Source organism: Corvus kubaryi, unplaced genomic scaffold, assembly GCF_017639235.1.
Source record: "Corvus kubaryi isolate FWS band 111438036 unplaced genomic scaffold, C.kubaryi_AGA036_p1.0 137, whole genome shotgun sequence".
NCBI lineage: Eukaryota > Metazoa > Chordata > Aves > Passeriformes > Corvidae > Corvus > Corvus kubaryi.
The window spans coordinates 9,259,414-9,403,592 of NW_024580671.1; the positions used below are offsets into that span (position 1 = coordinate 9,259,414).

The following is a 144,179-nucleotide window of genomic DNA, read 5'->3' on the forward strand; positions in this document are numbered from 1 at the left end:
TGCATCTAAAAGCCACTGCTTGATGGAGAAGGAGGGAGAGTGAGCGAGCTGGAAAGAGATAATGTACCAGATGTGGGCTCTTTCTTGTAAAATCCAAAATTTCTATTCCAATTTTTCCAATTTTTAAAAAATCTATGTTTTATTCCAGGTAGAGGGTGAACAAGTCTGACACAGTGAGTTTTTTGAGACTCATATTCTGTTATCAATTTGATTTACCTCACTTAATACCTTTAGAAACTGTATCTGACCTAATTTTTTCTGCAGTGACTCTTACGGCAAGAACAAATAATAGGGATGACCCTGTGCATTCCTGCCATATCTCTTTCTCTGTAATGTGGATCACTCTAGTTTCAATTCACATTTGTCTACGAAGAGACAAAGTCAAAGATCAGTTCAAAGCAGCTGATGTGTTCTTACAAATTCACATTTGGCAGCACTCTAAGTGGGTAAATATTGCCAACATGTATTGATTGCTTTTTCTGCTTCAGCCAACAGACTTGAAGTTATCTGCCAAATATATATACATATATATATATGTACATATATATATATATATATTTTTTTTTTTGTAAATGACACCTCATATTGCCTGATGTTGCATGAATTGTATCAATTTACTGTGAACCTCACCTTCTCTGAGAGTGCTGGCTCTGTAGGGGATTCTTCTTTTTTCGACAACAGATTCTGTGATTTCCTTTTTAATACAAATTTAGCAAAGAAATAGTCTGCTAATAGTGACACTTCCAGTTATGGCCATTTGCCACATTTTAGGGAGCTGTCTGTCTTTGAATTTGCTGTGACACTGCAAGGTGGAAACATTATAAATTACTTTTATCTCTCTTGGGCCACTATTACTTTTCCCATGTGCGTGTGTACTTGTGTGTGAGCGTGTAACCGATAAGACACCTTCCAGCCTGTTCTGTTAATAGGCCTTCTGTGTTGCTTCTGCTGCAGCCAGCAGCCAAGCTGCCCTCACCGCTTGTGGTGGGTGACAGAGAATGCTCAGAATTCAACAAGTGTCTGCTGGCTCAGCTGCTTTTTTATCCACAACAAAAGCAGGCTGGCAGTGCAGAGGAAAGTGTGCTGTGCTCCAAGGAGCAATATTCTAGACTGCTGGTGGTATTGAGGGAGAGGTTCTCTTGGATTCAATGACAGATGGAAAAAAAAATGTTCTCCTGAATAAGTTCCTTCTCTTCACCAGAAACAGATCTGTTTTATGAAAGAACTGTGCAGCTGAATGCTGTTGCATCACTAGATATGGAAGCTGAGATTAGGAAATCATTTTTATACAGTTAAATTGTACTTATAAGGATTATAAAAAATTACTATGATGAAGTCTAATAGGTCCAATATCAATGTCCTAGGTATTAGAGAAACATGGCAGAGACATACTCTGCTTTGAGAAAGACAGGCTGTTTCAAGAAGAGATGGAAATCCATTGCTGCTGCTTTTGACATGACATTAGTGGTCATTGTGAAGACCTGCATGAATAAACAGTCAATAACGTGATGTGAATGCCTCCCTTTAACAGCAACCACTGCATGAAGTAGTTTATTTCAGAATCCTTTGCCGGACTGGAAGGTACACAGTGACTTATAAATGCTTTCACTGCTGGTTCTTTTTCTGCCATGATCATTAATCAACTCAAAGTCTCGTTTAGCTTACTGTTATGAGGAAAATCATGCCTCTTGTATTACATAGCTGCAGGGGACCTTCAGACCCTTCTTCCCCTCAGCAAACTCTTCCTCAGTGCCTCTGTGCAGCGCCTTAATAGCTCCTGGCCCAGAGACTATTACCTCCATTAGTTGGTGGTACTGAGAATTGTCCATCTGGGAGATCAACTGGAAAAGGCTTGAACACCACCCCTTCACCTCACTCCACACTTTTTCTGTTCCCCTTTCCCAAAATAGGAGCTTGAACTAGGAGAAATTTAATTCTGTTATGGGATTCCTATTGACTGGATCACTCCCTCAAATAGAAGAAATATCATCTTCAAATTTAAAGAATTTGTGGTGCTAAATTCCTGGGTTTGATTTTTATTTTATTTTTAAATGAAGGGAAACAGAGGCAGAAAGGAACAGTAGCATTAGGGACAGAAGTTCAAGGCTTCAGTAGAGTGGTCTTCCCTTCCTTTTTGTGCAGAGGGATATGGAGGTCCTCATGTGGGGTCCTTGTGCTAGGATGGATAGTGCAAGCTGATGATTGACTGTTTTGAACAGGCTTACAGGTCTGCAGTTTGAGGACTAATGGTAAGGAATTATTACCTGGTCTTGGATCTCAATTATGCAATCTTTTTCTCTGGTCCTCTGTGAAGCAAAAAAATTGAAGCAGAAATGAAATTTATTATCTGCATTATGAATGTGGTAAATGCTGATGTCTTATTGCAAATGAGGCATTTGCTAAATAGAAATGCTTTTAAAAGAGTATAATCCTTCACTGTCCCTCCAGGACAAACAACTGGAGAGCAGTGATTGCAGAAATCATTTAGGTCATGCAAATCAAACTCCAGCAGCAGTGTTTCATGCAGTGAGAAGGGAAAGCTAAACCATTTTACTAAGAACCCTTGTAATGATAAACATTAATAAAATAACTTAGAAATTACCAAGTGGGGGTCGAGAAGGGCTAAGAAGGGCAAGCTGATCGTGGAAATGTGTTTTTAAGTGGACTGATTCCAAAGGAGTATTTTTTTCATAGGCACCCATAAGTGGCTGAACAATAATCACACCAAAAAGATGCAAAAATCATAGCCCTTACAAGGTCTGAGGGTAGTTTAGTGGCTTTTTATATACAAAGCTGATTTACATCAAGTGACATAGGGGCCTAAAATTCTCATGTAATGTTTTCACAAAAGATGACAATCAGCTTTCTTCTGGACTTAAATTTAAATGTCACTTGGACGAATATCAAGCTACCCAATATTGTACAGTGTAAGCAGAATGTAATGAAAGGTGCTGCAGCTAATGCTGCTGCAGTAAGCTGTATTGTACAGGGGCCAGCTCTGTCATTTGGACATCCTGGAGATGAATTTCCTTTATGGTGGTTCTGGCCTGCCAGTGCAGCTGAATGAAGACAGTAATTGCTTTCTTTAATGGGGCTAAATAATTTGGGGTATTTTTTATGTGAGGCAGTACCTGGAGGAAACATATCATCAACCACACACAGTTTGGTTACAACAGGCTGTGCATAGACCCTTTGCAACTTGGAGAGCACTGATTCCTCAGTGTTACTGCATAGCAAAGCTGGGAAGTACCTCTTTATAGGCTAATGATTATAAACCAGATTGAACAGCAAGCTGTCTCTTGGCAAACACTGAGGAGCATGTCTGTTTCTCCTACTGCCTCCTTTCCAGCCACCCCTTGTTTCACTTCTCAGAATTATTTCTACTTCCATCTTTCAGAGGATTTGGTCCTGTGGGCCCAAGGTGGTTCTGGTACGTGCAAGTCCCCAAAGTCAGCAACACCAGCATGAAACCACAAGCGCACACAACTGCTGAAGCTTGGCTTCAGATTTGCCAGCTTCAAATTAGGTTTTGAGGAATGCAAATTTTTGATGAGTTACTAAAGCAGGAAGCTGGCTTGCTCTGAGGCTACATCAGCTGCTTTCCAGCCTTCCTCATTGAAGACATGTGGATGTAAGGGAGAAGAAAGGTTTAGGAGGACAATGGTGACTGCTAGCATGAAGGGGAGGAACAGCCAAGGCTTTGTCTTACGTCTGGCCATGGAGTGGTAGCAGGGAAACTGAGAGGCCAGTTAGACCTCTACCCCATGAGCTAATTATGAGGTGTTACTGTGACAACCCACGAGGCAGCAGCACATTGAAAACAAAGTACGGAAATGTAAAGCTGAAACCAGGGGAGGGGAAAAAAGAGAAGATAAAAAACATGAAAGAAAGGACAAAACAAGCGCAATAGAAGCAAGAGCAAATGAAACGGTCAAAATACAATTTGAAAGGATAGAGGAAAAAAAGTAAGTAGTGAGGGGGCACCAAGAGAGATGCATGATCAGAAATGAAGCGTCTGATAACCTGGTTAGCAAACAAGAAACCAGGATGTGGTATCTTCACACCAAAGTCTCAAGAGATGTTTTGGATTGGGTTTTTTAATCTGACTTTAACAATCTCAAAGTTAAATGTTCAGCTTGAGGAGGTTTCCTAAGCTCTGTCAGTAGCTTGCAGAAAGAAACAAGTACCGGGGGAGGTTCAGTCGTTCTGCAGTCAGTGTGGACATGGTGGCTCCACAGATGTTTTCTTTGCTGTCAGCTATGGCTTTAATTAAATTGCAGCTCTTTTGTCTTCCTGCCTTCTCCCTCCTCTGCACTGTTACATGACTGGTGCTGGTGAAGCTGTTGTGGAGGGACACAGTGAATTATGTTGGGAAATCAAGGAGGAAACTTGTTAGTCCATGTTGGTTGTTCAATGTGGTGGTCACAGAGCAGCCACACAGAGTTTCACTGAACTGCCGGGAGAGTCTTGTGGAGCCACAAATGAGTGCCTAAAAGAAATGGTGAGACCTGGTTAAGTTGTCACTGCCAGTGGAAAAGCTGGCCACTTGCTGACCATGGTGACTTATCCACTGGAGTGTCAGTAGGGAGAGCTCTAATGGCTAGCCTGGCCTGGCAGCCTCACTTCTCTGTGGCCTTACTCCTTGCAACTAGCACTTTAGGTCAATTACTCATTGCACTAATGGTATATCTGGACTGCTATGTGTATGGCAGCAAAGTTAGCCTTGTGACAGAGGGGGCCAGGAGAGTGTGAGGGAGCTGCTCTCAAGGAGTGTCAGTTGGTTGTGGTGGACCGTGGCTTTACTCACGGCGGGGTGTTGCACACTGTGTGATTGCTGCATGGCTCTGATCAAAATCATCAAATGGTGTTTCATATTGCAGGAGTTCACTTCTAGGAGTCTTCCATATTCCTCCCTGCTCATTTTCCTACTGGGCTAATCACATTGGCAGCACCGGTATGACACCAGCGTCAGCTACCTTTCATATTTAAACACTGCTCATATATACAAATTTGCAGTAACTAATTACAGAAAGGAAACTCTGATGCAGCAGCTGTCAGAGAGCAGTGGAAATTAATGGAAACCAGTTCAATAAAACAGCCTTCATTTGAAACAGCTAAAATGTTCGGTTGATTTAAGTATCTGGCCAGGCTGGAGTAAGTAATCTACACTAGGCACAGACCTTCAGCAGTCACTTCACTGCTAATGAGAAACAATTCTCTTATTATAAAATCATTATCGGTCAATAAAATGACCTCAAACCACAAAATAGGAGCAAAGTTCAGGGATCTAAGAATTCATAGTTTAGCCCCATCACTGAAAATGTCAGGAAATTAAAAGAAGCTCTATGTAAGTCACCACACAGTAGAACCCAACACACAAAACCAATCCCTGAGTACCATGGCAACTCTTATGGGCCCTTTTGAAACAAACTGTGTTTCTAAGGTGAAAGAATGGGGCCTTAATCTTTGCTCCCAGTTCTCCATGTCCACCTTCATCCCATCAGTATGGTTCATGCAGCTGCTAATTAGCTAGTAAAATGCAGGCAGGGTAGACAGAGGTCAATGCTTGGCTTGAGGAAAAAACAGAAGAGCAATATGGTATCTAAATTATGGTTTAAAGGCATACAATAAGAGAAAACTGCGAGCTAGCATTACGTCTACGGGTGGGCACAGTTCCCCCTGAAGGGCCCACACTGCCTCTAGACCTGACCTTGGCTTGTGCAGAGCTGTCTTAGGAATTACCAAGAACAGGATGGATAATGATAATTAGTGATGGCCAACTGACTCTTGCTGAAGTTTACAGTGAAAGTAACTGGTGATTTTTCTCAACAAAGGCTATATTAGAGGAAGAGTTTATTACATTACACTTCTCGTTTGGTTAGGATCTGCTCCTCAGGATTTGGCTTGTCTGATGTTTATTCAGCACCTTCTTTCCCTTCAATTTTTTCAAAGGAAAGAGGTCGCTTTTAGGCAGCTTCAACAGCTCTGTGCTGGGACTGGTTTGGTTTCAGCTTCCCAGATGGCCCTTGGTCTGCCTGGTTCTGTCTCCTGCACATGTGGCTTTCTGGTCACCTGTATGAACAGGCAGGTCATTGTGCTAAACACAGACTATTTGCAGCCACAGGAAGACATTACTGCACCTGTTGATGATGCCGTCAGCTTCAAGGTCACCTTTGTGACCATCAGGAGAGAAGCAGATATTAGGGCAATTCAGGCTCCAAACCAAAGTCCCCAAAAGTGAATCCTTGCAAATTCTGGAGCATGACAGCAAAAAATATTGAAAATGCTTTCAAAAAGCACGAAGCCTGCATAAAGTATTAGTAAAAAGAGAGCAAATCTATGAATCATAGAAGATAGATAGATAGATAGATAGATCTGAGATACAGCAGTTGAGTTACTTAGGATAATAGTACTTAACTCTGCTGTACAACTCTTTTATTTGTAGATTTTAAAATTCTTTATAGAAATGAAGGAAATGTACTTTTATTTTGCATATTACAGATATCAAGGGGATTGAATCACAAGGAAGCTTAATGGCTAACTCGTGGAGAAACACTGGGTCTTTGTCTGTCTGGGCCTAGCCTGGACCTTTTTGTATGCCAAAAATTACCTTAATCTGTAGGTTTTGTTGGAACCTGATGCACATCAGAGACTCCTGTAAGAAACCTTTGGGCCTCTGGTACATTGCCAAGGCTATAGTTTCAGATGTAACATATTTAGGAGACCTCACAAATGGGCTAACCTTGTAATAGATACTTACAAACTCTGTAACTAGGCAACTAAAAAGAAGAAAAAGGTGGTTATCAAATTTGTCTCAGGAAACCCTTGTCCTGCTGTGCAACTTAAACCAAGAGATGGTGTTGCAACATAATTACATTTTGTCTTAAATTATATTGTCTCATAATTCATGCAGCTGTATTATCCGAGTTTTACTCAGAACCATCAATCTGCATCAGAGAGGCAAAATGCTAATTTTTACAGGATTTTACTTCTTGTTATTAAATAACTCTGTTATCTAAATAGTAAAGCAATCTGGTCTAAGTACACACACTTTATTTCATTGCGTCTGACTTCTCTATTGTTAATGAAAGAAAAGGAAAGGAGGAAGCATAGCTCTGGGCTTTTTCTGTTCTTCTTTATGTATTCCAGTTTGTACATCCCAAGAGTCATTTGGATTTACTGTTTTGAATATCCATGGAAATACACAGATCACTTGTAGTGACTGCAGTCCTTGTCAGAAAGCTTCTGCAGAGGAACCTTGCTTCCACCCGCGAAGCTAACCCCTAGTTACTGCTTGCTATGCTGGGTCCCAGTGACCTTCACGAAGTTTACATGAAGCAGATGTTGTGATGTAATGCAGTCGATGAGCTTTCACAGAAAACTCAAGAAGTCCAAAGTCAGATTTCTTACAGATCTTTATAAACAAGCCACAACAAGACACATAAAGTAGTAAGGTATCCTAATTAACCCTATGTATCCCAATATTAAGAAATAATAACTATATTGCTGTTGGAATGATGACTTTGAAGATTGTACAGAAAAGTAATATTCAAAATATAATTAAATGCTCTGAACTGAACTGAAGGTGTTAAAGGCCATAAATAACGTAATTATCTGACGTAGTAGATTATAAATTTTGATGATACCTATATAGCTTTAAAAAACAAAAAAGATCATAATATAGTGTAAGAAACCCCTTCAAAAATATTGTAAATAAATGAAGAAGTGTTTACATAGACTCATCTGTTTCTGCAGCGGGTTGGAATACCTCCTCAGGGAACAGCAATTCCTAGGCAGAAGTGCCAGTGTGAAATACTCAGTGCGACTGGGGCCGGCAAGAAAAATCAGGCCTTTCTTTCTGGATGTATCTGAAGGAATCTGTGAACAGTTCAAGAATCTATATGTCTTTACAGAAAGAGATTAATGATTGCCTGTTTTCCAATCATTTGTTTGTAAAAGCCAGGCTGTATGGAGCAACTCTTATGTGTTACATCCTGAAAAGTTTGCTATTTGCAAAACATTGTACCATTTTCCACTTCAGAAGTGTCTAAATTTAGTAATGGTACATAGCTCTGTCTCCCTGGGGGCCTGCAGTTCAAAAGTCCAGCTCTGTTTTGAATGTAAGTTTAGAGCAAACAGCACAGCATGACGTAGTGACTGAAGAACAACCTGTGTCCGTTCAGTGCAAAATCTTTAACCACTCAATCTGAGGGTTCAGGAACCCAGGCAGGATACTTGGGGGTGTGGCAATTGAAGGCATTTTCTCTTCTTCACAGACACATGGGATATTCTGGTTCTCCCTCTGGACAGCTGTGGCCCCATGCCTGCTTGCAGCTCCCACCTCTCGTCTTGCCGAGAAGCAGTCAGTCATCGGAACAACAGCCCCATGGTCTAGTCGCCCATTCTTCCCCTCTGCAAAATCCTGCTTGCTGGGCTAGTAATGTATAGAGCCATTCTGTCCCCTCTCCTGCTTATACCTGTGCTGTTCACTGTCCCACTGCTTCTGAAGCCTTCATTCCTTGGAAGGAAACAGCAGATCTCGCCCTTCTTGAACTGCAAAAGCAGAATCTATTAACCACTGCAGCAAACAGCAATACACCGGAGAGATGGACTTTTGTATAGGGGAAGATCCTTGTACATATTAGTCCAAAGTCAAAAGTATGAGTCCTTGACCCTTTCATTTATTATTTTATTTATTGACCCAGATCTTCAGAGAAATAATTTTGGAATTTATAAAGAATTTTGGTTTGCTTCCAGCCACTTTCTGTTCCTAATCCCATCCTGGGTCATATCATATTGAATGTCTGCCATCGTACTAATTTCTCTTTCTGCTCCTTCCAGCTCCTCTTCTAGCATTTTTGTTGAAGGTCTTCCTTTCTGTCTTCCAGGTTACTGTACAAATTCCATGGGAAAATTCTCCCTGGTCTTCCCTTCTTCCTGTCTGCCTTTGACCCAACATAATCTCATCCACCTACATAAAATCAGGTGACATCCCTGTGGGTATCTTGGACTTCCACCTCTTTGCCGGAGCTTGCTGTCCAAATCTCAGCACCTCATTCTGTAGCAATTCCTGGATGATGTCAGGTAAAACTGGATATGCGAGCAGAGTGCAGCGGCTTTGCCAGTTAGGCTGTCCAAAGCCAGCTCAGTGCTTTAGTGTTTCCCCTGTTTCAGTCTGTATTAATGTAGTACAGAATCCTAAATGCTTTAGAAAACTTTTTTTCTTTTGGTCTTCTCAGCAGCATTAGTAACACCAATAGAACAATTTCCCTAGGAAAAAATCTTAAGTTATGAACTCTGGATTTAAACAAGGAGCGTTTATATTAAGTAGAAAAGAGAAGGCCTTTGTTTGAACACAACAATCAGGCATGAAGAAAATACAGAAGTATGCTTGGCCAAATTTTTCAGCTTCATTTTCCGTCAATAAGCTAGTGGCAACAGAATTGTTCTTGCTGAGCTTAAAGCTTGTGCTATATTATTTTAGATATGCTCCATTACCTTATGGCACAAAGGATTTGTTTTTCTCAGTATACAATAGAATTTATGCTTCTGTTGTGAATTCCTTTGAACATTATGAGGAATGGCACAGGGAACTGTATCCTTTGGAAAGAAGGAATGGTGGAAAACAGAAGATGCTGACTATGAAACTTCATGGGAGTGAGTCTGTCTAGCCACACTGCAGCATAAATTCAGTTCAATACTTATCAAAAAGCAATACATCTGCACAGTCCCACTATGCAGCCAAGTTTAGATTACTTCTTGATAACTCTTCTAATGGATTCAACTGTTCATGATGAAAAGTTTGCACCTGAAACCAGATTCAAGTACTTTCACTGTTTAAAGACTTGCTACTGTTGTGTTTAGTTATGATGGGGTTCCTTTGTCTATGTAAAGGCAGAGGTACATTTGTCTGGTCTTCTGAAGGGGAGTCATATCTGTCTCCACCTCAAGATCAAAGATCAACCCTCATTTGTCAATTCTTGACATATTTCCTGAAATATCTTCTTCATATATTAAAGCCAAGAACCTTAAGTAACAATATGGAAGAGAGAATGCTGAAGATGTGACCCCTCCCCCCAGAATGCTGTAGATGAGTAAAATTAGCATGGGTTCCAGAGTGACTAGACAACTTAGTGAAAGATTAATCCATTGGGGGCTATTAAATGCAAAATCACCATGTCTGGTTCAGGAATCCTCTGAACCACAAATTGCCGTGTTCTCACTAGATATTCTGGGAACAACCTGATGCACTTGCTCTGTTCCTAATTCTTTTCTAGGCATTTACTGCTGTCCACTGTTAGAGCCTGGGCTGCACTGATGTTCCTTGAATTGGTGTCCCTGTTTCTATGTTTCAAAATATTTCTGTGGATTATTTCACATTTCTTCACAGGAAAGGTGGGAAGAAGAGAGGAATCAAGTGACAACTCAGAAAGCAAGGTGAATAGAGGTCACAAAATTGAAAGAGAAGAAACTTGTAAATATTGTCATACTTTCCCACTCTCCTTCTATAACGTATTTATGATGTGGGGAGAGGCTATGCCACTTTTGGATACATTGTGTGTAACCTGATGAATTTTAGAAAAGTGAAGAACTTGTTGCAAGTTCTGATCCTCTTCCAGTCCAAACAGTCTGCCTTAGAGTCAAAAGAAAACAATGTGGTCAATCTCTCTTGCTCTCTCCCATTCCCTAGTGCTGCTAAATGGGCAATTTAAAAAGGCACATGTAATTCTAGTCAGTCATGCCTTAGTTAATCCGTTTAGGAATAGAGTACCTGTCCCCTGCTTTCCAACTTTCAAATAACTTTCTTTTCTTGATTATTTTTGTGGTATACCTGTGTGGTCATGAAAGCTGAATATTTCGGTCCCTGTTACCTCAGACCTGTTGTTTCTGCTCTTTGTCTGCTAAACCATCATTTTTTTCAGCTCTATTTCATGAGTTATGAGTTCCTCACCCCGCTGTTCCCTCAATTGGCAAAAGTAAGGATGGAAACTCTAGCCTTGTTTTCAAGAGTAGCATGGACGTAAAGTTTGGGAAACAGTTGAGTTAGCTGGCAGCTATTGACTGCTTACTGACATGCAGGAGAAATCATATTATGATTACAGAGGCAGTTTGGATCTGACCAGACTCAGTAGTTTGGTTAGTGCCAGTAGTAGTTTGGTTAGATAGCTATACCATATCTAAAGTAAGTGTGTCACTGAAGAAGCTCAGCCAGTTTTGTACATTCTATACACTGAACTACTTAATCCCACCAGAATGAAGCTTGCTCTGAACAGAGGCAACTTGTATGTCCAAGCACCCCATGACCTAGCATAGCTTTGCACAAGGCCAGCTTCAGTTTAGCAAGTCTGGCACTAAGCTTGAGGTACTAAGTCCAGCTGGAGCTGAACTAATTCCTGCAGAGCCCTGAGTACAACTGCACTGTGCTTCTCATCCAGCTCTGAGCATCCCTGCAATGTGGAACATAGACAAAAGGCCCCAACTGTGTGGTCCTGAAGGAATCAACATGCTCCAGAAGGGCATATTAGTGCTAATGTGGCACCAGCCATCCTGGCTGACTTCACAGCAAACCATTCAAATGCCTTGGCACCAAGTTTCTCTGTGCCATATTGCCTGCAATTTTCATTAGCTAGGTTATTTCAGGCCTTTATTCCTGTTCTTCTCTGCCATAGCTCTGGACACTGGCAAGTTGGCCACAGCATGAAAGCAATGATTTTGCCATAACTGTATGTATTATCAGACCCTGTAACTTCTATGGCTATTTAATGCAGTCTTTCAATTTTTGTCCACCCTTTTTTGGCTAAGCAGACTGCATTTTGGGATCCTAGCCATGGAGCACAATGAAATTACTGGTTAACTCATCCCTGTAATAAGCTATGCTTACAAGTCCTGTCTGTGGAATATGCGGAAGGGATGGGCTAGAGATCTGGAAATAGGACTTCATTGCATACAGAGAACCACAACAACGAGCACAATGTTGCTGCTTAGACAGTTAAACTCTGTAGTATGCACACAAAATGAAAAACAGAAGTCACCAGTTTTGATAAAGAACATGCAGTGAATTATCTGTGGTGATTTTTCCAAAAAGGAATACTGAGGCTAAACATGTGTTTGCAGATAAAAGATGTACTTTTAAAGTGTTACATTAAAAATAAAATTAGTGAAATGAGTAAAGAGGATTTAAAAAATTTGTCTTCCTTTAACTACCCTCAATCGGATTTGAAAAGTTTCCAGCACTGTGTTCTTCCTTTTAGATGGTGCAGTACCTTGGAAGCATTTCCTGAAGGCTTTTCATGACCTCCTACCATAATTGCTTTGAAACCTACAGCAATCTCTGTAGAGTCTTCTTAAAAGAATATTGCAAAAGTTAGTAATGCAACTATTTTTTCATAGATTTAAAGACGGAAGGATCACATTTTTTGATGTTTATGAGAGAAGTATCTGCTTTTTAGATCTACCATAATTTTCCTCTTCTTTTTTTTTTTAATTCTTTCTTAAAAACATTATAGGTACACCAAATCGCACAACTATATCAATATTTCAAAAGCTACCAAATCTTGCACATGCAAAAAAGGAAGCTTAACAATCTTTGCTGATCTCTAATGCAAGATGCATCCATTATTTATGAAGGCAGCAGACAAAGGGGAACTGCTCTTGAACGGAATCCTAAATGCTACACAAGAGAAGCCCACAGCACACAATTCCCTGTTATAAAGCTACTGACCAGTCTCTCTGGAGATTAACTCTGAAAGTTAGTCTCCAGAAAATTTTGTACTAATTCTGTGTGAACTGGATTGATATTTGTAAAAGATGGAAAGAATGAAGACAGAATCCTGCTATCCAAGCATCATTTTGTACCAACACTGACTGAGTTATAGTAGGTCAGCACTTTCTCCCTCTCATCTCAGATTTTCTGCATCTCTTTTTGTGTGTGTGTGTGTGTGAGGAAGGCAAATGACCCTTACTAGTGGGACGCTACAGTGGAGGCCCCAACATGGCAGTTAGGAGAACATGTCTGGATTCAACAGCACCTATAATTTTTTTTCCCTCTGGGTGGGTATTCACTTATACTAGTGTATCTGGTGCTAGCCTTAATGCCTGTTAATGCTTACAAATGGCACAATGAGGCCAGATTGCGATTTCCTGAAAGCTGAGCTTAATAGATCTTTAAATACTATTTGTTTCTGCCGTGGTTGATGAAGATTTTCTGTATTGATATTCCATATTGAGTTGGAGAGGAAGGGTTTGACAAGGGTGGGATCTTTTCCTCATCCATACAGAATCCATTTTGGGGTCTCCCACTTCAGAAAAGGCAGAATTAACGGCAGATTTTAATGAGATAAGCAACAAGAAGGATCAATACTCAAGAAATAATGAGGGCACAGACTCTGAGGAAAGGCAGGTTATTTTCTATGGAGAAATGAAGAGGGAGGAGTGACATGATGTCAGCCTTCAAATGTGTTTTTTTTCAGACACACTGAGGCCTGCCAGGGAGAGGACAGGAAATTGTCTGACCTCTGTGTACATGTTGGATAAGACCAGAAAAAATGTGCTAAGGGGGATAGTTCATGTGCATCACACAGTTTGGACAGTAGTGACAATTTTTAACGGGAAGGATAATGAAGTATTAGAATATATGTCCTAGGAAGCAGATCTCTAAGAGGAAGCTGGAGAAGCATCTGTGAGAAGTGGCGTAGGTATGTCCTATCCTGCTGTAGGTAACAGGATGGATTAGAGGACCTTCCAAGCTCCCTTCCTGCCGCTATTTGTGAGTCTATTGCTATATATAAACATTTCCAGGATATTTCAGATGGAAACATATTAAAAAAAATCTAAGACATAACTGAAACTACTCTTCTTAGCTCTTTTTTGTGCTGAATTTTCTTCCATAATCCACACAGCAGGTACAATACACCTACAAAGCCCTGAAACACCTGAATGGGGGCCCAATGTGAGGACAGCAATAAGTACCATGCCACACCACTGAAAATGGTGGGAAACCTTTCAAAACATTTTGAGAGGAGACTGGTGTCAGCCAACTCAAGAGCTCAGTTATGGATCTGAATTAGCTCTTCATTTCCTTCTTGCTGTATTACATTCAGTAAGAAGAATAAAAAATAAAAAATACCAGGAAGAAAAGCACAAATGTAACAGAAAATGCTTTCATCTCCCTAAGGTTTGGAAATGTTCAAACTTTTTAAGAACTGGGGAACAGTTCTCCTCAGGGAAACTGTTTTCACCATTTCCCTGTTGTCTCATTTACAAAAAAACGTCGGTGCTTTGAACTTAAAAGGAATCACACAGAAATGATGGGTTTATGAACATGACAAGGAGAATGGTGTCTGACATGTTTTTTCCCTTAGAAGTATGTTCCGGTTTTCTCTTTGTGAATTTAGACATGCTAAATTCTCCATTCTTTGTTTTAACCACACGCTAAAAACACTGCCTTTATAGTTTACATCAACATTAAGTATAAGCCTGATCCTTGTGCTCTGAGCAGAATACTTCTGTGTGTCAGAGCCTTACAAGGAGTTTAACTTCAGGGAAACAAGGTCTTAAAGGAAACCTACAAAAAAAGTGTACAGAGTGCTTTTGTGCCATGTAGTGAGCTAAAGGGGAAATACACTATATTCTGGGGGGCACATAAGAATTCATGGGATAATTCTGTAAGTTTTTGTTTCTCCCTTCCTCACCTTCTACTCTTTTCTTCTCCTTCCCCCTATGCTTTCTCCCTATTTTGCGACGTCCCATGAAGAGTGTAACAGTTGCCCTGTGCAAGTGCTGCACGGCTGGACTGGGGTTCACCTTCAAACAATTATTTAAAATGAGTTTCAAATGGCATTTTGGCTTGAAATTGAAAATATCTTTTGAAAAATGTGAATATATTAGCTTTATTCCTAAACCAAATTATGTTTTCAAATACACTGGACTTTCCTTCAGTGTTATTTTTGTTGTTGCTTCTGATTTGCATATCTTTGTCCTTACCTTTAGATTAGAAGACCAAAAATGGCACAAAGACTTAGAATCATAAAACAACTGAAGATGTTGGTTTGTGTCTTCCCTTTTTTCCCCCCCTTTTTTTCTTTCACCTTAGGTTGATAGCACTACATCGACTTAGTGTCTTACTTATTATTGCGTGAAAAATTCAAATTAAGGAAATCAGACAGTTGTAAATTGCTGGCATATGTAGTAGTAAATTAAAGAGCAGTCATCAACAGAAATAAAAGCCTGAAATGAATTGGAGTTCTGAGGATGCACTGAGAAACTGAAGAAAGACATCAAAGCGAGCAGGGAAAAAAAATTAACAAGTTAGCAAGGAAAACTGGCTTTTAAGAAAAGACATTGGATTCAGCAAAGTGGTGCATGGTCCAGAGAGGATAAAAATAATGAAGAAGAACAGCAGGGACCGCAATAAAAATGGCTGGAAATGAATACACCCTGGAAAGTAGTTTGTACAGTCTTTGCCAACAAAACTCATAGCAATTAAGCAATTATAAATGCTCAGGAATTGTATGAAGATGAGATGATTTGCTATTTAATATTGTTATAATGTTGCTTACATGTCAGGGAACAACTGGCCTTTTAAGCCAGTCAGATCACAAGATTCATGAACCTTCTTCAGAGAGAAATCACAAGGAATCCCCCAGTAGTTTTTAATAGTTGTATGACAGCGTAGAGGGTCAGAATAAAGAGTCTAAGGCATTAGTAAAATTTTGTCAGGGATCATCTTGTAACCCTTACTTGTGCTTTTAGTCTCATTGCCATTATGGGTTGCAAGTATCAAGTGTGTGTTTGAGACACTCTCATATATCCTATCTTAAAGCAAAACCCGTTTCCCAGGCTGGAGATAATTTTGTTGTATACTCTTCCATATGGATTTGGACTCCAATTCTGAGAACTGTTGCTGTTGCCCTGATGGCGATGAATTAGATGGGGGTTAACTCCAAAATACATGTATCACCAGCAGCACCTATAACACCCTTGCACAAGTTTGTGAGCCTAATTCTGATCCCACTTAGCCTAGTTTTATGCCAGGGAACTTAAACAGAGTGACTCCTAGTTTGCTGCCATATAAGGGAGATCGTACCCAGTATGACTCAGCCCATCACTTGCCAGTCTATTCTAAGCAAGACTATAATAAGAATTTCCGCAAAGGAAGCTTATTTTGCTAATATGCAAAAGAGAAAAAAGTGTAGCAAAAGTGTGCCGTTATAGACATTTGTTCCACTTTTTTTGGCTTTTGAACTATGTATGTCTACACAGACTATAAATATTTGCTCAAGGCAGATATGGCATACTTACGAGCTACCTGTGTTAATTTTAATATACTTCATGCAGTGGTAAAGATATGACAGCACAGGCTGGCAACTGGAGTACAAGTATCCTGGGCACACATAGTAGTAGCTTGTCCATGCCACCACTTTTTGCTTCACTTGCTAACTATGTTAACACTAGTCAGGATGTTGTAAAATCACTTTGCCTGAAGAGGAACGGGACACATAGAAACAATCATGAAGATGATGTTTTCGTAGGAGGGACACACTTGTCTCGTTCTCGGAGTCACTGAAATCCAGTTGCTTCCTAATGAACCCCTAATCAGGAGAAAGAATGAGTTTGTGCTTGAGGAAAGCACTCTGAGTGCATGGTTAACCTCACATTATGCTTCTGAGGAACATTATTTTGTTATCTCAGACTTTATAGCAAAGGCAAAAGTGTTTGTAGTATCTTATTAATGGAAAAGCTTATTAATTCCATTGGAAAGACAGGTTATAAACCAACTTCCATGATGGCTGCAGCTATGGGGCTATACCCAGCAAATGCCTTAGGCATGCAGCTTTACCCACACGGGGCTGGTTTGCTCAGGTGACTGTTGATACCACATGCGTTTCACAGCATTAGCCCTGTCACCTCTGCAAGGTCATGCTATTTGCCTTGAATGCTGCTTTTAACACAAAACCACTTTCAATGTTACAGGATGCTCAGTTACTCACGTAAGAGGTCATTCTGAAAGTAATATATTATCCTGTGGAATATAAATCGAGTCATATGAGTGTATATTTTTCTCATCTGAGAAGATTATTGCAGCTATTGCCTTAAGGAGTCACTAAGGTTCACTCACTGTTCCCTTTGCTCAAATTCCTTGTTGAAATGTACATCTTTCAGGAGGCCAGTAAGAAGCCAGACTGTGCATAACAGGCAAGTAAAAGTGATTTGGAGAATGTGTAGAGGACCAGCCATCTACAGAAATCATAAGCTTTCTCTACTTCTCTTCCTCTATTGCTTCCCTTTTTTGAGCTGCTGGACCATGAGTAAAGCACTGGCTTCAGTGAATAAAGAATTAAAAAAAAAAAATTTAAAGATAATGGGCAGTTTTTACTGGATCTTTTTTATCAGCCATAGGAAAAATGGCAAATGCACCATGATGATTAGTTAAAACTTAGAGAAGAACACAATACACTTCTAGCCTCAGGCTTTCTATCTGAACCATGGGTCAGGAAAAGGGTAGTTTTATAGTGTTGCCTTTAGAGCCCTTATTTTGTCTGTGCTTCTGTGGCTTTTTAATATGCTTTGTGGACAAGCAAAAAATTTCAGAATTATTACCTTCTCATTTAGCATTTGCAGTCTCTCCTCTGTTTTTTGCTTAAGTTCTTCTTTTGGGCCTCCTAACATAGCATCCCAGAGTCAGACTGCTGGGATGAAGGTGTAAAGGCTTACTCCACTTGTAGTTTCTCCTCCAGGGCTTTAAGGTTTTTTCCCAGAAAAAATGTGGGACTGAGAGCTTTCCCCAGCTCCCTATACCCAGTGCTGTAGGATCCTGTGTGTGCTGGTAGGTGCTCGTCAGAGCAGCACTGGCAATAACTGTCCCTCTTTTATTGTGATGCCTCCAACAGTGATGTGATGGATGGGAGATGTGTAGAAAGCTACTAAAGTGTGAGGAATTTGTGAGGAAGCAGTGACTCTGGAGGCTGGCAGTGAGTCTTTACTTGAAGTCACCTCCCCAGGCTGATAGTGAAGCTCTTGGTGACCTTGAATTTGATATATGGCATGGTTAGCCAGGTCCATTGTTTACCATGTGTAGAAAGGTGTAATTGATAGTTCACCAACAGGCTGCACAGAGGGATGCAGCAGGGTTCGACAGGGATCTGTCTGGGTCTGGCACTATTCAATGTTTGTTATCCACTCAGATGATGAAATAGCTTAGACTTAAAAATAATTTTGAGGTATTTGAGATACAGGAGGAAAAAACCCCCCAAACCTTTTAATAGTGTAAGTGTAAAGTATGTATTTTGGACAGGAAGAAAGGGGCTTTGATCGCAGCAAGAAGGAAACTATTTGAAAACATTCCTACTGTAGGCACACATCCCTTCACATACAGCATAAAGGGGTTCTGCGGGCCAAAGGCCTCATGAAACAGAGAAGAAGACTTGAGGAGGAGCATTCAAGATACTGGCTTAGCGCTTTCATTTCTCAGACCCTTCCTCTTTCCTCTGCACTCGTTTTGAGGATGCAGCCAGTGTCACAGCTGGTGTTAGCACCCTGGAGAGCCTCAGCCTTCCTACATCCTAGAGAAAAGCTCAAAGAGCGAGAGAAACTCTCCTCTGTACTTCCTGGTTTGAATTTGCCAAACACAGAGGTTTTGACATCTAAGCAAATTGTAGGAACTATGATTTAGGATTCTTCTTCCTGTCCTTGAGTGTAGCAGGTTGGGGGGTGACTGAGTTGTAGTGATTGTGCTCTACACAAATACCCTGTAAGCAAGGTCTTTGCAGACTTTGGGCTGTCTCCAAGGCCAGCTACCCAACAGACCTAGTCCTAGATGGCTAGAGACCAGCTAGACTTACAGGCCGTGGGGAGTGGTTCAGATGATATTTTCATTTCCCTCAAGCTTTTCCATTAAAAGATGGATTGCCATCTATTATACTAACCAAGTGTGCTTGGTTAGTATAATACACAGGTAAGCAAGTGGCTCAACACCTTCATTTGGGGGCTTACCTTAAAAGCTGTGGGGATTATATCTTCCACAATGAGGCTGAGTAGTCTTAGGGTCTAATGCTCTTGTCACAGTGGCTAAAAAAAGTTTAATAATTATTTAGATGTCTAGGTCTGAGTGAAGAGAGAAAAATAGAAAAATGGTTTTGGAATCTTCATGGCTATCATGAGTCATCTGCTAATGTGGTCCCATGGTAAAAGTCTTGCTGTTTCTCTTCCAGGACACTACCACACATGTGTACATACATACACATACATGCACACACACTCACACAAAAAGGTGCACACAGAGTGCACAGTGCAAGAAAGGGGTCTCATCCTTTCTGGCTTTTGCCATGTCCTTGGATGCCCTGACCCTCTTGTTCCTGCTTTATCCCTGAGCACATACAGGATGGGAAGATGGCGGGGAGTGCAAAGGCCTTGCCAAAGTGCTCTGGCTCCTGGCAGACCTTAGGGAGGAAAGGCATTGCATTTATCTCTGGCTATTCCTGAGCTAAATAAAAATAGATCTGTGTCATATAACATCCTGGTATTTATATTTCAGGAGGCAGAATTTAATTTCTTAATTAACCTGAGTAAATAATTAAAATTGTCCCCATCACTTCAAGAGAAAAAGCATAAAAAACTTATCTTTGTGTATGGGAATAAGATTACATTAAAAATAAAGCAGATACTTGTACATTGCCATTTGTTGCTTTTGCTGCCTTGTCTCCCTTGTTAAGTAAAAGGAACATTTTCTCTTCTTCTTTCCTGTTTTATGTTTATTACATCTTGTCACCTTGTGGCACATCCAGCTAGATTTGCTAGAATTGGATGTTGATATTGATAATTACTTGTCTGAGCTAAATGAAAGTGCTAATGAAGTCAAGGCCCCTCTGGGGGTAAGGTCTGGGCTTCCATTGCTAAGAAGGTGTAGCTGGATTTTTATGAAGAAAGCTTACATTATCTCCCCAAAAACACTTCTCAAGTGATAATATACCATATATAATCTCCCTTAGCAAATAGTAACAAGTGCTACAGAGCAGCAAGAGATTTGTGAACATTGAGGGGAAAAATAAAATTGCCGCAAACTACCCAAAGGCTATGGAGCTTAACTCAGCGTGTCGCTGAACTGAAGGCAGAGCTATTTTAAATAATTGATAGTGTTGTAAATGTACATGATGTGGTACAGGTAGAGGTCAGTGCCTAACATGTAATAAGCCCTTGCCCTGAAGGGTTTATGGCCTGATAGTGCAAGTGGAGGAAAACCCTGGTACCTCAGTACAAGAAGGGGCTAAGGACGATCACATGGCCTTTGGAACACAGATGTCTGAAGGAGCATGGAGGTGCAAATTCAGAGGTGAGGCCAGTATCTAGAAATGAGCGAAGAGGACCAGCCAGTAGCTAGAAACAAGCGAGGTGTGCTAGCACAAAGTCAGATGCAGCTTGGAGGAGGCAATCAGACAATTCAGAGCTGTGCCATTTTAAGCAGACTGACTAAGACACACTGGTGATTCAGCAGCAATGCTGGCTTGCCAGCAGAGCTTTGGGAGCTTGTTTGAAACGAGATCAGATACTCTGAACCCTAGATCTGGTGTGATCGGTGCAGATGGAGAATCCTGTAGCTGAGACCTCCTCAGCTCAGATGTAGGGTGGCTAAGGCAGTGGGTGGAGGGCTCTGAAGATTCTCTCACTCATTATCTGAAGTATTAGGATGTAGGGAGTGTTATGCCACAGGAGTGAGAAAATTTGTTGATATTTCCTACCACATTACCCCTGGATGTGGTACGGTTTGACCTGTGTGACTTAGTCCAGAGGGAAATGGCAGCACCCAGAAAGCTTTTATAAGATAGTCTCAACCTTCTGGAGCTGCGTAAATGTGCCCTCCCCCGATCTCTCTTCTGCTGGCTCTCACAGTGTGGGATACCTACTGACTGTATCGAAGCCTCAGGGAGCAGGAAGAGTGCTGCCAGTGAGACAGCTGGTTGCCATTGCATTATTTACTCCTTACCCTGGAACATAAAAATAATAATGAAATGAATGTTACTTGAAAGAGGGAGAAAACAGCAAGCAAACAAGATCTGTCTTAGATCTGGCAGGTTCAGCTCTAACACATTTGCATCTTAAACATCTGTCTATGTGTAAAGAATTTTCAAGCATTTGGATGCACAGAATCAAATCCACTTCAGTGCCATACTCAACAGCTGCTATAAACATTTTCTGATACAAATAACTCATAGTAGTTAAGTAATTTACCAATATTTTAAGAAGAGGTGCTTCTGACAAAAAACCCTTCTTTTCCCCATTTAGCTGAGATTTTTTGAGGACAGCTTTTAAACAGAATTCCCCACTGCTTTCCATAGAATCCCAGTTCTGAAGAGTGGCGTGGTACCACCATATGTCAGTTTCTCAAAAATGTTGTATTTAACCAAGCAACAAGAAGTCAATTTTGTGATACAGAACAAATGTAAAGACATATGGTGAGTAGACCTGCTGGGGGAACACCAAACTTTCTGGTATATGGAACAAAAATGCCTCAGTATTTTTACTGTCTACTGCCTAGTCTGCTTCCAAGAGAGCCTGTAAAATCAAAAAGACATATGGGGCAGAATACATCTCACCCAACTTGAGTCACCTACAATACAAAGATATATGTCTGAACCAGGCACCTTGGGCTATCTTTACTATCAACAAACAGAAAGGCACTTTAAAAGGCCTTGATGTATCTCTGTTTTAGATGTCTGGGTTGGGATAAAATTAATTTTTTTTTTGGAAATGTTTTCTTCTCCCATTGGGATTGGCTATGCAGAAATCTTATGTCATTAATTCAGATGAAAACATCCCCAAAGCAGACATGAATTTTCAGAAGAATCCCACCTATGAGTGAGATTTTTGGACTAGAGGATGCTGAAAATGTCTGAAAGTGCAGATGCATGGTATGATTTCCACAGAATCTGGAAGATTCATTCTTGTGGGGAAAAAAATGTCCTGATAATTGAAAATATTTTCTGAAAATTTTCATTGAAATATGTTATTAAATTTTTGTTTTATCACAATTCTCTCTCTTAAAAAAAAAAAAAAGCCAACAACCAAGAAATGAGTGAAGTCAATGCAGCTTTACAGTGTTTGGTAGAATTTGGTGCTCTGATGGAATATAGGCCCCTGTGTGTTTCTCTAATACTGTACTTTGCAATGTGAGACCTCACTGTTTCAGAAACACTCATATTACTTCTTGAATTTTGCAAGATATCCTAATGACAAGATGAAATATATGTAGCATGAGCTGACTTTGGGAAAGCCTGGAAAATGTACGTCTTTGCCAGTACAACATTTTATAACATAAACCCAGTTGCTAAATTGGAAACCCTCTTTATTCTCTTAAAATATCATAACAATTTCTATCTTTGAGCTTCATTCTTCGGAGCACTCCCAGACACGCGCATTGTTTTGCTGCCGTTGTTCTTCTTGTGATAGTGATGGAAGTCTGGCATTCTTGGAAAAGAGGAATGAAGGACTTGTCTGGAGCCAAAAATAACTAATGAGGAAGCAAGGAGGAGGTTGATAATACCTTCCCCCTGCATGAAACTAGTAGAGGCACTAGTGTGGCTTAAGCTGATGTTGTTTGTTTTATAAAACCGCTTAACTCTACCAGCTCCCCTCGGCCTCTCTTCTTTAAGGCCCAACAACTTAGATTTTACTTTTTCTAAACAGTGAGGTAACATTAGGAACTCGGTGCCTCCCTCCCCATGAACAGCCATGTGTTCTGCATTTCTGAAATTGTATTTCAGCAGATCAGAGAGGAAGAGGCCATGATATTGATTTGGAAAACTGCATTACATTAATGGCAGCTCCTCTCTTTTTGGTGTAATTATCAAAAGCAGTCATGAATACAAATCTGTTCTTGTGTCAGTGGAAAACTGAAACTTCACTGAAAGCAAAATTAAAGCCCTGATTGCTTAGGCAGTCAATGGAATATCCATTTACAACTGCATTTCTTGTAGCAAGAGTAAGGAATTGTATAAATAAATGAAAATACAAAATGTTACACTTTCAAATAGAGAATGTATCAACAAATATTGATAGCTCAGCACAAAAGCTTCAGGGAGGCAAAAGCAACTGCAGCTGGGAAAACACAGGTGATGTGTACAAGGCACAAAGATAAGGCCCACACCTGCTAGAATTCTTTGCACAGGAGTTTCCTGCTGCCCCAGCAGGATTTTGGCATGGGGTGAGGTGTCTAGATTGTGTGTGTTCCCTGAACTGCACGTTCTTGTAGGTAACTTTATATAAATGGATTATGCACTTCAGTTTTCTGCCTTCATGGGACCCCTGTGAGCATCGATAAACTCACAACATCAAGAGTGTCTGGTCTAATAATTTTACTTGGAATAAGAAACATGAAAGCCTGTTCAAAATCAGTAGACTAGCCCATTTGCAGTAACTTTAATATTCCCTTTAAAAATTCTAGGTGAAAATTTTGGGTTTTGAAGTCAGAAAAACAATCCATAATCTATCTACACGTCGCATATACTACCCATATAAACTAAACAAACATAAGGAAATGACAACGCAGCAGCTCTTCAACATATGGGTAGAATGATTAGCTATGAGGTTATTTTTAAATATAAAACCCCTATATCTGTCCTTAAAGTTCCCAGTTGTTTAGAGGAACATTTTCTGATGCTGCTGACCTTTGTCTGAAGCTGTCTGTGAACACTTCTGGACCATCCATGTGACATTCAGAAATGTGTACTCCAGCCTAATTAAGTTGCCTGCTGACTATTTCTGACACACACAATTCTTCAACATAGCAAATTCAGCAATAAAACTGTAGCAAAGCAAGTAAAAATCACAGAATGGACTCTTAACCCCAAATATGAATAATTCAGATTTAATTGGGAAAATAACACCTTTAATTTTTTCCCATAGGATCAACCACAAATAAAACACAAATATAAATATTTGTTTGAAAAATGGTGCCTCTGCTAGCAGCTAAGTCAAGGCCCTGCCAAATGCAGGGCAGATTTTGATTTCAGTTTGCAGCAAAATTATTGCTGGAGAAGGAATACTACAGGTGGTAAAAAGGGCCTTTCACTCTATTAAACAAATGTTGTGTGTAAGGCTGCACCCCACTGAAGCTGGAGGGTGTGAAAGAGATCTTTAAAAAAAAGAGCTTGTATAAATGAAAAAACAAAGTCAGGAGATCATCATCTACAAGAAGGACCCAGATAAAGTCTCTGACAGCCTTCTGGATAACACTTTTGGAAGTTAAATATGTTTTAGAGATGGAAGTAATGATGACCCTCTCCTGGCCTGCCAACAGACAGATGGAGATGATGAGAAAACAACTGAAAGGGCAATGCTTGAACAAGCCCTGAGAAGAGCCTAGCACAAAGATCTGTTCTTTGACCCACAGGCAGCAGAATGGTGACTTGTTTGGTAAATCCCTAAGCATAAACATCTTTTAAAGATGTTTGGAAGTAAAGAAAAACCTAGGACCCTCTCCAAGGCTTCTTGTCAAATCAGCAAAGATATCTAACTTTGGCTAATGGCTCAGTTCAAGAAGTCATAAGATAAATCAATCAGATTATTGCTTAATATTTCAGTGAAGATCTCCTCAGACCACATGGGCCAGCAGTAATGCAATGCATGCTCAGAGCTCCTGTCATCCAGGTACCTAAATTACTTTCTTAGAAATTATATAAGCTTCATCAGCAGATGAGCACTATAATTTAAAAGATGGACATGGCAATGTGCATGTATATTAAGAGAATTATACAATTAAACAGCTTTTTAAAGATAGAACCAGGACATAGCCCAGCCTTCCTGACTCTCAGTCTCCTTTCAATACCATCTGGATAATTTTCTTCTTTATTGTTTGAAACAAATAATTCAGCTGATTGTCAATATTGTATGGCAGTTGTTTCCAAAATTTGTGGACAAAATACTGTGCTGGATCTCCAGGAAATATGATATAAATGTCATAGGCCTGGGGCACTCACCTTCTTGTACACCTTCAGTGGCATGTACTGGATTTTTCAAAGATACTGCAGCTTAAACACAACTGAGAGCCAACACAACACTTTCCATCTCCTCCCCAGTTCCCTTCCTAGCATTCCTCTAGGATAGTATTGGCACAAGTGTCCAGGTTTTACTACTGTCTTCAGCAGTTCTTTAACCAAGGAGTATTTGCTGCTGCCAGTTTTGTGGATTTTTTTTTTGCTGTGTTGTCAACACTTCATAAAGGGACTGAAACATGGTGAAGGATCTTGCCACCACCTACTTTTGACTCATGTGTTTTCTCCTTTTGCATATTTGTAGATTATACATTAAAGTATAGTCAATAGGTCAAAAAACCATGACGTGGCTAAGCCATTTTTAAATACTACCTCTTGAAATGTCTCCTGTAGTTGAAGCAATGTTAGTTAAATACAAGTACTTAGACACAGAATGATGAGAGTGGGCTTCCTTTTTCAGCCTTTGTATGTACACTTCCCATAGAGTTCATACAACGCACTAATGGTGAACTAATGGGACAGAGCTTGTGGCAGGCATCCTCCTGACCTGCCACCCTTCCCCTGCCTCCTGATGGCCGTGCCACAACAATTACAGACCAGGAAATTTTTTTAAAAAGGAACTGTGGTACTTTAATCTATATAATATGATTTTTAGCAGAGGACAAACACACCGTTGATATAGGTGACTTACTACAAATACATTGAATGTGGCTGACTCAAATGGCACAAATGCAGATTCTGACTGAAATGTACGAAACTGCATGTTTCTGGCCCATCACTATAGTTTACAATTGCTAAAAATATCCATGCACTGCACAGATGGTAAAGACCATCTAGTCCAAAAGAGTCACAAAGAAACAAGTTTTAATGACAATTTGGGATTTTTTTTTTGCTTGTATGTTCTAATAGTCTTGTAAGGTGACTATAACCAAGAGAATTAAGAGAAAAAAAGCGCTGACAATCTTTGTGTGGATGGTAATGCTGTAGTCAGGACAGCTGTCAATTGTTTTTTGATCCATCTGTGTTGCAGCGGGGATTACTGCAACAAGCATATATCAAACCAGAAGTCCCGTGGAAAGGAAGTATATATGGACAGATTCGTGGTAGATGTTTCAGAGAGATGTTTATTTCTCCAGCCGCATGGCCGGGGTTCTGCTCAGGAACCCCAGTCACGGGACCCGAGGGTCCTTGGCCACACTGGGGAACACAAACCAACCAATGGGGAATGAGGCTGACCAGGGGCAGGGAGACCCCCTGTCTCCCCCCCAGGGCCCATCTCCCAGGGCTCCATGGCAGGGCGGGGAGACCCCAACATCTCGCCCGTTTTATTTTAATAAAAGGAGAATGAAAACGACTGGATAACAAGAACAGTTTCAAGACAAAACAAGCCACTCTCCTGAATCTTTAAATGTCCAAACAAATTCTGTGGAACATCTTAGGGCTGACAGAAGAGAGACAGAACTCTCCAGGCATGCTTTGTGGGGAAACTGAGGAAGGAGAGGGTTTAATTTCTTCTCTCCCTCTTTTCATCCCCCCCTCGGCATCGGAGAGGAATTGTAGGGAAATGGAATTGTATAGGGAAGCCATGGGGTGAAAAACAGATTAGGAATAAACTGGGGATAGGGTAAACTTAGGAAGGGGTTCATATTGGGTATAGGGTAAAAAGGGGAAGTAGGCTGTGGGTAGGGAAATTGCTGGGATGGATATTGTTTATAATTTTGTGCAAACGGCTGCCTTTAACGGGAATACCTCCAGGCCCAGTAACATTTGCTGCTTGTAAAACATTCTTTCCTTGCACTATACAACTTCCCCATCTCCTACACTTTGCAGGTAATTTTTAGGGTTATTCCTTTTAATGGCAGTTCTACGGATGAATAAATCTTCCCCTGTATCATCTCGTGTTATAAATCCATAGTTGTTTTTTACATTGTACCATTTCACAGTTCCTGTGACTTTCGTGGCTACGCATCTGTGCCTGAACTTTAAGAGAAGTTTTTTCAGGACAGCATCCTGCCAACACATCAACCCTGCACAGCAGCTCCTCAGAGCAAACACAGACCTTTTTGGTGTCAGGAAGAAGATTACCCCTGTTTCTGCAAGAGGGGTGAAAATACATTCTGAATGTGGTGTCCCTAGTGTGACAGGTAAGGTTGTCTCTTCCTTGCAACTCTAGTTCCCTCCTACTTGGACTTTCAGTGATCTGGGCTATGCTTTAACCTCAATATCTGGCAAACACATGGATAAGCAGACTAGCAGGGTCAAATCCAGGCATCTAGCTGGCCTGACTTCAGGGTTGTTTCTGGAGCTGGAAGAATGTGGAATAGTGATGACTCTGACACAAGTTTTCCCTTATAAAGGACAATAGAGATAACAATCAGAACAATTATGCAAAACTCACTAAAACTTTCATGAATTTACAAGTAGGTACTGATAAATACTCAAGTAGCAGTTGGTAGGATTGCAAGTCCAAGTCCTTCTTTTTTAATCCAAACAAAGCAGAGAACAAACACTAAGGGACCACGCAAAAAGTGGTTACACTGATATAAAAAAGTGCAGCTGAAGCAAGAAGTGGTTGTTGAATGTTAGAAAGTCCAGTGTGGTAAGGAAGATCTATGAAAATAAGTACCAACAAACAACAAAAGGATAAATGGGGGAATAAAATTCTCAATTTGTAGTTAAATCTTGACAAACATCAGAAGGTACATCCAGTACCTTCTTATTGAATTGTAGGCAGAGAAAAAACTGTTTTAGAAACATTGGAAGACTCTGTGTTTATACTGCTTTTATGGAGTCCTTTTCCTCAGCAGTTATTTGTCCATCTGTTTCCATTTCAGTTTTATAGCTATTTTTGACTCACAGCAGGTCGAAACTAAGGGGGGCTTTTTTGCCGTTAACAGACAGTTTTTGTAATGCTCTAAGGGAGTGTCTCTTTTGGTACCTTCCCTCTGTGCCTGACTGGGGGTGAGGGAGAAGCATGGCTTATCCTCATCCTACCTACCACCTCCTTCAGGACTGAGAAGCCAGTTTGTATCTTTGAATGTACCAATACCCATGGCCTCCTGCTAGCTTTTCTAACACATGCCTCTCATGCTGTCCCAAACACTCAAGAGAAGCTCTCCCTGAAACATCTGCATAGCTGATAATGTCTCTTCAGTTCTCCTTTGAAACTCTTCTTTTTCCATATTATCTCCATGAGTTTGCATGAGACCTACTAGACTGACAAATATTTGTTTCATCACTTCCTTAAACTTACTCTCTTGTCTTCTCTTCTGCCTATCTGCTGCATTTTTTCCTAGCTTTAAACTGTAGGATTTTGAGAAACAGAACTGTTTTTTTCATGTGCTGCTTAAATAAGGTCTGGTACAAAGACTATCATTCCTGGCATGTACACCTCTCATCTCTCTGGCACACTACAGATCAGCTGTGGTAGTGGTCAACATATTAAATTAATTTTTTTCTGGATTTCGATCTCCCTATAGAAACACCTTTATGATCAGTACAAGAGTTTTAACAAGGGCTACTGAGGTCCTGAGAGATGAACCATGGTTTTATGTGCTTGTAACAACCTGGGTGATGCAGGAGGCTTGTCTGTCCTGCGCAGAATCTTCCCCATCACTTTCATACCCAGTTTCAGGATTAATGAGTTTAGTGTCAAACTCATGTCATACATCCCTGTGGGCAGGCCATTATCTGACAAGAAGCATCTAAGGACTACACCCTAAAGGGCATTTAGGTTCCCAACTCCTATTTAAGTGAGCAATATACCCCAATTCCAATAGGAAGAGAGGTTTCCAAATATGAGTTATTTTTTAAAAACTGGTACTCTCTTGTCATTCAGACATTGTACAGTCAGACAGTAAATTGAGGACTTGTAAAACTTCCATGTTCCTAAAAGATCAAGAAATTTTCTAATTACATTACAGCCCCTGTGCTAAAAGGGCACACTTCCCCTTCTTCTCAGGGGTGCATTAGAAGGTATCTGTGGAAGAATCCAAAACAGTGACTGTCATTGCCTCAGCAGTTCTTTTGCAGTCCAGTTTTGCATTCAGAAATGCATTTGAGACACAAAAATCAATTGTTACAGAAACTGTGGTGCGTTGTGGGAAGGACACAACAGTGAAACAGTATTGTGGGTGAGGATGGGTGGGAGGTAGAAGCAGAGTATGATCAGCAGGGAATGAACTCTCTGGGTCCTCACTAAGCACTCTGCAGGTTTTTGTGGATGGACCCTGTTACTGTCAACACCATGGGCTCTAATCTTACTGTGCACCCTTGTTTATCAGATCCTGCGTGCTAATGCAAGATAACTGTCCTTAGATCAAACAGACACAGATGAGCAGCTTTGCTAAAAAGAAAAAGGTTCAGCTAGAGCAGTTTCATTCTGAATTATGGCAAAGTGGTGGCGAACAGCTTCAAACATTTTTAATAAGAAAAGTTGTGAATGTCTTCCCTAGCGATCCATCAATGAACACAGGCATAATGGGCCTGTGAACCTAGTCAGTTAAAATATATTGGCCATATTTATTGACCTGCCTGATTAGATCACAGATTCGCTTGAGAGGCACAGTGCACACTGCTGCAGCTGTCAGCAGCACCTGCAGCCCAGCCCTGCTGAGGACGAGCCTGGGGGTCATATTTCCCAGGTAGAAACAAAGACATTCCGGATTACCAGACCCCTTGCAGAGCTGATACACTTTCCTTTTATGTGCACAGATTCACCACTGAAACTCGACCCTTGAAATGTTACTATTTATTAGAACCTGAAGGCCTTGGCGTTAGGTAAATACAGCTAAAACATATGTACCTGAGACTGCTTGGTCCCTGTTTTTCTGGATTGGGTTAAACTTTGTAAGCATCATCAGCTGCTTTTCCTTCAAGATAAACCTAAAAAAAGCCACCAGCTCATCTAGAAAGGAAGGGATCTCCACCCCTACTGAAGTCACAGTGGAGCTGGAGCGGGAATACCCAAGGGTATGCTGATGCAAGAGGACAGTGCAGGAGATAACCTCTGTTGTGCATCTGTGTGCCTACAAGGACTCCAGCAAGAAAGATTACAGAAATCCTGGAAAGACAGGAAAGGCATGAAGACCACAGGAAAAGCCCCAGATCCTTAAGGGCAGCAGAACAAGCAAGGTTTCCTGACTGATAAGCCTTGTGGGTGCACTAACAGCCTTACTGTCCCTGCGCTGCCTCTCCAGGGACCAGACCTCTACCCATGGGCCCCATTTTGGCTCAGGCTTTTAGACTTCTATCTGAGCTGTGATGCTGCTCTAGAGCTACGCCCAGTCATGGACGCCCTTGACCCTCATGGACCCTGGCCTTTAGACTGGCTTGCCCTTGGACCTGCCTCTCCACCACAGAGGTGCCCAGTGATCTGGATTCTTGGTGGAACCCAGATGCCCTGGTCCCTGCCTGGGGTGAAGTTCTGCCCCGCCCATCCCCCTGGTGAGACCCTGCAGGCCCTGACTCCCAGGGAGGTGCTGGCCCAGCAGCATCCCGGGGAAGCTCTGGCAGGAACTTGGGACTGCAACTGCCCAGCTTGGTTGCAGCTGTGCTCAGGGAAGCATTGCTGGGTAGGATCTCTGTAAACAGGGACCTCTTGCATCTGCAAGTGTCTGCTTTTGTCAGTAATTTCTCAGACAATGCACAGAATCCTGAATTTTATGTAATTCAGAGTAGAAAAAGCAATGTAGAGTGAGTGGCTGTGGTGTCGCTGAGGTGCTGTACGTGCATGCTGACAAGAATGTGAGGTACATGTTTCAATGGGAGTCCTTATTCTTTGTCTCACAATGTTCTCGCTTTGGTCTGTTCCTCACTGAAGAAATGCAGACCCCCAGTTCTTCAGCCTAACATAGCTAATAGTTGGTTAACAACTCCTGTTAAAGAAGTGGCACCTGTTGCTCAGTAAGGTCTTAAATAGTATGAAACACAGGCAGAGACTGATCTTTAGGCTGGTCCCTCACTGCCTCCTTTCACAATTTGGTTAAATTAGCAAACCAGCAGAAGCCTTACCTCCTTTTGTTCACATTTTTTCCTTTGGAAGTTCATGGTGCTTTGTAAAACATTGGTAATTTTTTGCATTACATTGTAGAAAAAGGTGGGGTTTTTTTCCTTTTTTTGAACAAATTGGCTCCTCTTTTTTTTTCTAGTTGGAAGTGATCTTTAGATTTTCATGTTCATTACAAACTCCCACAGCACTGAGGGTCTTTGCAGAGGGATTTGTTGGTGCTGATACGAATTGGTGCAAATTGCACTGGTTTCTTGATGTCTTCCCCATACTACTTTATATCTGGTATATGAACTTTTTAAAAATCATGTCAGGAGTGCTTTTAAAAGCTGCTTGGCGCTGGGAAAAAAGGGTGGGTCAGCAGTAAGGAGAAGTGGTGGAAATGACAATACTTGTGCCTTGCATTGCCAGGCAATTCGCAGATACCAACAAGATGTTAACAGCAGTCCCCCAAATACTTGGAGCCAAAGAAGTTGAAAGAAGGGGGGACAGACAGGCAGAAGGTGAAAGAGATGGTCAGAGCTCTTCAGTCAATTCATAATAGAAAAGCAAAATGAAGATGTTGCCACTTCACTGCTGGTGTCTAGAGCATTTCGTGTCCCCTGACATGGTGGGTACAAGATGCTGGAGTCTGAGCTGCTGCTGGGCAATTCTTGAAAATTCTTTAGTGTATGATGTGTTGCCTTTAGCTGGATTAAGGCATTTAGACAGAGATCAGTATGGCGCATTGGGCCAGAGGGCCTCTAAATAAAACAGTTGAAATATGTGGATACTAACTCTAGAGGAACTGGTTTCTGCAATTTTTGTCAGGGCAAATGGCCATAATTCTAGGGAGAATTTTGCTTACTGCCTTAGGCCGAGTTTTGAAAGGTATTTAGGTGCTGAAAGATAGTTTTAAACTTCTGCTAAGACTTTCAGAAATATTGCCTGCTTCATAAAATATTACTTGGCATTCATCTGACTTGTTTGCTACTTAAATATCTTGGAAATCTGGCAATGTGCAGGTAATAAATACAGAAAAATAATGGGAGTTCAGATTTAAAAAACAGCAATTTTTTTACAGTATTAGGATTGGCATACTGTTAAGCTGTTAATACAAGTAAGTCAAGATCTCTTACAAGGTGAATGGAACTAAAAGATAAAAATAAAAAATGGGCACCTAAAAAAAAGATAACAGAGAAAATGCAAAAAGTCTACTTTATAAAGACCCTATCATGCAGATTTAGATGATTTACTTTTGCCTTTTTTTTTTTTTTAACCTTTTCTCTTGGGAATTATTAGATGAATGCAGAATTGTAAATCGAGTATATAGATCTTTCTACATTTGCAGAATGAGAGATCTGAAATCACATAACCAACATTCTTCAAACTGGTAAGGACAGTTACTTGTTCAAGAAGGTTAAATATATCCTGTAACAGTGAGCAAATCAAACTGAGGTGTTCTAATGATGAGTATAAGCCTCCAGCCTCCAGTTTGGGTGGCTTTTTTTTTTTTTTTCCCTTTCCAAGGTTAAGAAATAGAATGGTTCTTGAATATGTAGATCAGTATAATTTAATTAGCTTTTATGACCAGGACTCCTCAGAGATAACCATAAAAGTCAATTAGACTGTACTAAAATGCAGCTATTTTCCTGAAGCTTCTGTGAAACAGCCCTTACTTATTCAAGAAAATGATAAGAGTCTAGATATCTAAATATAATATAAAGAAGAGCTGCATAGAAAGGCATGGCTGTTGTTGTTTTTAATAGAACTGATTTCTTTCTTCACTTTCCAGTGAAATGCATTGCAAGGTATGTGTCATACCTTGAGTTATATGCTGTCCTAGCCAGCCAGTGTTACAGTATGATCTTGCAGTCTGTTTAAAATTGGATTTGAAGATGGTTAGCAAAGTGTAGTGCCTCGGGGCAAAAGCCGATTATCTGCAGGAATCAGGAAAGGACCTTGTCCCAGCTGTACTCCCCCTCCCAACTCCAGATGTTACACACAGCTGGCTGAGCACACAGGAAGATGTGGAAATACCTAACCACACAGTCAGATGATCATGTTTTAATTGATGCCTTCTTTCCTCACCCCTGCCCCTCTGTATTGTAATAAGATCTTCACCTATGCTGTGTTTAAAAGCAGCTCTGAGGTGGCCCTTGGTGACCATCCAGGCTGGTCTGTGTCCAGCCACCCTACCACATGGCCATAGTCTGTGCATGATGGCTCTCTGCCTTGAGATGAGGTTGCCTCCTATGAGTTTCCAGTGCACCCTGAACTTCAGGTTTCTGCTGAAGCAGAAGCTTTTGAGGACAGGAATGACAATTACATTCTGGTGTCTCTAATGAACATTACAGACATATATGACTACATTACAGAACATGCAACATTTAGTTTTTAAGTTTGCTCTTTTCCCTTGGAACAACATATTCTGGCCATTCCAAAGAGCATGATTCTACTTTTAATTGTCCTGGTGAGGTACACACTCCCTTAAATATTAGTAAACCTAATTATGCCAGGAATGGCTTATATTGTTCCTGCAGGTATGGGTTACCCAAAGCAGAGGTGGGGAGGGGTCAGCAGCCCGAAGCTATAGTATCTTGCCAGCCAGAAGTTTGGTCTTTAGAGAAGGAGTAGCAAAGCATTTGGGCAGCTTCCCCATCACTGCCACGCACATCCAGCCCTGAATTCCAGCTCAGCCTTATTTATTTCGATTAGCTCATTAGACCTTTCAAGCCTCCATGCTTATCTCAAAAACAAATATTTGCTGTACAGTACGTCACACTACCCAGTATTATGTTCTCTGCATAAAGAAAGTCCTTGCAAAACACACCACAAAGAGCTTGTTGTAAATCTATTTTGAGAATCTTCAGTCTGGCTTTGCCTGATTTTATACGATTAAAGTCTCAGAATTGATGCTGCATTAGTGTGGTGTTTCTGTGGAAATGATTGCATTTCATAATAATGTACTCAAGTTCTAAAGTAGAGAGACAAGTGTGAAGTAAACAGAACTCGTATCAAATTTGCAGCAGATAAGAACAAGCATTGTCTCAAAATCTCAAGTTTTTCTCTTCTTTTTTAAGGCATAAGGAGAAATATTTGAGTTAGCAACCATGGCACCGAGTTGATATTCCCTTGCATCGACGTAGTTAATCTGTCAGCGATTCCATCAGTGAACCTATTTTTCAGACCTGTTAGCTGTGGTCTGAAAATCAATTCCAGACTTAATCATGGACAAAGGGGTGCATTCCATGTTCTGCATGCCAGTGGTACACATATATCACTTGGAGAATAGATTCCAAGGTCTCAGACCATAAGAAATTTAATGCTTACAATATTTATGACAGAATATCACCATTGTGCTAAAGAGTGTGGAAAACTAGACAGAATAGGTGATTCAAATGCAAAATAGTTTGAGTGTCTGTTGAAAATTCCTTGGCCTTTGGCCTCATCATACAATCCAAGGCATGTAAAAATTGTGCTGGAATTTGCCTCTTGTCATATCTCATTGCTTAATTATTAAACATGTTTGGTATGGTACAGTTGCTCTATAATAAAGTCTGTCATTACCTTAGCAAACAAAATTCCTTTTGCTATTGTCCTTGTAGATAGTCAATACCTGATAAGGGCTAGGGCTGCAGCTCCAGGCTGAAGCAGGGCCATGCAGCTCTCCTGTGTGAAATGGTATCATCCTGGGGCAATACTGGCACTCACAGAGCAACAAGGCACTTCATTTTAAATTCCTTATTGTTTTCTTCCAGGAGGAACAAATCCTGTACCCTTCTGTCCAGCTGGACGAACCAGGGGAAGAGGACAGGACAGTGATCCTTTGGCAGTAGCAAATGCCAAAGCCTTTGGAGCAAGGGGCTGGAGATAAAACTGGCAGTGATACCAGGCCAGGACACCAAAATTACTGAGGTTTCTGCACTCCTCAGTACACTCAGGGAAGCAGACAGAAGAGCAGAGCTTATAGAACATACTGCATGAGCAGGGAAAGGACACACTTCCTTCCTCTACCCCTGCTTGCCCAAACCTAGTTTCTCAGGATGGGTCTGAAAAAAGATCTGTCTGAGGCACACACATGAAGCACTTCTGCACCTGCTGATTTTCAGGCTTTTCCCTTGATTTTAACCAAGGACCCCCCAAACTAGGATTAGTGAAACAGATGATGACAAAAATTTTCATCTCTGTAAGCCCTAGGCTTAGCACCAGTGCAGCCCTTAGCAGATACAGCCTCCTTCTATTTTACTGTCACCACTGGCTTTGTGCCCCCCTACTTTTTGTTCCTAAATTTGGGTTGCTTGCCTGTTTTCCCAGATAGTGTTTGTGAGGCATCACGTTTCCACGGATGCTTGCTGGAATGGTGCCAGCTTCTGGCCATGAGTATCAGTCACAGTCCAGAGCCTCTGTGTAAGTACCCAAAAACTGAGACAAGATGCAGCCAAATTAATGGCTTTTCACTTCATCAGTTCTGTAGTTTTCTGTGCAAGTGCAAAACAGTCCCTTCAGTTAGAAAGGGAGTGAAAGAGGTATGAGGCTCAAATACTGATGAGAAACACATTCTCTATCCACCCCTAGGTCCCACTCACAAGGTCTGAACCCCCTCAATGTGAATGTGCAGCCCAGCACTGGGCCAGGCAGTAACTCTGAATCTGTACAAGAAGTGCCATGAATACATAGAGACCTTAGGTCCCTGCAGCATTTTTGCCAAGGTGCCTTTAGCTGCAGGGATAATGAACTGCGTATGCTCTGCTGTGGTGCAGCTAAGGGCTTGACTCAGGGACATGCTGAGCTCTGGCAGCATGACTGAGTTCATTATGAAATGCAGGGTTTTCCTAAACAGAAAATTGTAGCTGGGGGCTGCCTGGGAATGTCTGTAGGGTGCTTAGTTTTGCTCCTGGGTGAGCCTGGGGAGCCAGGCAGGATGGCATCCTGGGAAGAAGAGCAAGGTGGGCCGGTGCTGTGGGTACTTCTGTGGATGTGATGCTGCTAATTAATCTTCATCTGCGGTTCGTGTTACACAGCAGCCAGCAAACTGGGGCAGCTGAGGTGCAGGCAGACCCTCGCAGCTGTGAGAGCACTTCCCTCCAGTGCAGAACTGATGCTGGTAGCTGGGAGTGGTGACTGTGCTGGCTGAGCAGCTGGCCCTGCCTTGCAATGGAGTCCTGTTCCTGGCTCAGTTTCCTTGAGGCTTCTCCCACTCCCCACAGCCACTGTGGGCCCCTCAGGGCTGCTGTCAGCTGCAATCAGCAAAGGGCGATCTCCCTCCCTGCTGCCTCAGCTCCGAGCTCTACAGTGCAGGCATGGGTTCTTAACCACCTCTGCTGCAGAGGTGGCAAATTTTGGCAGAGGGCAAGGCAGAAAGCTGGAGGGAGCTCTTACTGATGGAGATACAATTTTTCCAAGGCAGTCAAAAACCTTACGCAGGAATTCTACAGTTCTATCTCATCTCTAGCGCAAGCTGTGCACAGCAGTGCTATAGCTTTACAGCTGTATAATCTAGCGGTATTTTCTAAAATGCCAGACTGGGGCTATTTAAAAAAAAAATTAATTTAAACAAAAAAAGTTAATTTCTTTTGAAGAATTAGCTTTGAAAAGTTAATTTATTTTGAAACCAACTAACTGAGCACTAGCAAACCCAACTTTATAAAAAGAGCTGTATGCTGAACCATGGGCCATCCCACCCCACAAAGCTTTTAAATGAACTGGAAATGATTTCTCTTCAATGTCTTGACCTCAGAGCTCAAAGGGGGATCTGGCAGCAGCTACATACAAAAGCCCACGTGGGAAACATTTAATTTCCTGAGAAGTTACTCCCATGGTATTCATGAAGAGGAATTGCTTCAGATATTGCAAGTTGAATTTTTTGAATCGTGAAACTTTGCCAAAGTAGGGTGAAATACAAAGAAATAAGTAAGTAAATAAATATGTCTTTCTCTCCTTTATCATGCACAAGTTGGAGGGAATTATGGACAAAAATAGAAAAAAGCTAATGTGAAAGCCTTGCTGAGAAGGTCCTTCAGTTTTATCACAGAATCTCTTGTCCAAGCACTAAAGGTCTGTGTAAGGCCTGGCTGTGTTTGCTGTGTACAGGAGCCCTCTGTAGGGGGGGAGGGGGTCTAACCTGTATCACCTGGAGTGGGAGCACACACACTGCTGCAGTCCACAGCCTGAGACGCTCCCCTGCCTCCTGTGCAAATACATTAGCTCTCGGATTCATCTGGGATCTCTTGAGATATTCTGTCTTTAGCACTTATGCTTTGCCCATCCCTATCCTAGGAGGAAACCATGAGTTTTTCCCATTGTGAATTAAACTAATGGAAAAATAATCTAGGGAAATTTGGCTGTTCTTTGGCTGATTACCTTTAGTTATCCTACTAGCCATGTTAGAGGTTCAGCATTACTGAAAGTATGAACAGAAATCTAATTAATATGCTTAGTGTACTAGACTAGAATCTAAAGACATATTCAGCTTGCCACAGCATGCACTTTTAAATTTTTTACTCAGCAGTAACATTAAAACAGCCAGACTTTCAGCCCTGCAAACTGTAGATAATGAATTTCTTTCATCCCAAACAATTTACTCCCCGGTGTATCAAAACACTTAACCAGATCAGTTGTATTTGTACCAATGAGTGCTCTTACATGCAGAGCAATGGAAAAAATGAGCAATCAGTGTGCAGTAATGATTATTTTCTTGGTAAATGTTTGGGGTTTTTTTTTCTTAAAATTATAGGAAAAAGTCACATATTTTACAGTCACAAGTGAGCACTGTTTACACAACCAACATGAATAATGATAACAAGTATATTCCCTGCTGCCCTCACTCTCTTTGGATGCTATCCAGCATTGACTGAAGTCAGGGAGAGCTCTCTGTTGACTTCTCTGGAGCAAGATGGGATTTGCTGCCTGCAGTCGGCATTCCCCTCAAACAAGCATAGTTCTCGAAATGCAGTGCAGATGGAAAAGTCCCATGGAGACAGCAGAGCTCATCGTACTCAGGGTTAGTAGGTTCACCCTCTAGGCCCCAAAACAAGGTCAAGGTCAGGAGGGAGGAAAAAAAAAAGAGTTTTAAAATAAAACTTTGCATGCTTTTTTCCCCTGCCATTCTAGTTTCTGAGGCATTTAGCTATATTTGGTTGTATTTTTAGGCTCTGTTCCAAGAGCAGATTGAAGTACCAAAAACTTTGTGAAATGAAAGTTAGGATTTCCGCATGATCACTTCACTTCAAAAGCTTATGTTCAGAAAGAAATCTCCCACCCTGCCACACTTGTTAAAGTACAAATGTTTTGTACAAACACAATTGTAAGCTAGCCACATGAATCTGGTTTCAAGAATATAGTTCTCTACTTTTAAAATTTGATTCAACAGCACAGAAATGATGTTGTAAGGAGCCCATCCTCTCATCATGTGTGTTTTGGGGCTGAATTCCATGTTCTTTTGCAAACATGCATGAGATTAGGCTTCAGTTACAATGCACATACACAATTTTTCAAAGCAACTTCCAGAAATGCAGTTAATCATTCCAGCTAAATGGAATTTAGGGAAAAGCTTTCTGCCCTTAAAAGAAACAAAAAGGAGCAGGGTTTGGCGTGTGGGGGTGAGAGGTGATGTGGACTTGAAACAGGCAGGGAAGAAATTTGGCTTTGGCTGCCAGCCTCTTCGGTCCTTCAGGCTCTCTGGGGTGGTTCCTCTTGATTTCAAAGTGTATCAGCCAGGGCTTTTCATGCAGTTGTAAAAACAATGTGGGTTGATGAGAGTCACTCCCCACTAGGTGACCCCTGGGAAACCTGCTCAATCAACGGCAAGAATTTTTATCCTATTTTGGCTGGAGAGAGATTAAATTGTTAGACTCTTTCCCATCATCAGCATCCTTGTTGTGGAAACACAGCGGTCAATTTTTACTGTGGTTTGGCAGGGCTGTCCTCAGCGCTGTGTATTTCCTGCTTGGCATCCACCTTCCTTGCTTTTAAAGTTCATTATGGGTAATCTGCTGTGAAAGAGAATATTGAGCCTGTATGTGTTGACCACCCAGGTCTATACATTCCTATTGTCAGATCTATATACTTCTGCTGTAATAAAAGCACTGGAGAGCAGAGCATATGATAAAGTGCTCCTAAGGATATCACTGAATCTTAATCTTTGCCTTACACCCCATTTAGCACCATTTCTTCTGAAGCTGTGCAGATATCTGTGCAGCTGTGTATTTTCAGCACATGCCACTGCAAAATAAATTATTCAGGATTGTTAGATTACTTATAAACGACACCAATCAATTAACACCACAGCCGGCAATCTTTGGGGCTTTTGTCACAGGCCAGGATGGTGCAGCTCTCGACTCCATGTTTCCCAGTCTGAAGGATTATGGTAATGACAGCTTATTTTTATTGAATTTTTAATTGATGAGTAGTATCTCTGAACTCACTGTGCTAACATTAGGTCTAGGGAGAATTAATCTCTTGAAGGAGGACATGATACAAGCAGAGCTGCCCTTCTGCAAACAAAAAACCTCATTTACACGTGGCACCAAGCAAGCGAGTTTGCTGCTGTCAGTTGTCAGAGTCCTTCACAACCCTTTGCAATGAAGATTTGTGCCTTTTCCTTACACAGGACTGCACAAGCCTTTGAGGAGACCACACACTGACATGCGCTTCAGTGCTGTCCTGTAACAAGGTGAAAAAAGTAGGGTGGTGCCAGGTCATGCAAATCAAAGCAAGCAGCAGCCTCTATTGATCCCTGGGCCGAAGATGCCACGTTTCTTTTTGTGGGCTGGAAAAGCCCTAGGTCCCCTTCTTCTGCTTCACTGACATTTCCAGCATTTCCGCTAGTGCTACCAGCAAGGCCGCTGGATAGCAAGGTCTGCAATCCTCTCACACAGAAACAAACCCTAATTCTGGCTACAAAGTCACAAAGCCATGCAATAAAAGATTTGCTTCCCTTTCTGGAAGAAATAAACCTGGGATCCCTTCCTCCTTCCAAAATAGCCAGCTCCTGGGCAGATTGTGCCAATGCGTGCTCATGGTGTGGGTACAGGGTGACCCACGCAGAGAGCTGCAACTAAACACTGGCAAAGAATAACACAGATGATTGGTGTTTTCCATGTTGCTTTCAGAAGCAGTAAAACTTCATGATGATGGATAAATACTATTATCATGCATTAAAGATGTGTGGTTTAAGGACAGAGAATAATCTAATACCAAGTTTTTCAATATAGGTTGAACATATCATTGAACTGTTTGAGTGTTTTATATTTAAATTTTCCTTGTAGCCTAGCCCCACAAACTAAGATCAGGCTGTTCAGAGTCCAGATGATTTAACTTCATAAAGTGACTGAGAATACTTAAAAAATATACATTGTATGATGACATAGATTGATTCATTAAGGGTGATGGTAGGGCCTGAATTGGAAGGTGCAGTGAAGACGATGATGAATTTTAATGTGGCCAGTGGATACTGTTCAGCAGATATGAAATTGGAAATCAATGCTAGCTATTAAATACAAATGGATGCTTTGTATCTGAAGCAGTCTTCCATTCCCAATCTTTCAGTGTGCCAGGGGAATGCTGGAATGGAGGAAGGAAGCCCAGCCTTGCAAGGGTCTGCCAGTGCTGCTGCCTGTATTTTCTGTTCATAGCTGGGGTACATCTCACCCTCCGTGAAATGGATCCATAGCAAATGCTTCCAGCTCCCCCATGCTAGATGTGGTGACTCTACTGGGTCTAAATCTCAGTCTCTCTTCCTGGGAGCTGCATGACCGCATCTGAACATAAGTTCATACATATCTCTAGATCTCATGGTCAGAAGGAAAATCTGTGAAGGGCGATGAGTGCATAATGGATGCAATGATGCCTGAGCCCACTGGCACCTGGAAGATTAGACCAAGACAAATTAGACTGCAACTCTAAAAGCCAAGACTAACTGCACTGCCACTGGAAGGTGTTGCTGGAGGAGTATGACATCTCAGGCCACCCTGCCAGGCCCAGGAAAATGCTGTTGGATGTCCCCCTGGGTGCTAGCATGGTGCCAGAAGTGGCTGGTAGGTAAGTCTCTGCCTGCCAGAGAAGAAAACTCTCCTGTCAGTGTAGCTCTGTGTAGCAGTGGAGACACTGCGTGTCCTTGGAGGAGCAGAGAAAGCCTCAGGCAACTCTGTGTTGTATTTTGCCTAGGACATCAATTTGCTATAATCCAGCTGTGTTCCCATATAATGCAGAGACAAGGTGTTTTAGTCTCCGGTGTCCCTGCTTTCTACCATCCCTCTTTTCAACACACACACGGACAATTGAAATAACTTGACTCTTTTGCTTCGTTATAAAAAGTGCCTGGAAAGACAGGCACTAAAGTGTTTCCTCCCCCTATAGCAAAGCAATGAAGAAATAAGCATGCCAATCTCATTTAAATATGTCATGGTTTGACACTGGCTAAGCGCCAAGCACCCACGAAAAAAAACCTATTCACATATTTTCCTCTGCTATAGCTGAGCAGAGGAGGGGGAATTAAAACAAAAACTTAATGAGTTGAGATAAGGATTAGGGGAAAAACACTTTAGGGCAAAACAGGTTCAAAATTTAAACAGTATAAGGAAAATTTATTAACAGAATTAAAAGTAAAAAGGGTAATGACAACTAAAATAAACCTTTAGAACACTTTTCCTTCCCAGTCCCTCCCTCTTTCCCACCAACTGTGCAAGGAGACAAAACTATGGGGTTTTGGTCGGTCTTTCACTTCTTAAGAATCTTTCTTCAGGTCATTCAGGGAAAGGAGTTTTTTCTTCTGTTGTGCCATGAGGTCCTTCCCACGGGAGACAGTTCTCTGTGAATTTCTCTAGTGTGGTTCTACTTTTCACAAACAGCAGTCCCACCCGACCTGCTGTAATGTGAGTCCCTCCCACAGGCCAAGCAGTCTTCCCACAACTGCCTAGTGTGGGCCATTTTAGTTCATGGGGTTCAGTCTTTTAAGGATAAGCTGCTGTAGTGGAAGCAAGCGTTCTCGCTCTCTCTCTGTTCGAGTTCCTCACTAGCTAACAGCTTTTCAACAACCACCTGCTCCAGTGTGAGCACTCTTTCTCACGGACTGCGAGTGGATCTCTGCATCCCCCCATGCACCTAAGAAATTACAGGGAAATAATTTGTTGTATTATAGTCCTCCTCATGGCTTGCAGAAGAATTTCAGCTCTGGCACCTGAAGCACTTTCTCCTCCTCCTTCCTTTGCACCAACCTTAGTGTCCGCATGTTGGTTCTCCTCCCGTGTCCTCACTTTTCCTTTTCTCTGACTTGGAAGAAAATTGTTGTCCATAGGGATTATTGTTCTCAAGTTCTATCAATTGAAAAGTTCTTACAGAGCTTCGCTGCGCTGAAAAGGTTGATTTCATCTAGGCTCCGTATCGGGAAATTGTTCACCATGTTTTCGTCACTGGCCCTCGGCAGGGCCCTGGACACGCGGTTCTGGCCTCGGGAAGGCCCCGGCCATGCGGCCCCTGCCGGGATGGGCCCCAGCAGCCACCTCACCACCCCTTGGGAGAAGAAAGAGAGCTTCCCATGGTTTTTCCTTTCTTAAATATGTCATCACAGAGGCGTTACCAACTTGTCTAATTGGGCTGGTAACCTGCCCATCATCAGAGCCTTCAGTGCTTGGCTCTGTATTGGACATAGTAGAAACTCTGACAGCTTGCTCCTGCCCACCAAAAACTAGACTGTTTTTAAACTAGCACAAAATATTTGCTGGCTCTGTTGACACTGGAATGTTGAGCTAAGTCCCTAATTAAATGAGAAAACAACAAACACAGCTAGTAAACTACTGGCTTTCAAACAGTGTCTAACAAAATGAGCACCATATTTTAAATGTTCACTCTTCAGATCTCTCAAGCCTAATCAGTGATGTTTAACACGTCCTTTATGAAAATACTGCTTCTTTCTCCTGTGCAGGAGCAGAAGAAGGGAGAGAAGCTGGTCCTAGGATGTGGACGATGGATTATACCTGTGCACTGGAAACAAACAGATTCTCCTGTGAGAGCATGATAGTGGTATTGGTGTAATGAGTTTTTCTTGGGTAAGTTAACACAACAAATGGATCTAATGCCTAGTGAAGGGTCTGGGTGACATGCTCACCCAGCACAGGAAAGTCAGGGAGGTAAGAACAGGATTATGGGACCCTCCAGCCCGGAGCCTGGCTTTTAGCATTAGCCAGCATGGCCTTTTGCATTAAGTCCACAGACAAGACCCAGTCAACACAGCTGGTTCACAGAGCTCAGACACCAGCTCTAGTAAGGAGGAACAGAAATGCACCAGCTGCACTGCCTTGTTTTTTCTCTGTGTCAAAACTTGTTTGACTTCTGAGAAGCATCTCCCATTATGTACTATAATTTTACCTAGCATGTCGTCCTTGACCTGTGCTGGCACGGCATATCTATCACTCCTTGGCTAAATTTAGCCGGTAAGGTTGAAGTTTTAGTGATTTTCAGCCATTTTGGATGACATTTTTATACTACGAGAGAAAGATTTCAGTTTGATGTTCACTGAAGCTGGGGATCAAAAAGCAGGGAAGAGCAGAAGTGTTGCTAAAGCACCTCCGGGAAGCATCCATTCTGTGAATGTAATGTCTGAGATTTTTTTTTTTGTTTTAATTGGTATTTGACATTTCAACCAAGTCTGAAACCTCTAGGAATTAATTGCAGTAAAATCAATGGTACACCAGGAGTAATGAGGTGTGCCTGAATTATCCTGAAATAGATATAATTGCTGTGTAACTCACCCAGCAGGTCCCAGTTTCCCCAGCTACAGTCAACATCTCATTGTTTTCCAAGTGAAAAGACGTCAGGAGCCAGTGGGATAGAGCATAATCAGTCAGGGTGCTCTTGCCTATTTTGCTTTCGAATGTCACGTAGCGAACAGCATTTGAGAAGAGCAAAGGGTGCTGGAAGAAGATGATGGTTTGCTGGCACCCTGAGGGTGCTTCACACTCGAGTGGTGGGGAAGATGAGTGTGGAAGCGTGATGCCAGAGTGCAAGCACTGGTGCAGAGGACTTTATTCAGCTGGGAGGTCTGTGTAGATATTAATGGTGTTCTCATTAGAACTGATTTTTGATTTTCACTGCAGTATGGAAAAATCCCTGCTACAGGCAAAGACGAAATGCTTTGTAAATTACCAGCTGTCACCTACTGAAGCCACAGCTCTGAGCCATGGCTGTTCATGGAGCTGAGGAACAGTAAGGTACCTGGCCAGGGGAGCTGTAAAAGCTACTGCAACTGGGGAGTCTGTCCTCCTAAGGGACTCTGTGGTACATACATCTCTGCTCAGGATTTCTCGCTGCCAGAGCCTTTCTTTCTCCTGAAAAGAAACATTCCTAAGATGTGGTGAATCCAGGCTGGATTCACCTCAGTCTTCTGCTGCCTGAGGATGATTGACGCCACCCATCCTCTGCTGGAGACCAGCAACACACCAGATTTCAACTTATTTTACTGCACTGCCTCTTCTGCTGCAGAGGTTTCCTTACACACAGAGTAACTCTGCCTTGATTAAAGGCATTCAGCTGGGAAGGCAGGATATGCAGCCTGAAGGTGCGATTTGGTGTGGGTCTTCCTACTGCTGCAACCACTAAGCTACAGAGGCAGCCTCCACCTGGCCCCTCAGAGTTGTTAGATTGTCAACGAAACTTACTTTGTTTTTGAAAGACAAATAATTGGATAATTTAAGCCTTTTAATTTTTTTTTAAACAAATAGATCATTTACAAGCTCAGGGAGATGTTATGGGGATACACAGTCATCTACACTTTCACTAAAAATAATACAAGATAAATTTACCTAATGAGTTCAGTGTGTATATGTCTTAATAGCCTTCCCCTGGTAGTTTTAGACTGGCTCCTATCATACATCAATGCTTCTTTCAGCACATGTAAATAATACACAGGGCACAATTCAAGTTCCCATAGAAAGCAACTTGCACAAACAGAAATAAGTGCAGCAGCAATTGCATAGATCCATTCAGGCAATATATCAAATTCTGCACCTTTTGCTCACAAAAATAATCCTTACTGATTTCCTAATGTCTCTGTGATAAACTGGGCTAGATTTTATGAAAGAACTTTATGTTGCATTATATTTCATACTGGGTTGCAATGCCAAAGGCACTTTTAAAACCTTCCATACATCTAGCTAAAGCATAGTGGATGGGTTTCCTACACTAATAGAGAACATAACCAATCAATTAGTGTAAAGACTCTCTTTCCATAATCACCTGACTTAGACATACATCATCTAACTGAAGTGCTACAATTGCAAGACTTTTTAAATAGCCTATTATTTGTCAACGAGGTGAAGATTTTAATGCAAGTACCCCGTATCCATCAATGGAGCTTAGATGAGCAGTTTGGATAAAAATTTGAGATGCAAATTTAAATATGCTATATGCCTCTGCATGGTGAGCTGGGCCCACTCTTTGGACTTTATATAGTGTGGCCATTCCTGTGTTGCTCAAAGAAGCAGAGCACACGTGTGTCATGTGGGGCCACATGCAATGTTCACTCCTTGCAGTAGCCATCTTAATTCACAAACATCACTGGGCACCATCACAGCCTCCACACCACAGCTTTCTGCTAATTTAAACCCGAGCTTTTACTGTGGTCATGTTTGCAAGCTGCACTTGCAAAAATGTGTGAAGAAAATAATATTCTTGAATATTGGTGTCCAAGGTCACAAGGGTACCAATAATAGCATAAATCTTTGTTTCTGCCTTGAGATCTAAGTGATTAGGCTGTGATATATTTTCTTTCTTTTCACAGGACCATTCTTTTTTTTTCACTCTGTTTTCCGTTTCTATGATGATGCCCCACTTCCTCATCAGGGAATCATTTAGGAATGAGTTTGTAGGGGTAATGTGAAAGGACCAGATATTTTCTGTCTGATCCTTTGCAACAGCATGGCTTCTTCCAAAGTGTTTTTATCTGGACAAAGCACTATATACAGTTTACTAGCGGAAAGGGGCTTTCAGTATGAAAGTGTGAAGCAGAAGTAGTGTACGCCTATCTCCTTCACCTTGGTCTTAATCTACATCTTCAAGGTTTGATCTTGTCCGCATGAAGATCATGCTGTTGACTTCTGTGGGATCAAGTACTAGAAACACGCAGTGGGAATGATATAAGAAAGTGCTTTATAGCCAGCCTGCATGGAAATACCAGGTGCGAGTTCAGGGAGAAGAAAGATGCAGATGTTGCGTTTTCTCCATTTAGAAACAAGCATTCAAAAATCAATATTCTTTATACATAGTCCTGAAATATGCTGCCTAAGGTGACTTGGATACTACAATGATGTGCGTCCTCGAAATCAGATCAATACAAACATCTGCTCCAAAGGTCTACCTTAGTCATAACAAGTGTAACTACTGACTCCTCAGGACACGGGCAGCTCCTGCAGAAAGTAAGCACAGACATAGTCTCCAATCAAGTGTGCTTTTTTGGGATAACATTTCAGGTACAGTTTGCCTGCTAATTTACTCATTGTAGGAATTCCAGCAGAGATTTGCTGCTCAATGCAGCAAATTTTGGTGATAAATATATGCTGTATTGTTTCATTCAAATGTATACACTTGTTCTTTTTCTCCTCAAAATCTAAATTAATTGTGCAGGCATAGGCAATGAATATACAAAATTAGCAAGATATCTTTCCTAGTACCTCTTGGTTTTTAATATGACCTTATAAAATTTTCAAATTGAAAAATGATGGGAAGCAGTGCGGCAGAGTTTTCACATTAACTGTTATAAGGGCAATGGAAAATTTCTCAGGCATTCCCCAAAATATTTCCATATTCAAAGGAATTCCTTCTATATTTAAGTGAATATTGTTCCAGAATATTTGCCATTTTATGACACTCTTATTCATGTTCTTCCAATCACCAGCTTCCCTAGAAAACCCATGCTTAACATTTAGGGCTAGATTTGTATACTTGTAGAAATCATGGAGGCTGAACCTGTAGGAGGACACTTCCATGTAAAACCCTTCTGGCCTCTTGTGTTTCGGGTGAGGTGAACTAATACAGATGTTCTCATTTTCCTATGCCAACGAAAGAAAAATAAACCAGAAATTCACATACTTGACACAAGTCAGAGAGAAATAGAAGAGGATTTTCATAATTCACCCCCAATCCCAACTGGGAGCACACAATCCCCAATGATTTCTATAGCACTGCATACTTTTAAGAAATTATTTACATCTGAACTCAATTAAAACCAAATCTGATCAGAGCAATCAGTTCAAAGGCAGGATTCCTTTACCATCAGTTGTATTAATGGACACTGATTAGAAATGTACTGTGTATACTTGGGATCTCCTTTCAGATAAATATTTGCTTTCTTTAATTCAGACCTTTAATTTAAGGTATTTGCACTACCAGCCTACTCTGCAGTGACAATCCCACACCAGCAAACTGCAGGCCTCAGTACTGGAGGGAATGTCTGTTTAAAAGGAGAACATTTTTGTTATAAAATATGGTTTTAGATTTTTTTTTGAGGCAGTGGTTAAATGGCATGTCCAAACGCACCATTCAAACGAGGTGTGATGCCACCTAATACTTTTATATAATACACCAGCAAGTTGGTATAGTTTGAAAGGAGTATCTGTTACTTTAAAGTAATTTTGCTCTCAGGAACTAAGGCAAATGCATTTGTTTTTCTAAAACCATTACCCTTAATGAGCCTGTGAGGAATCTATTTCTGAGAGGGGCATATTTGAGTGCAGCACTATTATTCCTAACGAATTAGTCATGTTGATGTTGCATCATCAACACAAAACAATGAAACTAAAGAGCCAGGGCCATAATTTGCTCTCACGCATACTGGTAAATCCACTGGGTCTGATTTTCAGGCACACCCGAGCTGAGCAGAGATGTCTCAGAAAAGCCAGTTATAGCCCGAAGGCTGCTCTGCTCTCCTGAGGAGCGAGTGTCCCACTGGACTGGATGACAGATGGGATGGGAGCACCACAGGCTTGGCCATCTCCCTCCCTACCTTTTCTCTTCTGATGCACAAAGGGGTACGTGGCAGCTTGGTGCTGGACGAGAGCTCCCCAGAGAGAGGGCAGTCAGGTCAGGAGACTGGCTGTTTCCCACCTTCCTTTGTACAGTGGGGCTGATGCAAAGCAGGGAAACAAACATTGAATCAGACGGAATCACTCCCCTTTCCTGGCATAGAACAATTGCAGAAGCCCATCACTTCTTATGCCTGTTGAAAAGTAAGAAAAAAATCAGTATATTGTGGTAGAGTTTGGAAACAGGTATCTTTCTACTCTGTTCAAATAATACAGTGGTCTGTGTCCTGATTGACCTTTTCAGTGTTAACCTTTTTAAAACATATTTTTAAATTAAAATGGGCTGGAACAAATTTCCATTCTTGGTCCTGGTTGGAGAACTTTGATTCACACTGTGCTCTCAGTGAGGTTTCCAACAAAACATTTGACAAAGTGTGGAGCTACTTCAGACTTCCATGCAGAGAATTAAGATCAAGATCTACCCTTGACATTTGAGTTCTCCTCCAGTATAGATCAGGAGTTTTGACACTAATCCATGTTTAAGACTAAAATCTCATTCTATTTTTACTATGAAAAACCCCTCTCCTGTGCTCTTTTTGGTAACTGCAACTTTATGTTTGTGAATATACTGTAGAGAGAAAAAGGGAAACTAGTAACTAAAATAGCAGGAACATGATCTACTAAGCATCATCATCTGAGCAGTTCTTTCCCCTTCCCCCACATGCCAGCTTGTTCTCAAGTATTAAATCACATCGTGAAGGCTGCCCTACAAAGGAGCACCTGAGGAAAGCAGCTGTAGTATGCTAGGGCCACTTACATCCCTACGTGTGTACTCATAACCGTGACAGATGAGGGTGAGAAAGCTACGTGGGCAGGGAAGTAATTGGAAGCAATCACAAAACAGACTTGCATAAGTGAAATGATGCATACAAGTAGTCTTTGGAGATTAAAGATATTTGGGTTGGGAGAGGAGCTTTAATTGGAATTGACCTTGTAAAACATGCTGCCTTATGTTCAGGCTTATAATCATGGGTGGGCCAGTTGATCTATTTAAAAATGCCTGGTTCATATTAACCACCCAGGTTTTAGAGACAGTTTTTAGATGCTTGGTGGTACTGCAGAGAACAAATTACCGTGTTTGAATATTGATCCAGCTCACTTGCAGTTAATGGAAATGACTACAGATGTTTGGTGTAGCACCTCAAATAGCACTATCATGTAATGTTTTGACCTAAGAAAACACTTTCCTTCAGGAATATAAAATACTAATAATCCTACTGCTTCTTCTAGGACAGGAGATTTCCAGTTGCTGATCTCTAGATAGATTTCTAGCTGTAACAGACAAAGAGAAAAAGATTTACTAAGCCCAGTGATTGTCCCAGGAAGATTTGGCCAAAATTAGTTCTTTTGATTGTAACACAGATTTAAATGTAATAGGACCAACACTAACAAAGATGCCATTTTACTCAGGAAACCTGAGCAGAAAAGAAATGCTGTGTCTTTGTGCACTCTGGGTTGGGGCATAGGAAGGGCGGGGCTGGAAAGGGGAAAAGCAGATTTTTATGAGGAAGTCCAGGGCTGCACTTTCAAGGGTCTGGATGCAACAAGTGCCTCTCTCCTTCTTTTGATCTCAAGAATAGCACACACCAATTGTCTGTGAAACAGCCTAAATTCCTGCCTCTCTTTAGTAAGGGTGTGAATATTAGATGCCTTGAATTTGCAGTTTTAATTGTGCACCCCTAATGTGAGCTGGCAGGCTCTTTTATTTATTTATTTATTTATTTATTTTTAATTTATTTTTTAAAATTTATTTTTATTTATTTGGCAAATACTGAGTCCCAGTAATTCGCTCTGCCTTTTCAGGTACTGTTTCAAGGTCTGCTCCCTGGGCTGCTCCCTGCATCACTTGTGCCTCTGTCACTGCTGTGGGACCAGGGGAGCTGGGTGCCTCACAAGGGCTGGACACTTCCAAAGGGAAATAGGGTGAGACCAAGCTCTGCTCCACAGACAGGGGAATAGGATGGTGAAACATCTCTGCCTGAGCTGAAAGCCTGCTTGAAGCAAAGGCCCTTGAACAAGCTCCTGCCCTGTGCAAGCTTCAAGCTCCACTGTTTCTAAGTGTTCACAATAAATCTGTTGCTAAATAGCATATAATTGACAACTGCATGTAAACTGTAGTCCTTCTCAGGCAAGGGACCTTCAGTGTGAGAATACACAAAATGCCTTAGAAATGTTTGAGAATTGATGACTGAAGCTTGTACTAATGAAAACTCAGGTTTTAGCAAAATGGAGTTTTTTCTCAGAAATAGTTTGCTTTCCTCTATGTTATATGTAAAAGAGTATTTCCCCCCTTTCTTACCTCATTGGCCAAAATTGAGAACTTACTTTGTTTTCTGCCAAAAAATCAAGTTTCCTGTAAGGAACTCTTTCTTACCACTGCAGTTTCTGACTGGCTTCATGTGCATAACCTCTGTGACTGTAGTGTCTGGGTTTAGTATGACACTTCCAGGAAACCAAACCAAAATCACATTTGACACAAATGACTCAGGAACTTAGAATAATATATTAAAGCATGCTGTCTGTGTAAGAAATGGGAATTGTTAAACCTATTTTTAAAATAATAGTCTCTGATCCTTTTTTTTCCTGCAGCCTCTGACTTCCTTAAAATCTTTTGACATGCCTCATTTTTTTTTCAATCTTCTATTGCTAACCTCTGTGCAGGCTTTCAAGTGGATGCTGTCCAGAAATCCTATTACAATAAATTTACTGTATTAAAAAAATCTGAGGAGGAAATAAGATATGGTCATATTATTAAGTCTGACTGTTCACCACTGCCAGCTTTTCATCCAGCCCTTTGTTTATTGTCATCTTATCCTGCACTTAATCTCATTTAAAGCATAGGTGCTTTAGTACAAGGACCTTCCATTTTCTTTATTTTGAGTGCCTTCTGCACATATGATACCACATTTAAAGCAGATATTCTCTCTCTTTAAAGTGCTTTCTACATCTATAATGCTGTAGAAATAAATTGTTACAAAAGCTTAATCAAGACTTGCAAACCTAACCAAAATGTATTTCTGTGGCTCTTAGTCTCCTTTGTCACAAATATCAAGGCCAGCTTTCCTGTATTTTAGGGGAGATCAATTACCATATTTATCTAGAAGTGCTGCTTAAAGGAATGGATTAGATACTAGCAAATGTGAATAAGAAATCAGCAGTATACTAGAGTGCATATCCCTAAAGAAATCTTGAGGATCACTTAACTGGAATTATCTTGGGATCTCTAATACCTATTTGGAGAGCCATCATTTGGAGTCTTCCAGGTTGACAGTCTGCTCAGAGGACACCATGAGAGCAGCTCTCCCCAGAGCTGCAGTGCAGGGTCAGTGCTGACCTGGGGGCAACGCGCTGCTGAGATACTTCACTTTATAACCTTAGGGCCTAAACACCGAGTGAGCTGTGTGGCCACAGCCAAAGGGAATGGGACCACAGTGGCAGCCATCTAACCTTATTTTTATGATGTGGTCCTAGCTGTCCACATCACTGAAGCTCCAAGTGGGAAAAAAAAAGTGTGCTTTAAATACTTTAAATGCCGTAGAAATAAAAAAAAAACCCTACTTATTAGCAACGGATTTTCATTTTGCTTGGGGGGAGGAGGCAACACTGAGGAAGGAGGCGTCCTCCTTCCCCCATTATCCAAAAGACTGTTGTGCAAACCAGAATGAAGTGGGCTCTCCAGACAAGTCCTGTGCTGATGGCTAGCATGGTGGCGGGGCAGTGGTAGTCTTTTCACTTACTGGACGGCAGCTGTGCAGCAAAGCACTAAAGTGTTTCAGCATTTTTTTTCTGCTGCATCAGGTTCGTGCCACCTAGTGGTGACAGTCCCACCGTGTTGAGTCCCTTCGTCAACGCAGACAGTGGTTTTTACATCTTTTCATGAAAACAAAAAATAACCAGAGTATACATTCTAAAGCACAGTGTCCTAGGCTATTAATCAGTATGCTGGATCCTCCGGTAAGTTTTGTCTTTCATCTCCGAGCCACACATCGGCCCTTAGAAGACTGCAGATGATATTCTTGACTTTGGTGAAAGAAAATGCCAAAGGCATGGGTTAACATCTGTAAATTTGCCTTCCCACTCCAGCTGGCTCTGCCTGGATCTTGAAGCCAGAGGCAACGCAGTAATAAAACAGAAGAATAGAGGAGTGCTTCACTCGGGCAGTTCTAACTCATTGCCATTCCTTAATCTGCCCAAGTCATCATATAGTTGTCAACAGTCCATGCATTGCCTAGAAGCCTGAAAGATGTATCTGAAAAAAATAACTGTTTCTAAGTAGCTTTATTTACCTGATCTTTTCTTTCACTTTGATTTATGATTATTGTTTTAACCCAGAATAGATAGACTTAACAACCAGTTGTCAGCAAACCTGGAATAAATTTTAAATTAAAATTCTTTAATTTGTCTTTGTTCTGTGACATTTTCAGCCTTGCTTAAGCAAAGTACTTTTGAAGATTTGTCATCTTTTTGGGTAGAAAATTTAATTCGGGAAAAAGAAGAAAATACAACATCTATCCACATTGCAGCGTTGGAGTTGTACCAGGAATGAATCTGGACCAGCAGATTTATTGACCAAAACACAACAGAAGAAATTGTTGACTTCAATCTTTCTGCACTGATTGAGCCACAGAACAGACTGCAGTATTAATGAATAGACTGCAGTGGAAATTTTACAGTATTGTGCATTCATGTATGGTTTAATGGATTCAGGCCAATACTAAAAAGAAAGTCAGCACTCAAATCTTCAGAGAAACTGTCACGCCATAAAATCTGCCTTCTTCCCACTCAGAGATCAAAGATTCGACTTGCCCTGGTGAGGAGGTAGGAAGAAATCTGAAACCTTGAATTGCTTTACTTCCCAGGAAAATGAAAAAATGTGGTGCTTCTGCCACTCTTTTCTGGAAACTGTTAGATTAGCTTTAAATTAATAGTGGGATCACCTATGAGTTCTTCTGATAAGAAATGTTGATAAAAGCTCTTGCTAATATGTAACCTTTACTCTGGAGCCTTGGTAGATGGTCCTGCTGTCTGTGCAATGTGTGGGCCCTGGTCTTGTTTTCGGCCATGCCTCCTCCTTCCAAAAAGCCTTTCTGCCATTGGGATTACCCAAAGCGCCCAGGAAGAAAAGAAAACTTCTGAGTGTAGCAGAAATGATAGTATGCCAATAAAGGCTTTCAGGGATTTAATCGGTGCTCCTTAAATAATCCAATTCAAAACACAATGAGAACTATGTTTGAGAGATGAGCCATGCATCTCAAGGAATGTAAGAAATGGATTAGAAAAGCGTAATTTGTTGAAGATTAAATATTTTATAGACAAAAGAAATGTGATAAATATGGCTTCTTTAAGCTTTCTTAATATGATGCTTTCAGTGTTCAGCAAGCACCAGGGGTTGAGCAAATGCAGATGTAAATTAGGAGGAAAATCACCTGGAAGGACTGCTGCATTAGAATTACATTTTAAAGTTGAAGTCAGGATAGATGCAGCATATTATGACAGAAACTAATGTAATGTCTCCTTTAACAGCAAATTGTTTATTTGAGGATGACTATGTCTGGGAGGGAGCAGAAGAAAAAAATAAAATATTAAATCTTAAATAATTTTTTTTAAGTTTGAAAAAGCAACAACTTCACAGAGGCTGCCAACATTACCCACACTTAAATGAGAGACTGAAAAATGTAGAAAACCCCAAAAAATACCATTCTATAAACTTAGAATAACATATCAGCTGTGATAATGTAATCAAGCTGGATTGACTTAATCGATCCTGTTGCTAGTGTTCAGTTAACATGCCAGATGATTTTCAGACTTCTTTCTGGTATTATTTTTGCAAAGTTTAATTTCTGATAAGACCAGAGTAGACTGAAACTCCTGTTTTTGTTTTTGGTTTTTTTCAACAAAAATGTAAAATATTTGGAAAATTTTATACTTTTCAATTGGAAAATTTAGATTTGTTTGTCATCAGGTGATTGCATATGGAATATTTAATATCCAGATATTTTCCACCAGAGAAAATGCTCTGCAGGAAATTAACGCCACACTTGAGGCATGCCTTAGATCCTTTTCTCCAAATATAAGGTGGGACATAGATTTCTGCTTGCCTTAGTGGCCCCAAAAGTTCTGCAAATGGGGGTTAATTAGTCACAAACAGCCTGTCTTTAGCATGCTGCTACACTGGACACTGTGTAGCCAGAGAGATATTTACCCATAAAAAAAAGTTGAAAACTAGGACCACTGGGATATTCTGAAAATGTTAACTCTACTTTTTTGTATATGCAAATCCAAACCCAGATGGGAACTTTTAGCATAAGTCAGCCAAAAGAAAGAGGTTTTTCCTACATATTTCTATTTTTAAATGGATATTTGCAAACCTACCTATTACTAACATGGCTTCTCTCCTGCAACTTTACATCCTGGCAGGGGATGAAGGACTGCTTTGTCTGCTGAGAGAATTTCAACTTGGCTATGATAGCAGAAGTGGTGGAACACCTGCCTGAACTAACCTTTAAAAACAGTTAAGTACTACAACTGTTGGTTTTAATTCACTATGACATTGCTCTTTAGGTTAATGCTTTCACTATCCTTCTCTTCAGAGAAACATAATTTTTTTTCTTCGCTTGAGGTCATCAGGAATGTTGGTCCTTACATCAACAGAATTTTCAGGACATGACAGTTAAAACTTTATCTCTTCACCTGACATTGTCATTGAGGGTTAGATTCTGACAACTCATTGCAACTGATGATGGTGACACCCAGCACATCTGCAGGTAGAGAGGTACACATTTTGATCACAAAACCTTTTGCTGCCATTCCAGATTAAAAAACAGCAAAGTTTACTCAGATTTTCCCAGAACTGACAACTGATGGTTCTCATGAATGACATCAAACCACCACTCACATGGACCAGGTTCAAGCCACTGACTAGAATGTAAAAGATTGTAAGACATACTCGTTTTTAGATCTCTTAGCAGAGATGACCAGCCAATGGCCCCATATCTAGATCTGGTCTGTGGAAAGAAAAGGGATACCTTCAGCAGACTGTTCCTCTGAGTTTGCTCTATTGATTTCAGTGGGAGCCACTTAGGAGAAGAAAATTTTAGCATTTTGTTCCCAGGTACTGTCACAGAAAGAAAAACTCCAATGAAATTAACTTTGGAAGTGTACCATAGCAAGTCAGATATTTTGAAATGAATTCAAAGTATCATATTTAATTGCAGATATTCTCTGAAAGCTGTTAAGTACACAAAGCTCTGGTTTATCTGAAGTTGAAAAAGCATCCAAGACTAAATTGATTGAAACTTAACTTTTGGGTACTGAGACTGAGCAGCTGTGATAAAGACCAGATTGCTGGTTGGGTGGCATTTTCCTTTTCAAGTGGTATTGGAAACTTTAGATTTTGACACAGATTGAAAGAAAATACTAGAAACCATCTTATTGGTGCAGACCAGCTGTAAAAACTGTGCCCATTTTATAAAGGTCCTGAGAAGACCCCGGGAGGCCTGGATGCCAGGGCTTGGGAATGATGCAGAGTCAGTGCAACCAAGGCAGAGGTCCCCAGGCAGTGCCATGGAGAGGCTACAGCTGGGACCCAGCCCTGTCCTGGGGGAGCTGCTGCCAGAAGAGTCTTTACCTGAGAGACAGTACTGCTGCCTGGCCTTAGCCTATCCCCATGTGGTGGTTTTCCTCTAGTTGGGAATGTGTGGAGTCAGGATCAATCACACAGGTCTTACATCTGGCAAATCTCATTGGCAAGTCCCCAAAGAGCAACAGGGACCACCAGGCCTCTCCCTGGGACCACCAGGGGTAGGTGGTAACTGCCCCTCAGCCTGCAACTACACACCTTTGTCCCCTGCAGCCAATACAAAGACTGATGCTGTCCAGCCAGAGATGAGTAAGGCCCTCCAGGAACACCCTCAGCTTGCTCAGTTTCCCTGGCTGGCATTACCTGGGAGAAATAATTTTTTGAAGGAATTCAAGATATGTGTGTCACAGTGATGTCATATCTCCTGTAAAAGGGACTTCAGGATTTTTGCCAACTGCTGTTTACACAAGACAGTATTAGAATGGCGTCCCTGGGGGGCTGTAGATGAGGAAGGAGGTAGAAAACTGCTGCAGTGGTAAATATTAGATTTCTCTGTGCTCATATGTATGTCAGACAGAAGTGAAGCTCAGACAATTAAGAAATTTCAGCTTTAGTAAGGACATGCTGACAAGATCATTAAGATTTGATTTGTGTGGCACTGGATCACCTACCAGACAGGAGCACATGATGGCACTTCTGGTGAATTATCCAGACTACTGAGTTTGTTATTTATACTGGCTTTATATTGTCTGGGGGGAACTGGTGTGGTATGGATAGAATATACTCAAACCAATAAAAACTGGAACACTTTTTTAGCACATTCAAATCACGTGCCTGCAGCACTTTGCACCATAAGGCTGCAGCGTTTTGATGCAGTATTCAGTGCCCTAAAATATTCCTGTGTATTGCCTAACATAATTCCAACTGTAAAGCTGATCTGCAGTAACCAAAGGCTTACACAGCGTGTTCAGAAGCTCTTGTCCTTGTGAACAGCCACAACCATGTGTCAGAACCAGGTACACAGTCAAACAGATTTCTTGCAATACCTAAATACAGGTAAGAAATGTATATACCAGCTGATATGTGTTTGCCTAGGGCAGACAAAGGCCAGGAGAACAAGATTTTCATTCTGTCCTACAGGGCTGTTGAAATAGACTTCTGCCTGTCCACCTCCTGAAGGATGCTGCCAAGAGCAGCAGGGAAGAGGGATAGCTGCTCACATCCTGATTCTAAAACATAAAGAACAATCTCCTTTCGACAGTGTGGCTGATTTGCACTCCCTTAATGAGTTTTCCCTTCTAAATGGCTATGAGTCAGTACCATGGAAGTGTGATTTCTTACTGATGTGCATGCATGTAGCAACAATAGTGTGATAGCAGGTTATTGTTGCAAATGGCATGCAGAGCAAAGTAGGAAATTAAAAGAAAAATGACAAAAAATTCACTTAAAGTTCAGGACGTCTCTTACCACAGGTTTTCTTAATACAACATAGGGAATTTTGTCCATCTAACAGATGGTTCTCTACAGTGACTATTAGCTTCTTTGCCTTTCCTTTTGAAGTTGAGCTGCATTACCTTGCCAACCCAGCTGAGCCTGCCACCAAAGCCATGCTATTCGAGGCCCATCTCATGCTTCCATTGTTACAGTGCAGTTACCAATGCATCAGATCATCCTGGGATAATACTCACACATCCTGTCAACAGGAGTTACTCCCTGAGGGGTTGTCAGAACAGATTATTTATGCCAGCAGTGCACAAATCTTATGCACCTTTGAAAACAGAAAGGAGATTATTTCTACAGTATGAACAGTCACATAGACTGGTAATGACTGAGTGCATAGAGCTGCACCACGCATATCACAAAGTAATGCCCTGTGTTCCCTACAGAAACAGAGATCACTGTTTATACCTACAAAGTGGGTGCAAGCTTCTTTGCTGAAGGATGAGCAGCTGTGATTTCTCTGTGCTCTTCAGGCAAACATTAGATCAAAACGACACATGCTCTCCTACTTTCTTTTTTCTTCAAATGTAAAAAATGGTTGCAAGGGCCATGGTTGCCCTTGCATCAGCTACACACATTTGAGATACTCTGTTCTGCTTCTGAACCAGACTTCTATACTTTCTAAAAACTACCTCGTGCTTTTATAAAAAAACCAAAAAACCACCATGATTAGCAGATATCAAACTATGGTTAGAAATCTCATTATTCTCACTTTAAAGAGGGAGGAATCACAGGCTAAGGATGCTGATTTCCAAAATGGTCTGAGACATTTTAAAGGTCCAAGATCACCCTGGGTTGCCATGGAGGTTGGCAGCCCTTGGTTACGGAAAGCCCTGCTGCATGTGTCTGGCCCTGGGGGTTAAAGATGAAGTTCTCAAAGGCAGCCATCACTTTTGACAGTATTTTGCCCTAAGAGCATACAATGCACAAATAAGTAGATGGTAGGTTGAGAGTTGGATCTGCCTATCCATATTTCATGTTTATGACCTCTTTTACAGCTATAAAGAAGAACTATATAAGCTTTTCTGCTGTTCAGAATGAAATTGTAGCAGAGAGACAGACTACTTTAAGATGATAAGAGTTAATGCTTTTGCCAAGCTCAGGGATATGAAGCCGGGATATCTTCAAATCCAGACCCCTGTAAGCAACAAAACACTGCCCTTTAATGACTGCTGGATCAGCTCTGTCACTTGAAAACAGGATTGAAATGAGTTCTAAAATTAAAGTAGTTTTAGCACAGCAGTTTCTAAATGGGTTGTAAAATAAGCTGGGACAAGTTTGCACAAGAAACATTTGCTTTCAAGAGTAAAATCATGGGACCTGAGCCAGGCCAGCTGTGCTACCGCTCTTCCTTTACTCCTGTACCAGTGAGTGCCAGAGGCTACGGACTCGGGAGGTAGAAAACATGTTTCATTGCTCTTGTTTGATTCCCTCCGGCTGACACATGGAGTGGAGTTGTCAGGCTTCACAGCAAGCTGCGTCTAGACTTCTATGGCTGGAAGGAGGGCTGCTGATACATTATGCTCTGAGTTTTGGCAGCAGACACCACCAGTGTTAAAGCAAAAGAAAGAGACTTCAGGTTACCAACTCTCTAAGGGAGGGTTGCCTGCGGTATCCGAGTTTACAAGCAGTGAGAGAAACAGATCATAGGAAGGTTCCTATTTAGTTAGATGTAATAATTAGCTGTTCACAGGCTGAAGTTGAAGTGAAAGTTGCTCAAACCTTGAAGTCAATACTCAAGAGTGCTGAGGTCAAGAGACAGAAAAGGAGAAAGATTAAGGTCTGGACATGTAGCAAGATGTGGTGAAGCTAAGGGGAAAACAAACAGCGTGAAAAAATATATGGGTGACAAATTACTCATTTGAAATTATAAAAAAAATCAAAAGAATTTTTGTATGTGATTTACCAAAAGAAACTGCATCTTTTGATTAATTTGAAGAACAGCAACAAGCTAATATAAATCTGGAGTAAGAATAAGCAAGGCAAATTAAAATACTTATATTTGCTTTATAGGAAATAAAGGACGAAGATGGTCAACCTCTCAAGTGTTACAGAAATGTGGAGTGACTTGAATTCAAAACTACTTAGATGTGTAATGTAGCAACACAAGCTTTAAATGCTTATTTCTTCAAACAATAGGATCCAATAAATTATACAGACCAGTTACTGAGGGATGCACATCTACATCAGTCCCTGCAAGTTTATGTTCCAGAAAACTGGAAACAATCCTTTCCTACTTTTCCAGACTGTGAGTTTGTGAATGCAGTGCAACTTTTTGTACAGACAGATTTTTTTGTTTTCATTATTCATTTAATCATTTATTTATTCAACCCTCATATGGAAATACTGTCACTGGTCTAACCATCTTAGTATTTTTACATCATATTTTCTTGAATAACTGTATGTTCAGTAATGTGTATACATTGAACCTGAAGTGGCTGGTATACATCAGCAGTGATAAAAAACATGAGGTAAAGCTCAATGTTTGACATATTTATTAAAGTGTTTTCCCCACATAAGCTATTCCTATCTCTTAGCTATAAGGAGAAGATCTAAAATGGAACTTAAATCAATCAGTGCATAATGACCGATGTGAATTCCATTGTTTCAGGATAATTTATTGTGTTTTATTAAAAAAAAAGAGAGAGACATGAAGAAATATAATATGCATATCAGCATGGTGTTTCTGTACCTACTATGTTTCTGCACTAAAGAATCAAATCCATCTCCAAATTCAGACAGCCCCAAACCATCTATAAAAGCATTGTTGTAGTTTGGTAATTAAAAAACACCCTAAAAACATATGGAAATTACATTTGGCCTAGTTTCCATATATATATCAGAGAGGAAAGATTCCTGGCAAACCTGGAATATGTATTTTGAACACTGTACTTTTGCCAGCTGGCTTTTCACATTCTGTAGCAAGTTTGCGCATTACTTTAGAAAATGTACTGAACTAGACCCGATTGAACATTACGACATAAATCACTGTAATAACAAAACAAACAGCTTTATATGGTGGACATAGCAGTTTCAAGTGTAATCGGCAAGTATATTATACCAAAATTATTGCCTTGATCTTGAAACTCATGAATAAAGATGTGTGAAACTTGGAAACAGTATCAATGCAGGACCTTTCTTCTGTCTTCCCCCGCCGCTGTTCACATCGCAGAATATTTTACTTTGCTCGCAAGCGTTTCCTTACAGATAGGTGCTCTCTCCTGTCTCACATCGACAGTAAAAAATTGTTGCTGGCCAGTTACACAGGGTCCCACCGCACCTAAACGCTGCTTGAGTGAGTGGGTCTGGCACTGACATTCCTCCCGTGCCTGGCAGGGCGCTTTGCAGAGGCAGAGCTGACAAAGCCCTCGCTCAGGAAGCTTTCACTGCTCCAGAGGCAACAGCGACCGGAACAGGCGCTGGCAGCAGGAACACGGGGAGGGTCGGCAGCCACGGGCAACACTGAATGTACACAGACCGCCCTGGCCGTTCTCGGGCGGTACGTCTGTCCGTGCACTTTTCTTTTCACAGCCCTCTCCGCTCTTTTTAATGTGATACAGTCAAAACCAGTCTGGATGGAGATTAGCAGGGGGAAGGCAGTCGGAAAAGCGACCCCCGAGGGAACAGCTGAACAAGAAGGTGGATTAGGATTTCCTGACCGGGTGGCGAGGTCGGGTGAGGTGGCGAGGGCGGACCGGCAGCTGGCACGCCATCGCAGAGGCTCCAGAAGGGTAGGAAACTTGGGGTTTTTCCCTTCTAGAAACGCTATTTTTGTACCAACATAAAGCTACACGCGTGCATACGCGGGTTTTTTGGTGACAAGGCGCCCGAGATCCCCCCAGCCTTGCGATGCATTAGCACGGGGTGCCTGCCCGTCGTGCTTCCCCAGAAACGCAGCGCCGGCCGCACAGCACCGTTACCCTGCCACGGGCGGGGGATCAGTCCTTTAATGTGGGCAACACGGCGAAAACAGCCCGCGGGAGCACTGCCGCCAGCGGAGGCGGAGACCGCGCGGCCAACACGGCCGCGGGGCAGGGCCGGCAGGGGAAGCGGCGGGGCCGGGCGCTCCCCGCCCGCCTTAGGCGGCCGCCGCGCAGGCGCCCCGCGGGCCCAGGGGAGGCGGCCCGGTGGCGGGTCCGGGCCCGGCGCTGCGGTGGCCGCGGTTCCGCCATGCCCGTGCGGTTCAAGGTGAGCGGGACGGGAGCGGGGCCCGGCGGGCCGGACACGGCCCCGGGCCCGGAGGGCGGCGGGAGTGGGGCTGCGGCCGGTCCTGGGGTAGCGGGAAAGGGGAGGCCCCTGCGCTGCAGCACCGACAAATAAAGACAGAAGGAGGTTGGTCGTGCGGTGACAGCGGGTCCAGGCTGTGTTTGTTCTTGAAACCATTCACTTGAAGACATAAGAGACATGTTTTTGGTTTTGGTTTTTTAAAATTTTCTATTGTTTATTTGGTGCCTGAAATGCTTCCACGTTTTCTCAGCAGTACTTTTTGTTCTCCGATGGGGGTGGGTTTGGAAGATGCAGAGCAACCTGCCAGCTTAGCTCATCCTGCAGCAGCGTGTTGGTGTTTTTCCCTCCTCGGAGATCTGTTACCGGCAGGAGCAGTGAAGCAGGATATGCGCAGGTGGCTTGACAGACTCCTCTCTGTTTGCTGTAGGGACTGAGTGAATACAAGAGAAACTTCAAATGGAGAAGTCCAGAGTTTGGTAGCCCATCCCAACAGCAGAAATCCTTGTGGGCAGGACTTCGGTCGGATCAGTTTGGTAAGTGCCCCTGAAAAATGCGCCCTTGGTTGCAGCCAAGGCCCGCAAAGGTTTGCAGCAATGAGTGCATGGCCACAGTGAACTGGTGGTGTTTACGGTTTGTGCTTTTTGTAATTAAATTAAAAGTATAGTCTTGGTCATCATCTAGAGTGTGTTTTTGAACTCTATATTCTTTATGGCTACACTGAAACTTTATTTTCAATTAGTGCTATTTATATAAACCTTGGAAAAAAGTAGTTCTGACATGCAGCGTATGCCAAGATCCGAACATGAAATGCAGGTGCAGTGTTAACCCATATAAAGTGTGTAGAGGGTGGTATTGGGTTATCTGTGATGTATGGAAATAGTAAAAAAAATTCTGTTTTTAAGGGGAGACTAACTTGGGGCAAAGTTCGATAAAGTGAAATCTTTATGCACCTAACAGGTACAGTTAACTAAAAGAGAAGGTCAACCACTAAACTGAAAACCTTGTGGTACTGTAGTGTAGGATTTAAGGATTGTAGACGTTATCGTGGCAGGGAAATGCGGGGAAGAAAAAGGAAATAGCATTTGGATTGAAAGGACTGTAAGGAGTTGAGGAAGAAGAGTAAGCTGAAGAGGGACGACAACTGCAGTGCTTTGAAAAGGAGTGGTAAAAAATAGTAATTGTTGTAGTGGCACAAGGCAGATTAAAAAAATTTTGTGCTTTTCACTGCAGCTGCAGTATTCAGTCTGTGTAATTAGAGTACAATGCATTCATTCCTACAATACTAAGTGTTGTAAATTATGGCCTTGTAATTAAGAACTGACTACCGGCAATATGCATTTTTTTTTTTAGTCAAGGTGCTAGACATTTAAATAAATAATTTAATCTTGCTAAAGATTTTGCTTTATGTATTTATTACTGCTTTCTTCCATTACTTCAAAATACATCTTTTTTTATCCTTGTTTTCCCTAGCACATGGGTCTGTGTATGGGTACCTCTTATTGAGGACTATAATTGTCACTAATTCTGAAATGCTTAAACATCTAAGCATGTTAACGTTTTTTTAAAATGGCAACCTATGCTTATTTTCCAGTCAAACTAAACTGCAAATTTTACAGTCCTTGCAATAAACTCATAAGTTAGCAGTGCAGCTTCTCCTCTTTCTCACATTGTAATGGTGGTTTTGTGTATGCTTGCTGTAGTTTCTCTACATATTTGTGTTAATTTTCACTCCCACCTCTTTTCTGGCCATTTAAGCACCTACATCTTTAAATGTCACTCTTGGTACCTCATAGGATTTGCAGATTGTTACTGATGATTTACTTACGGTTCTTCCTGTTGAATCACATAATTGGCAATTTTAGGAATCACTTGGAACATTTCAGCAAAAAGTTGACAGCTGCAGGTGCTTGGAGTGCCCTTTGGCTGCTTTTCCAGTGCTTTACCACTGTAATGATTTTCCTATCCTATATGTGTAGTAAGACATATGGACATTCTATATACCTTTCACCATAGGTTGTTCTCGCTTTCTACATTGCTTCTTCATGGGATGGGAGTGTCCCTCTCATGGAAGATACTTTTTTTCAGCCAGTTAGGGGCTTTCACTAATTTTTCCATTGCAGTTGAGCACTTTGAAGTGAATTATGATTTCCCTCTTCAAATGTGTTCAGTTGTTCAATACTCTTCTTGAAATGATGGGGTAATTTTGTTTTCACCTGCCTGTGTAAAGCCCAGCAATTCTTGAAATAACTTGATAGCTGGTTTTGTTACAAAATATTTTTCTATTTTTGGAAATGTTTTTGTGTTCATACTGCAAAATGTTATCGGAGATGGTCTTAAATTGCAGGTGGATAGTGATCTGTCACAATCAGAGGGAACCTGTTGAGCAAGGTGTGTTGTGCATGGGTGATGAGAAGTGCTTGTAGCGTACTTTGTCCCCACAGGTTGGTTATTCTGTATCTGTGTGAACCATGTTCTTTTCGCTGGCTATGTTAGTTTTCTTGTTTAGCTCCCAGAATCAGTTTGCACAGGATTGTCCTGGGGACATTTTTGCTTTATAGGGTTTAATCCAACATGGTTCTGGAGCACCATGTTCCTGTCTGTTCAGTGGAAGGAAAATAATTTGCACATAGGAAAGAACACAGAATTTCACAGCCATGCTCATAATTCATGGTCTGTCACTGCTCCAAGATACTAAAACCATGCTTTCTAGTAATCAGTTGTATGATAAACTTTCAGTTTATTCTTGTTATAGAGTGGTATTATGTCTTCAGTGAATGTTTTTGTTAAATCTAATACGTCTTTTTCTCAGGAATCACGAGAGAACCAAAATTCATTTCCAAGAGAAGGGTACCTTACCATAATCCACAGATTTCGAAGTCCCTTGAATGGACAGCAGATTGTGATTTGAGTGACCCACTGGAAACTGAAGATGCAGAGTTGCACACTGACCACAACAACAATAATGTGAATCAGGAAAAACTTGAAACACCAGAAGGACCCAGACTCCCCCCAAAAGTTCAATCACATGTGGTAGATTCTAGTGGTGAAACAGCTCTTGCCCTTGCAGAGAACAACATGACAAAATCACCCTCTGAAGCTCCACCAAATCAAAATGAAACATTTTCATCTCCAAAAAAGCAACCAGAAAAAATGGGTAATGGGGTAAGGGAATAGTTTTTTTTTTTTTAATTGACCAGTCTAAAAATTACTAACAGTAATTTCGCACAGATGCTCAGACTCTCTTGTTGAACTCTTTCCTTAGTTTTGTATTTTGATACTCTGCTGTAGCTTCTTTGTTGGGAGAACAGTATGCTTGAGATCAGATTTTGGTGCTACTTAATTCAATAGGAATTTGCTCTTCATGTGTCATCACTGCTAATTTCAGTTAAACAAAGATTTAGCCAATAATATATAGACTTTTTGGGGTTGTTGACTATAATGAGAAAATGTACTTTGCAATTCATTTTGTTCTTGAAACAAAAACCCAAACCATTGTTTTGAAAGTGTGTGTTGAAAGATGTCTGACTAGCAAAACATTGTAGGAAAGGGAACAATCATTGCTATTTTTTTTCTATTTTTTTTTTTTTTTTACCGTGTCAGTTTCACAGAGCCCTTCAGAGAAAAGCAGACATATATATTCCACCTTTAAAAACTTTCCCCAGAAATTCTGAATATCGAAGCCAATTTGTCTGGAAGAGTCCTCATGAAAAGTCACCGATACTTGCAGCTGAACAGGTAACTTTAAAAAATCCAAAAAGCAAATTAATACTTTTTTTTATGTATCAGCAAAGTTTTCCTTTCAAAAATATTTCCTTTTTTTTTGTTCTTTTGGTGGGGGAAAGACAAACTTTAATGTTGTTGCATGATTTTTTTTTCTCTCTCCCTTTACAAAAGTGTAGTATAATTGGATTTGTTTCCATGTGATTCTGTATTGTGGTCAGACCTAATAGTTTGTTCTCCTTAGGCCTTGCATTTCATTCTTTCTAACAGGACCATGTTCTTCTGTTTGCATTAATTTATTTGTGTTGCCCCAGTTTCCTATTCTCAGTTTCCATCTCTGTGCACATACACTTCTAAGCAGTAAAGTGTGTCTCTCTAGTATTTTATTCTTTCATGACAACAGCTTGTATTTATAGTGGAGTCTTCTGATTTTAAGATACTCTTGTGACATTTTAATACATCTCATGAGTGTTTGGCCTTTGTAGGGTTGAAAATGCTGCTATTTCTAGCAAGACCTCAAAGAGTAACTGAGTGTGAGACGGCTTTGTGTTTTCAATTAACTAACTGTTGCTGGGATCAGGACCTAGGATCAGTCTTTTGGTCATTCTACAGTGTGAAATAGGCACTTCTGCATTTGTCTTCTATTTCTTCACTAGAAGCATATGTGTTAGTGGGATTACTAGAGATGGTGTGCTCTTTTTATCCTCAGGTGGCAAATTTGTTCAGTAACAGCTTTCAGAGGCAATAAATGTTGACTAAGATAATCACTATCCTGTCTTTTTCTGTTGGAGTACCAAGCAGGTGGATGTACTGCAGGATGTTTCCCAGCAGCCGCTTATGCAATGAAAACTCACTGAAACACGTGACAGTAGTATAGAGAAGCCAAAGGACCTTTTGAGGAAGAGGCAGGTCCCAGAAAGTCACCTTATGGAAAAAGTCAAAGAGAATTCTGTTTGATTCTGTGTGCAATCAGTTTGATAATTTCCTTATTAATGCTTGTGAACATTGTGCTTTTTTCAGAAGAAAGACTTTTTTTCACAGCTCATACAGAGTAAGAAGCAGTGAGAATAAGTCTGTAGGCTCTACACATCGTGGATAAGTAGGACTTAGGGAAAATGTAATGATAAAAGTTACACATATTAACAAATTGATATTCTTCACCATTGATATGACTGAGAATATACCTTAATACTGACAATACCTTTCCTTTGAAGAGATTCTGTGAAAATATCGAAGTTATCCAAGTTAGGTTATAAGTCAGACCTAAATTCTCACAGCAAATCTATGGAAAATGCATGCTTCTCATGTATGGCACAGTCTTGAAATTTGGAACCCCATGAGGAGATAATACTCTGTTAGGCAAATTCTCTACCTTGGTTTATAATACTACATTAGTTGAAAAAGAGTGGATTTTTATTTGCCCAAGCTCTAAGCATCCAGCTCTAAAACTGAGGGCAGTTTTCTCTTACTTATGGACAGGACATGTACTGAGGACTCATATGGAAGTTTTATGGCATGCCTTTAAAAAGCCATGATCCTCCATACAGCTCTGAAGGTTAACAAAAAATAACCAACCAAACCAAACTTCTCATAGTAAACTTCAGTAAGAACAGTGTTTGATCACAGATTTAATTGTGTCTGGCTTGGTCACTTCTAAATGTATTTAAATTTCTCTTGAATTTCTCCTAGAAGTTCATTTGTCTCCACATGCTGTATTCGTACAGATGACTGTCACTCTGTTCATATGTCATGTATTTGTGTGAATAAATTATCAGATTTTGAAAATTTAGCCTTAAGGTAAACAAATCACACTTTTTTTTTGTTTTGTTTTGTTTTCTCTCTCCCGCACAGCTTATTTGCAACACGAAGAAATCTGTACCTCTGGTTAAATCTCCTGCAATTACTTCTGAAGCTGCTTATGAGAGAAATTCCAAAGGGTCTCCTCTTAAGAGTCCACAAGAGAGAGGTGGTTCAGAAGAGAAAGAATTGCTGGTGTGTGAACAAGTAAATACTTCCCTGAAAGAAAAGCTTCAGTAGTACTTCTGCAGTTTTGATCTAATCTATAAGGGGGTGGGTTTAGGTTGAAATTATTTAGTGTTGCTGGTGACACTGGACTCAGTAGCGGTTTTGCTGTAAAAGACTGAAAATAATACTGTACAGCTCTGCTCTTTGGGGGTTCTGTAGTCTCTGTAGTGCAATTTTTCAGTTTAAAGTTTTAAATTTCTGAGTTTTGAAGTGGTTTTATTTATTTTTTTTTTGTTCCCTATTGACACTTTGTTTTTAGTCATTAGAATAGTTTCTGCAATCTAAATCTCTGATTTATACTCTCATTGGTACCAATGTTGTGTCTTGGTGTGCAGTAGGGCTAGGTGGGAGGTCTGGAACTTTTTGAATGTCATAAATCAGAGATAGTGAATTTTCTCCCTACAGTGGCAAACAGTATCTCTGTATTCTTTCCATGTCACCTGACTTTGCTTCCGCTGGGCATACCTCTTCCTTTTTTGCCTTTCTGAGTCAGCTCCCTTAGGACCTGTTCCATAAAACTGTCATTCTGGTTTTTTAGGAATCTTCTGGGCTGGGTTGTACCAGCTGTGTGATGCTCCCAGTAATCTAAGTCTCCTCACTACCCATCTCTGTTGCTGATAGACCAGAAAGGGCCATTGTCAGGCAAGGTGTTCATTAGAACCACTGCTGAGCAAAAGGTGTACTTAACATGCAGTGCCTTGGCTTAGTTTAAGCCATTGGTGCTTCTGAGGGGATTGTTGGCTTGGAGGTTTCATCATTTAAAACTCAGACCTGTCCAGTTCTTTAAATCCCATCTGGGGATGAGAAATTTTATGTCCCCTTTTGCCTCTTTAAGTAGACATGAAGAAAGCTTGAAAAGCCTGAGGCTTTCAGGAAGCATTTGTCTGGTTTAAGTATTGGAATTTCAGGTTATTTTTTGAGAACAGCTAATAAATGAAGTAAGAGAAGTCATAAGAAGGGAATTTTTGTGAAAGTGTCTAAAAATCTGGTTGTTTATACCAATACCTCTTCTCTGATGAATATCTTGAAAAAGTTTTGGGGGATTTTGGTGGGCTTTTTTTTTTTAAAAATTGAATTTGAACAGTATCGGTGAAGATCTCTAGCAGAATCAGAAGTCATGCACTGGATTTCCAAAAGATTAAAATAATCAGGAAAAACAAAATCTTTGGTTTAAAACCCAAACAAGTAAATCTAAACATATATAAAACAGAATAAAAAAATTTAAAAATTTGCCTTTTGGACTCAGGTTAGAATGCACATGTATCGTATTATTTTCTTTCTGTGTTTCATGTTAAATTAATTTTGTAAAGTGGACAAAATGGATCATCTAACCAACAGAATGTTGCACTCAGTCTTAACTTTGGCATTTTGCTAGTTTATATTTGTGTTAACGAAAGAATGTGGTGTTCTCGTTTGCATTAAATATTCAAAACAGCTAACACTAAAATAAAATTAATTATTTGCCAGAGCTTGATGTCAAAAGAAATATGAGGGTTTTCAGATTGTTAGCTAATGTGGTATTTTTAAAATTATCTTTGCCTTAGAGTAAGAGGGAAGAACCGTTTCAAAAACCAGCAGAAGATGCAGCAAAACAAGGGAAATCAGAACAGAAACATCCTAAACAAAATAATAAGCAGCATATCAGTCCAAAGCCCCTCACTTTACATACAAGTCGTGGGTATGTATAAAATAGGAAAACCTAGACTAGTGAATAGGTGTGCAGCAGCCTAGTATTTAGAATGATGGACTATGGACCTTGAACCACAGCATGCTGCAGTTGCAGGGGCAAATGCCCCTTGCAGCACTGAGATTGAGCTTCTTGTGGGTACGTCTAAATCTGGTGTTAATTTCCATCCTCTTCTCTGGGCAGTGGCAGCTTTGTACCCACTCTGTTCAGTTGAACCTTGTGATGCAGTAACAGTAGTATTAGTAAATTTAACATGAATGAAATAAAATCAGCGCAGTGCTGCAGCTAAACTTTCAGCAAGTGCTTTGGAAGTCATAGTCACTTTTCAAACTGCTCTATCTACTGTGCCTACTCCACACCTTAAAGTTGTGGTGATTGTACTTGATGTCTGCTTATCCTGGTCTGTAAGACCTTGTGTGCCTGAGTAACAAAAGCATACACATGAGGTAGAGGGAAGTAAAGAAATCTGTCCCATGTAGAGTAATCTGAGAAGCATGGAAACGAAATGACATTGTATGTTATTGAGTGCTATTGAATTACCTTTTTTTTTCTGCCACATGCCTACATTGCAGGAATTGAACTCATATTTCCATTTCATACACGTGAGATATGTCAGGAGAAATAAAAGCCAGGAAGTAGGCTTTAAAATGCTTAGATTAATCCATCTCTCCTGTGTTTGTGCTTAATGTACGCCCCAGCAATTGCTTTTATTCTTCGTGGCAGTGTTACGGCATTAGATTGAAGATGGGAGAGGAGACTTACCTGAGTCTGAATGCTGTTGGATGTTGAGAATTGATTATAAAATGATCACCCAAAATTCTATGAAATAAAATTGCTATGTGGAAAAGTGAGTGGATATAGTATAGCTGAAACCTTTAACTATTTGGTTTTCATACTCTTTGCAGTAGATTGTAGTCAATTTTGCAGTGAGTAATGTGCAAAATTCTTGATAATTTGCTGGGCCTTTTTCATCTAAGGGCAAATTTCTGCCTCTTATGCCTTCAGTGTAGTAGCACAAGACAAAATTTTCTTAAAAAATCACTGGGCAAATAGCTGTCAAAATGTGCAAGTTCTCAGTATGCAGACAGGATTGTTACTTGCACGCAAGCTGTGTTGCATGGCCTGCTTTTGCAGCAGGCTGACTGGGATAGCAGTGTTGTGTTTTTTTATGCTAATCCATCAGTTTTGCAACCAAAGCAAAGGAATTCTGTGTTAAAGTTTTAAAGAAGGGGATGTATTGAAAGAAATTTTGAGTATAAAGGGTTTTTCGACTTCGATATTTTTGTTTTTACGAGGTTCATTTTATTCTCTGACTTTAGGCTTTTATGACCTATTTTTGAAGAAGGATTGAAAAACAGGGCTTTTTCACCCAGTGCTGACTATATTAGAATTAAGTTGGTAATGTTCTGAAGCATGATTAAATCCAAAAATGTCTTTAGATTTAAGCTGATACATCCACAGTTGAGTGCTTAAGGACTCGAAGTACTACTTATTGCCTGCTATAGGTTAGATGATGTTAATTTTTCTGTTTGTATGTGTGTGGCAGAAGGGAAAAATGAACCCATCTTTTCAAGTACTGAGGTCTTTTGAAGATCAAAGCCAGTAGGACATAGTCAGATGAATTATACTGACCAGTGTTCTGGCAGTCAGATGTTTCCAGCCCCAGCAGCTCACCCCACCCATATGCAGAGCGCCTTTAAAGTGGAGTTCATAGGAGGAAATGTCTCAGACACGTTAATGCCAAACCAGGCATTTTTACTTAAATGTACCTTCATCAGTGACTTAAATCAAGGTCCCACACTTTGCATTGAAGTAATTGAGGCTGATGTGTGTATTATGTTCTGCTGGCTGGCTTGTCAGGGCAAAAGCTTCTGGTGGAAGTGTTGCAAGGAAAAAACAACAGGAGAAACTACTTGAAGGACTACCAGCTGTGAATGAGTATTTTTCACAGCATTCCTAGTTGTGTTGGTTTGAGCTGTTGTTTGTGCATGTGTTTTTTGCATCTCACTGGCATTTAGGTGCAGGTATATTTTGCTTGTTGATGTAACTTTAAAAGGGCTCTTAAAGAGTATTCTGGATGTCAAACTTCACTTTCTTTTTCTCTCATCATTCCTGATTTCTTAGGAAGATGAACACTGAATATAGGTCAAAATTTTTGTCTCCAACCCAGTATTACTACAAAGATGGAGTTTGGTCTCGTATTAAGAGTAAAGCTCACAACCAGGTGAGTATTCTTAGAAAATCTGAAGCCTGAGTATGCTTTGTATTTTGATTTTTAGATGAAAAAACTTTGAATTGTGGTGTTTATAAGATACAGTTCTGAGATTGTAATGCTAATGACTCAAGCTCCCAAAGGTGAGTATACAAAGGCAGTTAGATTCTGACAAGTCAGAAAAACACATAGAAAAAAAAAAAGGGATGGTGAGACTGAAAAAATGTATTAATGTCACACCCAAAGTGAGGGAGAAGTGTTGTTTCCCTTACAATCAGGATCATTCAGAACAGAGTCTCTTGTGACAGGTAATCTTATTCTTGATGTTCAGCCTAGTTTTAACATGCAGAAGTGTTGAAAATACAGAGTTGAATGATGGGAGATTCCAAGAGAATAAAAAAGGAAAAGGACAACGTATGTATCAGCCTAGGTTGGCTTGATAGTCAGGCTCAGTTTGTTAGCTTACCATGCTGAATCCATTCAAAGCAGTCAGCTGAATTCAGTCATACACAACATAAAATTGAGAATTTTTCTGGCAAGTTTCAGTCAATCTGTGTATTTTCTTGTAGTTCATTCAGAAACTGCAATCCATATTATACTGTATAGGAAGTCATTTGACAGAACTGTGAAAAGGCTGAGTAGCTTCAAGACCACAACATTTCTTAGCATTATTAAGTGTGATTTCCTGAGTTAGTCAAGGAAATCAAAACCATTAATAGTGTGCTAAGAAACTGCTAGAGCTTGCTCTGCAACTCTCTGATTTCACTGACTTGACTTGGTCTTCTCCCAGCTGATAGAGGGAGCCTTTGTGAGACGCTATGCTGCTACCTGTGTGGCACATACTTGGAAATGTGAGTTTCCTCATCAGTTGGGTCCATGGTGACGTGGAAGGTAGAGCTCAAGCAAATGGTTTTGGGGTGCTGGGTTTTGCGAATTTGAAAGTAAGGGTCTCTGAGAATTGCAGGTGTAGTCTGGTAGCTTTCAGTTCTGTGTTTTCTTGCTAGATTTAATCTAGCAAGTAATTTTCCTTTTAGAAAAAAGAAATATTGATAGAATACATACAAAGTAAGCAATAATAAATTGGTATCAATATTTAAATTATATTAAAGTATGAGATGATTCATAATCAGATTTTGTGTATGCATGCATGAGATAATCCATTCTGTGTAAACAGCCTCAAGGGGATGTTAGAGGACTGAAAAGCAATATTTTAATTTTTATATGCATTGATATATGCTTTAGACTTACTGTAACTAAGGTTGCAAAATGTTGTGAACTATGGCATGCAGCCCAAGTGGTATATTGAATGCTTCTGTAGAGTATTATGTCATTTTTGTGGTGTATAATACTTTAATTTGTTGATGTTGTATTGTGAAACGTTCAAACCAATAAGGAGCAGTGCTCAGCTTCAAGAGCAATTGGCTGGTAGGCAGCTAAAAGGTGGGCAACTAAAGATGCATTGCCTTGGGATATAGTGTGTTTGTGGCACAGTCAGCTAGGAGGAGTCACTGCAGTACAGTTGAGGGAAAGAATGAGGAGACTGCAAGTGGAGGATGGATGTTCAACTTTACATGTGGCATTTAATTAGTGTATGAAAATGAAGGATTTCCCACACTGTCAAGATGTGTTTTGGGTGCATCAGACTTTTCCACAGAGATTTTTTTGCTGAAAAGGGAATTGCAGGAAACTCGGAAGAAGTTCTGTGGCAGTAGGCATGAAGAATTAAAAAAAAAGAATGATTATGTTTTTTGAGACCTTCTAAGTGAAGGATTCTGGTAGCTGGAAGAGCCAAATTTATTTTAAGACTATAATAACATACTTTATGGATCATGAGTGTGAGTGTGCTTTGATTACATACACATTTTCATGTATGCATACCTACATTAGATCCTAGTAGGAGTTCATATAGAAGGGACTTAAAATTGCAATTACTTGAATTTCTCCTGTCTCTGTTAGACTTCAAATCAGATGTGTGTGAGTATATGTCATGTTTTAACCCCAGGAGAGAACTGTGCCCCACATAACCAGTTGTTCACTCCCCCACAGTGGGGTGGGGGAGAAAACCAGAAGGGTAAAATTGACAAACCTCCTGAGTTGAGATGAGGACAGTTTAATGGGTAAAGCCAAAGCCATGTGTGCAATTAAAGCAAGACAAGGAATTCATGTGCATACAGACTGGGAAATGAGATGCTGGAGAGCAGTGCCTTGAGACCAGGGGGTCCTGGTCAAGGCAAAATTGAACATAAATCAGCAGTGCCCTGGCAGCCAGGAGGGCCAGCTGTGTCCTGGGGTGCATCAGGTCCAGCATCACCAGCTGGGCAAGGGAGGGGATTGTCCTGCTCTGCTCTGCACTGGGATCCCAGCACCTTGAGTGCTGGGGGCAGTTTTGGGTGCCACAATATAAGAATGGTATAAAGCTATTGGAGAATGTCCAAAGGAGGGCAGCAAAGATGGTGAAGGGCCTTGAGGGAAAGCCGTATGAGGAGCAGCTGAGGTTTCTTGGTCTGCTCAGCCTGGAGGAAAGGAGACTGAGGGGAGACCTTACATCTACAGCTTCCTCACAAGGGGAAACAGAGGGGCAGACACTGATTTGTTCTCTGTGGTGCCCAGTGATGGGACTCAAAGAAATGTCATGAAGCTGTGTCAGGGGAGGTTCAGGTTGGATATCAGGAAAAGGTTCTTCACCCAGAGGGTGTTTGGGCAATGGAATAGGCTCCCCAGGGAAGTGGCCACAGCACGAAACATGTCAGAGTTCAAGAAGCATTTGGTTGGTGCTCTCAAGGCACGTGGTGTAACTCTTGGAGTGTCCTGTGCAGGACTGAGAATTGGACTTTGATAATCCCTGTGGTGCCCTTCTAGCTTGGCATAGTCTATGATTCTGTAACGTGTAGGACTGAATAACATACTTCATTCATAGTGAGATAAAATAGAATCCAGACATTTGAGAAATGTTAACAGCATATTAATGCAAGTATGCATAACTTGAAAAAGAGTGCCAATTGCATTTTGTTGTAAAGTAACAGAGGTACTTTGGCCATTCACAGTATAGGCTGCCCAACAGTCCTTCTGGTTTCCACATGATTCCATATCTTTCTCATACTAATGAAGAGAAATGTTCCTCAAAAGTGTATCTAACCTCTGCATCTGGTGGGTTATTGAGACTCACCCCTATGAAAGGTGCCTACAGAACATTTCTTGCTTAGCATAAGTGATTAGATGATAAATTCCAACTCAACCAGGCTTGTTTCTCCCTTAGTTGGGACTGCACGTGGGTGACTTTGCATCCAAAGCAGACTTTCTGAAGTTGAGTCCAAAGAGGCAAATGCCATAATGGAATCCTGGTGTGACCTTAGCCATAGTGATTACTTGTAGGCTGCTTCTCTGCAATTTATTATTAAGGGTGCTTTTCAGCAATCAAACAAGAAAAAAAATCTCTTCCAATTATGTTTTTGAAAAATTAATGTGGGCAATTCATAATCGCAGTAGGACTCTAGGGCCTATGTCCTGCTGAGTTAATGCTGCCTGCTGAGTCGCTGAAGGAGACGGTTGTCCTTTGTACTTCTTCACAATTCACTGGAGAGTTAGTATTCTTCCTCCCCCTGCAGTACTCTGTTGCTCTGGATTTATGTTCCTTCTGTTCTGGCTATTATAATTAATTTTTTATTCCTCTAGTTAAAGTGAGTAATCCAGTAAATCACTTGCACATCAAACTTTAAATTCTCCTTTGAAAACGACAAGCATATATTTTTAATGGGCTATTCTTTGGAAGTTTAGTGGGTCAAGTTGTGGGATGTTAGCTGGATATCCATTTGCTGCATCCAGTTACTTTTAGTGGGATTAGCTGAATTTAGCCCACTAACTCTGTTCCTTGCAGGAGGAATGATGTGAAATCTATCATGAAGGAAGAATAAAAAAGAAAAGCTATGAAAATGTGGTAGAGGAAATGTCAGTATTACTTTCCTGCTCTTTGATAAAATACTTATTTCCTGTGGACCATTTTTTAGTAAGTCAGAATTCACATGATATCACAAAGTTATTTTTAATAATTTAAATGTAAACTTCTTGGTTTTGCTTTTTCTCCTTTCACTTTAATTGTGTTTGGATGAAGGACACAAGACAGCAAGTGTTTAAATGGTCTTAACTGTAAAAATGATGGTGTAACCCTCCTTGAAGAGGGGGGTTATCACTTTTATTCTTTTGGAGTAAAACTGGGAGCTGAACAGTTTTGTATCTCATTCTTACAGTTACTGATAGCCTAGAAGGAATAATTTTAATGCTGTGTCTTGCATACAATAGCACGCAGAGTTCTTGTATTAATCTTAACTTTTCACTAATATTTATGTGGCTACAGACAGTTGTGGTGTTTGCAGCACACAAATTCAGTGTTACCACATGCGTGTAGATCCGTTGATTTGAATCATAAATTAGTGGGGAATGTATTTTTGTGTGTTGATGTTTGGAAATCTAAGTTAGTTTCCTCAATCTTGGCAAGAAACTGGTGGAATGCCAGTGCTGACTGTACTTGAGAGCTTTTTATTGAATCTCAGGGAGGCAGCATAGAGCTATGTTGACAGGTTTTTAGTATTTAATTTCTTACTTAGACTGAAGTAAAGTTACAAGGGTGGTAATAACAATATCACCCTTGAGTGTTGAGAGGAAAAATAAGAAATTTAAAAATAACTCTGTATTCTTCCCTTTAGGCATCTCAAAACACCCTAAATTCCATGTGGTATGTGGAGGTTGGTTGCATCCAAGTTCCTCTTCAGTGTTTGGAGCACTGTGTCTGAGCGCTGATGAAAAAACTAGAATCCAGCACTAAACTTATTCACAGTTGCTGCATAAATTTTTGTGCTCATGGAATGAATAATTGACAATTTCGCTTTGGCTTCATGGCTCAAACATGCTTACTGAATATATGCTTCCTGAATATATTATTTTTGCTTTCTGCTTCTTACATTTACTGTGGCATGCAATGTTTGTGCTGTGGCTGGCCCTGTATTTTGAGTAAACTTACCTTTCTCTTCTAGCTGCCAGTAGCTAATGCAAATATTTATAGTAGCCTAATAGTGAAATTTAAACAGATGTGCAATTTATGAAACCTTGATGTGTAGGTGAGAGAGCTTCGAGAAAGAGTGAAGGCTTACAGGCAACGAGTAGAAGGAACACACTTCTCCCGATACCATTTCAATCAGATCCTGTCTGATAATAACAGTCTTTGGGATGTGTCCTCAACTTCCAGTTCAGAAGAAGGAATCAGCAACAACATCAGAGCACTAGATCTTGCAGGGTAAGGTCATCATTCCTGCCTGTTACTTTGCGGCTTTGAAACTGAGCAAAATGCTGAATATAGGCTTAGCCTAGCTGCGTGATCTTGAATGTTTGACTGCATTCAAGATACAATTGAATAGGGTGCTCAGTAATCATCTAGGCTCCCTTTCCTCGTGGAGGGTTGGACTGGTTGGTCTTTTGAGGACGCTTCCAACCTGGGCTGTTCTATTATTCTCTGATATGTAAATTCTCTGGAACAGATGAGGGAGTTTACCTTTTCACAGATATGTCAGTTGATAAGTGCTCAAATTGAAAAACAAGGCACAGTCCACTCTTCTAAAAGTAGAGAAAGTTACTCCTTTGTAACTCCCCACAAATGCATATTTAGTGTGGCAACCTTAGTCTCATCAATCCAGAAGAATTTTGCACTGAGGCATACTGAAGTAATGTCCTTTCCACTGGAATGATATGAAATATGTTTTGCCTACTCAGATATTATCGACATTCTTGTCAGGATTAACTAATTTTGTGGTTGAGTCTGCTTAGTTCAGAGGTGAAGACTTAGGAACTGGAAAGGTGTGCATCCATTTTCTCTTTTCTTTGAAGGCTGTCAGAACTGGCAGATACTAAATCCCTTGCTAGGAAAATTCAGAATTAACTTGTTAGTAGAAGGTGATCTGATATTTAAAAACAGTGCTCTGGATACCTGTGTAGTCCTCTGTACACTGCTGTATGTGCCATCCTTTCTTATGTGTGTGTGACAGATCTGCCCTTTTTGCATGAGTAGCTCTAATAAGGGTTTGGTGATGACATGTAAAATAGTATTTATTACACCATAATATGTGATACTAAATACAGTGTGAGTTTTTTGGTTTACTGGATTGTTTTCTTCTGTGAAATACAGATCCTCTTACTGATCTCATTTCTATGCACTGGGCTAATTTGCACTGATTTCTGTAAGTAGTTGAGAGTTTAATACTTTCAAAAGTTGTGCCTGAAGTGGAGTTTCCTAGACTGCTTGACTTCCAAAATTATGCCATCAGACAGTCCCTTGTATGGAAATAGTTTTTTTTTGAGTACTTCTCATAATGTTGTTTAAATTGAAAATACAGCCCTAATTTACATTGCATTTTTGGAAATGGTAATATAACAAGAGTTTTCATAAAATCTGGTTTGAAAATGGGATGTGCTTAAGCATCAATTAAAACTTCAGTGGCAGTTTAACCATTCATCATCTCACCTGTACCACTTTTTAATGTCTGAGCTGTACTGCTTGCAAAGAACTGAACTGGATGAATGTGTTCTGTATAGACATGTATATTGTGCAAATCAGTGATACAAAATGCTTTGTTTTTTCTTACCCAGTGTTTCTGAAAAAGAGGCTGCACCAAGCCCTGAAGTGCTACAGCAACCTGGCTCCAGACAACAACCACATCAGGACAGCACAAAGAAAGACATGTCAAATGCTTTAACTGTTCCAGTCAAAAGACGTTTAGTTTGGGATGAACAAGAAGGTACTGAAGAAAGGGGAAATCAACAATCAACAGAAGAGAAAGAGGAAGAAAAGCCAGATGAACAGGCTGCAGTCATGGCCCAGCAACTAGAAGAAAACAGTAAGAATGCCAAAGAAGATAAGAAAGCTGAAGGGTAAAACTGAACTTTTTTTTGGTTGTATATATGTATGTGTGTGTATATTTCCTCTAACAGGTCAGAAATTTGTAGGTTAATTAGTTTTTGTTTTTAAATCAGATTCATTTAAGAGAGTGTAAATTGGTGTGACAGTACCTCTGTTTTCAACAGTATGATAAGGAATGAGAAGGTTTAAGACATTGATCTGGCTGATGGAAGTGGATCTATCATTAAAAATACTGCATTTCTAACTTGCAAGACAGAGGTTTGTAGACTCATGAATGATTCTAATCTTTTTCTCCAAAACTATGACATTTGCAGTATGGGCCTCTTAGAACAGACTGTTGACTACACAGCAGCCAAGTTTAGTGAAAATTAAAACTCAAAATTTGCTTCAAGTTGACAGTGTAGGATTGACAGGACAGGATATGTGCTAATATTGTACTTAGGCATCTGTTTTTCTTAAAAAAATTAAGATAAAGGACTTAGGGGAGAAAAATAACTAATATCCAGTAATCACTGGTGATTGCGTTACTAAGCACGGAGGGGTATTTACAAATAATGAGAGATCAGCTCAGTATGTGCATAGTACTGTATTTGAGAGATCCAAATTGTATCTAGTTTCAGAAGTCTCTGGCTTTTTACTGTACAAATTTTGCATACCTTTTTTTGTCAAACAATATTTAACTTTGATAGACATTTAATTCTGAATAGTTTTGACCTTCGTAACCATGTCAGCTACACATTTTCTATTCCTCATTGCATTTTGTCTTTGGTGTTGCAGCACTAATGAAAGGTAAGAAACCGTAATTGTCTCCATTGGGGATAATATTGTGTATGCAAACCCAAGCAAAGAAAACTTGAGATGTTAGACTCCAACAGATATTAAATGCATGCTTTCAAAACCATCATCTGGAAATCTTCCTAAGTTTCTATTTAATTCTAGAGATTATCTAGTTCATAGATTTCTCTGACATTGTCAATTTTCTGTTGTCTTGCAGTGGGGTTCTGTGTGTTCTGGGATGTGCGCTGGACTCAGCCACTCAGAGCAGCTTAATGCTTGCATGTCACACCTTCTTGAGAGCTAGAAATGAGGAATTCTTTGCCTAGATGTGTCTATCATGCACTGATAGGATCAGGTTCCTCCGTAGCATGGGTGTGCTGCCACTTCCTTTTGAAATGCACCTGGAAGCAGAAGACTGGAGTGATAGTGCTGATGTATATTATATATACATATATAATGTATGATGTATGTATGTATCATATTATGATGTATATTTAATGACCTAGGGGCTATAGTATTTGCATAAATGTGGTATATTTGGCTTCAGTTCCACCACATTGACTGAAGAATGTCAAACCCACACTCCCACCTCTAAGGTAGCAACCATGTTCAAAGTTTTTCCAGGTTCAAAGTGTTGCAGCCCTCTTGTTGAGCCTCCGTATAGTGCATTCATGTATAGCATACATTCAGGGTTTGTTGGGACAGAGGGAGCCTGGATTTATAGCTTGAGACTCTTTAAAATACAGAAACTAAAGCTTAAGGGCTGGAATCCAGGACTCCCCTTTGCAAGCAGATGTTTTAGCTACAGGCTGTTGGGGTGTTAAGGCCTTAAGTGTCTTGCCTTAGGCTTCATTGTAGGAATGGATTAGAAGCAGAAAGCTTGAGTGCAAGACTCCTGAGTCCTTCCTTAGCTAATCCTTTAATCATTACTCATTTTTTTTTTTTCAGTGAAAATGCCTTAGTATTAAACACATCTGCAGCTGTGTCAGATTCTTCTGTATCCTCAAGGAGAGGCAGCAGGCGTCCTACTCCGAAGCCGAGAGCTCTTGGAGGAACTCCGAGGACTCATCATGACCGCACTACCCCAGCTGTTGGTAAAAAGATTTCTAAATGCAAAGCAGTCTTTCAAGAACTAAAGAAAAAAATACATAATTGAATTAATTTATTAGGTTATTTAATGTAATAAGACATCTTTCATCTTTTCCAATACAATAGGAGGTACTGTTCTAGTGTCTGCTCCTAAATTCAAGTCTTCATCTTCACCTCAGAGAAAGCGAAATTTAGCAACAAACCCTTCAAAAAAAAGGTCCTTCCAGGTGAGCCAGAGAACAGACTTACCATTATGAATTGTAGGAATGTGCTTTTTAAGTAATAATGAATAATTCATTTAAGAAACCTTTTCCTTGAGTTGTTATTTGCTGTCTTAAAATTGTCAGTGTCTGTGGCTAAAAAGGGCGTGTCTGAATAAATAGTTCTTTTGGGGTGTCAAAGGAGTTGATGCTACTGGAGTGAGATTAGATGTACTTCACTTTTTTTTTTGCTAAATGTGTGGGATCTGTTTACAGAAAAATAAAAAGGTTGCCAGTAGGATTTCCCCTTATTGTAGCCATTGACATCACCGTGGCACAACTCCACATTGCTTGAGTTGGAGGAAATTCAAGAGGGAGAGGTTGGGTGCTTATGTAAAGCATAGGTTAATGTGCCATAATAGTTTCACTCTACCTTTCCTTTACTTTTGTGCTGCTTTTACTTTGCAGCTTGCATAATTACTAAAAGAAAAATAGGAACATTTAGGAGTTGTTATCCTCAAAATTTTGATAGTTTTTTGTCAAGTTGTGCTTGGTCTCTCTATGAAGAGAGCTACCATTTAACTGTGTACATCCTCTGTAGTAAGTTCTGTAATAGAAGCAGACACAATTGCATGACAAGTTGGTTATGTTGTAAAATCTAAAAAATCACAGTTTCAGAAAATAAGCTCTTGGTTTGACCTGATTAGATTACTTTCAGTCCGTGTTAAACACTTGTTAGTAGGAACAGATTTTCTTTACACTGTCTCACAAGCTTGGAATACTTTTTCTTTTAGTACTTTCATGAGAAGTATAGCAGTGTAAAGTCAACATTTGCTGCATATTTGAGGATCTGTACTGGAAGGCTGTATATGAGATGTTGTGGTTTTGTGCTTTTTTTGATCCTTCCTTTTTTTTTCTTTCTATTGTGTTGTAGCCTGATGTGAAAATGGAAGCCACTTCACACTTTAACTCTCCACCTGCTGGCCTGGGAACTGTGGATCCTCTGCCACTTAGGCAGGATCAGTGGCCTCCTAACAGGGTTGGTGATGAGCAAGTTCCTCTTGTTTCAGCCCAGAAAGAGCAGTCCTCTGCAACTTCTGTGCTGACGTCAGCAAAAAGCTGCTCTGTGCCTTGCTGGAGTCCCTCTCATCGTATTCAAGGGACTCTTAAGGATCCAGAATTCCAGCATAATGGTGGGTTTTATTTATTAAGTGTGTGTTAGAGGGATGCAGGATGTAGATAACTACTGTGCAGTGCTCAGGCCAAGAGATGCTGAGCTTGCTGCCTTACGGTTTCTACAAAGAATGTGCTGTTTGTAAACAAAAGCTTTTCTATTATATGGTTGGTTAGTCTTGCTGAGGAAATGTGCACAACACCCACCTTTGTTTTCAGAGTCCATTAACATCACTCTATTACAGTAGTTTGTTTTCTGATTTTGCCTTACTAATTTTAATAAATACTGCTCATGAGAATAATTTGGTTTAGCATGAACAACTCTAAATTTTGATATTTAAGCTGCAGCTGGATGCTGTGACACTTTTCCAGCTGCAGTTGCTGACTGCGGTGTGTAACTGGGACCTTTATGGTGTAGTATTATTTTGCAAGAGTTGTGGATTTCTGATAGATAAGCTCCTTAAAATTATTTCTGCAGGATAAGGAAACAAAAGAGCTATCTCTAGAAGGTTTATTGGATATTGAGAAAAACCTTTTCTTGGCTGAGGAGGGATTTGTACTGAAGCATTTCAAAAGTTTTTAACAATGTTCAAGGGTACTGGGGATGTAAATTTGATAAAGACAAGACTCCTTGTCCCCTTTGTCTCCATTCCAGAAAGACTTTCTACAGCCACTTAAAGTCCCACAATTCTTGGTCCTTTGATTATAGAGATTGGCTAAAAAGTAGTATTTCCATACTAGAACGGAACAACTAGTTGTCAGGTTAAGTGGAAAGGTGAAATGCAGAGAATTTCCTCAGAAAGATTAGAATTGGTGCTGGGTTCTAGTTCTGCACCTTGAGTGCAGTTCATTAAGTAACTTGCAGCAGGTACCAAAGAGCAGTGTCTCGAGAAGAATCCAGTGGAGCATCTTAAGGTAAAGGAGCCTGGTAGAATTTTTGTTACGTGTGCTATTTATAAGACTCTTGTTTTGGAAATAATGTTACAATATTTTTAAATGTTCTAAAATGAAATATTTTCCTTTGTCTGTTTTGAAATGATTCAAAACTATGCTTTGCTTTTTGGCTTTTTGTCTTAGGGAATCTTGGCAATCCAAAAATGAGAACTTTCCAGTTGCCCCTTCGGGAAAGAAACCGTAATGATGAAGGTATTTCTTGTCCCAAAGTATTACTGTATATCTTCTATGTAACCTAAATAAATTTTAACTTTTGCATGAATGTGAGAGGTTTCTGAATGCAGTAAGTAATAGTGGTTTATGTGTTTGCCTGAATAACTACAGTGTATTTTCATCAAAATAATTTGAACATGTTCAACCTAGTTCTCTGAAGTATGAATATGAAGGTATAGGGTAATACGAATAAACCATTAAATGTGGCTGAAAATTAATAGACCATTGTGGCTCTTGATATGGTTACTATAGCTTGCTTAGTTCCATATCTAAAATTGTTTCCTGCCCACACATTTTTAAGCCTTTGTGTTGATAGCAACTAAAGGAAACTGCAACACAGCCCATATTGCATCTGGAGTAGCTTTGGTTGCAACTTAAAAGGTACCACAAACTTTAAGATAAGGGTTTTGCCCGTGAGACTTTAGCCCCAGATGTGCAACATAAAATGATCCCTCTGACTTTAATTTTCCCACCTGTCCTCTGCTGAGTGTGTTAGGGGTGCTTATGGCATCCTGCCATTCTGATTGCTGTTTTGGCCTTTTTTTAATGTTCATTTTAAAGTTAGTCTGGGAGAGCAGCCATTGCACAGCTGCATCTTCTTGGCCTTTTTGTGGGCAGACAAAAATAAACTCTTTCAGTAGCATTAGCCAACCAAAGGCACTGTGTCTGCTATACACTTTTTCTTAGTGTGGTGTCTGAGGTCGAGCCTGGTGTGGTGCTGTGCAAGTTGCAATCACCTGTGTTTGGTTCAGCTCATAGTATGGGCAGAGCAGGTTTATATCTGATTGCAGTTTATTTATAGTTATACCCCAGAACAACCCAAAGCTTGTTTCTGTACCCCTTGGCGCTTCTTTGCTCCTTGGGTTTTAACCAAGGCTCAGACTGATTCTCTGTTTTACTCATTGCAGTTGGCTGAAAAATATGTGGGTGGTGCAGATGGCTCAGCCAAGCTTCAGTGCAACTACATAAAACATGCAAAAATCCTGTAGTACTCTGCAGCTTCCCACCAGCTTGCTGCACACAGATTAAATGCTGTAGCTGCTGTTTATTATTTTTCCCTATAAGCTGTGTGGTAATGTATGAACTTGCAGAAACAGGCAAAATGTGCCAGCTCACAGATATTTTATGTGTCCGTATTTGTTCATATACATACAAACCTGGGAGTTAATCCAATGACATGTCTTATTTGCAGAAGTGCAGTTAGCAATTTATCACACATGGGAATATAGTTGTTATACAAAGTGTGTGAGCCTGTTACAGGCTATTAGGATCACTGTATTTTAAGAATTTAGAAACTCTACTGAAAAGTTAATTCAAACACTGACGGAATACTGGTGGTGTTTGGATTGAGTGTAGGAATTTTTTTTTGTTGTTGTTGGTGAGGGGTCTGGAAAGTAGTGACACAGTTCTTTCTAATCCATTGCAGGAGAATGAGTGTAATTAAGGTCGTTTTTCATAGAGAGCATCTTTACAGACCTGTAGCAACATTTTGGTGCTGTTAAAGAATTATAATGTGCTTTATCAGGCAAGCAACATCGAGACTGATTAATTTTAGGAATTACACTGTGTGTGAAGTGGACCCTGTATTCAAAAGGAAGACCCTTCAAAAGTGTATTTCTAAAGCCTGCTTCTTCTTGTCTTTGTGGTAAACTTCTGTTTTCTTGAAAAACGTGTTCCTTTTAGCAGCTTTTGGCACACTAGCTGGATTTGGCAACCTAGCTGTATGTGGCACAGAAAGGCTCTTTTTGGCAACATGGGTTCTGGTATTTTAGTCGAGTTATTCTAAGGTTGTCTGCTTTGCTTGAAGCAACCCAACAAAGTGGGTTGCTTTCAAGAATGTCATTACCAGAGTCTAGTCTATATAGATTTCAGTGGCAGAGGAACAATTTCTGAGGTCTGCTGACACAGGAGAGTAAAGGTCAAGATGACTTGGAGAATTGGGCAATTCCCAGGTGAATACAGGGATCTTATTCTGGAGTTTTTCAAGAGATGGCCATGTCAATCTCTTAACTAACATACTAGAGGCTTCCTTGTGAGGTTCTTCTTCAGCGTGTTGGTTGCCAAGTAATTGAATTGAAGTGTATTGTGCTATTGTTTTAGCATCCATTGTGAAAGAGGGCATAAAAATATTCAAAATATGTTAGCTGGGTTTGAATATATATATTTAATCGTCCTATTTACTTTTTCCCTTCTGCTTTCCCCACAGATGACAGGTTGTCTCAGATTTCTGCTCGCTCGGCGGCGTCTAGTTCTCTAGCGTCTCAGATACTGGAACGAGCTCAGAAGAGGAAGGATTTCTGGGGCAAGACATAGTCTCTCCTACCTGTTGTCTAGAAACTATTCTGTAAAATGATGTATTTTGTACAGTTTGTGGTATACATTTAAAAAAATTGTGATTGTAGGGTCAAGCATCCTTTCACTTACCATTGATGTGGCCCAAGTTTTAGGACTTGCCGTCCCAATTAAATATTTTAAACTGATGATGCTGAAAATTTATGTTCTTTATATCTGGGAGTTAGGTCTTAATTCACTATGTCACAACAGCCATGTGAAGTTTTACTTTTTTTACAGTGGCACCTTTTGACACTGAGATAATAATTATTTTACGAAACCCGTGTGTTACTTTTCAAGGTATTCTGCTGTAGTGATGCAGTATGACCTAGAACAGTATTCAGGGGCGACGCCATTGTTCACCAAATACCTCAGTTGCTTTATTTTATCGAGTTATCTTAAGGGCAGCAGTGGTATATGTGTTTATGTTACTGTATGAATTGTCAGCATAACGCAGCGCTGTAACAAAAAGTTACTTTTATTACTTACTGCTTTTAACCTTTTACCGAAAAATTCTAATTTCTTAATGACACTGACTTAGAACATACAGGAGTTTAAGAAAAGGACATGAAGCATTAGGGTTTGTTCATTGTCCACAGGTTTTTGGCTAGGATGACTATCAAAGTTCAGTGCATACAGTAGTGCAGTTTGTCAGCTATACTGACATGAATGCTTGTCTTGTAGACTAAGACCCATGTTTCGTGTTAATTTCAGCTTCTCTAGAAAAAGAAAACTCAGCCAACTTAACCAGTGGTGTTCCCCAGCTCCACTTCAAACTCAGGTATTTAGGAGCAGTGATCTCTTTAAGTAAATTCAAAAGAATGTTATTTTCTTGACTTCGATATTTTAATTACCTCTTGTCTTAGTTTCCTGCTTTGGGGAGACTGATACCATTATGATTGTCACAGTGAAAAGTGTTTGTGATTTATGCTGACAGCTCATTTTATCTTTCCAAGTGATGCCGACAAGTTAAAATGAAGTAGAGGAAATAGGTGGCTGGCATGTATTTTGGTTCTTTGTGTGTGGCTTCAGGTTTTAATACTACTTCATTTGAAAATTTTATACAAGAACAATTTGAAATTTGTACACACTTGATTGCATTTTGATTTTGTATGCAATTATGTATGCATATTACTGAAAATAAAAATGGTTGGTTGCTTTGTTTCTCTTTAAGTTATGCTGGATAATTTGGCAGAGCCCATTACATTGGCACTTCACTGTTTAGTTCTCTCTTTCACCTGTTCAGCTGGAATATCTGTGGACTTAAGAAAGACAAGATGTTACCTCAGAGAGAGTAATTTATTAAAGCTAGATATGATGACACTAGAAATCATAACTGACTACAGATACTTCATATGGTGACTCGAAGCAGATGGGTGCTACACAGGCTGGAAAGGCTGCAATGCCCAAAGGGTCAGTCCCCAGCAAATGATGTAATGAGTGAGTGAATTTGTGCTATCCAGTACTGATGATATTAGAAGAGTGTTCCCTTCGTCCAGAAATTGTATGTTACAGTAGCTTCCTACCAGTGGAGTTGTCTGAAGCAAATCAAGGTATTTTATCTCACGGACTTCTGGGCTTGTTCTGTTATGTGTAAGTTGTAATTGGTCATGAAGTTTCTACTGAAAGGGAAAATGTGCAACAGTGTCTATGAAAATTTTCATTTTTCCTCTACAATGATAGTTTTGTAGTGGAAAACTTAATGGCTAAAAGGGGAAGTATTTTTGTTTAGGATGGTATGTTGCTATGATGTGGGTGCATTGATTTTGCTGTGTCTATCTACATTATTCATATTCAACATGTTCTTGTTTTCCTGGACAAGAGCTCTCATCATCCATTATTTCTCTGTGATACCTGTTAATTGACTTCTATGAACTGTGTCCTCTTTCTTTGTTTTTCTGTGTTTGCCTGGGTTTCTTGGCTGTCTGACAACTCTGTCAGAGTTTTTGTGCAGGTCTGATTTTGAGGCATGTAAGTCATAGGTACTGTAACACCCTAAGTGCCAGCTTTGCTTATAGTGTTGTCTGTACTGGTACAGATGAGTCTGGTACATCTTAGGTAGCTCTGAGTTTGTTAGATGTATTTTGATTTCTGCCAGGGAGAGAGTAGATACATTAAAGGAGAGAGACGTTACCTTTAGACAGAAGTATTTAAAGGGAAGTGTAGACAAAATACCTGGTTTTGAGTTACACTAGTGCTGAAGTGTGTTCTGTAGCCTTCAAGGCAGATGTAAATTCTTTATGCATGTTCTCTGCTATTGTTTATCTTGTTCAAGAGGGATTTTGGTTTTTCAAATTATTTCAGACCAGCCTTCAAACATATCTCCTGTTGTGTTTTCAAGGTAGCTGAACATGGAAAAAATGTTCAAAAGTGCACCCTTTATTACTAATTACAAGTGTGTGCTGTGCAGTGAATGTGTATTGTTTTGTCAAGGAAACCTTAGAAGCCTTGAAAATGGAGAGACCAAGTAGATAAATAATGAGGAAGGCAGTTGCCAATAGGATATGTATCTCAGGAATAAACAACTTTGTGAGCTTGTCAACTTAAGGTCAAGGTTTACAAAACTGCTGCATTAAAAACCGACCCAGTCAGTAAGTGTTGAATTGAATGTCTTCAGCTGCTGTTCCCAACTTTCACCAGCTGGTCAGGGGAGGTGAGGGAAGACCTGATTGCAGTCTGCAAGTTCCTTGTGAGGGGAGGAGGAGGGGCAGACACTGACCTGTTCAATGTGGTGACCAATGATGGGACTCAGAATGGCCTGAAGTTTTGTCAAGGGAGGTTTAGGTTGGATACCAGGAAAAGGTTCTTCACCCAGAGGGTGGTTTGGCACTGGAACAGGCTCCCCAGGGAAGTGGTCACAGCACCAAACCTGTCAAAGTTCAGGAAGTGTTTGGACAATGCTCTTGGGCACATGGTGTGACTCTTGGGAATGGTCCTGTGCAGGGCCAGGAGTTGAACTCGTTGATCCTTGGGGGTCTCTTCCAGCTAAGCTTACTCTCTGATTCTCTGACTGGTTTTGCATATAGAGTCTGGATTAAGTCACAAAGCCACTCACTAAGTAGTCTTCTAGTGATACTTGAAGTCACTATGAGTATGTTGTATAGGGATTTTTCAGTCTTTTTGGATTAATAGATCCACATCTACTGTATTGCTGATGGATTCCTATGTAGTGAGCAACAATATTCTGAAAACAGGTTTGGCTTCACCAATGTCTTGCAGGTAGCTGGACTTCCCTCTGCACCCAAGGGCCACAGCCCAAAACCCTGTGTGTGTTGCGGTAAGGTGAAAGAAGTGAAATTATTTACCAGCCACCAGCTTTCTCTTTCACCCAAAAATTCTTGGAGCCTAGTAATAGGCTCCAAGAACTAATATGTTCTCCTTATCTGACTCCTGGTGTCATTGCTTTCTGGCAGATAACAGTGGAAAAAAAAGGGATTTCCAAATCCATAATATTCAATGAAAAGTCGAATATTCATCAATATTTGTATATTATTAGTACATTAATATATTTGTATATTATTAATACAAATCTGTAGTACTCAAAGATGGGGTAGGAAGCACAGCTTCTTTGAACAATTTAGTGTGTGCTTATTCCTGTGATGCCATAATGATTCATTCCACCTTCCTGTTCTGTAAGGCTGAGCTGACACCTGACGTTCTAGTGTCACAGGAATTCTTGACCATATGGTGAAATTTGTCAGCAAAGAGCCCCATCACCATTTGATGAAAGTGGAAGTTTTGCTGTGACCTTGTTGACCAATTTTTACTGTAGCCTGAAGAAAAATTGTTTCATTATCTAGATGCACACAAATGTGTGATAAAGAAAACTAGCTGAACAGTAATTTTAATTGTAAGTGGCCTAAAATAATGTCCTGATTCTAGCAGCTATTCAGACCTTTGCAGACCAGAGCCTAGGGAAGAGAGGAGTAGCATGGTGGAGCTGTTGTTAACTTCTAGGTGTGCAGTCATTTCTTTGGTTTTCTGTGCACTGGAACACAATGGGAAAGTGTTAATCACAATAGCAGTGATCACACCAAAAGCAAAACTTGAAGAGCAGTCAGTGGATGGTAGGTAACAAGAAAACTCCAGTTTCATGGAAATCTGAGTTTTGGTTTGCTTTTTGATCCAATTTTTCTATTCTGTCAAAGAAGGACATCTGGAGTTCCATGTAGAAATGTGAATGAACTTCCTAAATGTACTAGTATTTCCTACAGTTCGTCTATGTCAGATGTGAGCTGACCTTGTGAGGTTTCTGTTTCACAGGCTGTGTCCTAGAGAAGCCCATGGAGTGACTGAGGAAGCCTGAACTTGGCATGTCAAATGTGCTGTGCCTGGGAAACTAAAGGATGGTGCTTGGTGGTCCTGTGTGGTATCATGTTAGGGTGGAGGATTGAGAACTGACACAAGATTGGTGTGAAGACTGATGGTCCTTTGGGAAAGCAAACAGGGCCTGATTTGCATACAGCTTTCACACCTGTTGGATCGCTTGTTGCATTTGTGGGGCTTCATTAAAAGTGTAAGAGCAGGAGCAGTCATTTGCAAAGAGATTGCTCTTTGCAGGGAGAGTTGGGTGGTACGGTTGGGGCAGCAGATCCTGCTTGGTGTAGATGGTTCTTCAGTGGAGGGGGAAAAAGACAACTCAAGCTTCTTATTCCCCACTTTCTTCAGAGGTTGTGATAAAGTCTTCTAGTAAAGCATGTTGGCTTTGTAAATGTGACTGACTTACATTTATGCCAAGGTAACTAAGGTAAGCCTGTGAAGGTTTCAAGTAGACCTCAGAGGTTTTTCCTTTTAACAGTGTTTAAATCTGATCTATGCATATACTGTATGTGTCTCTGTGTGTGCTGGAACAGAGCTATTTTTTTCCAAAGTAGCTAGTATGGGGCTCTGTTTTGAAACTGTGCTGAAGATAATGTTGATAATACAGGGGTGTTTTCTTTTTTGCTGGGCACAGGGTCAAGACCTTTTCTGCTCCACCCTACTCCATTAATGTGCTGGGGGTGCACAAGGAGTTGGGAGGGGACACAGCCAGGGCAGCTGGCACCGACTCAGGGGAGATCCCACACCATGTGGTGTCATGCTTAGCATGTAAAGCTGGGGAAGAGGAAGGAAGTGGGGGGACGTTCTGAGTGGTGGTGTTTCTCTTTCCAAGTAACGATTATGCATGATGGAGCTCTGTTTTCCTGGGCCTGAACACCTGCCTGCCCATGGAAACTGGTGAATTAATTCTTCATTTTGCTTTGCTTGTGTGTGGCCTTTGCTTTACCTATTAAACGGTCTTTATTTCAACCCACAGGTTTTTGTATTTATACTCTTCTGATTCTGTTCCCCATCCCATTCCAGTGGGAAGTGAGTGTGTGTCTGAGTAGGGCTTAGTTCTGACTGTGATTAAATCACAACTCTCTGTGTGTCTGTGTATATATATATATATACACATGTATCATTTTTTAAAAACTTGAGGTGTCTTTGTCTAATACTGTCATGTGCTGGAATGTCTTCAAAGCACCTACTTTAGGATGTGAATTAGAATAGAAATGGCTGGCAGGATCCAGAAAGCATCCAGAAAATACTTTTGGATTTCTGCCTTCCTAGGTCCCTTTCTGGTTACTGGGTTGTTGTGACACATACACTTATCTGCAGATACACCCTGTTCTGGAGAACTGAGTGCCCAGGTCTTGTTGCAAGGCTGTCCTTGTGGACAGGGGAAACCTGCTGAGGCTCGGTGGTCCCCCAGCTAGAGTGAGCCTGTGAGTTCCCAGAACAGTGCTCTTGTGAGGAGTGCGTATTTGTGTTTCCAGTGGGAAGCTGGCTCCAGCTGTTTGTGTATTTTAGCTGACACGACACATAGCTAAAAACAGATAACCCAGGAAAACAGCGTCATAATTCCTATGCTGTAGCTATTTTTTCTGGCCCCATAAATCTCACATTCTTGACAATAGCTCCACTCCGAGAGGAAACTCATTGAGTCATGGAACTCTCTTGGGAGATCAGCAGTAGCATAACTCCAGTCTGGGGAAGGGCTGGGGCAGGGGCTGTTGGCTTCCTAGGGATAGACACAAGTTAGAAGAATGCTGTTAGCGACATGAGAACTGTCACCTTCTGTAATGGCTCTGTTATACTGAATAACAGCTGCCAGGGGCTCGCTCTCAGGCGATGCTGAGCTCCAAGTCTCAGTGGAAGTGCTGATATATGGGCAGTGTCTGGGCACAGGTACTTCACCTTAAATAATGTTGCTTCCCTTCAAAATGGCTTCATTTACTTACTCTGTTACACGGTAAAACTGCTGGTACTAGGTCAACCAAGGTGCTGGGGCTATTTCTTAACCTGAGTAACTATTACTGAATTTTGGATTATAAACCAGTTAGCAAAATTCTGTTCCCAATTAGAGTGGTTTCCTTTGAGCTACACTATGTCATTAATTCCGCTTCATCATGTTACTGAGTCATGGCTGTGCAACCACACCACACATTAACAGGAAGCTCAGAAGTTTCAGTTCACCTGATCTGATGGTTCAGAAGACATGGTTGCATACATGTAGGTCACTATATAGAGTGACAGTCTTATAATATGTATGTGACTTTATATGCTGAATTAAGACTTACCATCTGGTGGAAGGGTTAATAGTGGTGCCTTTGGCGCTGTGAGGCTGTGTGCACTGACATGGTCTCGATTCTCTTTTCTCCCCTCTGTGTCAACTGAGTGTTGGCTGCTATTGAGAATTCTTAATAAGACTTCTGTTTATGCTTTACTGATGTTGGCAGGAGTTTTCTGAAGAGGCAAGACCGCTGGACTAACATCTATTGCAGTTCCACTGACACAGGTTTTTGGTTTTTTGTTTTTGTATTAATTAACTTTGGGATTCAGTAGAAGTTACTACATCAGTGGTCTTGGTAATAACATGGTATTAACACATTAAGAACATTGGTTGTAGCAATATAGTGTTGTCTCAACATACCTCTGGATTGCTTTCTCTTGTATCTCCACTATATGAGTGTTTCTGAGGTGAGAATAAAGTTATTTAAAACAAGAGGGTTTTGGTTTTTTTTTGTTTTGTGTGTGTGTGGCTGTGGTTGTTATGTTGGTTTTGGGATTTTTTTGGTTTTTTTTTTTGTCCCAGAATGTAATTTAAAATTGAGCATCCTTCCTCTTGGATGTTTTATGATATGAAATACCAGTTTTATGATATAGCATCTTATGGTTAGGAGACACAAAAATTATGTAACAAAACCAAGTGAAGGTCAGCAACAAAGATCTTTGATGAAGTATCAGATATAAAAGCTGAAGTGTTACTGTCAGAGGAAATGTGGTACTCTGTGTTACAAAAATGTTACAACCAGGGAAGGTAGGAAATTGCGTATGGTTTGCAAAAACCCTGAGTCAGCAGTGCCTGTACTGAGAGCTGACTCCAGAGTCTTTTTCAATCACCTAATATTCCCAGGCTAAGCAATTTTGTTCATACTATTCATTCTTCTTCCAAAGAACTCACAGTTTCTTACATAACATTAAACCTATCATAAAAAAAAAAGAAAAAAACCAAGCACAAATATAATGGTTAGATGCTACATCTTCTCTCCCAGTCTCTGCATTTCCTCTGTAGAAATTGAATCCCTTCTGTCATTCCTAATGATCCTGCCCAGAAGACACTTGGCTGTGTACTAGGATGTTTCCATAAGGAATAGCTGGATTTCAGAAAAGTTTATTTTCAAGTTTTGTAGAAAAGAATCGATTTTCATTACTGATACTTTCATTGCTGGGCAGAAAGCTGACTAAAATAAGACTTTACTGGAGCTTGAGCTGAAACAATTTTATACTCTACTTTAATCTTTGGAAGTTTGAAGGTCTGGGCAAAAGCAGAGAAGAACTGAGATGAAATGGAGCTGACAGCTGACTGCTTCACAGATGAGCTGGAGCAAAATGAGGGGATGAGTGTGACCTGAAACCTGAGATTCAGTGTTGAGTTTTAGGTGTTACATGACCTATGGCCTATTCATAGAAATGTTTAAGGGGGGAGAATTTCATTGCAAAATAAAAGATCCAAGAGCATGATACGCAGGCTCACTTTTTCACATGCCTACTCTTGACAGTATTTCTAGCCCAGTGGCCAGTCTTGACATTTCCAATAATGCAGTATAATTTTGGCTGATTGAAAATGTACTAAAGCCCAAGAAAATTCCTGCGTGCTAGTATGTTGCTGCTGATACACAGCAGCTGAACATCAAAGCACAGTATTGATTCTTCACCTGTGACCTCATTCAAAGTCAGAAGGAAGTGTCTGTGGCTTTAGAAGCAGATGTGATGCAGAGTTCCAGTCCTCCTCAAAAAAATCTCTGTCTTCAATATGGGTCAAGAAGTCATTGTCGAGAATATTTACCACTATGGTTTCTTAATGAATTAGGGAAATTTGATGTAATTAGACTTAAAAAGTTTATGGGTGAGTTCAGTGATGGGATAGACACTTAACTCTTGGGACAGTACCAGGGAGAAAAAGTGACCTGTGAACAATTTCAAAATAATTTCCTTAATTAATTATACTTGAAAAAAATACAGAGAGTACTTTATAGAAGATTTAAGGTCTTTGGTAGTTTTTAATTGAAATTAAAGCAGAGCAGATAGATTTTCTTGCAAGAATTTTGTATTTTAAACAGTGCTGGTGGCATTAAACATTAAAAATATTATCAAACCTATTTAAAAAAATCATGAAATAGGAAAGGGAAATTACTTCCTCCTCATTCTTCAGATGCATTTTGTCCAGTTTACTCTTTCTCCACAAAGCAAGACCCTCCAGTGACAGTTTCATCCAGGGTACCACATTTTAAATGAAAGGCAGCTTTCCTTCCTCTCTTCTGCTGTGCAGTTCAGGCTAGCCCATTTGGGAAGGGGAATCTAACCAAGCAATTTCCCTGAGGTTCAACCTCAGTGCTGGTTTAAGACCTTGTTTTTCAGAAATCTTTTGTATTTCCTCCTCAAGAATAAAAATAAACTCTTCCACAAATGTAGCAGAAAATACAGAGCTGAGGTCTCTCTCTGGACTTCAGCTGGGGACTGGAGTAAGATCCAGCGCTAGTGCAGGTTTTTAGCTCCATCTTTCCATGGGATGTATGGCTGGATGTGTATCTCCCATCCGGGGTGTGGTGAGCTAGTGAAAAGAGGTGGTAACTGTGACTAGACTTTGTTCAATGCAATCTCGTAACAGAAATACAAGACCCTGGGAACGGGAGGCATATCTCCACTTCCAAAGAAATTCTACTGATGTGTTACAAGGAATAACTGTAGCCTTGACTACATCGTAGCTCTGTGGTACACCCAGGACCAACAGTCCTGGGAAAAGGCCAGGAATGAACTGATGAGCATGGGAGCCACACAGTCTACTCGTGTTACCAAGCCTGGTAACATTTTGGCCCTTTTCTTTTGGGCTGGACCGCGCTCAGAGTAAGCTAGAGGGATGAAAGAGAGTTACAACCCATAGCTTCTAACAAAAGGGTAAATAATACAAAAACTTTAGGAATGTCATAAAAAGGGAATTTGCAAAACACGAATTAATGAACTTGAAATATGCATTTCAGCATCTCAGTGTCTGGAAAATAGCAAGGTGAACTAAACAACTGAAACAGAAGGAGGGCATGATGGCACAACCAAAAAGTAGCATGGCTGAGAAAGATGGCTAACAATACAACTTAAGGTTTTCTATGAAAATAGATATGTCCTATGGTTTCAAATAACAGAGAAGGAAGACAGAAGAGGTTCTGTAATTACTGCATAAAAAAGGGCAGAAGAAAGAGTCAACACCTAATTCCTCATTCATCTGCTTGATTTTGTTTAAACATCTGTCAGGATGTGTAGGATGCTAGGGAAGAGGTATGCTCCTCACAGTGGTTTGAACAAATGAGTGTGGCACAGCACCTATTTACCCAGGTCATGCACCCTTTCCATGGGACTGGAGCCACAAAAAGAGGTCAGGCAAGCTGGATCTGTGTCTGGTGAGTGACCAAAGGGATGGACAGTTAACATCTGCCAGAAGGACAAGAGGACAGGGCATCTGAATGCCTGTCCACAGCTCCTGTTCTGGGTATGGGACTTCACTTCTGATGGATGAGGTGATGGAGAAACCTCAGTTGGAAGCAGTCTTTGGTTATCAGACTGTGTTTAACACCTGGGGAGGAGTTAGTGGAAATGCATTTCAGGGAAGGTCAATCCTTCAAAGCAGCCTATCTGTCAGGATTCTCCCAGTTTGGTCTTTAATGTCTTTTGGTTAAGTAAAACTCAGCCTTTCATCTTCTCATTAACCGGTATCCGCACTGGGACTATTAGCTTGGCAAATGAAACATATGTGGAAAAGAGTTTAGAAATATATTCTTGAGTAGCTTTGTGGTGCATTTGGGTGTGAACTGGACTGTTGACATCCTGGGTCCAGACTCGTTTTCTGATGCCTGCTGCAGTCAAGATGCTGTTGGAAGCTGGTCATGGGAATGGGTACCTGAGAGGGGTGCAGAAAAAGAGGTGGTGATGGTGGCTCCAGGGCGCAACTTCAAGGGCACAGATCTGTGCAGAGCTGATGTGGCAGGTGTCTAAGGGTAACTGAGGCAGGACTGAGGCATGGAGAGATAAATTCATGCTGCAGATGCATCAGAGGAGACTAAAGAATAAAACCTTGTGCCACTCAGCCTTTAACTGCTTCCTTTTGGGTATAAGAAAAAGATCTGGGCATTCCAGACCATGGGGTAAGGTTGATAATGGCTCTTGTCCTGAGAACCTGAGCCAGAAGGGATGGAGCCCAGGCACACAGACACCCACTCTCAGAGTTCTCAGATGTTTGGTCTCAGAGGTAGAGCTGAAGCCTTGGTTTTCCAATTCTGATTTCTCCTGTTTGTCACCTGTGTACCTTGTGGGTATTAGGCAACCAGTAGTTCATGTTTGTACCAGTTCTGTGTTCTGATGCATTACTGTCTACAGATGGGTTGCAAATCACCCTCTAAAGAGTGCAGTTTCCCTTTAGCACACTACATGATATTTCAGACTGAAGGTGCAGCACTGCCTTCATGCTAGCAGAAGAGCCCTAGGAACATGGAAATCACCTGGATAAGTAAGTACATGACCACAGCTCTGGTCATTATACCTGATTACAGCCTTAAATAAGGAAAATTATTTTGAAAAAGGGAATCTGGAAATCAGGAGCGTGATAAACACAATGTTGGTAATGTTGGTCCTACACAGTTTCTGATCTTTCAGAGAGGATTGCACAGTGATGTGCAGATGGCCAGTGACTCCAGTGGGCCACAGTGTGGGAAAGGGTATTTTCATGGTAGGAGCCACAGGTGTCCAGTGCTTAGGTTCTGATACAGTCTCTGATCACTTGTGTGTACCAGTCAGCAGCAGTGAAACCAGTCCTGTACAACAGAAGATTAAAAAAAGTTTAGATAAGTTATGTTTGCTGCCATCAAATTGTCAATCAAGTAAGTGCATTATAATTGGGACAGGAGTCGCAAACTCATAAAATTCTCAAATATTTTTATGCAAAAGGAATTCAGGATTCCTACCCTGGTAAAAGCCCCTGCTTTGCCCCACATTAATATTTGGTTTTTTTTATAGGAAACTAAAGATTATGATGGCCTTGAAGTTGTATTTGTGGGTTTTGAAGTGGTTAGGTAGTTCTCAGAAGAGGATACTGGAAAGTAAGAGACTTGCTGATGTCATTTTTATTTCACCACCAGTACCCAAAAAAAAAGCTGAGAGAGATGTTGGTGGCCCTATATAAGGTGCAGCTCACCTCCTGCGGAGCACGTCAAGAATCACAGCAAAGGTAAGGCTTGCAGCCTTTGTGCTGCTCTCACTTTGCTTCACCCGCTCTCCTTGGTGCTAACGCTGCCTTCTCTCACATCAGAGCTCAGTGCCGTATCTGCAGCCTGCTGGGACGGACGATTTCACATCGTGAGCCATGGCCTCCCTGCAGACCTTGTCCAAGAGCTTCCCAGGATGGGTTTTCTTCTGCTGCTGTTGCTGTCTCCCTCTTCTTCTCACCAGCTCTCTGCCTCTGAAAGGGGCTTCCACTGCCCATCATGCCTGCAAGCTAAGGAAGATCAACTTCCAGCAGCCCTACATCAGGAACCGCACCTACACATTGGCTAAAACGGTACAGTCATCCATGTGTTCTTCATGGTGGGATCTGAGAACCTACTTCTCTGTTGGTGCCCTGGCTTCTAGCCTTTGGCATTCCTCTCTCTTTCCCATGTGTTTCTCCAGAAAAATAATGTGCATTTGAGTTAAGGCCGAGTTTGAGTGTGCGGAGCAGTCTATTGCCTGCTGGCTGTGTAGCCACGGGACGCTGTTGCCTCTCCTCCTCCTGCTCCCCAGGGGAAAAGCAGCCCCTGGAGCAGCACAGCTTCTTCTCTTCAAGCAGCTGCTGCCAAAGTGGGCAAATTGTGAAATATGATATTAAATTTCTCAGTTTGCCCAGTCCATTTGGAGCTGGGCCACGACTGCAGTCAGCCAAGCAGACGCTCAGGCATCTGAGCTCTGCCAGGGCAAGTTTCTTCGCTGCTCTTGCCATGGGTGGGTCTCCCTGGGTGTACACCGTTGAGGGCTGCAGCACCTCCCAGCAGTGCTGTGGGCAACCATGAGGTCGGCCACCTGCAGCATCTGGTTTAGTCATCATAACCACGACGACTTCTGACATTTAAGTGGGGGACATGAATTCAGACTTCGGCTTATTTATTTTCCTGTGATACTGACCTTGAATCTTACCCAGCTGAGGGGACAAACAGACACAATGTCCAAATTTATCTGCCTGTAACAGTCTGTGGTGTCCATTCCCTCATTTCACCTGCACTTTCATTACTGATGAAAAGTTCAGGGTTTATTATTAATTTTTAGGTAAGGTTCCCATCACCACCTGACACTTCCTTCTTTTCCTCTCAGGCCAGTGCCTCAGACAAGGACACGGACAACAGATTGATTGGGCAGCAGCTCTTTGTTAACATCAAGGTAAGCCTTACATGAGGAGTCTGCTCTTTGCATCCCTCTGCAGCACTCAGTGATCTCTGGCCTTGATTTAACATGACCTCTTGCTTTCATACATAGGAAAACAACCGCTGCTACCTGATGAAGAGGGTTGTGGAGTTTGTAGTAAAGGATGTTCTCCTCACTGAAGTCAAGTACCAGTACCCTTATGTTGAGGAGGTGGCACAATTCTTGGCATCCCTGACCTCGGAGCTGAGCAGTTGTGTGAGTTACACTGGCTTTCTTTCCCTCTGACTCTCAGTGCTGCTCCTGAATCTCAGAAAGCTACAAGCAGTGGCAAAAGGCAGTGATACAAAAGGAAACCTCAGATCAAAGATATGAAAGTCAGAGTTAATAGAAAGGTGTGAAAAAGAAAAAAAGTACATCATTGCACATAGCTGTCAGTCTTATGTCTGGATGTTTTCTTTCTTTTAGAGATTTTCAGGACAGAAAGAGCACATTGAAAAGAACCTGGAACAAATGAAGAAAAAAAATGGAACAGGTATATTTTTTCCAAACATTTAAAAAGAGCAGTTTCGAACCCCAGTCATTTAGTTGGATTAAGGCTGACCTAATTATGAAACAATATCTGGAGATTATTTAGGAGGTGAAGCCTGCAAGGACATTAAATAGTGGATTAGTGATATTTCCCCTTCCAGCCCTCCCTCACTTGTCCTGTTAGCTCTCTGCATGTGTTATGGTAGTTAAACCTTCAAAAGCTAGGTTGCAGGAAACTTATATGCTAGTCTAGATTTGAGCAAACTAGTTTATATCTAAATATATAATGACTCTAACAGAACTATGTGAGAGAATTAGGCAAGTAAATTCTTGATTTAGTTTCTGTGACCTAATTGAAATCCTGATTTCAATTTTCTGAAAAATAACTAGTTCCTAAGATTTGCATTCTGCTCTTTTCTAGTTGGGAGAAAATGGAAAGACTAAAGCCATTGGAGAGCTGGATTTGCTGTTTGACTACATGGAAAATGCCTGTACTGACGTCCCAAAAAAGGGAGGGAACAAGAAGAAAAACTGAAAAAATTCTGGATCAGGCTTGAAGAGATGTCTCTGCAGATCTCTTGCAATAACTCAAATTGACTAGCTGCAGCTATGTCCATTCCCCCCAGAGGCAGTATATTTTTCACTTGTGTCAAAACTAGCAAACTAAGTGGGCAGAGACAGGATGCATATTGCTGCCTTCTTTGAAAATGAAAACTCCAGGACACTGCCTCTCCATTGCAACACAGGGCATTAGTTATTTACAAAAGCACTGTTCTGTCCTCCTCATCTCCATAGGAATGAGGCAACCATTTCTGTCTTTTATATACTGAAATTTGACACCTATGGATCATCTTTGATCAAGGCAGTGATAAGCAGCCAGGATGTTTTGAGCCTCCTAGTTGGAAATCTCTCTTGCATATGTTGCCCCCTTCTGACCTTTGCCTGAAAAGTTGGTATTTCAGACTGGTTCAGAAATAATTTTTGTTATTTGTATTTAATGGTAACTTATTTTAAGGTAATAATTATACAATACTTTTATTTATATAGATTAATTGAAAAATATCCAAGGAAATGTATTTATGAAGCTTTACCAGAAATTAACACTGCTGTGTGATATTTATATGCAGATGGAATGTTTTATAAATGCTTGCACTTTAATTTATTATAATAAATATTTTGGTCCTCAAATATAGCCATTTGCAGAGCTTTTGTCTTTTCTTCAAACACAAGGGAGATGATACATGTTGCACCTGTGGCACTGCTGGACTAGTGGCTGTATTCTTGTATCCAGAAAGGATGCAAGCTCTGTCTGGGGCTATGCTTCTTCACCATAAGCCTGCAATTTCAACTTCTCACAGGCCAGGGCTTAGTGGGGAGCATGTCAGTCAGCTTTTTTTGTAGGGGATGGTGGGAAAAATAGCATCACTCCTTAAAGTCCTTGATTTGGTTCACTGGTTCTGCCTCAGCATGCTCAGAGACAAGGTCCCCCCTTGAAGAGCTGCTGGTGAAAAGTCCCAAACTGTCCCCATGGGTCAGATGACGTGGAGACTAACAGGCAGCAGCTGCTAATGAAAACTCAGAGCTCTGCATTCCCACTGCCCATCCATAGCACACTGAGCACAAATGGCATTCTGCAGCATCAGGGATCTGAGAGTCTTTCAGTAGAGAATGTTTGGTGCCTATTCTCAACACAAGCTCCAAGACAGAAAGAAACCCAAGTCCCTGAAACACAGTTTAACCTGTCATTATCATGTCATGTCCTTCAGCAGTGTCTCCTGGGCAGAGACAGCAGAGTTGCTCTCGTGTAGACAGAGAATTTGTTGACTGGACCAAGGTTAAAGGGGTGAAAAGCATCCAAATAACCAGAAAGCCAGAGGAAATATGTAATAGCAGATTTCAGCAACTGCTGAAGTCTTCTTGAGCAAGGCCTTACTGTTTATTCATCAGGGCAACAAGTATCCTGTCTGCATTTAAAAAATGTTGCTCCTGAGCTAGAGCAATTTAAAGATGCATTTAAAAGCATCCATCCATACCTATTTTGAACATGGTTTATGTGAACTGAAATCATAACACTTTCTTGTGGGAAATCACATATTAGACTGGCGTATGATCCATTTGGGTGATGGATACCTATTACCTGTCAAACTAGATGTATTCAACATGGTTTACTTTTCTCCACACTTTCATTTGCATATCACAGCATATGATTTACATGCCTGTTCACAGTCAAGGCAGAAGTGACCCATTAATGACAGGCAGCCAGGATCAGGTACCACATGACAGTTTCAGGGATGTAACCTTTATTATATATTCAGAGGGATATATGTTTCCTTTCTTGTGGGTTAAGGAATGATGTTGTCAAGAGCTGTTGGCCAACATCCTTTCTCTTATCACTCAAAGTTGTGAGAGCTGACAGCAAAGTGAGGGAGTTTAAACACCAAATGAACAGTTCACTTCACTGACCTTTGATATACACAGTCTTTCCCTGAGCTACATCTGTCTCCCTTTACAGGCAGTGGAGGGTAAGAGGAATTATACAGGTGTCATTTCTCTGGTCTACACTAGAGGTTTATAAAGATTGTGACTTTGGGCAGGATAACACGACTTTGCCCTAAAAGTACCTGTTTTGTTCCTTAATTATAAATAGAGACCATAAGACACATATGTGCTGTTCCTTATTGATATAATCTCTTCACAAGTGGATAAATAACTTATTTCCTTCTTCTACTTCCTTTAGGTCTCTTCTACATCATTTTCAACTTGTTGAAATGTCAAATCAGACTCTCAAGTTTTCCACACTGGGGCTAAATCCAGATTAAAACCCACTTGTCCACAAAAACCTAAAAATGAAGTCAACTAATTATTAACTTCTCCAACCCTAAAAACTGCCAGCTGGAAGACTCTACCACAGAAACCTCATGAGCTGGAGCCCTGGAAATGCCACACAGCAAACTTTGCAGAATTTCCTTCTCAGGTTTTCTTGCAGCGTATGTATGATTTATGGGTGTATGAAGGATGGTGGTGATGATCAGTTTTGAGCAGACAAAGGAAGTAAGAGTTGGAGTAGGTTTCCCTTACAACAGGAGGAAATGTCTGGGACAAACAATTACTGACCAAAAGAAAATAAAAATGTAGTTTCAGTTAGGCAAGCTGGGTTTTTATTCAGTTAAGAGTTCCAGCTCAAAAAAGGAAAATCTTGCTCAAGTGTTTCATTCTGACATTTTCTAAATAATTTGTGTTTTGGTTTTATGTGCATTTCTTTCAAAGGCTGAAAAGAGATTTGAAAGCAAAATGAGCTGTTTCATTTTGAGTTGGACAAGTGCTTTGGCCCTACCCACAATGAATTATTTTGTTTTAATTTTTCAATTGGGTCACCAAAGAGAAACTCCATTATTCAGACAATTCTGATTTCTGTTGCCCTATTTTCCTTTCCATTTTCTGCCTCCAAGTTGTGGACTATTTGTAATTCCCAGAGGTCCTCGACTAGAAACCTTAGGGAAAGCACATGCTCCACATCCTTCACTGAGGATGCCTCCACTGTAGGGGCTGCAGGACCTCTTCCTGGTCAAAAATTCACAGACCACGCTACTGTCAAATTTGTGTTTCATTGACTCTTCCTCCCCTTCTCCTACATCAGGTGACCAGAACAGGTGCTTTTTTTCCCTACACAGATAATTATAATGCATTTATAAAACTGCCTCTGAAATGTCATATTTTGCAGAGAGAGGAACCCAAAGCATGAACAGAAGTTTCCACATCCTGCTGAGTAAGTATTGGTGACAGTTTAAGAAACATGTCTTAAATACATTGCCTGGAGTGTTACTCAGTTAGGAGATTTACATATTCAGTGTATGAATATATACTCCCCAAGTGACCTAGAATAATAGAGGGTTGGTATTTCCAATTTGCTGCTGGAAGTATATTCTAGGCAAAGCAAAATGTTGAAGCCATCCTGTTCATAAATAAGTGGCAGGTGATTATGTCAGCGTGTGCTTTAAAGCACAGTTAGCTAAACAATGGACTGCACTGAACAGCAGTAAGTGCCTGACAAACTTTTCAGTCACAGTCATCTTCAGTAAGGATGTTTGTAAAGTCTGTGTAACTGGGAGCAGAACCAACCTGCTAATGTGAAGCAAGATAGGTAGAAATATTAGTCAATCTCAGGCTTATGTATGATACTGCCAGGAACAAGATAATGATCATGGAAAGAAGGAAAAACCTACAGTGCAGTTCTGTGGGATCCAGAATATTTTTAGCAGGCTACTATCCAAAAATATGTCACATAAAATAACATATTTAGGATGGAAAGCAATATAACCTCCCAGGGGATTCAGACCAGGAGTCTGTGCCTTTCCAGGATTTGTTAGAAAGCCTAATTTGTGGGAGGTAAACTACAAAATACAGACTATACTCAGGCTGTTGGCACTTTGATTCACAGCACCTACCCATTTTCCATTTGAGACACTTTTTTCATGGTTAACACGAAGCTGCAGACATCATCAGATTAACTGTATGGACTTCACCACTAACAAAAGTGCTAAACAACAATGTAAGTGAAAAGATTTCTTCTCAAGCCTAGGAAATCACTCTCTCTGTTAATCTTTAAATTACAAATCCCTGGCCAAATTCACATATGCCAATTTCTATAATTTAATTTGGAATTCAATGATGAATGGTTTGAAAAGAAAATATTCCACATTTTCCTTCCCTAAGGAGAAATTAAAAATTATATTGAGTTTAGCCATTTATCCTCAGCAAACTAACTCATAGGACCCAAATGTAAACATTTTTTCAGTATGAAGGATTAAAGCACAGCATTTAATATTACCAGGATCTGGCCATTTTTTTATCTAAGTTTGAATTAGGAAAAAAAAGGGCAGACCTTCTAAATAAAAAATGTTTTCTCTTCAGCTCAGGGCAGCATGGGTAAAAATATTTTGAAAAAACCCAGACTGATAAGTATGTCTTTAACTAACTTACTTGAAACTGTTGTATGGTTGTTTCTTCAAGAACCAGTAAGGCTTTCCCCGTGGAAATTGTAGACCTAGTTTCAAATGACTGAAGGCAAAGTGAGACTGTTTTCCAAAAAACTGCAAAATTGCACAAATTTAAAGTTCATTTTGTTCTACAGTTTTTTCCAAAAGAAAGATTTCTGACTCCTACTGCACACTTAAAGAATAGTGATGAATCTCCTTAAGATGTGAAAAGAATGGGGCAATCATGCATCTGTGGTAAGAGTCTAAAAGCAATCATGAAGATTGATGTTCTGATTAGGCCTTGTGATGTAAGAACTCCCCAATGGATTCATCCTGTATCTGGTCCTGCTCCACAGAAGGTAGAAAGAAAACTCCTATTGACTTCAAATATGTCAGATTAGGCTTGTAGTTTGTGTACTATCAGGTTAATTATATTAACAAAAAAAACCAAAACAAAACAAAACAACCTCACCAAAAAAACCCCAGAAAAAAAATAAAGGTTTCAACACAGATGGTAAAATGGAAGTGATGAATTGGACTGTTTTTATTAAATGCTTGTCCATGAAAATCTAGTGTATTAACACTGATTTGGGAAGCAGAGGTTCCAAAATAAAGTTTAGATGCTTCTTGTCTTTTCAATGACCTTGTGTTTATTGTTGGTCTAAAAATATCCAGGCCTTGTCTTAGGTTAATACTTCTTACCAAACACACCTGTAAAGTTTCTGGTTTGACCAGCTTTTCTCCTTTAGTAGTTATCCTTTATCATGTGACCCCTAAAATAGGGGAAGAAATTTCAGATTCTCTCTTTTTAATATTTTGTCACCAAATGAATACATTATGTCACTGAGATTTTAGGTAGATATTTCCAGATTTAGGGATTATTAACTCTGAGGTTTATTTTTACTTTGGTAGCTCAAAAATAGAGAATGCTTGCTTGTCAAGGACAGCATTTGGCAAAAAATATGATTATTTTGTAGTGATTAATGTGAACATCAACACAGTGCTCATTTCTCCTGTAGGTAATAGAGGTTTGATTGAGTTTAGGAAAGCATCTTGGCTTGAGGGGAACCATGTGTGGCTCAGAAAATGCAAGACAGTTGCTTGCACATGAGATATCTGGCTTAAGTTGACATGAGCTTGAAGCTTCCAAAACAGGGAGCTGCTCAGTGCTGTCATTTTAATATCTGCCAGTGATTCAGTTCTTACATGCCATGGATTTCTGGGCAACGACTGGGAACTCAAAACAAATCCGTGATCAAGACTCTGATCCTGCAAATTGCTGAAACACCACATATTCTCCTCATTTTGATAGTAGCCTCGTATGAGTCATCTGCCCTCTCTTTGGTGCCAGAAAACCAGCTAGCAAAAGCTGAGATGCTGCCCACGAGCATTCACAGAGCCTGTCTCTAGCCCTGCCAGCAGCAAGGGTGGCAGGCAGATGAGAGCCTGGTCCCTCCATCAGCCCCCCATAATGAGCACAGGCTCAGACATCCAGCCTCGGGTGGTCTGTGGCTGGGCCTTACAAATTCCAGGCATGGACTTCAGGGTGTTATGTTGCTCATGGGTCAAGCTAAGGGCAAGTGAAAGAACCAGAATCAAGCAGCTTTTTCTGTGCCATTTTACTTTCGAAACCTTTTGGCACTAAGAATGTAACTGCAATAGATTTCAATTTTCATTTCCTAACTGTTTTCCACTGGTACTTGCAGTTACAGACTTCACTGTCTGTTGGTAATCCAGTGACGCTGGAAATGAATAAATAACAGAGAATGTTTTTTAGGGGAAGTGAATATGTGAAGTTTCTCTGAAAATAGGAAGACAGGAGAAACTAATTTTTTCTACACTGCTGAAGAGTAAACCAGAGAGTTTCTTAGACCCGCAGTATGAAGTTTTCCCTTATACCATAGGGTTAGGCTTATACTATAACTTCATTATCAGAACAGAGAAAAGAGATTGATAAATTGTCTCCTGTTCCTTGCTGTGTGGTTACAGGAGTATAAATAAAATGTTTCCCTTTCCAAAGTGACAGATTAGTAAAAATAAACCATCATATGTTCAGAGGTCTGGGCAAATATTTCAGACCTGGAATACTTTGCAGGGCTTGCCTGAGAGTTTTGAATCATGTTGGCTGAAGATCAAGGCAACAAATGTGATTTTTATGGAGCTGCTGAGCTGAATGAAGGGAAATCTGGTACAAAAACACCTTTCTCAAGAAAAGGAATTCTCATATGTAAAAATTTGCTTTCAAATAATCTAACCTAAACCTGGAAATGTGAGGAAACCTTTTATAACCCATGAAGAGTGTATTTGGAACCGATAAAACCTTTTTAACAAATGCATACAAGTGCTGAAAATTTTTAGAGACGGGAAAGAAGTAATTAAAATCAAGGCTGCCATGTGATTTTTCCAGCCCACACAGTGAGCTACAGAATTAACCTCTTTCTGGTGGTCTAAGTAATATAAATAATCAGAAAAATTATGGCAAAGAATTTTTTTGTTTTTTCTTTGTAGTAAATGGTAGCTCTGAAGATCTAATTAAGTTTGAAAGATCTTCTTAATTGGATTTTTAAAATGTTTTTCTGCTTTTCTACATAAGAATGATTTTCTCCTGGAAACTCAAAATTTGGTAAGCTCGGCACTGATATTAAATTGTAAAAAAACCTAGAAGAGGTGTCCATTCGTTGTTCTCCGGAAACAATATTTTAGAAAATTAAAAGTAGCTATTTTCGTATGGAGAACACTAAGAACTTACTTATTAGTTTTTCTTCGCTCCTACAAGCATATTTGATGATTTAAACTTCAGTCACAGTTACTATATGAATTAGATGTATAGGAGTTTGCAAATTCAATGTTCAGATCTCTAACTGCAATTTTGCACATAAGGATTCTCTGAAAGCTCTACTAAATCTACAAATATTAAGAGGTGGAATATTTCTGTTTTGTTCAAAAAGCTTTTAAAGAAGGTATCTGTTAAAACATTTCTGTAATTTAAAGTATTGTGCATGTGTTTATGTATTGCGCTATCTACTAAGTAAAAAGTAGACCCTGAAAATATGCTAAAGAGTGAAATTCCAAACAAGCAAGTTATCTGAAGTTAGATATAACTGGTACTCTACTTTTTTCTTAGGTTTCTAAAATAAATTTCCTAAGCTTCTAAAATACAGTTTTTCTGTTGTTTTAATTGGGAAAATCATCAAAAGCTTCCTGATCTAAAGTGAAAATCTCAATGCATATTTTGGCATCTGTGGCGTCTCTCTTTCTTTCTAGTTATATTTTGTGATATTTTATTTTTCTATAACTTTTAGGAGTCGTTCCAATGAAATCTCTGTTTTATAAATCCTGCCAACAAGAAACTCAGATTTTACAGCGCCATCAAGTACTTCTCTAGTGGCCTGTGTCATAGGATGTTACATGCTTTGGAACCTCTCATAAGTAAATAATTATATCCTATATGTTTTCTAGCAAAAAAATGCCAGATGTGACCATATCTAATAATTAAATAAGTAAAATTTCCTCCACAAATACCTCTACTGATCAGGTTCATTGAAAGCACCACCTCACAAAGAAGGAAGATACAGAGTGGGAAGTGGAAAGTCTGGAGCCATGAACGTGCCATTGAATGGAAGCAACCTCTGACTGAAGGGACCGAAGATGCTTCTGAGGGAAAGAAAACAGAGGGAAGCACATTTATTGCCAATAAGTTTAAGTTCACTGGAGAGAGAATGGCACTTCCAAACGGAAAACCAGTCTGGGAAATCATTTTGTTCCCTGCTGCACTCTTGCTTCTCTCGCTTTTGTTCTCTGGTCCTTCTCTGGAGAGTCAAGGTGGCAAATGTCTTATGGTAGAGTCCAACAGAGTCCAGCACTGTCCAGGATTTTGGAACAAATCTCACTTGTGAGAGAGTTCACCTGAGAGATGACTTGGCAAGTTTTTCACATTTGCCAGTGCAGGAGGTTTTCGTGTAGCTCAAAATCGTCAGGCTAAAGCTAAGATTCAGCTTTCAGTAAACAGAGGAACTTCAGCTCCAAACCAAATGGAGGACTTCAGTTCTTTACTGAAACCAAGGAAATCCACTGCAAGCAAGTATTTCCTGCATAGTTTTTTGTTTGATTTGGTTGGTTTTGTTTGTTTGTTTTTGTGGTTTTTTTGATGAAAGACTATTCTTGCCAACAAAAATAAAATATAATGATTTTTCTTATTGTGGTTCAATTTATTGCCTGCCATTAGCATGGGCATATCAGCTAAGAGATTCAATGCCAGTCTTTCATCCCGGCTCCCAGGTGGTGTTACTCACAGAGCTGTATGGGCAGCCTGTTCTGGCTCAGGAAAGTCCTGGGTTAAGAGAGCAGAGGGGAAAAATCACCTTTAAAAATTTTGAAAAAAGAAGCAAGAATGAAAGTTAAAAAAGATCATGGGGAGAAAGAAAACTGAGAAAATGGTGCACAAAATTAGAAGGAGAAAAACTTTGCAGGATAAGAGTTGTGCCATGCAAACTGACATACTTCTGCCAGCCTAGCAGCTGTCGACATCCTCCTGCCCCAGAACCAGACCGAGGTTTCCATGAGATTGGCTTTTTCCTTTTGTAATTTTAGTACAACCTTTTTATAAAGCCATGATGACATTACAAGAGAAAGCAGGTCAGACTTTTGAACACTCCTGTGTGTCACAAGAGAAGACAAGGAGTTTGGAATAGCTACCTGCCCATGTGGGCAGGCTGAGCTGTTGTTGCCGAGCACATCTGTACATTCTGCAGAAATACCGCTGCACAGGGATTTCCTACTGTGAGTTTGGTGGTGGCAAACAAATGTTTTCTAAAGAGTTTGGGGACTGAATCACTGTTGCTAAGTGAGATCACTCAACTGGTTGATGGGAATGATGTGAACGATGTGAACATGCTCAAACATTTTTTCAAATCTGTTTCTTTCCTAATCTCTATTCTCAGATGCAAGGCTACAAGAATGTGACTAGTAAAGGCTATTTACATAAAGGTTTTATGTCAAACTAAGCTCCTTTTCCAGCCAGAAAATAATTACTAATTTTTAACTACATAACTGGACATTTGAGATATATCTTGAGTTACTCAGATAGCACTGAGCATTCTTTTGGAGCAGTTAATAGTTGGCCATAAAAACTGCTACTGCTTAGAAAACTGTTTCTTTGTTGTCTATTTCTGTGCACTAATGCATAATTTTAGTTCTAGTGCCCTTGTGGTTTCAAAATAGATGCTGAGTATACTCTGTAATCTGTCTCTGAAAAGACTGAATGTACTGAACCTTCCAACCAGATTTCTGAAATAAAATTAGCTTTACAGACAATTGTCAGCCATCCATCACCAAACTGAAACACCAAAGCAGGCCAATAGCACAGGGAAATCCACCACTTGAACCAGTCCTGAGGATGACAGAGGATTGACAGCATGTTTTATAGCAATTCACATTTGAAGCTTACTCAAAAGTTGTTACATAAAGTGCAAAGGGGTACAAATTCCCAGGGAAAACGTAACTGTGTTTGGGGTTTTTTTGTTTTATTTTGAGTTAGTTTGGTTAGGTTTGTCTTCTTCATCTGGGTTTGAGTCTGATTTCTGCTTTACTTAACATCTTAAAATTTTTATGAGGTTTGTGTAAGGGATAGAGTGAAAAACTTTTGAGGGAATTGGATTTGTGGAGCTGGTGATGAAGTACCACAGAGATAATTAAGGGACTGGACGTCTTTCGTCTGAGGAGAGGCAGTGAGAGTTGGGACTGTTCAGGTTAGGGAAGAGTCAAGGAGATCTCACCCATGTGTGCAAATGCCTGAGAAGAGGAAGTAAAGAAGAGAGCCAGGCTCCTCTCAACAATGCCCAGTGGCAGGACAAGCCACAAATTAAAATCCCTGAAATTCCACCTGAATATAAGACAGTTTTCTACCGTGACCAAAAATTCGCACCAGAATTGGTGCGACCAGAGAGGTTGTGAAGTCTGATCTTCAGAGATATTCAAAACTTGACTAGACACAGTCCCAGGCAAGCAGCTGTAGGTGGTCCTTCTTGAACAGGAGTGTTGGACAAGATGACTCACAGAGGTCACTTCCAACCTAAATCTTTGCTGCTCTTCAGCAAAGGCAGTTGAGGGGCACCCAGACAGGCACCATGAAACCCAGGTTAACAAATGTAGGGATTCTGTGTGTAAGGATGGGAGAGGCACCAGACTGGCATCCAGTCTTGGACATCCAGTGTTTTTAGTTTTCTTTGCACTGTCCTTATTTAATTTATGCAGGTTTATTTTTCCTAACCAGAGCAGTGTGTGTATAATCTGTAAGCTGGAGCTGCTAGTACCATCTGTTTGTGCTATTCTGTTGTTTCCCTGACATTTATGACTACTGAGGCTACTGGTAGTGGATTGCTGGGTGCCTGTGTGCTGAGTTTGCATGGGTAATTCAGGTACCCTTGTCTGAAAAACTGGCTCACAATAGTTCTGTATTTGTACAAAATCTATAGCAGCTCCAGGGGTTCCTATTATACTAATTGAAGGTCACAAGAAACAGAGTTTAAACACTGGTCGGTATTTACGGCTTACCTATGTGTTCATTATAACCATTTTTAGAAAATTGCAGACTCAGTTTTGAATGCTAGGAGCTTCTCTTCTCCAAACCTCTCTCTCCAAGGGAGGTACTAGGGTATCTCAATTTTTTATGTCCTAGCAGTAGTGTTGTCACCCTCAGTTTTTGTAAAATCTCTCTAAACTTCTTTGTCATTTATCAAATCACATTTCTGAGGACAACTACTGCACTTCTTGATGTAGACCTCATTTTTCAGAAGATCAAAGTGAATAAAACAGGATAAGGAAACAAAAGACATAGAATAGTCTTAAGGGAAGGCATAACATTAGCAGCAGTTAAGCAAATATGAGTAATGTAATGTTCATAGGAAGTACACGACATTTAATTCTAGTTATACTAACAGGAAATGAAATAAACAGAAATTGTAAAAAGTGAGAAGATTCATAAGTAAGAAACTAGAAAAGGCTTTTCATGGACATAGATCAAAAACGTTTTAAGCTGCAAAACAACCAGTACATATGATTGTTCCCTTAAATGAACTAACAGAACTTTGCAGCAGTGGTAGATATATGTGTTTGTTCTCCATAGGTCAAGAGAATTTAATATTAAAAATATTTACTAAGCTCCTGTAGATGAAGACAATTCCATGGCTCCTAATAGGGCAGGGAAGAAAGGATCTTCCTCAGGCTGTTGTTCTCATGCACACACATTGAACATAAGTCATACACAGCCTCCTTTGAAACTTAGTCCCTACACAGGGCAAATCAGGCAAGATTTTCTTACCTAATAAGCTGACTGCTCTGGTGGTTTTTCTTACACTTTTTTCTTAGTTATTTTCTTTCTTGTTCATTCTCGTGGTCTTTACACATTTTGTATAGATGTAACACATGAACTGTGCTTGTGCTATCAGAATTGCATTGTTCCTGAACTATTTGCTGATAGTGTACATCTAAAATTTTCCATTAGAGAGAGAGCCCATTTCCTCTGGGGCAGGTTCCTTGACCTTCTCTGGTTTCCAGCCTATGCATGGAAGCCAATATGCTTTGTGGTGTGCTTTGCTCTTTTCCTCAGACTATCTCTGGATACATCAGTTCCACTGCCCATACAAAGCTTTGCATGTATTTTCTGTCTTCATTGCTAAAAGGGCTGGCCCCTGAATTTTTTTTCTTCTGATTCTTATAACTTTGAAATACTGAGTAACACTGGTTCTTTGGTATTCTATATTATTTATACCATAGTTATGTCTGAGTGCCAAAGTGGCACTGAAATACAATGTACAAAGTGCTACACAAGACCCAGAAAGCAAAGACCATCTTTGTTCTGAACAAGTAACACATGAAAAAACTGAAGAATATTGGCTATTTTTTGACTAGAAATTAAATCATCATATCAAAAATTGTAAAAGTGTAATTGATTTTATAGGATTGGTTATTAAATGGTAGCCGCCATACTTTTGTGAGTGATAGGAAAGCCCTATTTTATTTTTGTTTGTTTTTTTAAGTATGGCTACCTTGCACTTCCATCCTTCTGCATCTTTTTACACCACCCAGTTGAAAAGTTAGCCAATTCAGTAAGACAGTCACTGATTAACATCCAGAGGTATCTAGAACCCAATGAAAAAATGTCACTGCTACAGCTCTGTAAGCATGGTGATACGAGTTCACAGAAGAGACAAAATGAAACTTGTGGGCTCAAGGGTTTTCCAGCAACATTAGAAGTTTCAGAGATGTTGAACATTGTTGATTTTCATATGAAAAGCCATTACAGACTGGCTGCATGACCCATTTATTCCATTTAGAGGAAAACTGTTGACCAAGGAGTACCACACCTTCAGGAACTCAAGGTAGTTTTGCATTCTGACTGTATTGGTTTCAAACAAGATCCTCTTCTAGGAACAAATTAGCAGTAAGAGGCTAATCTGCTGTCCACACACCATGTGTGCTGAGGTTCAGTGCACCTCATCTGGCAAGCCTGACCAGCATTTAGAGTGTTTAAATACAAACCACAGTCCAAATGAGGACTAAAATGCACATAAGGCTTCAGGCCACCATCATCTCCACTTTCCAAAAGCCTAAGATAACCTCCTCTTGTTGGTTCTTTTTGTCCCTGAGCCCTATTAGCATTTCAGTGCTGGTGAATGTGATGTGTAGGTGGTTCTGTGGAAAAATGCATTTCCCAGAGCTGTTACAAGTGGGATCCTTGAAGCTGGATGTGAACCAAATTTGGCCTGGAGGCTGCACGTGTGCTTGTCTGTGTAAATGGTCAGTGGGATCAAGGCTGAGGTGAGTTCGTTACCCAGCTTGTCTCACCTTTCTTCCTCCCAGAGCTGACACATGTCCAGGCACAGGCATGCTGGTGGCACCATAGAGGGACGAGCAGCTCTGCTGCTGATCTGACAGATCATGGTCACCTTGAGTCATTGCAGTTTAAACCACTTTCTCTGATCTGTTTAAAGTCTTCTGTGTTTCTTTTGAAACATAAAAGGAGTAAAAAACTCTGTCCTTTATGAATATTTCAAGGACTTGCTTTTACTTCCAAAAAAAAATCAAGGTATCAAGGAAATATTTTGCTTATCCAAAACCTGCTTTCTTTGTCTTCTTGCACATACATCAGCCAGTTCCAAGATCTTGACATTTGAGTTAAAACCATCCTTGGCTTAACAGCCTCACATTGTTGGGGTTACTTCATGATTTCCAAATCTATCCTTGCAGTGATGTTCTTGCATGTCTGGAGTGGTACCTGAGAAACTTGCAGCATTTGGCTGTTTTGGAAACAGGCCAGAGACACAGATTGCCCAATCTTTGTTCCACCACCTTTGTAGAAGAGTGGTCATCTGATTCTATGGTTTTACTGTTACCACCTCTGTGATGGGTATGCTGGGGTCCTGCACATTATTTCCCAGTGCCTGTGGCTCTCAGTGAGCTTTTAGAGTGACTTGATAGCCAAGGATGCCCTAGTCCTCCCACAGAGCCCTCCCTGGAGTCCTCCCTTTCACACTAAACAACCTACTGCTCCTACTGGGACAAAGTACCCTGGAAAAAGACTACAGAATTTAAAATAGACAGGAAACACCTTTGCTATTAGATGCTATACCCTGGAAAAAATGCTCTTCTAAAAAACTGAACGGGGAAGTTTTAAATGCTGTGCAGTCCAGCTTCCTTATAGATAACAGATTTTCTAATCTTTTCAGGGTAAATTAGGAAAGATTTTTTTTTCCTCTCTGGGACATTACCTTTCAGAAAAGTGCTGCCACAAGGTTTTGTGGAAAGATAAAAAAACCCCCCAAACATGCATTTAGCATACTTTGTTACAAAACTAAACTAACGCTCAACTACCTTTTCCTCACTTGACCACTACTTAAATGAAAGAAGACTTCTCACATGATAGGGAAGTTCTTCTTTCTTGGAAACCTTGACCCTGCTGCCAGTAAATATGGAGATATCGTTTAGAAAAACGTCACAGATGATTGTGGTCAAATTTGTTGAAAGTGGAGCAAGATGTATAAAAAAGCACAGCAAAAATACCGATCAGCCACCACATGAGCAATAGGTTATCTACGTGAGCATCTCGGGGAAGAAGCTACTTTGAGGGTTAACAAAATTAGGTTAACCTCTGTCATCTAACCAGTCTGGCTGCATCACACATGCTACTGTGACTGTAGAGGCTCGAAGATCTGGGAGCGAAGATGAAAGTATGTTCTATTTTCAGATCTGGGCATTTTTTATTTCTGCTTTGTCTTTTTGCCGTGGAAGGCAAAAAGTCACCTACAGGAAAACATACCTGCCGAAAAGGACTCCTCTCCCAGCTGACAGAGAACCTGTATATCAAGGCAACTAGTTTAAAATCATCTGTTCCTGTAAGTTGATCCCACTAGTTGAAAAAGTTTATTTTATTTATAGATGCTTCTTTATTAGTTTAATTACTGAGCTTCTGGAAACTTTAATAAGTTGAATGTTCTCTATGGTCCTTAGAGATAGGGTAATGCAGCTACTCCTTTTGTAAAGATGGGAAAAAATGATGCATAGAAGATGCATAGAGAGGTTGGATGAGTTTGCCATGAAAAAAATTTGTAGTTAGCCTAGGATTGGAACACAGATTTACTGAGTCCTCGTCCTACATCTGAAGATGATGAAGAAGATTAATATTATTATTACAGAATTTTGTACAAACCAGACTTGATATTGTGTCCCTTCCTCTGCTTGGATTAATTAATACTAGCACATTATATTTTACAGAAGGATCTCATCAAGACCACAAGACTGCTTAAAAAGACTACAAAAATGATGTTTATGGTAAGATTTACACTACTGGTTTTCTATTTTCTTTAATTTACCTTTGGTCAATAGAAACAGGAATATGTGATCAAAAGCAATGACAGCTGATGTAAAAATCACTTGTGTTTAATCGGGAAAGACATTTATGAAAGCCATCTTCTTAATAAAGTCTTCTGCTTAGAGGAAGAGTGTTATTTCTGTTGCATAGAGAGGGGTATTCCCCTGGGACATGAAGGGACAGTTGATCATGGTATGGGGGAAAATAGGTGGATTCGGAAAGCCTGCCTGGAGGCACTTCTTTCTAGGCAGCTAGAGTCGTGATGTGCCAGGGAAGTTGGGGTGAGGGTGCTTGTTGGTCAGGGAGGAGTGTGCTTGTGGTAGCACTCACTCCTCCTGTGAGCTCTGGCTGCATGTGAGCCTCCTAGCAACATCTTCAGGCACCAGCCCTCACAGGAGGGCCAGAGCCACTGCCACTGTCCCGCAGCTGAGGCACCTTCTGTTGAGGGTGTGCAGTACCATGGATAGCCCGAGGATGCTGCAGGGAGTTGAGACACCCAAGGAGCTGCTTTGAGCTTAGACCTCTGCAGGTGCACTGCAAGAGGGATGTCAGAGTTCCCAGTGCAATTCAGCATGGGAGTGAGAAACAAACCTTGGGTGTGTAATTGTAAGTGACTGGAAGTGTGTGAGATATTATAGTTTTCTTCACGCAGAGATCTAGTCAGCAGGGGCAACTGAGTTGGTTTATCTTTAAGATAAAGTATAGCATATACCTTAAGTATAGACCTGTTGGCCTTTGATGTCCCTTGGATTTCACCAATTACCTTGGGAGTGAAGGCTCCTCACTTGGCTGTGGGACCCACAAACAGACATTCACATTTGAGTGGCGTAATTTGCAGCTTCATTACCCTCCTGATGGGAATCTCACACCTGATACTTCATTCCATTGCCTAAAAATAGTCATATAGTCATTTGAAATACCTTTAGGTGTCCAGGAGAACCCACAGGTCAGGCAGATATGACACAGAGTTGACAGGATGACTGGTCGTTTCTGGGGCAGCAACTGGGGATGGGCCGGATACCCTACAGCATATCAAATGTCATGGGACACTGATGTGGAGGAATGGAAAAATGACACCCACAATGACCCAGATGATCTGACTTAACTCCTCAATTTATCTTCCATTTATTCTTTGTGTATTAAGTACATTCGTTGCTGTCACTTCTGCTCATGTGTAGCCAATACTCCTGGCCTGCCAGCACAGTACCCTCCTGCTATTCCTTCAGAAAGCACAGAGTTACATTCAGCTGTGTAAAACAGAAGGAAGAAGGTCAGTGGGATACTAAAGTTCACAAAAATGGTTTCATTGATTGCTTTCTAAACATGCATGCTTTTTATGAGGATGAAATTTCAGGCCAAAGTTGACTTATGAGGTTTTCATTCGTCAAATCATTACTTGATTTGTTTTCAGACAAACTGCAGTGTTCGAGATCAGCTCCTCTCCTTCTATGTGAAAAATGTCTTCTGTCGTCTTGAGGTAGGAAGTGACAAGTTGTACTTTATTAGTGCCTTCCAGGTCCTGCAAGCAAACATGGATGCCTGTGTGAGTATATTCCTGAGAGCTAAGCTAACTTTGTCTGTCTGAAAAGTTAGGGAAGGGCTCCATCTCAGTTTTTCAGCAGATGGAGAGGGAGAGGGTGATTCAGAGTCATGGTGTGTCCCATGCTACAGGGGACCTAACTTGACGAGGGCTTCCCCACTGGGCCCAGGAAGTTTAACACCATTCATTCTCTCCCAGAGTGATCCTGTGGGGAGTGTGCAAGGTGGTGCAGATCCCATGGAGACAAGCCACTTCCCTACTGATGATATCACCTTGTGCTGCCCTCTCATCACCAAAACTGCAAAGAGACAGGGTGATCACAGGGAGAAATGTTGCTCCTCGAGTTGCTGTAATGTAACAGTGGTAATGCTTTCCTTCTTCAACAGCATACCCTCTGCATGTATGTAATCTTTACACACATGTCACATCTGCTCCTCCATACTGAATTTTGAAAGAACTGGTGGCATCTCATCAGTAAGCAGGCACCACAATTATGAAGCACACGGGAGCAGATCCCATGTGTCAGCTGTGCTCACGGTTAGAGCAGGTTGTCAGAGTGATGCTGACCACTGGTGAAATGTCTCCGTGTACTCCAGAGAAGAGGCACTTTTACCAACTCTGCCTTAGTAACAACAGGATAGCAGTTAGAGCACACTTTTGCCTGTGCAAATATACTTGCCAACATACCAGGCAGGATGCTAACATGATGCCATCATCTTCTTGGCAATTTCTCATCTAATTTTTAAGGGTGTATCTAAACAAACAGCAACAGGGTGTATCTTAATATCCTGTTGATATTTTTTTTTTCTCTCCTAAACCTGCAGTCCTCACAAATCACAGTCCCAGAAAGTGGAGCCTGACTTAGGGTGAAATATAGCTGTGAATATACAGGCAAACGACTATAGTGATTTGAAAAAGTGAGAGCAGGATGGCAAGTCAATGAATGAATTAATTAAATTAATTGAAACTTTGTCTAATCTGAACTGCATAGTAGCATGAAAGAGAAGGACAGTGGTTCTACATGCACAAAAATATTTGCAATGCAAAAACAAACAGCTTCAGAGATTGCTTTGCAGAGTTATAGGTCAGAACTCGACTGGGATATTTGCATAATGTAAAAAGATTCAAATCTCAATGGGAGAAAACTCCACCAGCTTTCAGGTTCTGTATTTAAAACCATGTTAAACAGTTGCAATTTACAGCCATTATTCACAGCAGTCTGCTGTGATCATACTGCTGTGTTTATTTGTTTCTGTCAAAATTTCAGATAATGCTATAATTCCAGAACTCCATAACATAATTTCAGATGGTATAATATGCTTTATAGACATTTCATTCTGTCTGGAAAAGCAATCATATTCTATACAAGTGTCGGTACACACTGAGGAGTTTAGACTGTCAACTGTGACTGAATTCAGAATATCCAGTGACTGTGGCTTGCTGGATAGCTTAGTAATGCACTTATTTCTGTGCTGTATGGAGACAAAATGCTGCAGATTTCTCTGCACTCCTGCATTCTTTTTCATAATTAGTGCCAGTGTTTTACCCAAAAGAAGTCTAAGCATAACAATTTACATTTTTGGGTCTTACAAAGTGCTGCTAAGGGAGATAAGACTTTCCCTAGAAGACAAACAACAGTTCTTTGAGAAATGGTATCTTGTCATGATTTTCTAGGAGACACCTCGTTTCTGGAAACTAACATTTTTTGAAATGTTTGTGTTAATTCAAACCCAGCAATACAAAACCATGTGAAAGAATAATAGAAATTGTGAATAGAGGGAAGTAATGGATCCCTTGCTAATAGCAAACTCGAGATTTCTTCATCACATTATTCCTCAGTAAATTAACACTCATTCATCCGTGTACATAAGCTCTTCAGTTGTTATTATCTAGCTGAGCTATAAGATGTTTATCAGAAAGGATTTCCACCATGACAACATACTTACCTAATTGATTTGTTACCTTTCAAGAATAAAGTTGTCTGTACAACTAAGGGAAACAGTGATACCTTTATATATGTATTTGCCCTATATTGTCTCACAAACTCGGGCTGTAATTCAGCCAGCTAGAGGCATGTGTGCTACCTGAAAGTCCTAACAATATTTGCCTGCTAACCACTTTCAAAGACATTATACTACAACATTATGATTCTCACCCTACCAGTGCTTGGTTTTGTCCAAACAAGGAGGCATTAATATTTTCCATTTATACAGGGGCCCAAGTTCAGTTTTTTAGAAATACGTAAGTTTGAAAACCTCTAAACTAATTTTCTGCAGTAAAGTCAGACTTTTTCATTTAGACTATGACTGCAAGGTAAAGGGAGCAGACATTTTTCCTTGGGTACTTGGAGCATCCACCTGGAGCACCACTGACCTCTTTACTTGCTCAAGTGCCCTGGTCAGCATTGCTGACAGCAGTGTGAAGTTGCTTCTGAGGTTGGACTTATGTTCTTATATCAGCAGCAGATTGTGGAAGTGTTTTCTCATATTTGAATGGAGTGAAGAAGGACAATATATTCCTTGCAGAACTTTTAATATTTCTCTATCATTTTAGGCAGAGCTTGTAGACCTCAAGCTGACTTTGAGTATTGTTTGCAATACTCAGACTTGCTGGCTAGCTCATTTAGTTACTTTCAGTATATGCAGGAAGATAAGAGTTTGTAATGTGTATCATCACTAAAGCCAACATACTCATTTAAGGTCAGTTCTGCTACCAAATTATATTTTGTGGAAATCTGCATCATACAAGATGGAGATAATTAAAAAAAAAAAGGTCCAAGTCAAAAAGAAATGCCCTGGTTAGAAGATTTTAAAACATTTATTTTATTTACACTCTCTTTTAAAGATTTGCTTTTTTTCCCCACTTTCATAATGTGCGGTGACTTTGGGAAGCACAAAAGGTAACCTGAAAATGTTTGTACTCCTTTTTAAAGTACTGTGTGTAAGATACAAAAGAACTAATCATTCATTTCAGTGGAGTAATTTCCTTACACCCGTTGAGGTGAGGACCTTTATCTTTTCCCTTTTCAAACATGGTTACCCTTGTCTGTAGATTGGAAAACATCAGATTTTTCCATTTTTTTTTCCTCTGAAAGAATGTATCTTTCCCTTTGAAAACCCGGGTAGATAAGGATCAGCAAGCCATGTTGCTCAGAAAGCTTAGTCTGGCAGCTCAAATAAAACACCAGCTGGAACAGCTTTGGATGGCCAGTGCTGAGCTGCTAGAGATAAATGGTGAGGAGAGAACTAAGCCCTCCAGCCTGTAGTTAGTCAGACAGTGGACAAACAGGCAGGGCAACAGAGAAAAACATAAATTAACTTCATAAACGTTTGAAGGTCTTGCAGAAATGTGCAAAATTGCTCCCTGTACTTTGCAACGGCCTTTGATCCTTAGCCTTGCCTTCTCTCAGGTTCAGAGGTTCTGAGGGTTTAGAGTTAAAGGGCCTTGAGTCTTAGAGCTAGGCTACAATGTGAAAAAGGTGTAATGGCAACTTAAACGAAGATTCCTGTAGAGATAGAAAGTGCTTAATAAGAAAACTTAGAGGTACTCATAGTACCAATTTTGTGTGTTGTGAAGTCAACTTGGCAGGAAGCATGCAGGTAAAAGAACATGTTTGAAGTATTGGGAGATGCTGAAATGATGCTGAGATCACACATTTTACTGGTAGCCCTACAGTGCCACACTGTGGGCTGGACTCTTCCTCATCACTATGTCTTTATATCAGCATCTTTGGGCTTTTTTTGTCCTTCAGCTTCCGTGTGCTCCATCCACAAGGTTAACTTCTGCAGTCAAGAAATTAAAGAGAATGTTTCTCAAGGTAAGAGCAGGAGGTGCTGGCTCCCCACTGCATTGTTCAAGGGCTGTAGATAGTTTCTTTCTAATGCCTTGGTCTTCTCAACAGCTTGGAGATAAGGGAATCTACAAGGCCATCCATGAGCTGGACATTCTCCTTCCCTGGATTCAGGCCTACATACAAACCATCATATGAAGAATGAGGATGTGACAAGCAACGTGCTGCTTCTGTGCTAAGAACAGATCAATACCCAAAAGGCCTGAAAATGAACTGAGAGCTGGATGTACAATGTGTCTGGCAGTAATTCTGTCCCATGGAAGGACACCCTCTGTAACACAGCAGCATAAAGAGGGCTTGTCATAAGCTTTCGCAGTTAGCCTGGCACAGCAGCTTTGCCTGTTCTGCCTCTGGAGCAGTTACAGCAGCCTGCTGTGCTTCCCATCCTGCCTGCCTGCCTGCTGTCTCGCAGGCGGCCCCCGAACACGCCACGCCAGCACAACGTGGAATCTGCTACCTTGCGGACCAGACACAATGTGCCACGTGCTGTGGGCATGAGCTAGCCACGGCTTGTGGCCCCCTGTGTGAGTACAGCTCAAAGCAACGAGGATCACTTTGGAAAATCCCACCCCTAAGCTATATTTCTTTTGGGGTTTGTGGTTGCAGATATATAACTGTATACACAAGCCAATCTACATGTAAATAGGAAAAATAATTATATACTGATTATCTTTATTATTAATTTAAGGTAATAATTGATCCCTAATAAAAATACACAATTAATGTAGAAGCTTTGTTTTGGGACCCAAGCATGACCTTTAGATGTCACATGATCTACATGAGATCAGACATTCAGAAAACACAATAAATGGATTGCTTTGACTAGGATTGTAAAATTATTTGTGAGAGGTTTATGGAAGTAGATGGGAATGGTTTCCAAACTGTCTTTCAACTACATCATAGTCCCACCATCCGGTGGAGTCAATATTCAACATCAGCTTGCAGTGTCATGACAAATGTCTAACTAATACAAGGGGGTTGCTACGAAAAAGCCTTTTTTTCAGTTGAAGACAAAATGGTTAATTAGAGGGACAGTGGAAAATTTGATGTCATGGTCTTTTTTGAGCATGTAATTTAATTTTTAATTAACACAATGTCCCTTTTCATGGATTTTTTCACACAGCTCGCCCATTTGTTTTTGAAATTCAGGTTTACGTTCAGTTTTAGTGTTTTTTGTCCAAACTCTGGTGTATGGAATAGAAAATTGACCATGGTCATGGCTTCCCCAGCCTTCATCAGACATAACTGTCCAGTACTTGCTGATGGCAGGGAGCAGTATCTGGGATCTGGGAGCCCTGTATCTGTGGGAGTTGGAGGGATTGCTGCTTCTCTGCCTCAGAAGGGAGACAGTGACACCTGCAAGCAGAAAAACTGCCATGTTTAACTGGGGAGATCTATGGGCAATGGTTTCAGGTGGTTCAGGTTGCCAAAGACTTTTCTTGTGCAAATTTTGCACATCCAGTCAGTGGGTGACACATGAAGGCATGAAGAGACAGATGAACTTTGAAAAGGGCAAGTAGCACCTTCTCTGCCATGCTGCATTCCTGGGGTCAGCCCTGCAGTGGGTCTGGGCAGCCAGCAGACCTCCTGCAGCAGGGTTTGAGGTCAGGCTGCAGCAAGGCTCAGCCTCCATTCATCTGACAAGGAAATCAAGTCATTTTATGGCATAAAAGCTTAGGATTTGCATATTTTAGCCCTCATTTTCCATATGGCTTGGGACACTTTGCAGATTCTTAGTTGCCTTTTCTATAAAATGAGAGTACCTCTGGGCATGATGCATCCCTTCATAAGGTAATGAAAATCACATTTGCAAACCAGTTAAACACTCCTGAGTGAAAGGCAAAATACAGCATCTGCAAAATGAAGGACTTTACTTAATGCAAAAGTGTTGCGGTAAGTGATACATGCCATATGCAGGCTACCTAACAACAAATATTGCTTTGAATCGTCACAAAAACATACCAAGATAATTGGTATTAAAAATACTCAACTGTCAGTTCAAATGATAAGTATGGACAAAAGCTTGCTGCCTTTTAAAACCGGACAAGCGAAGGAGTGTATTTTAATTTTACAGATGAGACTCTAGGTGTCACTCTTAGAAAACAAGACTAGTGTTAGTCCCAGTTAACTGCTGACTTCAGTTGATGGAGAAAGTGTTAGAACATATTTCATAAGTAGTTTCCTTGGATGGAAACTGAAATAGATAAGCAGTTGGGTTAGAAAGACTGAATTATTTAAATTCAATTGCCACAAATATAGAATTAAAATAAAAAATGCAGGGTGAGAACGATAGGCGTATAGCCAAAACCTGATCGAATATTAATTCAGTCTGCAGTTTTACTACAGAATTCTTATGTGACTATAGACAAGTTCCTTTATTAAGGTACCTTTATTAAGCCAAAACCTGATCGAATATTAATTCAGTCTGTAGTTTTACTACAGAATTCTTATGTGACTATAGACAAGTTCCTTTGTTAAGGTACTATTCTCCTTTGACAAGTGGAAAAACTGTCTATCAGTTATTTGTTCAAGTTAATTTATCGTTGCTTAGTGAACAGAAATCCTCAGAAGGAAATTATTTCCCACGTAGTTAATTGTTGTCACTGTTGCTTAGCGTGGCTTGTCTTATCACAGTGTTTTGATCTTTTTGAAGCAGTGACTCTTATTACATGGAAAAAAAAGATATTTTAGGACAGTTATTGCAAAAGCAAGAATGAAAAATATGTGGCTGTGCATTAAAATTGTCACTAGATCACAACTTCTTGAAAAATACTGATCTAGTGGAAAGTAGCAGCTGCACATGCAGTTTTGATGTTATGTAAATAGTACAGCAACAGACAGTGAAGACAATTTCCATCAGAGACAAGATCATGTACAATTTTCTGGTTTCCCTGAAGTGTTGTTTTTCTCTGAAGTGAAAAATCTTCAGAGCAGAGGTTATCACTTAATAAATAATTTCTGCTGTAGGCTTAACCATCTACAGCAAATTCCTGCTCTCATCTGCAGCAATGGTGTTAAAATGTAGTCATAGAATCATGGAATCATGGCATCATAGAATCGTTCAGGTTGAAAATGACCTTTCAGATCATCGACTCCAGCTATTAACTCAGCACTGCCAAGTCCACCCTAAAACCATGTCCCCAGGTGCCAAATCCACAGGTCACCTCCAGGGGTGGTGACTTGACCCCTTCCTTGGGCAGTCTGTTCTGGTGCGTGACCCTTCCGGAGAAGAATATTTCTTAATCTCCAATCTAAAGAAGTCCTGACAAATACAGGGATAGTTTCCCTTAGAGAGCATTAGAAGGATTAGAAGATTAGAAGACTGATTCCTGAAACATGGAAATAAGAATGGGGTTTGGACAATGATGCAACTTGTGTTGGATTTGGCTATTTGGCCACTGCTTCTGTGTGCCCACAACATACACCGATTTCTAGAGACTGCAAGAGCAGACTCTTCACTGCAAAGATGCACAGCCAAAGGCAAAATGCATGGACTTTTGGTCTAGTGATTAATGAGATGCTCCCCAAATAGCCCCCAGTAGCCAGTGAGCCCAGATACTCAAGTCAAGTCATCTTCCCCTCAGCAATTGTGGGGCTGCCAAGAGAAGGGGTGCCTGGGCAGGCTGTTACAGGAATGGGAGGGATACGGCAGCCCCAGTACAGCTGTTGCAGTGGTCACCTTACAGCTTCTCTCATCTTTAGCCAACCTTCTTAATGTTGCAAATAATGAGTGCCTTGGGGCTACCCTGCCTAAATGCCACCAGGAACTGCTGAGCTGTGGAGTACTCACTTTCCAAGAACACGTGTGGAGAATGGTCTCACCTCAAATCTGTTTTCATCAAAAAATCAGTATTTAGATTGACATTCCAATTCTGTTGGCTTCAGTGGAAGAGTGATTTGGAAACATAAAGGCAGTTGGTAGGTCTACTGCTCTAGAGGAGCATTGCCAGAGGGAAAAGGGAGGCAATGGAATATCATCGATTGAGGGTGGAGATTATCATGGAATAAAGGTGCTGGTGACATATGTCAGGAGTAGGTTTGAATTGCAAAACATTATGAATAATGGTTTTTTTCAGTCCTTTGGATGGAGTGGGTTGATGAAAGGTATTGATGATCATACAGCCATGGGGTCCACAGGATAAATGAGGCTGTCAAGGGCTCTGGGGACTTCTGGCCTGACCTCCTGCTCAAAGCAGGGCACACAAACCAGGCTACTTAGGGCTTTATCCAGTTGGATCTTGAAAAATCTCTGGTAGGAGCCATGGAAGGCTGACTTTGAAGGGCCATTGCATCATTTCTAGTTCTGTAAAGTATTACAGAGCTGAATGGAGCCACAGCTGAAGAATAAGGGGCTTTGTTTCCATAGTTGAAAGGAAACCTGCGAGAACTGCCTGGTCACAAAGTGTTTGTGTGAGATGAATGACAAATTGCAGGCAAGCGTCGAGTTCTGTGAGAGGAAAGGGTTGAATGAATTTTGAAACAGAATTAAGGCAGATGAGAAGTCTCAGATGTTTCACTTCTGGTAAATTATTTCTGAAGGTTGCAGGCCCCTCACAATTTATACTGAGGTATATCTGGTCCAAAGCCCTGCAGATGGAAACCAGCCCACTCCTTACCTGGCTCCTGGCTCCTCTCCTTGCAGCATGGGCATTGCCAGGGAGGTTTTTCATGTGTAGCCCATAAAAGGGTCATGCACATCTCCCTGCTCCTTGGCCATTGACTCTGGATATCCCCAGAGTGCCCCACCTTCTCGTCCCAGGTTATGATGCCCTTTTTAGGGTTTTGTTGGTTACGCTAGGATATTAAAATAATATCAGCTATATGGTTACCATTATCTGATTTTTGAATCGTCAGAGATAGAAACCTGAGAAAATACAAATTTAATTCTGTTTAGTGAAAGAGGGTGTATAGAAGTAGAGGCAACCTGAGGAAGAAGAGTGTAGAAGAGGAGTGACCATGGGTGAGTAGAGGAGCCTGGGGGGTTTGGGTCTTATCTGTATGCTTCAGCATGTTGCTGTATTTTGCACATTAAAAAAAATCCACTTGAAGAAAGCTGGATGCAAAGTTTCTAGCAGCTGGAGTTGCAGAGAAAAGAGTGAAACAAAAATTATGAATGAGGTTATATATAGATATTAAGGTGCATGTAGATCTTGTAGATACTATAGATACTAAGATATCTAGGTGTGAACAGGTTTTTGCTTTTCAAACAGCCTTTTAATCAATTACATTTCTTCATATATAATAAAATATTATTTTTCTTCCATTCAAGACCTCAGAAAGTCTTTCACTCTCCTGACATAATAACAGAGTTTGGGGTTCATGGCGTACATCACTTGTTAATATTAAACAATGAAGGTTTTTCCTTCCATTTTCTCCCAGTGCTGCTTATTTAAGTTGTTTTGGCCATGCTGTCAGACAAGCTGATGAGATGGAAGTAACTTCCTTGAAGTAGCCATGGTGCAGGGGGGGACTTTTGTTTGCTTGTTTCTTCTAAAGATTCAATGAGCAGTAGTAAACAGCAGAATACACTCTGGCGGTTTTATTGCTGTAGGTGAAACTTGTAGCCCACGTCCATCATTAATAAAGCATCATCAATTATTTTCTGATTTTTCCCTCCCCGCATGAAAGACGAAGTGGTTTGTGCCACCCCACCTCATTGCCCCTAACCACGCGTGAATAACCCACTGACGTCTCCTAGGCAAATTTTGTCATGTCAGTCTAAATGTTTTCTCTGTTCCTGTAGAGTGACTAAGGAATAACCAGTCGCAATTTCCAAGTGATGAAGAAAGCTCGCAGAGATTACCCACAGGTGCCTTAAATTAGTCACTTGATAAGCTATTTACAAGTGAGCCTCTCAGATGTGAGGAAAAAATTTTTTTTTATGAATGAGAAACCACAGGCTGTCAGTGGAAAAGACAACCTGTTTTTCTACCCGCGGTAGGGGAAAGAGTGCTTCATATACAGCGATGCCCGCGAGAGTCACAGATGTGAATCCCAAGAAGGAGCACAACTGTAGTGCAGAAGGAGAAGTTCAAAGTTTGGAGAAAATTGCAGGGCAGAAGGATATGAAAAGGGGTTGCAGCATCAGGTGCAGAGCGGCAATTTGAGTCAGTGGATTGCCCTCTTTGGGACCAGCAAACCAAGCTTGCATGCCCTTTTGTCACGGGTTGGGTTTGTAACCGGGCGGAAACACCAATTTAGTGTAGTGTATTTTGGTCTAAAATACTCATTACTGTTTATCTTCTGTGAGATAAGAATTAGGAGAAATGCAAAGCAAGCACCAAACTAGAAAGAATATAAAGAAGTTTATTAACAGACTTGAAAGAGGGAAAAAAAAAATTATACCATACCTTCAGAACTCTCCTCCTCCCCCCACCTTCCTCCCTTCTCCCACTGACAATGTAAAAAGACAACCCTTAAGATGTTCAGTCTGTTTACCACTTCCATAATAACCTTGTTCAGTCCATTTAGAAAGAGAAGTCTCTTCTTGCTCATGCTATGAAAACATTATCACAACGAGACAGCCGCCCACTTCCAAATATTGTTCAGTCCATTTAGGAAGAGGACTCTCTCTGCTCGCATGTGAGTCCCTTCCCCCCAACTTGCAGCTTTTCCCGCAACTGCTTTCGAGGGTCCACTCTTGAAGTTTTTGGGGTACAATTTTAAGGTTGAGCCGTTCAGAAACAAGAACAGAGGCCCTTCTCCTTCCCGGGGAGCAAAGGGTCTTCCTCATCTTCATCTTTAGGACTATCTCTGGGAGCATCTCTAGGAACTGAGGTTTCTCCTTTCCCATTTGGAGCAAAAGTCCTCATCGCTTCCATCTCTCCCTGTCCAAACTTCTCATGAAATTACAGCTGCGTCAGCATCTGCCTATCTCAGCGCAGGTGCTTTTGCTTACGAGTTGAACACTCCACCCCCCGTATCTTCATGAAATTACAACGGGATACTCTGATGTATCATAGCTTCTCAACAGACTTTCAGCTTTAAGCATCTCCTCTTTCTCTTCCCTCAGGTTTTCAGCTCTTCACAGCACTAAAAGGGTTAATCTCACCTCGGCCTTGCAGCTGTGTGGTTTATCGCTGTTGGTCACCTGACCTCTGCCGGACAGAGGTGCCGCTTTGCTGAAATCTTGGCCGCAGTGGGAGGGGGGAGGGTTCCGAGCTGCTCTGGCTGCCCACAGCCCTGCTGGAGGGGGTCATCCTGGAGCCGTGGCCCTGCAGCCACCTGTCCCAGTACCAGAAACGAGAGAGAGAGCTTGGGGGGGAGTTTGTCTATTCTTAAGTGTGGATCACAGAGGCGGTCACAACTTTAAGTGGCTTAAAGAATTGTCCATATTCAAACTGGCCAGCTGATAGGTTCTATCAGGTCCCAGAGGAAGCTGTAAGCACCCCTTAGCAAGGACATCCCTTTCGGGACTATGCTTGCTAACCTATGACACCTGTACCCCTAAAAAAGCCTGCTGATACCAAAGGATGATTGTGGCAAGTATCTGACTGATATGATCTGCACTCAGCTGATAGATAAGTTCAGCACAATCTGATTTCAGACCATCTGAAGCAAGATCCTGGTGCTTATTTCTCTGTATAGAGAAAAGACAAGTGAATCTTCGGAGAGGTTTTACAGAAGGAAGGGAAGAGGCCAAGCTAATCTAGTGGCAATCTATTAAATAGTACAACCACTCATCTGACAGATGGATTAAAATGCCTCACTACTGCAAGTGCAATTTTATGTGCCCATTTTTTCCATTTGTTTACTCGATGGAAGAACATTTAACTCTACCTTCCTGCTTGTGCTTTTGCTGTAGAGATCGATTCCATTCCTGTTATGGTTGGCCATCTTGACTTTACCTCTGTGTTTTGTGTCAACAGCTCTCAAAACAATCTTGTTCACCTACTACATTCAATGCTTCTTAAGGTACCCAGCCACATTAAAAATTTATATTAATTGTCTATTAAATTTTGGGACGAGAATGTAGACAAATATCCAGCCCAGTCCCTGCACCAACCCCTCTTCTTCCCTTATGCTCGTTTTTGCATTGTCCTGACATGATTTGCTACTTCTGTTTTTACATGGGCTGATTTGGTGTGAATTTGGGGAAGTTCCTTCACACCACTTTTGCACATGTGAGATGCAGTTATCACTGCAGATCAGGTCTTCTTTCTGACCCTTGCGATCCTGCTATCTTCCTGTTGTTCTTGAAGAAGTGGATGGGATGGGTTGGGTTGGAATCACAGAAGAGCCCAGGTTGAAAGGGCTTCTTTCTGTGAGTGCAGCAGTGGGTTAGTTATTTAAGATCCTGTCAAGCCCAGTGTTGAAAAATTGAAGGTAGGTTCTGCCACTTCTTTGGGCACTTTCTGACATGTAATATTTCTCATGCTGAAGAAATTCGAGCTGTGTGCACCACGTCCATTCACTATGCCCTGTGTGGAAAGAGTACCTCCACCTTCCTTGTAACTACCTTTCGGGTAGTGGAAAACCGCAGTTAAATACCCCTGAGCCCACTTGTCCTGTGGCTGAACAAATCCACTTCCTTCAGTCTTTCTTCATAAGTAGAGATCTTCAACCCTCTCATCACATTGAAGGCTATTGGCAGAACATTCTCCCATTTTTCATTGTCTCTCTTGAGCTGGGGGGACCTAAGCTGGTTGCACTATTCTGGGTGTGGACTGGGAAGTGCAAAGCAGAATGGGAAAGTGGGTCCCACGACCCACTTGCTGCAGTTCTTCTCATGCAGCCCAGGATACCGTTTGCCTTCACAGCTGCAAAGATGAAATCCACTTCCATCCAGTCATCCACCAGCACTTCCAGGTCCTCAACAGCAGACTTACAGTCCTGTCTGCCTTATTTTTCTTGTTTACTTTTGAGGCAAATTCTAAATAATTTTGCACTTACGACTTGCAGAAACTCCAGTCTTGCTCTATGTTTATCTTTACCTTCTGGCTCACTGATCAGTTCCTTTAACTAAAGTTTCTTTTGGAAATATTAGTTTGAAATGAAATGTTTCTTTTTGAAATGAAAATACAATTCTTTAATTGAAAAGTTACAACTCACATGACAACACTCAGTCTTATTCAGAGAATGAGCATCTACTGTAATAATACCTTTTGCAGTAGTGCTAACCTTCTGTCGAAAAGACCCACGCACATCCTAAATCTGTGAATATTAGCAAAGCATGACCTTCTGATTTGGGATGTCTTGAAAAACAAAATGAATCCATTCCTTCTTCAACTAAGCAACACTTCATTATCCTTGACTCCTAGACACACACTTCCCACAAAGACTTCCTTGGAAGCAGAGGAGGAACTGATGCGTCCCACCACAGGCTCTTTCAAATGCAATTCAAGCTGCAATGCCATAAATTAGAGAGCTTTTTAAATGTGTTTCCATGTCTACCTACGTATGAGACGATCCATGACTTCCTTCCAAAATTTGATTGCTTCTTCCACAAATATTTATTGCTGTACAATAGAGATGTCTACTCACATCTGATTATTCTGGTTCAGGGCCTAGTACAAGGAACATTTTAATTTCATGCTTCCGGTTGTTTAGACCACTCATCTTTGGTGCTTAAACATTTCAGGTAAGATCAGAAATCATTGCAAGATAACTTATGTCTTCAGTAGCAAAAGAAGAAATACTATAGGAGCAGATTAGTAGGTTACAAAAATTGATGTTGAGGACCCAACTTTTACACTGTGCTTGTTTTGAGTTTATTTTGAACTAGCTCTAGCCTGGTCCTGTGGCCTGAGTTCCTGTCAACAACTGGATGACATCAAGAGAGTTTCTGAAAACACTTTCCAGTTTTATTTTATCTGAAAGGAACTAATTTTTGCTGACCCCCAGAGCGCTCCCAAATGTAAGCCAAAGTAAAGTGAGTGGTGATCAGGAGGTTGGTTTTAAGTTCCCATGTGTAGAACAACTGGCACACAAACATAGAGGATCTCACTAATATGCCATTTTTCCTTATACGTAGAGAAAAAAATTTAAAAGTTAGTCTAAAATGTCTTTGGGAATTTTTATTTTGGCACCTATTGAACCAGAATTGATGGTTTTCCAGAAGAAAATTCTCTAATGGAAAGGGCAGAGCAGTTCAAGTGTGCTGATGGAAACCAGAGTCGGTGTGCCTGAATTCTGAGCTCCTTGCAATTAATACTCAACTTGTCTGTGTACTTTTGCAAAGCTGTGAAAGGACTGTTGTACTTTGCTTGTGCACACGGAGGCAGAGGTAGAACACCACAGTTAAAGCCTGGAGTATCACAGCTCCTCTGCTACTGATATCCACACTAGCTAGATTAAAATAAATCCACCCTAGCTGTTGTGGCAACACGCTGCAGTTTCTCCTTCAATTTTGCTGCATAGATATACACAGAATAGGCTGGTGTGGCAAACCAGAGATACTGAAAAAGAATAAAGTGAGAGTCCAGAGCCCTGTACACATTATTACAAAACAGAACAATCAATTTAAGTGGCAGGGGAAGGTTCTTTTCACTACTTTTTTTCATAAGTTTTGGGAACTTTTCATAATTGCACTATAGACTTTCCTAGATAGTAATAGGGATATCAATAAAATTAATAATTTCCCAAATTATTAATAACTCTTGAATAATTGGTGGAATTAATATTCTTTCACAACAACTAAATAGCAGTATTCCCCTCCTTATGGTAACTAACTCATAGAGACACTTTAAAATATCAACATGTGGTCCATCACTGGTAGACCAATCTTTCTGTTGCTTAGCTGTCAATTTCAATGTAGGTGTCAGGAGTTAAATTAGCTGTGAGACTTTTGAATCTCTCAGAATCAGAAGAAACTGCTGACTCTGCTCAAAAGTAACTGACAAGGAAGGAACTGACAGCTAAAACCTGTCTATGTTTCATTTCCTTAGGAATAGATTAACAACTCAACCTGCCACAGTAGCTACATTTTGATTACTTAAAAGTATGCTACTTGAAACTGCATTTTGTTTTTTTTGAAAAGTGTTTTTGCAGTCTGGGGGGAAAGAAAGAGCAATATTTGTTTATTTTATTGTCGTTTTAAAAACTTGCTTTATTTTAGTTTGGGGTCAGAAACTCAATAGTCTCTTCAAAAAACCTACAGAAATTCAGTTTCTCATTTCTTGGGTTTGAGGTTTTTAAAAAGTATTTGTTACCAACTAATTCAATCTTTTCATTTCCTAAAGAGAACTAGAATATGTTCATTCAGAGCACTTCAGAGTTGTTAGTTCAGGCCTTTGAAAAAGGAAGATGCACAGTTTTAAAATGAAATGCGTCTACCCTCGACTCACAGTAACTCTTCTATAGGCAGCCTTACTTCCTGTGGGGATGAAGAGGAAATGTACTTAGGGTGTGAAGCAGCCTCTTCATTTTTTAACTACTAAAAAGCAAAGGTCTTGCATATTTCTCCTTTCACTTTAAATTTTGAATCTAACTGAAAAATCTTTGCAAGCAAACTCCTCTCAAGAAATTAGTTTCTAAGTAAAATGTTATCTGTGGATGAATTGCTTGTAAACTTGACTTTGTGGCATTCTCATATGTGCCCTGGAGGCTGGACAGAAACAGGTAGGACCAAATCTGTGTACTGATTTGCTTTTTTTTCAGTGAGTAAAGATGACTGTCTTGCTTAGTCACATAATTATGAATGGCACTAAAGAGATTGACAGATGAGGGGAATCCCCACCAAACCGTCTTCTGGATTGTTTTAGAAGAAAAGATTGCACCACGCAGTAGATTTCTTCTAAGAAACGTCTTGTGGAGGTTTCCAAATTATCATGAAAGAAAATGTCCACTCTCTAGGCTGGTTTGAAACATTTAATAGATATTTTCTCACTGATGCATGAAACAGATCATTGACTTAGCCTCCAACATCTGCCCACACCTACACACTTGTATTTCCATGTACATACGTGATAATTAACAATTATGAATTGTGTAAGAGATAAGAAAATGATTGGATTTTCCTCCAAATGCTGACATTTAAATTTAGAATATTCAGTAAGAAATTAAAGCAGGATTGCTTTCACTACTGCATACTTCCAAATTAAAATGTGAGTATTGATTTCCAGCAATAAATGCGTCTGTAAGATAAAATACTTAAACTGTGAAAACAAATGTAACTGTACAGTGAAAACTCAAATGGAACTTGAATTCTTCATTAAAAATTAGATCGAAAAGCTCCAATGCAAATAAAAGCCAACAGAAAAGCAGAGAAAATCAGCATAAGGAGAAAGAGAACAAAAGCCAACATGTGGAGAAAATTCTATAAATATAACCAGAGGAAGATGAGCAGGACTGGCTCACTGACAGGTTGATAGTCTGAAAAGTCCCATTTTGATACCGTATTTAGAATGTATGAAAAGTATTAAGTTGTTATCAATCTGCAATGAGTTTTCAACTGAGTCTGTGATATTTTGTGAGGTTGCAAGCTGGCCTCTGATGATGTTAATGGTGATGCCTGAATGGATTGACCTAGCACATACAGAAACCAACCACTGATTCAAGACTAGCATCCTCTGGTCTTCTCTCTTTAAAAATGACATAGCTCTTCTGAAAAAGAGCCATGGGCTATTATCACAGATACTTAGATGTAGAAGTTCCAGTAGATTTTGCTTCTTTTGAAGGGGGATCTGATCCAATGAAAATGAAACTGAATAACAGACTGAGAAAATAGCAGAGGTCTCTGTATGGAGAGTTGAAGTATAGAGAAAAACATGAAGTCATTTACTGGGAATTGGGGAAGGACACTGCGAACAAAACATAATTTTTCTATCAGTACCGTACAGCAATGGTCGACGTATACCTATATATTTACAGGAAATATCAGAAAGTCAGAACCACATAACACAGTCAGGCCAAATTACAGTGGAATTGTTTTCTCCGTGAATTAGCTCTCTCAAAGTGCATTAAAATATTACCTTGAAACTAATGGAAATATTTTATCATAAGACGCAAAGTTTATCATAATACTAGCATGCTGGTCTTATGAAGAGCACGGCTATTAGAGAATCATGGAATCATAGAATATCCTGAACTGGAAGGAACGGAAGAATTAAAAAACTTTTTAAGATCACTTTGGGGAGAACTATTTTAATAAAATATATCTTTATTTTGTAGAATGCTTTGCATCCACCAAGGCACAAAGTGCCTTATCTGAAGTCAGTGTGTTGTACTAAGATGGGATAGATACCATTGCCTGCTTAACACTAAAAATCAACAGTATGAATGTTGTAGGTGCTAGTGTCTAAAAAGCCTAGGCAGAAGTATTTCAAAAATATTAGGAAAAAACTTTGAAACAATTGTGTTTAAATAATTTTTTTTTCTATTAATTTTATTCTGCTTCTAGAAGTCCATGTTTTCCCTGCAACCATACTGATTTAAAAGTGACTGGAAAAAAAATCCCAACCCCAAAACTCTAAAATATATCCCAAGATTCATGAAATCATATAAAACAAGAATCTGGTGCTTTAAATTGGAAACAAATACTGTAAGATCCATGATAAAATGCTCATAATGGGCAGTACCTCCAAAAGATATTATGGTGCTGAAAACAGAAAACTTTCAAGAGTGTTTTATTATTCTTGGAAGAATGAAAAAGAGCAGGTGAAAATGGAAGATTTTATGTAGAAAAACCTGTAGTCACTATGGTTGTAGCACAGGAGGTATTACACCAGCCATACTTTAGGCTGCTGCTGTGCCAACAGTTCTGCTGCTTTTCCATTGACATGGACTTAAATTAAAATTGAATAAGATTTAGAATTTTATTCTATTTTATGGGCAATAGATTTCAATCAGGATTTGGATATGTGGAAAGATTCCAGACAATAGAGTATAGAGTAAAAATGTACACCACGTTTGTCCATCACTGTCTTTTACATTGGCATAATTTATTCCATACTTTACTAAGTAAAAGAGTATTTTGGAATTTCACCTGTCTTTCTTACTGGTAGCTTATAGTTTCTAAATCATTCATACAAGCAGACTGTGTTTCTTTGGAAAGCTGGAAAACCAGTTTGCATCAACTTGAAATAAGGCACAAGAAACAAGAAGGAAACTTTGGTCTCCATTACATATTGCAGTTCATGCACAATTAGCAATGAAAAAACATGTGTTTTAGGTCTCTCTTTCCAGGCTCAGAATTCCCTATATACATCAATTCAACAGTCTTTCAAGGAAAAGAAAAGGAAGACAGCATTATGCTGATTTTAGAAACAGGGACATGAACAGCTATCAATGAGGACAGATGTTCTGAGGAAAATATTGTTGTCAACTCCAAAAAATTATTTTAATATGCATCCTGAATATTTATATTATGCTATTACTGGAGTGTTTAGACAATACAAACTGATAGTAATACAGTCAGGAATTTCCATAAAGTCCACTGTAGTGTTTGATAAAGCCCAGCCCAGAACAGCTATTCCTGGCTATCCGCTTCTTGGGCAAAGCAAAAACTTGAACTCTTACTTAAATAATAGATGAGTACTCAGACCATGAAGGGTAATTATTTCCTGTTGCTAATTCGGAAAGGAATCATTAGTGTTTGGTGGGGAACTCCTGCATGGGCTTACCAAATTAAAAAACTGAAGGAAAGTATGAAACAGATGTCTTGTGTGAGTCAAAGTACCAAGATTTTAATAATTTTGAACTTACACTGTAATCACTTCGAGTTGTACCCATCAGCTCATTATCTATTTGGATGTCTGTCTCTCTAGATGTCTAACACCACCAAGTGTTAATTTCTTCTTCCTTCCCTTTCTTCGGAAGACTCAGCAGCTAATGTGTGTGAGAAGTTTTTGAGAGGAAAGAGGGATATCAATAATATGCTTTTTCCATTGCTATTTGCGTGCAGACAGGAGTATGTAATGGAGGCCAAAGGGCCTTCCTTGTGTCATATTTTAGGTGGGACAAACTGGTTTTCCAATTCTCTCAAACGATATAATCTCCAAAGTGTTCTTGGAACAGGCTGAAATTTTGTCTAGAAAAATGTCAAAACAGTAAATTTTGAGCATTTCAGAACTTCCCTCTACCCTGAAATTTTGTCTTATAAAACAAAGTAGATGATTTGTGCCAACATTATCCTTACTAATCACTGAAAACATCGTCTAAATCACAGAGATCCAAAGGTCACAAGGAGTAGACTATTACATCCTCCATGATGTGTAGCACTGATGAAGCATATCCTTATCTGTAGACAGCGGTGGGGTTGGTTCTTTTTATTTTATTTTATTTTATTTTTAGTTTTGATTTTTGTTTGGTTTGATTTTTGTTTTGTTTATTGGTTTGGGGTTTTTTTTTTTTTTTGTCGTCAGGGGAAATGACAGTGTTACAATATATTTGTAAGGGTCAATTGCAAATTCACAGGATCATAGAAAGGTTTGGGTTGGAAGAAACTTTAAAGATCATGTAGTTCCAACTACATGGGCCAGGAACCTTCCCCTAGACCAGGTTGCTCAGAGCCCCATCCAACCTGGCCTTGAGCACTTCCAGAGACAGGGAATTCACAACATCTCTGGGAGATGTTCCAGTGTCTCACCACCTTCACAATAAAGAATTTCTTCCTAAAGCCTAATAAAAACCTTCCCTCTGACAGTCTGAAGCCATTCCCCCTGTCCTACCTACATGCCCCTGTAAAAAATCCCTCTCCTCCTTTCTTGTAAGTCCCCTTAAATCCCCCTGAGTCAAGAAGCCTGATTATCAAGACATCTACTTTGCAAATCGTAGCAACATGAATAACACTGTTTAGTAATTACATAGCACTGGTAAAATGTGTGGGCAAAGTTTAATCACTTAACACCCTCAGATGTGCCAACCCCCCTCCACCGCCCCAGCACTGTGAAGGAGGAAACAAAGGAATAATTTCTGCTGCTTTGTAAGAAAGGGAGACTAAGAGGTGAAGTGTGATATAAGGTCAAAATGACGACTCAGAGAGGGTTTTCCAACCATGGGCTGCTTTCCTTGGGCAGTGATAATAGAGAAAGCCACTGCATTTTAGAGAAAAGAAAGTCAGGCAGAGATATGCTGAACTGGCACAGGCAGTTGCTCACTAAACCACTCAGCACTCTGAAGAGTATGCATAAAACAAAAAATGAAAGGGTAAAAGCTGTAATCAGTGGTCATAGTGAACTCTGACATGACTTTGCAAGGGCATCTTCGGGTATTTGGTGTAAGGTGTTGTATGAACAGAAGGGTGTGAAACCTCTGCTTTGCATGAAGAGTCAGATGACTTCCAGGCAGCAAAATGAAAAAATGCCTTGCTTTCACTTCCTTTTGTGTTCAGACCAGATGATAATCCAGCTGTGACTATGGAGTCTCACAGAAGGACCACTTCAATTCTATGTTGCACAAGATTTTTCAATCATATTTTGTCATGTTTTTTGACTAGATTAGGACTAGTGTCCAGACAAAGAGCTTGTGTTAATGTTGAGTGTTCAGTCTTCTCTGGCATGCACTCCAAAGATATCTGCTAAAGAACACAGATAAAACACTGGATGACCTTAAGCCCTCGACAAGTGCAGATATTTTCCAGATACCTCCTGCATTGTTTGTAATGATGATTTTCAGGAAAGGCAGTGCAGGGGAGCCGTCTGAACCTGGGTCTTCCTCACAACCTGACCGTTCACAGTTCTTGGGCGACAAGACATACACTGGACCATGGTGATCTGATTCATCACTTTTGGGTGGAATGGGAAGCCAAACAGGGCTGGAAGAGACACAGGACCCTTGCTTTAACCATCTGCTGTAGGCAGTTGCCTAATTTCAAAATGATTTGGAGGCATGATATTGTATGTCAACAGAAAAGAATATTATGAGACAAGTATGTCAATATTAATGTGGCAGCATTTATTAAAATGTAAGGGATTTGGAAAAGGGATGCTATATTTCTGTATTAAAGTGCATTTCAGTGCAGCTGATGATTTACCACAGAACATTCAATGCTTTGTGTGAAAATTTGAATATGGAGATAAGTACAAGGTCTGAATCTAGACTCCCCAGGCAGGAGAGTGTACCTCAAATTCAGACCTGCACTCGGAAGACGGCATGACAGAGACAGACGTCATGGCTTTTTTCTTTGCTTTTTGCTTAATTTCTTGCCTCAGTTTATGATAAAATACTTGTAGCAGTGCACTGTGGGCAAAGCACTGCAGTAGGACTAGGAGAGCCTGTTTGTGTTCCTAGACTTGCCTTTCTCATAGGCCGAATGATAATGAATCATCCCATTGCTCTGTGCTTCTATTTTCTTACCTGCAAAATTGGATGCTTGGCAAGCAGCCTTCTCTGAACTATGAGGATATTTAGTGATCAAATCAGCCAAGTAACCTGACAAAACTATAACCATTATTGACAAAATGTGAGTTGGCAAAATCCTTTTTTCCTATGCTTTATCTTCCTGCTATTCTTAGAAGTTTAGTTGTAATGTGAGACCAAAGGGAGGTCATCTGAGAGGCACAGCTTGCTGTGGATGAAATATGTGTCTGACAAGTTTAACAAGGCAGCCTAACCCAGCACAGTCATGTTGGGTGAATAGTTCTCCGTAGAAGGCAGTATTCCTCACTTAATATTTCAGCTCCTGCAATTACATCTTCTGCTTGGCTGGAAAATTACAGCAATTACTTGTGTTCAATTGTGTTGTGATTTGTTCTTAATATATTAGAAAGACTGAGCTGTTTGAATAAAGAGTCTTTCCCAAAGTCCCTTCTTTCAGCTCTTCTTTTCACTCTCTCTAGTAATTCAGCTCAAAAGCACTGTTCAAATTAGAACCTGTAATGGCAAAAATTGGGCTTCATGACTCAATCCCTCTTCCAGTTGTATGTTTCTGACTGCATAAACAATGCCATATGTATCAGGAATCATTTTCACTCTCTCACCTGACATGTCCTTTCCAACACTTTCCCAAAGAATTGCTCCATTGACTCATGGCCAGTCAATGAATCTCAGCAGGTGACCCCATCTTGTAAAATATGCTTGGTTTTCCTGTCTGTGTAAGACTACATTTAGCTGACCCATAACATGTCTTTGTGCTTGCCTTGCATAGCAAGCCAGATGTTTCAAACAATAGGTTTGTTCAGTGGGCTCACATCTGTGAGTTCACTTTGAATTGTGAGTCAACTATGAATTGTGAGTTAACTTCGAATTGCAAGTCAACTTTGAAGTCTGGTGGGACCTCCATTTTGTCATCATCCCTGGAGGTAATTAAAAGGCATGTGAATGTGGCTCTTGGGAACATGGTTTAGTGGTGGACTCAGTAGTGCTTGGTTAGCGGTTGCACTCTATGACCTTAAGGGCCTTTTTCAAAGGAAATGATTCTATGATTCTAATTTCCAGCACAGAATCACAGAATAAAAATGGTTTGAGTTGGAAGGGACTTTTGAAGATCATCTAGTACAACATTTCTACCATGGGTGGGCATGTTAACTTTGCATTTGTTTACAGTGCTTTGAAGCATCCTTCAATAGCACTATAACCTTACCTTCGTGTCAACACTTACAGCAATTAAGTTATTGCTTAACCAATTTTAACTTCTTAAACTAAAACCAAGATGTGTGTTGCATAGTGTTACTACCTCAAGCAGATTACAGCACTAATTGTTGTGCAGTACCATGTCTGTTGTGAGATGTGTCCCATCTGTCTGGGCTGCTGTTACCAGAGAGTTCTGACATGCAGCTTTTGAGCCTGCCATTGTTGGTGAAATCTGGTTCTTTTCCCTGAAAACTGACGATTTCCCTGGTAGTAGTAGTGTAGGTCTATTCCACAGGTGGAGGTCCTCTTTCAAGCAGCAAATGAAAAAGACTTGATGGCAATAGAGGTCATTAGCTGAGCTGGAAGGAGCTGCTGGGGAAAGGAAGAATTTCTTCTAAGGAATATCCAAATAGTCATGTGCGGCTGAGATGGAGAGTTCTAATCTTACCTGTTGGGGACCACTTTAATTTTCATCTGTTTCTGATGAGCTACAGACATCTTCCATTGCAGCCTGTGTGAACTGAGCCCATGAGTGCCCTCTTCCTGATTCTCTCTCTTCTCTTTTCCCTATGGGCCCCTTCTTTCTTTCTTTCCCTTGTAGGCTCCTACCTGCACTCTATTCATGTACTGCAGCTTAAAATGATCTGATTTCTTTATAAGACTCTTTATAAGACTCTTTTCCCATAATATCCATCAAAGCAGAGTTTAGTTCCTATACAAAAACATTTTCCCCAGGTATCCTCAATACCATTGTTTCAGGATTCTGTATGCACTCGGACACCACCCTGTCTGTCTTCTTCAATGGGGCTTGTTTTCACCCATGTCCTTCTGTTTTCATATTCTACATACATTAGTGCAAATGAAATGGCACTGGGGAATTTTAATCATTGCCAAGCAGAAATTAGTGTCTTAAGTACTAAATACTCTGCTCCCTCAGATAGTAGACAACCATAGAGGAATTTAATATGATACATCATTGCATTCGTGCTGGAACCTTGTTTGTCCTATTCTGAATCTGGAGGTGAAGAATGCAAAAGCAGCAGAAGTGCAGTTTAGACCATGGAAAGGATGCAAAATGTTTCACAAAAGGATAGCAGTAGAAAGAATGTTTAAATCTCTAAGTGTCTGTATAGAACGCCATGGCAAAGTCAGTGGTTACTTTAAAAGAATACCAGAAATGAGTTGACTGTTGCACTGACCCTTTAACCACAAGATAAGATTTTTTTTTCAGAGGGTATGTAAGAACAGGTTTGAGCCACAATGCATACTCCTCGACTGGTATTGTAATTTCCCCCTTTTCCCCAACCACGTGTAAAAGAAACTTCAGAATCTGCCACGTAAATGTTACCCATTGATGAACCACTGAAGATTTTTCCAGGACCATGCTTTAACAAAGACGCTTTCGAGGGATTCCCTTGATTAGCCAAAAAAATGAAGGGTTCTTATCTAACACTATCTTGTCTAAATATACACAGCCTGTGATGACGAAATAAAAAAATTTCAAGACCAGGTATAAATACCACTGAGAGGCTGATGAAGTTCTGTCGTCTGCTTGCTTCTAATAGAAGATCTAACTATTAGAAGTTGAAGCTCTCTGCTCTTAGACCTGTTCTCCCAGAACTTATCTGAGCAGTTTAACTGAACCATCACCAAGAAAATGGCTTTCCAAATCTACAGCTTGTTTGTTCTGTCTATCATCATGGTTTCTTTTGGACATGTTGAAAATAGATTGCATCTTCTTCAGCTTCAAAATGATATAGACAAACTGAAAGCTGATTTTGTAAGTATAGTCTTCTACTGCATTTCTCTTCTCCTGCTGCTTGTGCTTTACATACAGAGCAAACTTGAGCACTGCTTGACATACTCAATATGTACCAATAGAGGGTAATCATGGAACTAATTTTTTCATCATGCATTTTTTTTTACAAGAATATGGATAATTTCTTTTGTTTTACTAAGCTCTTTCATTAACCTGATTCAGTTTTGCAATAGTCATATCTATTGTACTAATTTGCATTTATTTCAGGGATGTTCTTTCTTTCACAACAGTTTCTCCTATGTCAATTCAACCTTAATTACATGGAATACTTTGTAACAAGAAATCTTAATGCAATTTATGGTGAATATATGAATCTTTATTCAGTTCTGACTAGATGTAATTTACTGACTTTTTGAATTTTATGTTAGCAATGCTAATGGGAGATTGAGTACTAGTTAGCAATATAAAAAAATTGGAAATGAACATTTGTTTTAACAAATGCATTTGCTACTTATTTTAAGTTGTAGTAGTGTGTTGCTCAAAGGTGATTCCTACTTCTTATTCTTTTGCACCCTCCAGTCATTTTACTTCCACATGTGAGACTATGATCTGGCATGGGAATGTAATCTGGCACGATATTCTTTCTTGTCAAATAGAATTTTGGTGATTTGATAACTGTAGTGTTAATTCACCAATCTCCATCTGGGAGGCATTAAAGTAGTACACAGCTGAATTCAGCAGGGATTAGTCACAGAGGCGCCAGATCTACAATAGAGTCACTTTTAATTAACAGCTTTTATTTTCAATACATTTCTGTTGAGGTTTTTTTCCCTCTAAATGCATGGAAAAAAACCGCAATGGTTTGCTCATATTTTCAGCTCTGATTTTTCCATGATTTCATCATAATTTTGTGCAAATGACAGTTGAAATTCAGTAGTCAGAGAATCACCCTGAAGTGGTAAAGACTAGTGTGATACTTCAATGTTTGCAGGAAACTGGCTGGAAAATTGGCATTATATCTTAAATTTGTCATTAGTATAGACCAGAGACAGTTTTACTAGAATATATATAATTCTGTTGAAGAGATCCTGAGCCATGGTGAGCTTTTTGCACTGACATTAAAAATTTGCTGCACAGCAGGTGCTTCCCACCTTTCAAAAGTAGAAAAAATCAGTTTGGTAGCATGCTCAGCACAGGGAGTCGATCAGCCTAGGAGGTTTCTGTCAGACTGCAAGTTTTCCCTTTGCACTTACTGTATTTAAATTACTGAGCAGGCAAAAGAAGGAAACAGTCACTGTTGTATACAAAAAGGAAAAAAAGACACACAGAAGAGGAAATGATTCAATTAGTCTTTCCTTGGTAGGAGAGTTGTATTGCTCTTTGTTTCCTAGAACCAGTTGCCAACATGTGATGGTTAAACTCTGTCCCTGTGAGCCTCTCAGATTAGCCCACTAATCTTGCATATCCCCATGCCTGACTGTGGGCTGCTGGGATATTCTCCAGTTCTGCAAATTATAGTTTTATAGTAAAACCAGTTCATTCTTGTTCCACATGAGATTTTACTGAGACTGTATGAATTTAAGGTCACAGATTACAAACTGCTGGACTTTGACTTACCAGAAAACATGCCAAGATCAGACCTAATGATTTTCCAGCCAGTTGCTGTGCTTATGAGCCTGTATCTTCGTCTGTCAATAGCAAAATTTACAGGGAGCATTTGGGAAAATAGATATGCTAAACATGTCTATTCAGATGAGTTGTAGCAGGAGAAGGCATTGAAAAGTGGACTAATACCACTTCTGATACCAGGCAGCCAAGCAATGGGATTTGGTGGTGAGAGAACTGAAAGCATTGTGATAGCTATAGGCCAGATGTGCAAAAATCTGAATTTTGCTGCTCATTTGAATAAAGGACACAAATTTGCTTTGTGATAAATATTGTTTGTGTAATAGATATGTTTGTTCTTTTTTGCAGAACTCGAGTCATTCTGATGTAGCTGATGGTGGACCTATTTTTACAGAGAAGCTATCAGGCTGGACAGAGGTGAGTCAGAACCAGATACGATGAAGCATCTCAGGCGCTTTTAAGGGCACCTTTGGTACTAAGCAGCTCCTAGAACTAGAGTAATTAGCTGCAGTAGAATGAACATGAGCAGGGTTCTCTTTGGTAGCTTGGAAAGGAGACAAAAATCTCCACAAAAAAGCTTTATGCTGCACCATGAACTGACCCTGAGGTACAGCCAAGCCTGGGAGATGGGTTGCAACATCATCTTTATTATCTTGTTTCAAGTGGCAGAGAACACCTGTATGTTGTGTTTTATCTTCCTTCCTTTCCCTGCTGATGAGGGAAAAGCACTCAGAGACCTTTCTTTTTGATTATATTTTTCAACAGAGAAATGAAAAAAGGATCATCCTGAGTCAGATTATTTCCATGTACTTGAAAATGCTTGAAAACACTGACAGGTCAAAGGCTCATGTGAGGAACATATCTGAGGAGCTCCATACTCTGAAAGAAAGCCTTTCTGATGGCTCAAAGAAGATAGAAGATCTCAAAGACCTGACAAAACTTCAGGTAAGGTTCTTCCTTTGCCTCCAAAGCCCATGATGTTATATTTTCCAGTTGTGATTTGAGTGTGATTCAAGCCAATAACACTTCAGCAACCTATATGGTAATCCCTGTCTAGCTCAGTTCATGCTGGAAAACCAAACATTTCCGGCTGCAGGGGCTGCTGCAGGTCTACGGTGTGGGGTAGTGCTGATTCTTGCTGTAATGTGGCACAGAGGTGCTGGCAGCACTGTCACACAGTCTGTACACCAGAGCTGCTACTGACACAGCCGTTTGTGGCATAGAAATGGCTGGGGAAGTTGTGCCTGGCTATGGAATGCTCTGTGGCTGTGGGAGCCCTTGGCTCGTGGTGCATGTGCCAATGGCACAAGCCACCAACCTCCACAGGGGTCTGCAGACAATGCCCCAGCGGAATCAGCTGCTTTTAACTACAGGGTAGTTCTGTTTCACAGAATATGGCTGGTCTGTGGCAGGTTGCAAAGTAGCACAGAAAGTGGAAAACAAAAATCTGTGACAAAATATCTCTTTGTTGTGGGAATTAGGCAGCAGGGAATTGAAAATTGCAGATATCCTTCTGGTTTACCCTGGTAGCAGGGTATCCTGCAGGCTGTGATCAGTAAACAATTATAGCTCTTGGTGTGACTTTTATTCCATTTGTTTCTTCCTTATTACAGATGAGTGACTTGAAAATTCAGCGCAAGGCTGTGAATGAGCTGTTCAGTGTCCTACAAAAACTGGGGGATACCTCAAGTTCCCACAAAAGAAAAAGAAGGCAGTTTCAGAGGCTGTGCAAATGCTAATGCCATCTTATCTTTTGTACTGAGCTACTGCGCAAATCTTGTTGTGACAAGAATTTTTTGTTTCAATCTTTCTATTGATTTTTATACATTTATTTATTAATATTTAAGTGTCTTAAATAATTATTTATAAAGAAATACTAATCAAAGTATTTATACTCCCTAATATTATGTAAGAGATGACTTTGTCTTAAAATCCTGTCTATTTGTTATATGTTTGTTGACCTGAAAATACAGAATGAAGCAATGTTTATCCAGTTTCCATCTGGAAAACTTCAAATGACACGGTATGGTACCCAGCTTTCCATCTGGTGCTGTCTTGAGAGAGGGATGTTATAAGATAAGTCTCATCTATTTGGCATGGAGATACAAGCACCAGTACAGGGAAGTTACTCTATTCAGGAAAACACATTTATGCCTGTTTACTACTAAACATATATAAATCCAAATCAAGCAAGTAGACATGCTTAAAGATAAGCAAATGTTGAAGCACATTTCTGAATTAGAGGATTGATGATTAATTGCTGGTTACTATTATTATTACTATTATTATTATGCACTGAAGTTACCAGGAGGGCAGTCTACTTAATATCTCAAGAGAATGTGACTAACTGTATTGCACTGACTTAACTTAAACTCTCAGATTTTTAAAATTTCTGTTGGGTTTTTTTTGTACTGAACCATTCAAATGTGTGTGTTGTAATTTTATTTATTTGGAGGTAATAGTATGGAAGTTTTTATCTCGTGGACTATATTTTTGCACTGGAATATTATTAAAAACTTTGGATTTTTCAATGGAGACTTTTTGAAATTGGAATATTAAATAAATAAATAATTTTTAAAAGCATGTTTTCATGTTTATTCATCATCATCTCTGTGAAAAGTAAAACGCTAATTTTGCCCAGGCACATAAAACATATTTTCCTCCTGCCTGTCCAAGACTTAGGAAAGGATAATGTCTTTAAAGGAATATGGCAGAAGAGTCTAAAATTCCCAAGTTTTTCTTGTATCTGTTTGAGAAAACATTTTGCTTGTGAGAAGGCACTGCTCATTTGAAATTTGTTAATGCTCTGGTTTAAGAGAAAAAACGCTCTCAAATTTCTCTGCATGTCAAAGTTATGGAGCCCGGACTGAGCTCAGCCCATCTGTTGGGCTCTCCGCAAGTGGTATAAGCTGGAGGCCTGGGGTAACTTGGGCCAGTCTCACAGGCTTCGAATTCTCAGGTCCTCAGGGCTTTACCGGGCAAATT

The 144,179-nt window shown here is 40.4% G+C and overlaps 4 protein-coding genes across 9 annotated transcripts; all 4 read left to right on the top strand.

The window, feature by feature from the left end:
* Nucleotides 1-60,564: 60,564 nt before the first annotated feature.
* On the top strand, nucleotides 60,565-85,808 carry MDM1 (Mdm1 nuclear protein). Of its 6 annotated transcripts, none has more exons than XM_042017824.1 (15): nucleotides 60,565-60,854; nucleotides 61,778-61,883; nucleotides 64,160-64,512; nucleotides 64,951-65,085; nucleotides 66,922-67,074; nucleotides 68,640-68,773; nucleotides 70,907-71,006; nucleotides 75,695-75,733; nucleotides 76,106-76,281; nucleotides 77,628-77,909; nucleotides 79,624-79,769; nucleotides 79,891-79,991; nucleotides 80,899-81,157; nucleotides 82,215-82,283; nucleotides 84,511-85,808. In XM_042017824.1, exons 1-15 carry the CDS (start codon nucleotides 60,699-60,701, stop codon nucleotides 84,615-84,617), a joined length of 2,316 nt encoding a protein of 771 aa, XP_041873758.1. In that variant the 5' UTR covers nucleotides 60,565-60,698; the 3' UTR covers nucleotides 84,618-85,808. The 6 variants fall into 6 exon arrangements, with proteins under 6 accessions (XP_041873758.1, XP_041873753.1, XP_041873756.1 ...); XM_042017820.1 differs by lacking the exon at nucleotides 60,565-60,854 and adding an exon at nucleotides 61,225-61,311; XM_042017819.1 differs by lacking the exon at nucleotides 75,695-75,733 and having other exon boundaries at nucleotides 60,612-60,854.
* Nucleotides 85,809-96,517: 10,709 nt separating this feature from the next.
* Nucleotides 96,518-99,247, top strand: IL22 (interleukin 22). Its single transcript, XM_042017556.1, is given in 6 exon segments — nucleotides 96,518-96,762; nucleotides 97,548-97,613; nucleotides 97,710-97,853; nucleotides 98,064-98,114; nucleotides 98,116-98,130; nucleotides 98,548-99,247. Coding segments are annotated over 6 exon segments (585 nt in total). The 5' UTR covers nucleotides 96,518-96,567; the 3' UTR covers nucleotides 98,662-99,247.
* Nucleotides 99,248-113,322: 14,075 nt separating this feature from the next.
* On the top strand, nucleotides 113,323-119,497 carry IL26 (interleukin 26). The gene is made up of 5 exons (XM_042017575.1): nucleotides 113,323-113,493; nucleotides 113,873-113,929; nucleotides 115,381-115,512; nucleotides 119,261-119,326; nucleotides 119,411-119,497. The coding sequence occupies exons 1-5, from the start codon at nucleotides 113,323-113,325 to the stop codon at nucleotides 119,495-119,497; spliced, it is 513 nt and encodes a 170-aa protein (XP_041873509.1).
* Nucleotides 119,498-139,391: 19,894 nt separating this feature from the next.
* On the top strand, nucleotides 139,392-143,741 carry IFNG (interferon gamma). The gene is made up of 4 exons (XM_042017557.1): nucleotides 139,392-139,589; nucleotides 141,543-141,611; nucleotides 141,960-142,139; nucleotides 142,808-143,741. Exons 1-4 carry the CDS (start codon nucleotides 139,467-139,469, stop codon nucleotides 142,931-142,933), a joined length of 498 nt encoding a protein of 165 aa, XP_041873491.1. The 5' UTR covers nucleotides 139,392-139,466; the 3' UTR covers nucleotides 142,934-143,741.
* Nucleotides 143,742-144,179: the final 438 nt, after the last annotated feature.

What these genes read in the sequence shown, in the direction of transcription:
- IFNG (XM_042017557.1), top strand. Translation starts at nt 139,467, where the DNA reads ATGGCTTTCCAAATCTACAGCTTGTTTGTTCTGTCTATCATCATGGTT. An exon ending in ACAAACTGAAAGCTGATTTT is followed by an intron (nt 139,590 to 141,542) that starts GTAAGTATAGTC and finishes TCTTTTTTGCAG; the next exon opens with AACTCGAGTCATTCTGATGT. An exon ending in AAGACCTGACAAAACTTCAG is followed by an intron (nt 142,140 to 142,807) that starts GTAAGGTTCTTC and finishes TCCTTATTACAG; the next exon opens with ATGAGTGACTTGAAAATTCA.
- IL26 (XM_042017575.1), top strand. Translation starts at nt 113,323, where the DNA reads ATGAAAGTATGTTCTATTTTCAGATCTGGGCATTTTTTATTTCTGCTT. An exon ending in GTTTAAAATCATCTGTTCCT is followed by an intron (nt 113,494 to 113,872) that starts GTAAGTTGATCC and finishes TATATTTTACAG; the next exon opens with AAGGATCTCATCAAGACCAC. An exon ending in CTACAAAAATGATGTTTATG is followed by an intron (nt 113,930 to 115,380) that starts GTAAGATTTACA and finishes ATTTGTTTTCAG; the next exon opens with ACAAACTGCAGTGTTCGAGA.
- MDM1 (XM_042017824.1), top strand. Translation starts at nt 60,699, where the DNA reads ATGGAGATTAGCAGGGGGAAGGCAGTCGGAAAAGCGACCCCCGAGGGA. An exon ending in CAGAAAAAATGGGTAATGGG is followed by an intron (nt 64,513 to 64,950) that starts GTAAGGGAATAG and finishes TTACCGTGTCAG; the next exon opens with TTTCACAGAGCCCTTCAGAG. An exon ending in AATTGCTGGTGTGTGAACAA is followed by an intron (nt 67,075 to 68,639) that starts GTAAATACTTCC and finishes TCTTTGCCTTAG; the next exon opens with AGTAAGAGGGAAGAACCGTT.